Source organism: Carcharhinus amblyrhynchos, chromosome 13 (genome assembly GCF_965287045.1).
Source record: "Carcharhinus amblyrhynchos chromosome 13, sCarAmb.v2.hapA, whole genome shotgun sequence".
NCBI lineage: Eukaryota > Metazoa > Chordata > Chondrichthyes > Carcharhiniformes > Carcharhinidae > Carcharhinus > Carcharhinus amblyrhynchos.
Genome location: NC_137336.1, coordinates 48,266,738 through 48,389,303, shown reverse-complemented (window position 1 = coordinate 48,389,303; position 122,566 = coordinate 48,266,738). Strand labels below are relative to the sequence as shown.

The 122,566-nt window shown below is 41.7% G+C and overlaps 1 protein-coding gene across 3 annotated transcripts; it reads left to right on the top strand.

Annotated features, from left to right (window-relative positions):
• Positions 1 to 32,242: 32,242 nt before the first annotated feature.
• Positions 32,243 to 112,302, top strand: LOC145351896 (sideroflexin-1). 3 transcript variants are annotated; one of them, XM_080201664.1, is made up of 12 exons: positions 32,244 to 32,395; positions 35,703 to 35,816; positions 84,677 to 84,852; positions 87,811 to 87,981; positions 98,168 to 98,266; positions 98,529 to 98,604; positions 99,617 to 99,702; positions 100,672 to 100,799; positions 103,982 to 104,031; positions 107,749 to 107,798; positions 108,779 to 108,826; positions 111,341 to 112,302. In XM_080201664.1, exons 3-12 carry the CDS (start codon positions 84,689 to 84,691, stop codon positions 111,435 to 111,437), a joined length of 969 nt encoding a protein of 322 aa, XP_080057790.1. In that variant the 5' UTR covers positions 32,244 to 32,395; positions 35,703 to 35,816; positions 84,677 to 84,688; the 3' UTR covers positions 111,438 to 112,302. The 3 variants fall into 3 exon arrangements, with proteins under 3 accessions (XP_080057793.1, XP_080057790.1, XP_080057791.1); XM_080201665.1 differs by lacking the exon at positions 32,244 to 32,395 and adding an exon at positions 32,999 to 33,191; XM_080201667.1 differs by lacking the exon at positions 35,703 to 35,816 and having other exon boundaries at positions 32,243 to 32,395.
• The last annotated feature ends 10,264 nt before the right edge of the window (positions 112,303 to 122,566 follow it).

The window sequence follows — 122,566 nt, the reverse complement described above, 5'->3', positions numbered from 1 at the left end:
AAAGAGGCTTTATTGTTCATCCAGGGCACACAATCCCAGATTACTTCATGCATACAACACGAAGTGAAAGCTCAATTATAGGAGCATTTTTTCTGTGCAACACAAGAAAAATATCTGGGGTGAATTTGAATCACAATAACCTCATCGGTTCTTTACTAACATTAAAAATGAAAACAGCATTTGGATGCCAGTGAACAAGCTTTCAAGCATTGCCCTGAGAGACAGTGAAGTAGAGCCAGCAGTGTTATAAGAACATAAGAACATAAGAAATAGGAGCAGGAGTAGGCCATCTGGCCCTTCGAGCCTGCCCCGCCATTCAATAAGATCATGGCTGATCTGTCGTGGCTCAGTTCCACTTTCCCGCCCTCTCCCCATAACCCTTAATCCCCTCTCTTATCAAAAACCCATCAACCCGCTTCTTAAAAATATTTAGCGAGGCAGCCTCCACCACTTCAACGGGCAGAGAATTCCAGATATTCACCACCCTTTGAGTGAAGAAGTTCCTCCTCAACTCCGTTCTAAACCGCCCCCCCTTTATCTTGAGGCTGTGCCCCCTAGTCCTACTGTCTTTTTTGAGCGGGAAGAGTCTCTCCACCTCTATCCTATCCATCCCATTCATCATCTTATACGTCTCAATGACATCTCCCCTCATTCTTCTAAACTCTGACGAGTACAAGCCTAGTTTATTCAGCCTCTCCTCATAGCTCAACCCCCTCAACTCCGGTATCAGCCTAGTAAACCTCCTCTGCACTCCCTCCAAGGCCAAAATATCCTTGCGCAGGTGCGGCGCCCAAAACTGCACACAGTACTCCAGCTGCGGCCTCACCAATGCCCTATACAGCTGCAGCAAGACCTCCCTACTTTTATATTCAATCCCCCTCGCTATGAAGGCCAGCATCCCATTCGCCTTCCTGACCACCTGCTGCACCTGCAGGCTGGGTTTTTGCGACTCATGCACAAGGACCCCGAGGTCCCTCTGCACCGTCGCCTGCTGCAGTTTTTCGCCACGTAAGTAATAGTCCTTCCTACCATTCTTCCTACCAAAGTGGACCACCTCACACTTGCCAACATTAAATTCTATTTGCCATTTCCTGGCCCATTCGCCCAGCCTATCCAGATCCTTCTGCATCCAGCATGCCTGTTCCACATTGTCCTAACTATGTGCAATTCAGTGCTTGTAGGATATCTATTATTATGCATTGTCAAAATTGTCCTGTGAAGCTTTGATGACATCTTCTGTTTCTGATTTTCATTCAATTACTCTTAAATATAGCACCGAGCAATAATGTTGTGATGAATATTTGTCTATATTAGTTTTGATTTCTTGATTGACAATATTTTTGGTGGATGACAATTGAGTCAAAGTAATTTTTTTCCCATCATTGTGTCTTTAAAATTAGGGGCTTAGCATGTGGAACCTTAATATTTGACAATTGTGCCAACACGTTGACAATGTTTAAAAACAGCGTGCTGAGATTGGAATAAAAATTAATATTTTTAAAACAAATTCCAATAATAACTGCTTCCAACATACAATGTCCATAAATAAATTGAGATTTTGCTAGTCATTTAAGAGGTAATAAACAATGTGTCTTCTAACTTTGCAATCAAAAGTAACCTATCCAGGAGCACAGACTACATTCATCACAACAGCTGCTGCCAATTATTGGTACTGTTGATGATGAACAGAACACAGAAAGTAGAGAAATTAGCCCCCTCTGTGCATATACTTTAAGATAAAGAAAGAAGGAACTTGCATTATGTAACACCTTCCTCAACACTGGGATGTCTCTCAGCACTTTACAGCCAATGAAGTGTTTTTAAAAATGTGGTCACATTTCTAATGTGGGGAAATTTGGCAGCCGAGTAGTAAGATTACACAAATTTACTTGCAGATTTACTCATGTTAGTTAATGGATGAATATTGACCAGGATACTGAGAAACCTTCCCTGTTCTTCTTTGAATATTGCTATAGATGACTTTACACCCACCTTAATGAATGTGATTCAGCCTGGAGGCACATGGAAGGTGAAATTTATTGCTCCACCGGAAGCAGGCTGGGAGGTTATTGGGGGGTAGGGGTGCGGGGAATTGCATATGATTGGGCGGGAAGGTATGGGGTGGAGAACTCCTGACTCTCCCCGATTAAGTCCATGATAGCAATGCTTGACAATGATCTGCCTGCACAGATGTCACCCCTGCCCTTAAGTGGCCTTAAAAAACAAGGGAAGGAGTGAGAATGAAAATGCAGGCAATGCATCAGACACGTCAACCATGTATTCTGATTTAGGAAAAAGAAAGCTATTAGAAGTACCTGTATTGAAAATGTCAAGGTAGTCAAGGTAGCTTATGGTCATTATTGGTTGACAGCAATACTTTTGATGTTAGCCAAGATGCAATTAGGTTCTCCACAAAATATATTATGAACAAGATAAAGGCCTTTGAGTTCTTGATTTTTGTTCCATTGTAACTTTCAGCCAATGGCGGGAAAAAGATTTCCTTTTTCCTACACAATCACATACAATTTTTATGTAACCACAAAAAAAAGCCAAAATTTTGATGAAAATGACATCATTACACATGTAACAAAATAAACATTTTTTTTGACTACAGAAACTCATCTTTTTGACCATTGTTGTTGTATAACCATCTAATGATATAGGATATATCATATAGGATAAAAGGAAATCTCTGAGCAATTTACTGTTGTCAGTGTCTTTTGTATTTTTCATGGTAAGCAGTTGCTTAAATGTACTCTTCCCTCCACTTTCTACAGTTATTTTTGCTTTCTGTTTTCAACAATACCTCCTTCATCTTGTTCAGAAGCAAATAAAGAAAGAGCAATCAGCCAATAGATCCAGAACAAGGAGGTGACAATTAGTTGCAAAATTTAAGTAATAAGACAAGTATCAGTTAATGGCTACTAAACATAGTAAAGTTTACTTGATAATAATTGAACATAGAGTAATTTGCATCAGCTTTTACTATACAATAAACTAGAACAAAACACACGAAAAAACTTGAGGGGAATTTTGATAAAAGCTTCACAAAACTTTATCTGACTTGCTACCTAATTATTCCAATACCAATTTCTCCATTATATAGAGTTCTTTCTTGTGCACCATGGGCCCGATTCTACTATTGCGTCATGCCCGAAAACTTGGTAAAGTCGGGCATGAGGCCATTAACGCAATCTGTGCCCCCATCTGCACAAATGCCCACTTTACCAAGGCCCGAAAATGGCCGTGATCTGAATCGTGCCCAACTGCGATTTAAATGCAAATACATTTGCATGCATTTAAATTGAATTAAATGGGCTGCCTGTCCAAACTTCACCAGCATTTCCTCTTTTACCATCGCATTTACCCGTCCAGATTCAGCGCAAAACTGATAAGCTCAGCAAAGATCTGTTTTGGGTGGTCCAGCTTCTGAAGAGGTAAGTTCCAATGACTCTAACTCAGATCGGTGGTGGAGGGGGGAGAGAAGCAGATGAGAAGGGAAAGGGAGGAGGAGGTGGGTCAGATATATCCCTGGCAGGGGGTGGGGGGGAGGAGGGAGGCCCGATTTTTCTCTGATGGGAGGGGAGGAGGGAGGCCCTGATCATTCTCTGGGGGGAGTGGGAGGGCCAGATGGATTTCCAGTGGGATGGGGAGGCAGGTGGGGGAAGGGGGGCAATCTGGATGGATAAGGGGGACAGTTATGTTGTGGGAGTGGGGTGATGTCTATGGGGGCCATCGTTCCTGCTTTTTGTTCCCGGGCCGCTTTATCTGCTTCAGGGGCGCATATTTCAATTTCTTTTCCTCACTCTACATGCACAGTTCAAAACTTCGATCCTTGCAGCAGCATTTCAGATGAGATAAGCCCCATCCACACCACAATTCAGACTCGCGATTTTTTTTCAGGCTAAATGCGTATGGTGTTGCCTGAGAACAGATTTCCAAGTCGTATCTGAATTGCACCCAGATTCAGCGCTTTGAATGAAAATGGTAAAATCAGGCCCTATATGTTTAGATAAATGTCCAGTAATTTTAAAAGTGTACATCTTGACCCAAATATTGTTATGCAAAAACTTCAGTATATACTTTGAGTGCTGCATTGTTGTAATGATGTAAAAGTGTTCATAGAGGACTGTGTAAACACATCATAGGTTCATTTATTGAGATTAGGCACATGAGAGTATTATATAGATGTAGAAAGCTTGAAGACATCAGCAGCAGAGCTGTGTGTGTGTGTGTACGCTCTCTGCTCAAAAGCAAAAGATTTCCCTTTTAGTGATGTCATACTGCTGTCCTTTAAAGGCATATTATAACATCCCTTTTCTTTTTAAAGATATTCCCTCCCCCTCTTCCACAGAAGTATAGCTAGTGACAACACATATTCATGATTAGTTACCATTACAGAAGTGTATAGAAATGATGAATCTATGAATCTCCAAATTGTAAAGGTAATCTGCTAGTATGCCCAGATCTTTTCATGGTAACATTGTCTGGAGGTTTATTTTATTGCTTACAGTGATCTGTGGGTTAGTCATTCTTGGATGCTGTTCTTGGCTGTAATTGGGATCCAGTGCTCAATATGATAGGACTGTACTGTGATTGAGGAGTTAGAATGGATCTGATTTGTCTACTGTTACACCTTACCATTGCACATTTGTGTATAATGACTTCACAGTACGTTGGTAATGAACAAATCCTTGTCACCTTGACTGACGCCTCATACTTCTTAATAACTTCAGTGTCATTGGTCATATCCAGTCAATTGACTGTGGATGGAATTCAGCCAAAAAATTTTGAAGTATAATGGCGCGAATAATAGTGATCTGCGCCGGTCTCTCCAGCGCGCTCTGCACCACAATTCACCTACACATAGTGCACTGAAAGAGCCATCACATGAATAACATCATTATGGAGTCTGCCAGCACATGACTTACCCAAAGTAGCTATAGTTGTGCACCATTAATCAGGGGGAGCTGCTTCTAAATGCATCCTTTGTATTCACAGCCAGTCACACCAAGAAGATGGCAGAACACAGACCAGCCCCTTGGCATATTGAGGAAGAGCTCAGATGCCATGAAGGAGAGACAGGTCACTCTATCCCCTGGAGTAAGATGACCCAAGAGCAGGGACTCCAATGCGGCCTGGGAAGCAGTGGCCATGGCAGTCGGTGCCCACAGCCTGACAGCAAGTCCAACAGCCAATGCCGGAAGATGAAAGAACTGATTTGATCTATGAAGATGAGTGTCCATCAGTCCCATCCTGGCATCAGTCACAACTGTCACACCTGTAGTGTTCACTTTGACCCACTCCTGGAAACCTCACTACCATCTAGCACTCAAATCCCTCTGGCACCCCCAATCACAAACTCTGTCTGGCGAGGCACGGTGCCAATCTACACCACCCATTCTCAAAGGGTTTGGAACACAGCAGACTGCCCCACCTCTGATATGCGGGCTGGGGTCTTAGACATAGCGGCAGGTTATGGAAGGTTAAGAGATTTTAGGGTCACCAAGAGGGCAAGGGAAAAGATGGACATAGTAGTTAGGGAGAGGGTAGTATGTACTGTAAATAACAACTATTAAAGATTATGGTACTCCACAGCCGAAACTCCTCTGTCTGTGACCCCTATCCAACAGGGAGCCTTGTCATCCTGTCCACACCTATAGAGTGTTGTGCAGCCAACTGAGCCTGCACCAACTATGACTACCACTGATATCATGCAAATCCCATCTCCCAAAGGCTCTTGTTCTCAGAGTGATGAGGCCGGCATAAGGTAACCACTCCCCCCCAGGTAGTGCATTCCAGACCCCCAGCACCCAATGGTTCCCACAGATCTCCCTGAGAACCTTGTCCTTGCCCTGAATCTGTGCCCTCTCATCATAAGCCCCCAATCATGAGTTTAGCTGCTCCCTGCACACCTTGGCCATATCCCTCATGAATTCATACACCCTGAGCATGCCCCCCTCAAGCCTCCTCTAAGCTATGGAAAGCAGTTCAAACCACCAACCCCCCACACCTCCTCCCTCATCAAGCCCTGGAGCATTGCACTGCACAGTGGTGGCCCCATTCATCACTCGGTGATGGGTCTGGGCATGTGTACAGTCAGACGGCTGACAGGAGTCATAATTCAGCAGTACCAGGGCAGTTTCACAGTTTGCCTCACAGTCTACATCATCCTTCTGCCTGGACAAGTCACATGTTGGCACACCCTGGGGGGTGCAAATGCAATCCTCGAGGGGGGTAGGGGCAGGGAATGGGGGAAAGGGAGGAGCATCTGCCCTGTTATGGAGTTTGGGTGAGGTTTTGGAAGGGGGATTGAAGATCTCCTGGGGGTGAGGGGGTTTGGAGCACTCGATACCATTCCTCCTAGTGGCTAAATCTGGTGGTGATGAGGGCCTCATTGGTCCTCCTGCCCTGCCAGATCATTGCTGTCATTGATGGTCCAGCAACCTCCGAGTCCTCCTTGGCCTCAGCTTTATCCTCCACACCCTCCTGGGCTGCCTGATCCTCCTCAGTGCAATTACTCAAAAGAAAAGTCATTGTAACGCTAACATCAGGAACAAAAGACAGTAGATCCAATGAGATAGCTGAAACTGAGTCTATCCATGTCTTCTATTTTGAACAGCAATTGAAATCTGTCCTGATCAAGATTTTCTTAATAAAAGTGCCACCAGTTAGAAAAATCAATATGGTCTGTTCTAAATCTGAATGGGCAGTCCCCACAATCAGAACATTTGTATTACCTCTAAACTGTAGTCAGTTTACAGTGATTGTGACGGCATTTCTGCCTATTTCAGTTTTGAGAAAATGTAATTCCTGCTTAAGTTACTAGAGCAGTGGGCCGGGAGACATCAGCAGAGGCTGTTTCATGGGATCCGCGCTGGACGGCATGGCCTCCCAAGTGTTTTATTATCAGCTTCACGTGAGAAATCAGCTAGCGTCTCCCCCCGCCACCAGGAGTGGTTTCCTCCAGCAGTGTTTACAACTGCTGTCCACTAATGAGGATAAGGCACCCAACCCCATTAGCAATGCCCACCGGGCACCAGGCAGTGTCAAGGGGGCACACGCTGCCACTCTGCAAAAGGATCAATGAGGGAGTGAGGGCTATGGGGGCTGGCCATGGCCAGAGTGGGGTGGGGGGGGGGGGGGGGGGGGGGAGCGGGGGCAGGAATGTTGAGGTGAGGGACAGACATCGGGGGTTGGCCAACTATCAGGAGGTGGTTGTGGGGTGGGGGGGGGGTGGGGGGGGTGGTGCGGGGTGGGGGTTGGGGAGGTTGGAAAGAGGTTGTTGGGGGTGTGGGAAGGCCAGTGCTTGGGGGTTGCAGGGCTGGCCTGCGATCGGGAAAAGCAGTGATCGGGAGGCCAACAATAGGGGCCATTGTGTATACACCGATCTCCACGCTGACAGACAGATCGGTGCGTGCACAGAGGCACGTTCAGTGCTATACTGCCGGCCTCTCAGATGGGAATAGACCCCACTTTCTACTTACTAGAGTAAATAGCATTGAGGGACTCTGCAGCACTCAGTGTTGGAGATTCGGTCTGGTAAGTATGCTTAAAATCCAGCAGGAATTACTCCGGTTTTCCTACACATTGTGAATTTTTTGGGAGAATTCTGGCCGTTATTGCAGATTTTAGATTTTTTTTGTGCGAATTCGAAAGTGAAAGGAATATTATCAATAAGTGCTGCTCTGTTGGCGGTACTGTCCATCAGATGAGAAATTAAACCAAGGCTCCCCTCTGTCAGGATCCCCCTAGATCTTCCATCCATCAGCCTCCACATTTAATGGATCATTTTCCAACATTTGCATCACCTCAGAATGATGCCACAAACAAACATGTCACCCCATTTCCACCCCTTTCAGTATTTCAAAGAGACCATATTCTCTACTGAGCCACACTTCAATCACTCCCAAACTCCATTCTTTGCACGTGGAAACTTCCTATGCAAATGCAGGGAATGCAACTCCTCCCTTTTATCTCCACCCTTTCTACTGCCCAGGGCCCCAACCACTTCTGCCTGATATTTGACTCGTACCTCTTCGATTTAGCAATACTGTATCTACTGCTCGTGATGTGGTCTCTGTAATTCAGGAGGCCAGGTGCAGCTCTGCCGAACGCCACAGTTCCATCCACAAGCATGACCTTGAGCTCTTGGTTGTCCATCATACTACCTCTTAGCCAAATTTCCACCCTGACCTCACTATCCTTGGCTTCTTATATTGTTCTACCAAAGCTCAGTGGACACTTAAGAGAACAGCACTTCATTTTTCAGGCTTCTGGATTCAGTGACCTCAACAATTTCAGATTGTAACCAGTCACATTTTTTTTTGGATAACAGCTAATTAGTAATGATTTTATCGACGCCTTTTCTGGATCCATATTTTGTTTCATTATCATTCCTTTTTGCCTTGCACCATCATCCCTTTTGTCATTTAATCTCTCCCGTTTTCCACAGTATCACAAGCCTTCCCATTTATTTTTACCTGCCCAACGTCCACTCTCTGCACTAGCTTCAAACCTATTACTTTTCCTGCTTTTTCCACTTTTAATGAAAAGATCATCAACTTGAAATGTTAACTTTGTCTCTCTCTCCACAGATGGCCTGGCCTATTGAGTGAAGTTGCACATGCCACACGCAAATTTTTCCGACTTTTTAAATTTATTCTTGGATATGTGTGAAACAGGCAATTACTGGCTAGACTGCAATTATTATCAAGTTTCCCCTCGCCTAATGCTTCAACTGCTGCCGTCCTTCTGGTCGTCGTGTTCCTACAATGGTGTAAGGTCAGAAATTGTATGAATTTATGCATGCAACAATCAAGAAATGGCAATCTATGTCCAAGGGAAATTTAGAGGATCTGATGTGACAAGACAATGCTGTTACTTTTCTGCTTGGTGTTAGAGGTGACAAGACCAGAAGGTGCTATTGATAATACATACTGCAGTGACAGTGATAGCACCAATTATGGAGGAGGTGGATGTTGAGTCCAGTGACAGGGGTGCCAGTCAGGCAATCCTTTCTAACATAGGTAACAATTACACTATCATACCTTTCACAATAGAGGCTGATATGCCTCAACTGGGATGAAGCTAATTACAAAACAGCAAATAGGTTCATTTAATACAAAATGTATTTTTATAATACTTATAATGTAATTGCACTTCACTGGAGCATTGAAACAAAACAACACAAGCCATATGATGATCGAAGTGATAGGTTTTAAAAAGATAAAAACTTGCATTTATATAGTGCCTTTATTGGCTAGCAGATATCTCAAACATTTTATAGTCAATGAAATATGGTCCCTGTTGTAATATAGGAATTGCAGCAGTCAGTTTGTGCACAGCAAGCTCCCACAGACAGCAATATGATAATGACTTGAAAATCTACTTACGTAATGTTGAGGGATAATTATTGGCCAAGACAGTGAGGACATTTCTCCTAACTATCTTTAAAACAGTGCTGTGAAATAATTTTGGTCCACCCAAGAAGTTAGGCAGAGCCTCAATTTGACATCAAATCTGAAAGATGACACCTCCAACAATGCAGCACTCCCTCATCAAGCACAAGGGTGGTAAGTGAATGGGACTTGGAGTAAGTTACAACACAATCAGTACAGCACATCACCTCAAGCCTATGGGACTTTGTACATAGGATAAAAGCCACAAATGCATTGGATTGGTCATATCTATTGGTAACAAGCGCATGGATCAACTTTTCTGCAGCCAATGAGTTGAAATAGAGCCAGAGTTGAACAATGTTGAGGAGGGTGAAAATAGCTGGTCTTAGTTATAGTATGGATATCTGATCAGCAACTCATCTCTTCTCAGATACAACACCAATGTTGAAAAGATTTACCTTTGTCAAGCAGGATGTCATCTGTGACTTTGATAGGAGCCATTTCAGTACGGTGGCAGGGACAGAAATTTGACTGCATCCAACAGAATCAGCAGCTTAAAAAAAATTTTAATGCATTTTATAGTGAGTTATTGTGATCTGGAATATTTTCTAGAAGTGCAATGATATGCAATAAGACATCTGTAAGCAGATTTAAAAATAAACTATTACATTATATTTCAGTATCTCTTGCAGATTCAGTGAGTGGAGACATGTTTACCTTCTGGCACTTCAGGAAAGGGCAAGACGTAGGTGCTTGCTGACAAGAAAGCTGAAGTACCCAGCCCTGAATGTACAGGGAGAGGGTGTCATACGCTCTGATGTCACAGGAATTTTGGTCAGGTGATACACCTCAGTAAGGAGGCAATTGACTACCCCTGCGATACCTTGTGGCATGACCTAAAGACAAGCTCCAAATGCTGCACCACCTCATCAGTGGCAAAGAAAGTAACTCTGTACTGAATTTTTATGCATGTGCGTTATTTCAGCCAGCTACTGGTGACATGGCAAGAGCCCACATTCACCAGGTAATTGAAGCAATAGGACTTCTGATTTAATGAGGTTTGAAGTGTTCCTGTGAAAAAGATATTCCATGGAATGCTGATTGCCTAAAAATGCTTGTGGTTGTCGATGGAATATGAATTTCACTGAAAGCCCCAAACAATGACTCAAAGGGCTTCTGTTCTTTGAATGTCATGATTGTTTGCCAGTTGAGATTCTCATGGTAACTGCAGAAAACCAGGGAGGTTTTCATCCTGGTGAACACACAAGGCCACACCAGATCATGAGTTACCTTAAAGTTCAAAGGGTCAAACTCACTGAAAAGATGGCCAATGGCACATCCTGCAGGACCAGCAATGCAATCCAGGAAAGATACGACCATGCACATGTCTCAGATTTCAGACGGAGGAAGAGGATAACCAGGGTCCTGAAGTCACTTTTCCGTTGCCTGGACAGTAATCTCCTGTAAAAATGTGTCCAAGATTATAGTCCATGTTGTACATTATACAACCTTGCCCTCCAGTTAGGAGTGGATCTTCACCCCTCAGGATGAGATAACACTGGAAGCAGATGAGATGCAGGAGCACAGCAGGGATCAGACAATCATAGAACATAGAACATTAAAGCGCAGTACAGGCCCTTTGGCCCTCAATGTTGCGCCGACCAGTGGAACCAATCTAATGACCCTCTAACCTAAACTATTCCAATGTTATCCATATGCCTATCCACTGACCATTTGAATGCCCTTAAAGTTGGCGAGTCCACAACTGCTGCAGGCAGGACATTCCAAGACCTTACTACCCTCTGAGTAAAGAACCTACCTCTGACATCCGTCCTATAATTACCACCCCTTAATTTAAAGCTATGTCCCCTTGTGTTAGCCATCACCATCCGAGGTAAAAGGCTCTCACTGTCCACCCTACCCAATCCTTTGATCATCTTGTATGCCTCAATCAGGTCACCTCGTAACCTTCTTCTCTCCAAAGAAAATAACCTCAAGTCCCTCAGCCTTTCCTGATAAGACCTTCCCACCATACCAGGCAACATCCTGGTAAACCTCTGCACCCTTTCCAATGCCTCCACCTCTTTCTTATAATGTGGTGACCAGAACTGTACGCAATACTCCAAGTGCGGCCACACCAGAGTTTTGTACAGTTGTAACATGACAACTTAATCCTCCTTGAGTATGTGAGAAGCCCCCAGTTGCAACCACCAGGGTAGCTAGAGATCAACTGGTTGCTACTGACAATCGCAAAATCTTTTTTCCTCCCCACCTGAAGTAAGGCAATCGTATTGCTGTTTGAATGTTAAATAAGTGACTTCATTTCAGTACTCAATACCTGAAAGTTTTTGAGGTAGCTACAGACTAAACGTGAGCTGTTCAAGTAAAAAGGTAAGACAAATAAAACTGTTGCTTCTCTGTATTTTCACCATTATTTAACATTTTGTAAAGCTTTTGATTAGTGTCATGCAAATAAAGTTTTTCAGAACATTTTACAAAGACTAATGTGCAGCAAGAACATCAAAAACAGTGAATGTTTAAATTGATCATAAGTAGAACTACTAATAGATCGCATCATTCAAATCTAATTCACAACTAAATGGAGCAGTGTATCTTTAAATAAAGGCATAAATGTATCAAAAAAAAAATATCAAGTGAAATGGGACAGTGTGTGCAGTCAAATATAGCGATGAATATAAAAAGGAGTATAACACAAATCACCAACAAAACAGAAAATTCACCCTCTTTATAATGAGGGGGTGGGGGAGCATGAGGAAGAGCAGGGAATGATGGAGGATATCTCCCCCATGACATGATCTCTCCTGTACCAGTAGGTGTCTCTGCATTGGGCTGTTGCTGGATAGAAGCTGGAGCCATTGGCGACTGAGTCAGGATCTGTCAGATTTCAGTAAGGATGTCATGGGTCTTTGCTGGCAAAGAGCCAATCTGAAAATTACATACACGTTTCTGAAATCAAAGTCAGCGTTGGCTGACTGTGCTATCACTTTGAGAATATGCAAATTGTGTACAAATGTTCGAGTTTAGAACTCGTTAGAGTTTAGAAGAATGAGGGGAGATCTCATTGAGACATATAAGATGATGAATGGGATGGATAGGATAGAGGTGGAGAGACTCTTCCCGCTCAGAAAGGATAGTAGGACTAGGGGGCACAGCCTCAAGATAAAGGGGGGGTGGTTTAGAACGGAGTTGAGGAGGAACTTCTTCACTCAAAGGGTGGTGAATCTCTGGAATTCTCTGCCCGTTGAAGTGGTGGAGGCTACCTCGCTAAATATTTTTAAGACGCGGGTTGATGGGTTTTTGATAAGAGAGGGGATTAAGGGTTATGGGGAGAGGGCGGGAATGTGGAACTGAGCCACGACAGATCAGCCATGATCTTATTGAATGGCGGGGCAGGCTCGAAGGGCTGGATGGCCTACTCCTGCTCCTATTTCTTATGTTCTTATGTTCTTATGTCATCAGTGAAGCAGTGATTTAAAATAGCATGACTAGCAGGTTGTGATGTGCGCGTTCGCTGAATCCCTGGGTTGGACATGTTTGTTTATATTAGTATTAGACTTCAAACAAAAGAACCTATACCATTACTTGCCAATCCTTTGAGTGTGATTAGTGAGATTGTACAAAGAAAGCAGACAACATAACAACTGTTTACATGCTAGAGGTCAACTGGTTGCTAGTGCTTTTCAAATTTGACAATCACAAATTCCCTCTCCCTCCTACCTGAAGTAAGACAATAGTCCAGCATAGCCCCCTACTCTACCATTATCACCAAGTTGGAGAATCAACCTTGGTTCAAAGAAGAGTGCAGGACGGCATGCCAGGAGCAGCACTAAGCATACCTAAAAATGAAGTGTCAACTTAGTGAAGGCACAAAATAGGACTACTTGTGTGCCAAACAGCATAAGCAGCAACTGATAGACATAGCTACACAACCAATGGATCAGATCTAAACTCAGCAGTCCTGCCACATCCAGCCATGAATGGAGATAGACAATTACACAATTCACTGGAGGAGGAGGAGGCTCCACAAATACCCCATTCTTCAGTGATGGAGGAGCCCAGAACATCTGTGCTAAAGGTAAGGCTAAAGCATTTGCAATAATCTTTGGCCAGAAGTGCTGAGTAGATGATTCACCTCACCCTCCTCTAGAGGTCCCCAGCATCAGAGTCAATTTGATTCACTCAATGTGACGTCAAGAAAAGGCACCGGATACTGCAAAGGGATGTGACAAAATTCCAACAATAGTACTCTAATCATTGCCTGCAAAGTACACCGTGTAGATGTGCAGTAATCTGCAGTGACCAGGTGGCACGGTAGCACAGTGGTTAGCACTGCTGCTTTACAGCTCCAGAAACCTGGGTTCGATTCCCAGCTCGGATTACTGTCTGTGTGGAGTTTGCACATTCTCCTCATGTCTGCGTGGGTTTCCATGGAGTGCTCTGGTTTCCTCCCACAGTCCAAAGATGTGTGGGATAAGTTGATTGGTGATGCTAAAATTGCCCCATAGTGTCCTGAGATGCGTAGGTTAGAAGGATTAGCGGGTAAAATATATAGGATAGGAGCTGGGTGAGATTGTGGTTGGTGCAAACTCGATGGGCCGAATGGCATCTTTCTGTATTGTAGGGTGTCTATGATTCAGTGTCTAACCTCATTTCACTGCACCACTCATAGAACAGTACAGGCCCTTCGGCCCGCAGTGTTGTGCCGAGCTATGTCCAAACCCAAGATCAAGCAATCCCACTCCCTATCATTCTGGTGTTCTCCATGTGCCTACCCAATAACTGCTTGAAAGTTCCTAAAGTGTCCAACTTCACTATCACAGGAGGCAGTGCATTCCACACCCAAACAACCCTGAGTAAAGAACCTACCTCCACCATGAACCTTACAGTTATGCCCCCTAGTAACAGCTACATCCATTTGAGGAAATAGTGTCTGCACGTCCACTCTATCCCCCTCATCATCTTATAAACCTCTATTAAGTAACCTCTCATCCTCCTCTGCTCTAAAGAGAAAAGCCCCAGCTCCCTCAACCTTTCCTCATAAGACCTACCCTCCAAACCAGGCAGCTTCCTGGTAAATCTCCTCTGCATTCTCTCCAATGCTTCCACATCCTTCTTATAATGAGGTGACATGAACTGCACACAATATTCCAAATGTGGTCTCACCAAGGTCCTGTATAGCTGCAGCATAAGCCCATGGCTCTTAAACTCAAACCCCCTGTTAATAAACGCTAACACACTATAAGCCTTCTTCACTGTTCTATCCACTTCAGTGGCAACGTTCAGAGATCTGTGAATATGAACCCCAAGATCTCTCTGTTCCTCCACATTCCTCAGAACCCTGCCGTTGACCCTGTATTCCGCATTCAGGTTTGTCCTACGAAAATGAATCACCTCGCACTTATATATTCATTAACAGAAAAAGCTCTCCCGCTGTCTTCAGCTAGAAACTCACCAAAACTGGAACTTCCGAGAAGGAACCCTACCCCTCTCATTAGCTTTATCTTCTGGAATCTGGAACTCACATGAACTGATGTCCATTTCTGTTCTTCTTTTACTGGTAAGTTATTCATAATTGGAAAATACTTATTTTTCATGCCCTCTTACTGTATGAGTGTAAAGCTTTGACTATCCTTCCTTCCATTAGATTTGAATGTGTGACTAAACTAACCTTCTGATTTAATTAAGAAAGCCCACTAATGCCTCTACTTTCTCAGAAGACTAAGGAAATTTGGCATGACTCTCACCAACTTTTACAGATGCACCTTAGAAAGCATTCTTTCTGGTTGTATCATAGCTTGGTATGAATTCTGCTCTGCCCAAGACCGCAAGAAACTACAAAAGGTCTTGAATGTAGCCCAATCCATCACACAAACCAGCCTCCCATCCATTGACTCTGTCCACACTTCCTGCTTCCTCAGCAAAGCAGCCAGCATAATTAAGAACTCCATGCACCCTGTACATTCTCTCTTCCACCTTCTTCTATCGAGAAAAAGATACAAAAGTCTGAGGTCAGGTACTGACCAATACAAGAACAGCTTCTTCCCTGCTGCCAGACATTTGAATGGATCTACTTTGCATTAAGTTGATCTTTCTCTACACCCTAGCTACAACTGTAACACTACATTCTGCATTCTCATTTCCTTCTTTATGAACAGTATGTTTGTCCGTATAACATGTAAGAAACATGAGACAATAATAAATCAAATCCATAAAGAGATTTTTTGTGCATCATTTAAAAATATTTGGAGTTCACAAACTTGAGGCTTTGGGGAAATTCCCATTTTTAAAACCATTAAAAACACTTCCGCTTATGGATAGACAGCAAGAGAATAAAGGAGTTCAGTTTGCCTCTCTCTCTCTTGTCCATAACAAACTACTTGGCAGAACTTACCAAATCATCAAGATTTTTTTCTGGTACTGAGCCATTGTATGCGACTATTTGTATGCATTACCCATGCTATTTCTTTCCAAGCCAGGATGATCATTTTCCTGGACAGTATCACTTTTGCACTTCTCAAGAGGCATTGATGTCTCACTTCCATGTCACTTAGCAGAATATTCAGCTCTTTATCTATGAAATTGTGACACTTTTCCTTCTGTAATATGAACCTCTGGGCTGTTATCTTCTGCATGAAAATACAGAAGTACATTTCAGAAGGCCAACTTTGCAATCATTAATTAGTGTAAAAGATTTTTCTCAAATTGAAACAAATTGTTACAGATAAAAGAAAGCTGAAGAACTTTAACATCACTCACTTCACTGCTGGAACTCCAAATTTGGCTGTTGACCAACTTTCATGAGCATTCCCAGTTCTGCCTGCATTATAGGGGAGCAGTGTGATCTCTACTACACTACAGAGAGATTCCCTTCCAGCTGCACTACAAACCCTTTGCAGGGGCCCAAGTGAAAGGGTGGCCTGAAAACATATGAAGGCAAGTGGTCACTTTTTCTGTCTTGTCAGAGTCAGGGACAGTGATCCCAGAGCTTAACTGGAAGATCTGGGCCAATAATTTCCAAAAGGAAATTGGATGAATTGGGAACAAAAGTTTTCAGTGCTATGGGATGAGGGTGGTGGAATGGAACTAATAAAATAGCTCTCCCAAGGAACCAGCACAGGTACAATGGGCCAAATGGCTGAATAATTTTGTCATACTACAACCAAACTTGTTCAGTCTCAGACAGCTGCCAGGGAGAGGGATAGAATTGGTGCCTGCAGAATGAAGTTTCTGATGAGGACCCAAATAGCCCTGATTTTCCCAATATGTAGCTGGATGAAATTTTTGCCTGTTGTTTGTCTGACATCCAGTACTAAAGCTAGCAAGTCAGAATCAAGAGCAGTGATGGTGAGGTAGTGTTGCATGTTGTCAGCATAACTGAATGTTACTAAAAACCAAACCATTTTTCATAAAATGTAAATTGTTACAAAGATAAAATACTATACATTTAACTCTCAACGTTGGTCTAACTACAATTTACTTCAGGTTTTACCGTTTTGAACTGGCATTTAACTTTAGAGAATTCTCAACCGACCACTCCACTCCCCAAATTCATACTTCTGCATTTTAAATTCCATCTGTACCTAAAATTGATGCATGAAACGACTTGCCTACTTGCCGACAGTTTACGTCCATCTCTGTTATTAAGTGGACTCAATTCAGATGGCCAGGTCTCCCACTGGAAACGCACACACACACACACATACACACACACAGACACACACCAACCCCCTGCCCCCCACAATGGAAACCACACAAATGCTCCTATTTTAATCCACTTCACCTAATTATCATCATTTAATACCCCTAACCGCCACATATTTTCTGTTTGCCATCTAATAGTATATTGCCAGTCACTTTTTTTCATTCAGAGACTTAATGCAGCTTCGCTATTTTTAGCCCGCCTGAAACTATTTTTGGCTTCACATGCAACCAGTTAGGTTTAACTGAATGCCTGCCTTCAGGAAGTGTAGCAACCACTCCTGTTATCCCCAACCCTTTTGCAAATCCTTCTGCTGGGTGTTAGTTCTAAATAGTTAATGAGTTTGCCCCAGAGAGCAGCGATAAAATGCAACGTATATAAATTGGGCAGTGAAAAGGATCAGAAGTATTCTACCACCTTCAGGTACAACCGAAAAATTATAATACTCTTGTGATTTTTTTACATTGATGATAACTGATTAGTTGATATATGGAGAATAATATTGAAAAATGCACTACCAAAGTGATTTCCTGTTGTTTTTGCCCTCTCTCTAGTTAAAGCATTATGCTAAGCAAAGGCATTAAACCTTGAAGTAGCCAATTAACACCTTTTACAAATGTAATCAATTTTATAATGACAGTTGGAGAAAATAATGGATGCATCGATTCTGGTGAACAATCTGAAAATGCATTTGAATATACAATTGAAATCTTTATTCAGCATTAATTATGTCATTAAGGCAATTAAAACTCTCTTTTTGCCAGAAATATTGCTATTAGACAACTAGTTGCAGTTTATAGCACCATCTGTTGATATGTTTATTAGATGAAAAAAAACTTAATTCTGTATGATTAAAGGAAGACAACCAGGCCTGACACCCAGGCTCTAGCCGGTAAGATTCAAATAATCTGCCATAAGCTTTAAAAAAAACCTAGATAAGCAAAAATAATGAGTTCAACGTACAACTTCTATAATGTTCTATTTTGCCTTTGAAGAGCTACACTTTAGCCACACGTAGGTCACATGTCAATCAGCAGAAATTACTTGGTCACCCCAGTCTAAAAAAACTCAACATATGCGCAAGATCAATTGGACATGGTAAAAGAAACAGCTGGTACCCATGACGCAGTAACCCAGCACTCATCAGCATATTAAATTTCTCTATCTCAAACAAATGGTATGATCATTTGCATTCATAATCAAAAACCTGGATAAAGTATCAGAGAGCAACTCTTGCTGTGAAATTGAACTTCAGCTAGTAGATAGAAGGAAGAACAACTTACATTTCATTGGTGTTCTTTAGCAAAAGAAAGATGTCTGTATTTACAAGATTAAGAAAAAGATAGAGGTTACCAAGCAGAATGAAGAAAAAGGGGAAGGACGATAAAATCATGGACAAAAGAGTTCTTAGGAAGCAGAGGTTTTTTGAGGACAGGAGTATTGTATCTAAAAGAACAGTTACCTACAATAAAACAAAGAGTGTGGGAAATAAGTGTTATGCAATCCGAGCGATTCTCGACAATTTCCAGACCCTCGGTGCACTATGGCTGAAGGCCTTACTGACATTTCCCCACTGCACCTCTGCAGTGGCAGTCCCAAGTTTTAATGTTATGTGGTTGCTTTATTGGTTGGTATGACAGTCTATACAAAAAATGTAGAATGTGATTATATAATGTAAATTTTAAAAATTCATTCTACAATGTGTGGGTGTCACTGGTTAGGCCAACATTTATTGCCCATTCCTGTTGCCTTCTTGAACTGCAGTCCCAGAGGTGTAGGGTATACCCACAGCGCTGCGCCCGATACTCTGGGGAGCCTCGATAGCGCCTTCTTCGCTCCAGTGGGGTTGGGCCACCAGCTCCCTGCAGGTGGGGAGCTATAGTAATCCCCGATGGAAGGAACAACTCCAGGCCAGGCTGGGATGTGGGGTACTAACGGGCCTGGAGATTTCACTAATCAAATGTAAAATAGATTTCAATGAGAATTAGCACAATTTATACAGCACCACACCAATTTCTGGTGCAGAGCTGGCGGCGCCAGAAATCCAGCTACCAGAAAGTTATGGAGGTGGTGGTGCCCACGAATTGGCCTCTGCTTGAGTCTCCTGGACCGCTGTGCTACAAAAGCAGTGGAGCGGGCTGGGAGAATCACCTCCCAGTTTTCTTAATTAAGCATTTGTTTGTTATGCAGGCTAAATTATTATAAATGCATAGTTCAATCCAATTCAATGTAACTTATTTTCAAACAATAAATTACTCAGTCTCAAACATGTTGTTAACCATGCAATTCCAAGAAAAATCTGACATGTTTCTTTAAAACGATGTTATCTTTATTATGTTAAAATTGGATTAAATGTCAGTTTATTTCCAAATACTCAATATCCATGGACGGAAAAATTTGAACCCAACCTAACGAACAATTGTTTCATGGCTTGTTAAAATGTCCTCTTTCTCATTGGGCTATATCCACTTTATTAATTAACCTAGCTTCTTTAAAACACTTGTATTATCCTGTTTAGCCTTCTTGGGCAAAGGAGAATGACTAAGCTCTTCTAAATCTCTCTGAGCCCACAAGTGATGCTTGAACAAGTTCCATGAACTTATAATCCTTACACAAGTTCCATGAACTTCCTTAACACTATTGACATAGACCTCAAATATTCCAAGTATTAATTCATATTAGCCAATCTTGCTATCTTGTTAATGATGGAACAGTCATCAAGATGAAGCACTGTTAACTCATTGCTACCAGTTGGCCTTGGAGCCAATAATACTGCTTTGAAGGGAGGGAAAATTCAAGCTGCTGTATTTAAAATAGTGCAGAAATTTACATAGAAATTTACAAGGACACGCACTTTTGGATAGCAGGATACAGTGGTTGAATTGTCTGAAAGTGTCAGAAATTAAGTCCCAAGAATCACAGATGCACATCTAGAAATCCTTTTTGGTAGAAGTGAGGGCCAGAATAGCAAACCTTCTGGGCTTGAAGACATTCATTCAAACACTGTCAAGGAAATGAACAAGGCAGGTAGTGTGATCTCCACCACTCTAAAGGCAATATCCATCACTCACTCCAACAACTACCCCACAGTGCAGCAAAGGTTTTAGTGCCCTTGCAAGTGTAGTTAGGGCAAGTCTATGCACTTGTGCCAATACATATCTTCTGTCACTCAAATTACCTTCATTTTCCTTAATATACAGCCCTAACATAAGCTTCATCACATAACAAACATAAAATTCACAAATCTGGCAAAAGGAGGAAGTCTCAATAGTGATGATCATGAAATTACTGGATTGTCATAAGAACCTATCTGGTTCACTAATGCCCTTCAAAGAAGGAAATTTGCCGTCCTTATCTAGTCTGCATGTGACTCCACATCCAAAGCAATATGACTGACTATTAACTTCCCTCTGAAGAGGCCTAGTAAACCACTCAGCTGTATCAATATGCTACAGAAAAGTCAACAAAGAATAAAACTGGGTGGACCACTGGCATCAACTTGTGCACAGGAAACAACAAAAGCACAACCTGTCCAGTCAACCCTGTAGAGAACATCACACCCATATGGAGGCTTGTGCCAAAATTGAGAGAGCTCCCCACAAGACTCAAACAACAACGTGACATAGTTATATTAATTTAATCATAACTTGTAGCCAATGCCCAGAATCCTCCATCACCATCCCACAGGTGGCGACTCCATGGTATACAGTTGGAAGAGAGTGGTCCTGATAATCCTCAACATCGACTTCAGACTTCATGAAGTCAAACAAGAACAAAAATCTCATGCTATTTACCATCCAATTCAGGCTTCATGAAGTCAAACAAGAACAAAAATCTCATGCTATTTACCATCCAATGACCTCCCTGAGCTCATGAATTACTACTCCTCCAGATCAAACACCACATGAAAGAAGCACTGTGAGTAGCAAGAGCGCAGGTTGTACTTTGGGTGGAGGACATCAATATCCATCACCAAGAGTGGCTCAATAGCACTACCAAGGACTGATCTGAAAGAAACCTAATGATTAACCTGAACAAGTCCTGATGACCATATCCTGATGTCCTGAAGGATGTATCTGCCAAACTGAGCCCTGAAAGGTGGAGAGAGGCGCACAAAGTAGAAAGTACTGGGGCTTGCCATTAAGGCACAGGACATGGCAATGCTGAACCAGCACACATTGCCGTGATCAGCCTCTGTTAAGGATTTGTAAGTACAACTTGTGGTGCTGAATTGAATTTTGAAGTTATTCTGTTTAGATTAAATATGACATAATGACATAATGGGGGCAGTTCTCCGGCCCTCTGTACTGCTTTTGTAGTGGGCTGGGAGACTTTAGCGAGGCTGTTTCGCGGGCTCCCTGCTGGGCACCATGGCCTCCGCACAGTCAAATTTCGATTTTAAATGCCACAAACTGAAATCTCCAAGCATGCTAATGCCCCTGTCCACCAGCAAGGTTTAATATAGCTCCCCATTTGCAGGGAGCTGGCGGCCCAACCATGCTGGATTGAAGGGGGGGGTAATCAAGGCCTCCCAGTGGAGGGGAAGGGTGCCCTTGGGCATTGTCACCTTGGCAATGCCAGCCTGGGCCCCTGGCACTGCCCAAGGGGTAAAGTGTCAATGCCCAGGGGGCACTGTCCAGAATACATGGCCTTCCTCCTAACAATGCAGGGTCATAAAACATCCGGGAGTAAAAACAAACATACCCCCATTTAAGTCACTTAAGGAGCAATAATAGGGCTTCCCCAGGCAGCTAGTCAATGATGACATACGCTGAGGCTGTGAGGGATGCAGAGAACATGATTCTTTTTTAAATCCCTTAAAGGTACACTAACATCACACAGATGTTTTGCCTACATACACAGTAATGCACAATTCCTCTTGCTTGCTCCCCTTCACTCACAACTAAAAGTTGGTATTATACATCTTGTGTTTGGGTAAGGGTAACATTACTTTTCATCCGCAATTTCTAAGCAACACCACAAATGAATCAAAGATCAGGTAATTCTTGATTATATTGTGTGCTATGCATTACAATGAGAGTTAAAATTAAAAGCAACAACATTTAGCAAAGTGCATCATTACTATTATACACATGTGGACATTAATTTATGATGTCTGACATGTTGGTCAGAATTTTATTTTGCTTTGCTAAACAAGTGAGTGAGTGCATTCGTGCAAATTTTGCACCTCAATTTACTCACGCTACTGGATATAAAACCCCAGTATTTACTGGAATAAAAGCTAACCTCACATTTTCAGGAAGCTCAGCTAGAATAAGGCATTCAGGGCCCAGAAACACGAGAAATACCAGGGGCCGTGATTTCACTCCTAGGCCCTGACCGAGCCTGTGGCTGGTGCTGAGGGAACCAAAAAGAGGGGAAATATTACTTGACTTCATCCGTTTTTCTCTCACAGTATGTATCATGGTAAAGATGCATTGCAGGAACCTACCAAGGGACAATTAGGGGTGGGCAACAAATGATTGTACTGACAGACTCTCACATCCCACGAATGAATGAAAAAGATACTACCTAATCAACTTTAATCTAACTCACTGGCTGTAAAACACAGAATCAGTGAAATGCCAGTTTATGCTCTTCCCAATATTACCAACTTAAATAGAAAGTAAAATCAAACAGGCTAGAAAACCAAAGTTGCGCCAAACATCACCAGTTTCCTGATTGGCAGATTATGTTAAAATTGACCCCTTGCCTCAAACAGCATAGCAACCTTGATCCTATTAATCTTTTTACAGCTTCACATGGAAGGTATGATATCTTTATGACAGCTTGGTGTCATTCCAAAGTTGATGAAGCAGCAATGTTGATATTCTCTGCACAGCAATAAACGTATCAGAGGCACATAAGCATTAGTCTAGCTATCATGTTAAAGGACAAGGTCATGTCTTAACTATCAGTTCAAGAGGCTTTATTTCAAATTAATGCCTGAAGCACAACACATAATTATGGGGAAAGGAATCTGTGTGGAGGAACTGTAATGTGCAAAAGCAACTTTACAGGATTATATCCGAGGCAGTACTGTAGTTAGCTGATAAGAGAATTGATACTCTTCCAATTAAATGCAAGACAACTGTGAGAAGGCAAGCAGAAAAGTCATAATGAACTAACGCACATTGCCATTTGTTAGACGGCCTTCATTAGTTCTTTAATGTCACCTCAATGTTTATTCTAATTATTGTACTTCAAGATTCATGCAAACTGCATTTCTGATCACTAAACAGCAATTGCAGCTGAACTGAAAGTCCTCCCACCCAAACCTTCTGCGCACCCCTTCTTTTTTCTCACTCTCTCTCTCTCTCCCCTCCCCACCACCCCCCTACACACACACACACACACACACACACACACAAAATGAAGTAAGTTGACAGCTATATTCAAGGTAGGACATATTCAATTGCTGACACAGATTGAAGTGACGAATCTAATTATATAGTCTATAAATACAGTACTAGAAAGTATTATGAGGGATTCTTTTGTAAAATCTCTTACATAATGAATATTTTATATTCATTTCATGCTTCAGTTACATAACTGTGGAAGCTAAATTGTAAACTATCACCAGGTCTATTGACACCATTGTGTCAGCCAATGGATTGGAGATGGGGAAAGACTTATAGCAGAGTTGATTCATTCAGAAAAGAAGTCTATTTAAATAAAGTTTCTGAGAACTAAAGCAAACAAAACACATTGCTAAAAATCTCCTGATACAAGCAGGTTTATTTCTCCAGAAAAATTTAGCAAATTGACGGTAGTTACTAAATACAAATTCGGCATGTAAACCCACTTCCAATCAGTTTACACCGATGCCTCCAGGCAAGATCTCCACAAGCATCTCCACATTCAGGCAAGATTAACAGGGAGATTGCACAATCACCTTTATTCTTGCTGGGACTTGTCACTACAAGTCACTAAAAACAAAGCTTGACTCAGAGAATTAAGGCCTCAATGAAGATGTCAAATTAAATTTTAAATAATTGTAAAACTTATCACTTACGCTTTCTTTTGGACTCATCTGATGTTGCAAATCTCCACTACCCCGACCTTAACTTCCAAGCTCCAGGACAGTGTAACTAGGGGGTACCCCAAAGATGCATTGGGGAATACCACCCCCTGCTACTCCCAAATGTTTCCAGGTAAGCTTTGCATGGCAATCAGTGAGCAATTGCCCTCCACTGGAAAAACTTCAAATAACGCAACTTAAATTGCAAATTTCAGATGGTTCCAACTGTCTTGCACCAATAACTATCCAGAAAATGGTACTAGAATTAAAATCACTTTTAGCTTCTAGGTAACTATTGTGCAGAACCATACCAATACCCTCAGAACTGCTCCCCCATTCCCATGGGACTCCTTCACCCAGCCCAATTATCTAACCCAGGGGATTCCCCAGTCACCAAACAACTTAGGGGATTTTCCTGTCTTTCAGTTCTCACCTCCAAACCCTGGCCATCCCTTTCCCTGTATTATTCCACCTGCCAAAGTTGTGTCAATTCATTTATCCCATCTATATCACTTTGCAGACTATTTCTAACCTCTTCACGACTTTCATTCCTACCTATATTTATATCATCAGCAAACTTGACTACAATGCAGTCTATTCCTTCATCCAAGCCATAGGATCAGAGAATCCTACAGTGTAGAAGGAGGCCATTCAGCCCATTGAGTCAGCACTGACCACAATCCCATCAGGCCCTATTCCCATAACCCCATGCATTTACCCTGTTCATCCCCCAACACTAAGGGGCAATTTTAGCATGGCTAATCCACCTAACCTGCACATCTTCTGGACTGTGGGAGGAAACCGGACCACCCTGAGGAAAGCCAGTGCAGACACAGAGAGAATGTGCAAACTCCACATGGAAAGTGACCAAGCCGGGAATCAAACTCAGGTGCCTGGTACTGTGAGGCAGTAGTACTAACCACTGTGCCACCATGCTGACCTCATTATATAAATCATAATAGTTTAGATTCTAGCACTGATATCTGTGGCACTCCATTTGTTAGTTTGATAAACTGAAACTGACCACTTTATCCAGACTCTGTTATCGGAAACCTTTTGGAAATCCAAATACACTACACCTATTGGTTCCCCATTGACAATCCTGCTTGTTACAACCTTAAAGAGCTCTTAATAAATTTGTCCAACACAATTTCCCTTCCACAAAATCATGTGATTTTGCCTGATTGTAATATGATTTTTAAATGTCCTGCTTCACCCTCCTTAATAGCGGATTCTCACATTTTCCTAATGACAGATATTAGACTAACTAGCCAATAGCGACTTGCTTTCTGCCTTCACCGTTCATGAAGAATATTGTTATATTTGCAGTTTTTCAATCTGTTGGGACCTTTCTAGAAATTAGGGAATTTGGAAGATTACAAACAAAGCAATTCTGTAGCTATATCATTTAACACCATGGGGTGTAGGCCATCAGACCCAGGAGATGTGTCAGCCTTCAGACCCATTAGTTTTCATAATGCCTTTTATCTGGTGATTAAGTACCTCACTTTTGTCCCTGCATTATTTTGTGTTCTTGGGAGGCTTGTGTCTTCTACTGTGATAGAAAATACTTATTCAAAGTCTCAACCATTTCCTTGCTTCCCATTATTAATTCCCCAATTTCATCCACTAAGGGACTACCACTCAGTTTCAATACTCCTTTTCATCATGAACTTGTAGAAGCTTGTACTGTCTATTTTTATATTTCTTGCTAATTTTCTGTCATACTCCAGCTACTCACTTGTTTTTAAAGTTATCTTTTGTTGGTTTCTAAAACATTTCCAATCTTCTGACCTACCATTGATCTTTGCACCTTTTCTTTCAGTTTGATACAACCTTATCCATTCTTTTCTCAATTGAACATATTCATTGAAATATATTCTTCCACCGCCACATTTCCTTCCTCAGCGATTGTCTTCATCTCTGATCTTAGCTTCTGGCTAGACACTTTACATCCTTCCAGTCTCAACATCGAATTCAACAACTTCAGATGATTAGAACATAATAAGAACATAAGAAATAGGAGCAGGAGTAGGCCATCCAGCCCTTCGAGCCTGCCCCGCCATTCAATAAGATCATGGCTGATCTGTCGTGGCTCAGTTCCACATTCCCGCCCTCTCCCCATAACCCTTAATCCCCTCTCTTATCAAAAACCCATCAACCCGCGTCTTAAAAATATTTAGCGAGGTAGCCTCCACCACTTCAACGGGCAGAGAATTCAAGAGACTCACCACCCTTTGAGTGAAGAAGTTCCTCCTCAACTCCATTCTAAACCGCACCCCCTTTATCTTGAGGCTGTGCCCCCTAGTCCTACTGTCCTTTCTGAGCGGGAAGAGTCTCTCCACCTCTATCCTATCCATCCCATTCATCATCTTATACGTCTCAATGAGATCTCCCCTCATTCTTCTAAACTCTAACGAGTACAAGCCTAGTTTATTCAGCCTCTCCTCATAGCTCAACCCCCTCAACTCCGGCATCAGCCTAGTAAACCTCCTCTGCACTCCCTCCAAGGCCAAAATATCCTTGCGTAAGTACGGCGCCCAAAACTGCACACAGTACTCCAGCTGCGGCCTCACCAATGCCCTATACAGCCGCAGCAAGACCTCCCTACTTTTATATTCAATCCCCCTCGCTATGAAGGCCAGCATCCCATTAGCCTTCCTGACCACCTGCTGCACCTGCAAGCTGGGTTTTTGCGACTCATGCTCTACCCCATCTCAACCCCTTTGTTTTCATTTTATTTAATTTTGTACTCTTCTCTATCTTTTATTTCTTTATTTTCTTTCTTCGTTTTTCTCCCCAGCCCCCACTCTTTCCCCCTACTTTATCTCCCCTTTCCTTACCTTTTTCCCCCTTTGCTTCCCCCTCCCCCTTTTTCTAAATTTTACCTCTCTTCCACCCATTCAACTCCCTCTCCCCCCACATCGTCATCTGTCACAGCTTATCCTCTAATTTAGCTTCTCTGCCGTTTGACCATTCACACCTTTTACCCACTCTATGGACTGCCATTAGCAGCCTTTTCCCCTGATTTCTGTGGCTATGACTCATTGTTCATTCCCTCACCCTGCAGTATAAATATCTCCCACTTTCTACGTCTTTTAGTTTTGACAAAGGGTCATCTGGACTCGAAACGTCAGCTTTTTTTTCTCCTTACAGATGCTCCAGACCTGCTGAGATTTTCCAGCATTTTCTCATTAGATATCTATTGAGAATTTTGAAATTTTCCTTAAATTTCTATGGCTGCTTCCCTTTCTTCTTACTTTTTAACCCATTTTCCAATTCCACGTTAACCAACTCTTCCTTCATGCCACTGTAATTGTTTTTATTTAAGATTATGACACTCATTTCAAACTTAATGCTGAATGTTATGAGCACTCTTATTTTGAGGTCATTAATTGATCCTGCCTCATAACACATTACTATATTCAATATAACTTGTTCCATGTTTGATTCCAGAATGTGATAGTTCTAAGAAACTTAAACACTTTATGAACTTATCCATCCAGGTTACATTTGACATCAATTTAATATGAACATTAAAATCCCCCAAGATTATTGCAGTGCCTTAAGAACATAAGAACATAAGAAATAGGAGCAGGAGTAGGCCATCTAGCCCTTTGAGCCTGCCCCACCATTCAATAAGATCATGGCTGATCTGAAGTGGATCAGTTCCACTTTCCCGCTTTCTCCCCATAACTCTTAATTCCTTTGTCTATCAAAAACCTATCTACCCGTGATTTAAATATATTTAGCGAGGTAGCCTCCATCACTTCAACGGGCAGAGAATTCCAGAGATTCACCACCCTTTGAGTGAAGAAGTTCCTCCTCAACTCCGATCTAAACTGCACCCCCCCTTATCTTGAGACTGTGCCCTCTAGTCCTGTTCACCTTGCCTTTTCACAAGCAACCATTATTTCTTCATTTATCTAGCTATCTGTCAGTGACTTCCACCAGTGACTTTCTTCCTTTGCTATTTAGTTCTACTCGAACCTTCAAACCAAGATTATTATTTACTACTACCATCCTTTAAACAGATCTATCCCATCTTTCTCTTTTTTCCTTTACTTTCAAAATTTCAAATTTGAATAGTCAAGGCACAGCTGTCGTAATTTTGCAACTATATCTCTGTAATTGCTATCATATGATACTTACTTATTTTTATATGTGCTATCAATTAATCCATCTTGCTACAAATGTTATGAGCATTCAAATAAAGATTCAGATGTACATACCTTTAATTAGGGTTGTAGAGAAGACTTCAAACTAAATAATGAGAGGAAGGTTCACGCGATGGGAAATTAGGAACATTAAACAGAAAAGACAAGGCAATAGTGCAGGAAAGGTAATGATAACAAGAGTGTGACAGGAAGGGATAGAGTGTACAAGCATGAGAGTGTACAAGCAAGTAAGGTCAGAGTAGGGGTACATGATAAAAAGACAGATGACCTTACTTGCTTATACAGTCTCATGCTTGTACACTCTGTCCCTTCCTGTCACACTCTTGTTATCATTACCCTTCCTGCACTATTGCCTTGTCTTTTCTGTTTAATGTTCCTAATTTCCCATCACGTGAACCCTCCCCTCATTATTTAGTTTAAAGTCTTCTCCGTAACCCTAATTGTACAATTCACTATGACATTGGTCCCATCATGGTTTGGGGGAAGGGCATCACAACAGTGCAGCTCCCTCTTTCCCAACCACATGTCGGTCTTTCGGGTCGAACCAAGTAAGCAAACTTAAATTACATTCAGACAAAGAAAAAGGGGGCAGCTCCCCAAAAGGAGGGGGAACGGCCCGAACAGAAACAAAAAGTACAAAGGAAACTTAAGACACGTCAAATCAAAATGTGATTGTCGGGGTCTATAACGCACCTCAGCCCCTGCGGTGCCCAACGGGCACGGAAGGCCTCGACTGTGCCCGTGGACACCGCGTGCTCCCTTTCCAGGGACACCCGGCCGCGAACGTAGCCATGGTAGAGGGGCAGACAGTTGGGATGGACAGCCCCGTCCATTGCCCGCTGCCTGGACCTGTTGATGGCACGTCTCGCCAGGTCCAGGAGCAGGTTCACGAGGAGATCGGCATCCCGACCCTCCCCTCTCCGCACCGGGTGTCCGTAGATCAGGAGCGTGGGACTGAAATGCAAACAGAACATCAATAAAAGGTTCTTCAGAAAATCAAAAAGGGAGTGCAATCTATAACACAGAACGTAGACGTGGTCCACGGATTCCACAAGGCCACAGAAAGAGCAGTCTCGGGAGCCCACGAACCAGTGAATCCTACGGTTGTGCAGCACTGCTGCGTGCAGCACCCTCCACCCCAGGTCCCCAAGGTAATTGGGGGAGATCCCTCCATAAAGGGACCTCCTTTGGCCCAACCACATGTCTCATGCCTTCATCGCGAGGGGGATTGAATATAAAAGTAGGAAGGTCTTGCTGCGGCTGTATAGGGCATTGGTGAGGCCACAGCTGGAGTACTGTGTGCAGTTTTGGGCGCCGTACTTACGCAAGGATATTTTAGCCTCGGGGGGAGTGCAGAGGAGGTTTACTAGGCTGATGCCGGAGTTGAGGGGGTTGAGCTATGAGGAGAGGCTGAATAGATTAGGCTTGTACTCGTTAGAGTTTAGAAGAATGAGGGGAAATCTCATTGAGACGTATAAGATGATGAATGGGATGGATAGGATAGAGGTGGAGAGACTCTTCCCGCTCAGAAAGGATAGTAGGACTAGGGGGCAAAGCCTCAAGATAAAGGGGGTGCGGTTTAGAACGGAGTTGAGGAGGAACTTCTTCACTCAAAGGGTGGTGAATCTCTGGAACTCTCTGCCCGTTGAAGTGGTGGAGGCTGCCTCGCTAAATATTTTTAAGACGCGGGTTGATGGGTTTTTGATGAGAGAGGGGATTAAGGGTTATGGGGAGAGGGCGGGAAAGTGGAACTGAGCCACGACAGATCAGCCATGATCTTATTGAATGGCGGGGCAGGCTCGAAGGGCTAGTTGGCCTACTCCTACTCCTATTTCTTATGTTCTTATGTTCTTATGAATAAAAACCATTTCTCCCACACCAATCTTTGAGCCACACACTTAACATTCTGATTTTATTTACCATATGCCTATTTGTTTGTGGCTTAGATAATAATCCAGAGATTATTAGTTTGAGGCTCCATTTTTTAAATTTAGTCTCTAGCTGCTCATACTCCTTCAGCAGATCTTCATTCTTATAACTACATACTTGTTGCTACCCCATGGACCATAACTGTTTTTTTCCCTTCCTATTCCAGCCCCAACGAGATATCATTAACCCTGGCACCACGCAGGCAACACAGCCTTTGGAACTTATGCTATTGGCTGCAAAGAATAATATCTATTCCCTTACTACACTTTCCCCTACTATAACTACATTATTTTTTGCTCCCCACTTGAATGGCTCCCTGTATCAAGGTGCTATGATTTCTTTGTTCACCTTCCTTGTGGTCCCTGCTATATATCATCCATGCATGCTCCAAGAACATCTAACCTATTGCTCAATTCTAAGGGCTGAGGCTCCTCTATTGCTACCTCCTGGATCCCCATACTTGTTGATTCTCTTACGGTACCCCCTATGCCTGACCACAGACCATTGTGAAAAACGCAGCAGAAAGACTGCCTCCCTGATGCATCCTGATCTTTGAAGCTCAGCCTGCAGCACATCAACTCTGAACTGAAGCTCCTCAAGCTGCAGACTTTTACTCCATGTGTGTTTGCTGTGAGTTACACAGGTATCCACTAGCATCCACATACTGCAGCTGCAATATATCACCTACCATTTTTATTGTGTTTATGGTTAATTAATTAGGTTTCAGTTTAGAATATCAATGATTTCTCATACATATGCTATACTATGGTGTTAGACTAGTTATGCTACAGGTTTAACATAAATCATGTATCTTCCCGGTCCCAGTTTAGAGGGTGAAAAGAAACTTAAATCTCACCAGTCACCACCTGCACACTTAAGAGGGTGGCATAGTGGTTAGCATTGCTGACTCACAGCATCAGGGACCCGGGTTCGATTTCTGGCTTGGGCCACTGTCTATGCAGAGTCTGCACGTTCTCCCCGTGTCTGCGTAGGTTTCCTTTGGGTGCTCCGGTTACGTCCCACACTGCCGGACTGTGGCAACTAGAGGATTTTCACAGTAACTTCATTGCAATGTTAATGTAAGCCTACCTGTGACTAATAAAATAAGCTTAATTAACATCTCTGGTCTTCAGCTCTTGGGTCTCAATGAGCGGGGTTTTATGGCCTTGCTCGGGCAAGATTGTAAAGTCCTGCTCGAAACCAAGAGATTTCCATTCTGGGAACCCTGCCAGCCCTGATTTCGGGATGGTGAAGTGGTAGGTTTTCGGCCATTGTCTCTGGCTCCCTCTTGGACACTCCTTTTTCGTAAAAGACCAGACAGCACCTCAGCCCACTTGAACCATCTCAGGCCCTTGCTGTCTCTGGCCCCCATAGTTGGACCACTCTTCTGCTTGTAAAAGGCCAGGCAGCAACTGCCTCATCTCCACTGCACCAAATTCCCCCTCTTCTCAAGTATGTCAGCCAGTACAACAAAAACAGAAAATGCTGGAAAATCTCAGCAGGTTTGACAGCATCTACAGCGAGAGAGTAGAGCCAACATCCCGAGTCTGGATGACCCTTCCTCAGAGCTGTTTTCTCTGCGCAGATGCTGCCTGACATGCTAAGATTTCCCAACATCTTCTGTTTTTGTTTCAGATTCAAGCATCTGCAGTATTTTGCCTTTATGTCAGGCAGCTCATTATTTGTAACGAAGGCTAGCAATTATCCCTATTCTTTGCTAACCTTGACCCATTCGTTTCCATGAATCTTCTCTCAGGTGCATTATGTGTATATATAGACCCATTAATTTCCATGAATCCTATCAGGCGCATTGTTTGTATATATATGTATATGCCCATAGGTGCTTTTCATAGACAGAGGCATTTCTGGGGAAGCAGATGCCAGCACTGATGGGGGCCACGTGTGTGAGAGGCGCGTGGCCGCGCCGCTCTGCCTCCCACCCCTCCAGAGACGGGAGCCCGCAGAGCGCGCGGCTCGCCCCCACCCCCGCTTCCCCAATACCCGAGACCCGCTCCCGGCGGCACGTGTTCGGGCTCGCGCGCTGTCAGACACACAGCACTTCCGGGTGAAGTGGGTTGCTCGAGCTTGGGTTTCGGAGTGAGAGGAGGAGAAGGAGGTGGTGGTGGTGGCTGGACGGAGAGACAGAGTGAGTGAGTGGTAGAGTGACCGTTAATGCGCGCGGGCGGACAAACAAACAAATAAACATTTTACCCCCCCCCCCCGCAGGAATAGAGGGGGTGACTTCAAGCGGGTTGGATTGAGGGAGCAATGTCTCCCGAGGAAGTGGTGCCCATGGCGAGGTGGGGGGGAATAAAAATGATAGCTGGATATTTCCCCCACTCCCTTGTCCTTTCGGGGCCGTCTCTGAACGCTGTGGTCCATAAATCAAAGGAGCCGGCAAAGGGAATCCCGCTGCTTTGATCTCTGAGATGAATCTCTTCCAATGCAGCTTTCTCCCCTCTGTGTGCAGCACAGATTAACCGCGATGCCAACCCCCATCCATGGTTTTCATGGTCCATTTGTTGGGGCTTTCTTTTGGTGACTGAGCCCCTTCGATGACATTTCTCATCTGGAAAAGAAATGCTGTCAGAAAAAAAAGCTTGCAAATCCGGATCTCCCCCGGCAACTAAAAAAATGTCACCGTCACACCGACCCAGCGGGCTATTTAACTTTTAACTCGGCTCTCTCGCCGGAATTCTCGCCTGCGGATTTTGCATACGTGTCGCAGAAGACTTGCTGACTATAGATTTTAAACACTACCCCGTCAAATATCCATTGGAGTTCCGACAATCTGAATAAGATGTGCACGAGGTTTTTATTTTTTGAAATATTTCTGGTGCCAGGATTTCTTGGCTTTGCAGCATAGGTGGTTGCATCAGTGAGGCACATTAATCTCTGAAGTTTACAATTCTGTCGGGAAGGGTTCGATTTGTCGCATGAAGGTAACATTCACACAGGCTTCATGTTTAAGATCTTTGGTGTCTCTATTTCCAACCTATATTCCTGGGGGGGCAGTATTGCAAATTGCATCCGAAATGAAATGAAACACTCGCGCATTTCTGCTCATGATTTAACGTGAAGGACTGTATTTATTGCTCATGAAACCGTATCTCTCTGAACGCCCTGTGAACACAGATACTTGCCGAGTAGGTTGCTGACTTGTTCAAATTTGGCTCCTATGTGAAATTAAACATTAGCTCGTGTTATCATGAATTATGGTCTGCGGTGCTCACACAAATGGCTTGTTGTTTGTGTATGCATTTCACAGCGCGTTCCCGTTAAATGCCGGTTCTTTTGATCCAAAATTGTTCTTGAGTTGAAAAAAAAAATCAATGACAAGGAGATTAGCAGCGCAAAATGGTGACTTAACACAATGTAATTTAAGTATTTGTTCATTCACGAGTTGTGAATTTATTACCCATCACCTTTAAGAAGGTGAGCAGCCTTCTTGGTCTGCTTCAGTCCACGTGGTGTAAATACACTCTGCCGTTAGAAAGATTGTTCCAGGGTTTTGATCAAACCACGGAAGGAACAACAATATATTTACAAGTCAAGATGGTGAGTGACTTGGAGGGGAACTTGAGAATGGCAGTTTTCCCATGCATCTTCTGTCCATGCCCTCCTTGGTAGTAGAGGTCATGGGTTTGGAAGGTGCTGTTGAAGAGCCTTGGTGAATTGCTGCAATGCATCTTACACATTGCACACTCTGCTGTGCTTCAGTGATGGAGGGAGTGAATGTTGAAGGTGATAGATGGGGTGCCAATCAAGGAGGTTCCTTTGTCCTCGCTGGTGTGTAGCTTCTTCAGTGATTCCAGAGCTGCACTCATCCAGGCAAGTGGAAAGTATTCACTCCTGACTTGTGCCTTGTAGATGGTGGATAGGCTTTGGAGAATCCTGAGTTACTTGCCATATAATTCCCAGCCTCAGGTCTGCTCTTGTAACAATGGTATTTATATGGCTTGTCCAGTTCTGTGTTTGGTCAATGGTAACCACACTTCCCCCACCCCCTCACGTGTTAATGGGGATTCAGCAATGGTGATGCAATTGAATGTAATGGAGTGATGATTAGGTGTCCCATTGTTGGAGATGACATTGATGTGGCGTGAATGTAACTTGCTGCTTAACTGCCCAAACCTGATTATTGTCTTGGTCTTGCTGCATACAGACAGACTGCTTTGGTGTATGAGAAGTCATAAACAGTACTGAAGATTGTGCAAACATCTGTAAATATCCTCATGTGTAAGTTATGATGGCAGGAAGGTCATTGAATTTCAAAACATCACCATTACTGACCCTGCCCCCCCACCCCACTCAATCAACAGCTTGGGGGTTGCCATTGACCAGAAACTGAACTGAACCAACCACTTAAGAATTAAGAAGAATGGTCTGTAAAGCTACGATTTAAGAATACAAACTGTGGGAGAAAAAGTAGCTTAGCCCATTATGCATGTTCTCTGCATTTGTTGCTCATTTGGTATTGATCATCTCAGGTAGAGGGAAAGGTGATTAAGGGCTTGGTAAAGGCGAAGCCAAGTGGCACCGCAGGGTGCTCCGTGACAATATTCAAGGCATTACCAAGCCTGCCATCAGGCGTTTGGCTCGCTGCAGAGGCATCAAGCATATTTCCAGCTTGATCTACGAGGAGGTCCGCGGGATGTCAAAGGTGTATTTGGAGAATGTGATCAGAGACTCAGTGACCTACGCTGAACATGCCAAGCGCAAAATGGTGACCGCCGTGGATGTGGTGTACGTGAGGAGAGGCTGAATAAATTAGGCTTGTACTCGTTAGAGTTTAGAAGAATGAGGGGAAATCTCATTGAGACGTATAAGATGATGAATGGGATGGATAGGATAGAGGTGGAGAGACTCTTCCCGCTCAGAAAGGATAGTAGGACTAGGGGGCACAGCCTCAAGATAAAGGGGGGGCGGTTTAGAACGGAGTTGAGGAGGAACTTCTTCACTCAAAGGGTGGTGAATCTCTGGAATTCTCTGCCCGTTGAAGTGGTGGAGGCTACCTCGCTAAATATTTTTAAGACGCGGGTTGATGGGTTTTTGATAAGAGAGGGGATTAAGGGTTATGGGGAGAGGGCGGGAATGTGGAACTGAGCCACGACAGATCAGCCATGATCTTATTGAATGGCGGGGCAGGTTCGAAGGGCTAGTTGGCCTACTCCTGCTCCTATTTCTTATGTTCTTAAAGCACCAAGCGCGGACCCTGTATGATTTTGGTGGTTGAGGACAGTATGGGATATGTACAGTTTCCTTTTTTTTAATTTCCAATTTTGAAGTGTATCTCCTGTGTTTCATTTTGACAAGCTGAATATCGATACTGAAGGAATTTGCAAAAAGGTGGTTAAAATATATTTAATCACAAACTTTTTCAACTGCAAAGAATAAATTATTGATTCTTTTCTGTGACCTGTAAATTTTATAAGATTCAATTATTTTCACAGGACATTCATAATTTACTTGGCCAAATTTCAGTCAAACTGAGACATTTCTTTTGTGACACCAAGAATCACATGAAGCTTGAAAACTGAAAACTGTCGTTATTTGCTCAACGTCTGGTCAGTAGATGTTTTTCCCCTACTTGGAGTTAATCTGAATAATTATCTTTATATATCAGCTTACTTTCTGTTTGCAGACCTACTTCGAATCTGTACAAGCACCAAAGTTGGCGTTTTATCACAGTCTGTGATAAAGGTTGTCAGCCTGAGGCGCTGATCTATGCTTAGAAGTTCAAGCTATCTTAATGCATGTTTATTACAACTTTCACATCAGTGTGAAGGAGTTTCCAATCTGTACACGTACTGAATTTGCAGTGTAAGCCTGGAGCCATATAGTGATTCTGCAACAAAGCAAGTGAGCTTCTTGTAAAGTGTACTTTCGCAACGATTACATATTATATAAGATAGCAGATAACATTCATGCTCTTGACTCAACTACTTACACTTTGCATAAATATTCTCTCACTTTAATGACACCTTTGCCCACCTTCGTCCCATATATTCGCTCAATTTTGCATCAGCTTGCCACTGAAACACTATTTCGAGCATTTGGTGGCAGCAGCTCTTATATCCTAACAACTTTCTGATCTTACAAACTATCATCCACAACCTATCTTGACCCCTTCATTTTCTCTTATTGACAGCCTGATTGTCCAACATCCAGTTTTGGATAAACGAAAGCTACTTCCAAATTAATCATTGAGGAGCTTTTTTTTTGGCCTGATTCTCCACATACTTGATTCCCTAGCCACCAACTCCTGGTCAGTGTTGCAGGCTAAATCAGGGCATTCGGCTTGACCTGGAGCTGAGCTTCTAACTCCAAACCCACTCAATCCCAAAGACCTCAACCTCTAAAATCTCCTGTGTCCTGCCCTGTCTTAATAATCTGTTTGTTGCTAAAATCCTCATTCATACCTGTAATGCCGTCAGGCTCAACTGTACCAGGGCAGGTGATGGATCTTTCGGTAGGAGAGCATCTTGGATATGGTGACCATAATTCTATCTCCTTCACAATTGCGTTGGAACGAGATAGGATCAGGCAGGCTAGGAAGGTGTTTGTCTGGGGTAAGGGGAGATACGAAGAAGTCAGGAAGTTACTTGGACAAATAAACTGGAAGGAGGCGTTCTTAGGGAAAAGTACCGAAGGAAGGTGGCAGATATTCAAGGAATGTGTGTCTGGAGCTCTGAATGACAACGTTCCGATGAGACGAGGGGGTTTTGGTGGGTCGAGGGAACCGTGGTGCACAAAGGATGTGTTGAACCTAGTCAGGAAGAAAAGGAAGGTGTACAAGAGGTTCAGGGAATTAGGAGATGTTAAAGATCTTGAGGAGTATAAGGACTGTAGGAGGGAACTTAAAAGGGAAATTAGGAGAGCCAGAAAGGGTCATGAGAAGACCTTGGCGGGTAAGATTAAGGAGAATCCCAAGGCCTTCTATAAATATGTGAAAGGTAAAAGGATAAGAAGAGAAGGGATAGGACCTATAAAAGGTGAGGGGGGAAAGGTTTGTGTGGAACCAGAAGAAATGGCGGAGGTGCTTAACGAGTACTTCGCCTCAGTATTCACGGTGGAAGCCGATCTGGGAGATTTTGTTATGGATTTGCAGCAGATGGAAAGGATTGAGTACGTGAATATTAAGGAGGAGGATGTGTTGGAACTTTTGAATTCTATCAAGGTAGATAAGTCGCCGGGACCAGATGGGATGTACCCCAGGATACTGTGGGAGGCGAGGGAAGAGATTGCAGAGCCCCTGGCGATGATCTTTGCGTCGTCAATGGAGACGGGAGAGGTTCCAGAGGATTGGAGGATTGCGGATGTAGTTCCTATTTTTAAGAAAGGGAACAGAGATAGCCCGGGAAATTACCGACCGGTGAGTCTGACCTCAGTGGTTGGTAAGCTGATGGAGAGGCTTCTGAGGGACAAGATTTACGAACATTTGGAGAGGTTTGACATGATCAGGAATAGTCAGCATGGATTTGTCAAGGGCAGGTCGTGCCTTACAAGCCTAGTTGAGTTCTTCGATAATGTGACTGAACACATTGACGAAGGAAGTGCCGTGGACGTAGTGTACATGGACTTCAGCAAGGCGTTTGATAAGGTCCCCCATGCAAGACTTCTTGAGAAGGTGAGAGGGCATGGGATCCAAGGGCCTTTGGCCTTGTGGATCCAGAACTGGCTTGCCTGCAGAAGGCAGAGAGTGGTTGTGGATGGGGCTTTTTCTGAATGGAGGTCAGTCACCAGCGGAGTGCCTCAAGGATCTGTTCTGGGACCCTTGTTGTTTGTCATTTTCATAAATGACCTGGATGAGGAAGTGGAGGGATGGGTAAGTAAGTTCACTGATGACACGAAGGTCGGTGGTGTTGTGGATGATCTGGAAGGATGGCAAAAGTTGCAGCAGGACATAGATAGGATGCAGGACTGGGCGGAGAAGTGGCAGATGGACTTCAACGCGGATAAATGTGTAGTCGTTCATTTTGGCAGAACCAACGGGATGAACGAGTACACTATCAAGGGCAGAAGTCTGAGTAGTGTTGAGGAGCAGAAGGATCTTGGGGTCCGGGTCCACAGGACTCTTAAATCGGCCTCGCAGGTGGAGGAGGTGGTCAAGAAGGCGTATGGTGTACTGGCCTTCATTAATCGAGGGATTGAGTTTAGGAGTCGGGAGGTAATGCTGGAACTTTATAAGACCCTTGTCAGGCCTCATTTGGAGTATTGTGCGCAGTTCTGGTCGCCTCACTATAGGAAGGATGTAGAAGCTATTGAAAGGGTGCAGAGGAGATTTACAAGGATGTTGCCTGGACTGGGAGGCATGCCTTATGAAGTTAGGTTGAGGGAGCTGGGACTCTTTTCCCTGGAGAGACGAAGGTTGAGAGGCGACCTGATAGAAGTTTACAAAACGTTGAGAGGAATAGATAGGGTGGACTCTGAGGCTATTTCCCCGGTTTGAAATGGTCGCTACGAGAGGACACAGATTTAAGGTGCGGGGAGGGAGGTTCAGAAGTGATGTTAGGGGTAAGTTTTTCACTCAGAGGGTGGTGAGTGAATGGAATCGGCTGCCGTCAGTGGTGGTGGAGGCGAACTCGCTGGGGTCTTTTAAAAGACTTCTGGATGAGTATATGGGGTTTAATGAGATTGAGGGTTATAGATAGGTCTGTAGGTTGGTAGGTGATGATGTGATCGGCGCAACTTGTGGGCCGAAGGGCCTGTTTGTGCTGTAGTGTTCTATGTTCTATGTTCCTGTCATTCCCTGGATGCCATTCCATCTTTCACCCTCCCTAAAATTCAGTTCATGCTAAACTTTCTGCTTGTATTCTCATACCAAGTTCTGTTCACTCATTTACTTCCAAGCCAGTACTTTCCAAACAATTTTCCAGTGTAAGCCCATTTTAACACTTGAAAATTAACATGACCCCAGGCGTCCGCAAAAACAAAGCACAGTAGCAAAGTAGAAAAAATAGTGTGTAGATTTTAAAGTTTGGGATTATAGCTCAAATTTGGTAATAGATCATAATAAATATTTCCTGGTGACAAACTATTCTGTCAAGCTCCTTCAACCCCATACATGCACATTGTAGTCAACACTTCTCCCCCCATCACAAATGTACAAACATACCCTTTTTCCTAGTACCTGTTTCCCACACACACCGTCCTTCTTTCCTGATGCCATTACATGACTTACTTATTCAGTAGCTCGTCTTCCCAAACCCCCTCTCTCTACTATCTGAGCAATCCCTTTCGAAACCCCTTTTACTCACTCTGCTAAAGGAAACCTGACTTGTGGAATTAAAACAATAAGTTCAAAATACAATTGAATTTCCACTTAAATTTGTTATTGGATTTCATTTTGAGCACATTGTTTTTTGTTTTTATTTTGTCATTTCCGTTTCCTTGCCATAACAAAGCTAAAAGTAACTCATTAGCTTTAAGTGAAAAATACAATGCATTTTTGGTTAATTTTGAATTGGTCTGGTAATTATTGAATTTGATTCCTTAATTTTTGGAAATTTTCTTAACTTCCTCTGGCAGTGTTCCAAATTTACAATTGGGAAATAATTTTGACTCCTTTCTGAGCCAGTAATCTAATTTATGATCACTTCGCATTTCAGTTGTGCAGGTAGTAATCATTAATAATGTGATAAAAGGCAGTTGGACATTTTACCTGGACCTTGTAATCCCAACAGTGACAAATACTGAGATTTGCTGCAATGGCATTGCAACTGCAGTGTGCCTGAAGGGAATCCAGAGCAGTCTATGCTGTTTGTCTTGCTGGCACCTGTCAGCATGTAAACTTGGGCCAATTGCCTTATCCATAAACTGATTTATTTCTGCATTAGCCGAACATCACAGACTAATATCCATATTCTGCCAGTAGTAATATGGGTAGCGCTAGTTAAACTAGACATGACCAGTTGAATAGTAGTTTTGATAATTTTGAAATGGGCATACTTTATCACAGATGCAGTTTTTCTTGCTGCTCATAGTTAGTATGTTTAGCATGGAAAAAGCATGTTGTTTCCTTTTTGAATTATGTATTCCAATTAAGTAATTCAGCAGCAAGCTTTCATGAGTTTAAAAATCAAAAAAGTTGATTAATTCTCTCACTTTCCAAATGCATCGTCATGCCCTTAGTCTCACAAATACGAAGGTTAATTACAGATAATGATGATGCACTTTTGCAGATTGCAATCAATTCAGTCTCTGATCTAGAATTTCCCATCTACCAAATGGCAGGCCTGTGGCTTCTTGACTAGATTTGTTGATTTAAAATTGAAGTAAAGGTCTTGTAAAATGAAACTGCAGGTTGTGTCATTTTTTTGTAGCTGAATATCTAGGGGGTTGGTTCTCAGATGAATTTTGAAATTGGAACAGGTTAAGAACTTTGGCTGCTTGATGACATACAGCTGGTTTCGGACTCTGGTTCTTAAGCACGCTAATGACTGATGGTTTTGAAAAGGCAAATATGACACAGCCTTTCTCTGCAGCTATTATCTTGTCGGTGTTTTACTGCATCTCTGAGCCTTTAAGTAAAACTCATTGGGCATTTTGAGACTGTGTGGTGATGACAGCCCCAGCAGTGCCTTTTCGCTAGCCAGATTGCGGGATCCGATACCAGATTTTGCACTTGAAACCTCATAATCGTATGCAGGCAAGTTCCCCTACAAGAGGTAAAATGTAAATTTCTTTCCCAACTTCAGCATTCATAACTAGCAAACTCGAAAATGCTAGGAAATTTCTTGGGGTGTTGTCATTCCCATTCACAATTTGTTATTTAAAGCTCATTTTGGGCATTGATTCCAGTTTGGTGTAGCTAAAATGAGTAGCACTGAATATTGGGAAACATACCCTTTCATTCTTTTTTTTATGTAAGAGTAGCAACTGGTTAGATTTATTTTATATTGCCTCCTATAAGTGCAAGGTAATTTCCAGCAGTGAGATGCTGGTAAAATAAGTGAGTGAAAATACTCAATTAGATTTTAAAAATAAGCCAAAATGTAACTGGTCTTAGCATGGGTGTTTGACAGAAATGTCCAATCCTACAGCATATTCGGATTGGGGTGGAAACTGGTTAGACTGCCTGGGGCTTCCTCTGTCATTATTATCTAATAACCATTGCTGGAAATGTGGATATGTGGCCATCGAATGAAGATTTGGCTGTGGTCTTTTGAGTGAATGAATGGCCTGGTGCCGTTAGCTGTGTAGCCCCCACTCTCCTGAGAAAAATGATGAGTGAGAACCTCAAGACTACCCAGTGCCAATGGAATTCTACCCTCAAGAAGTTCATAAAGCAGAAGGGATCCTTTGTTGATTATCAAATGGTGGAGGAACTAAACTTTAGTCAAACTGAACAGTTTCAGTAAATAAAACCAATATTTTCAGATTGCACTAAAAAAATCAGTATTCTTCCAACTTCTACCACCCCTTTCCAAATTTATGCACGCACACAGATTTTTTTTTAAACTTTATTCCAATCCAATCAAGTCAAATTAAACCCAATTCAGAGTCCCAACAAGTTGGGACATTCCCGATCCAAGCTGACAAGACAGGGCTCTCACCTCCTGTCTTGGGCTTGATCTACATGATCCAAGCTGACTGGAGTAGGTGTAGCTCCTCCTCCAGGGCTTGATCTTATTTGCATCTTAGCCAAATGGCCGAGATGCCGCTTTAAAAAATTGCTTCAAATGAAGCTGAAATGTAACCCAATGACTTCAACCAAGTGCAGCATGTCGATACTACACTTGATCTTAGCGAAAAGGCCGAGAAGCGTGTGCACGCACACAGATTTTTTTTTCCAAAAATATACTTTATTCATAAAAATCTCAAGTAATCCATTGCAAATGTACAGGGCTTCGAATAGCAAAGCAATGTGGAATCAAAACATTTTTACAGATCTGTCCAAATTACAGTGTCTACATTTCAATACTTAAAAAACTATATCCATGTCTCAAATATTTACATATTTGTACTAATTACAAGAATTACATTTCAGTTCTTAAAAATATATACATGCCTCAATAGATTTCTGTGTGCTGTTAGTGGTCAGATTGGCACACAGTTACGCAGGTCGAGGGTATTCTGCAGTTCCTGGGCCCTCGGTCTGCCTCCGTTAAAAGGCCTTACAGTGTGGCCTTTCCCCATTGTGCCTTTGCGGCGGCTGCCCCAAGCTTCAGCCCGTCCCTTAGCACGTACTCCTGGACCTTGGAATGTGCCAGTCTGCAACACTCGGTCGAGGACAGTTCTTTCAGCTGGAAGATCAGCAAGTTTCGGGCGGACCAAAGTGCGTCCTTCACCGAGTTGATGACCTTCCAGCAGCAGTTGATATTTGTCTCGGTGTGCGTTCCCGGAAACAGCCCGTAGAGCACAGAATCCTGCGTCACCGAGCTGCTCGGGACGAACCTCGACAAATACCACTGCATCTCGCTCCAGACCTTCTTTGCAAAGGCACATTCCAGAAGGAGGTGTGCGACCGTCTCGTCAGCCCCGCAGCCGCTTCGAGGGCAGCGTGCGGTGATGTTGAGACCTCGAGCGTGCATAAAGGATCTGACGGGGAGTGCCCTTCTCACCACCAGCCAAGCCAGATCTTGGTGCTTGTTTGTCAGTTCTGGTGATGAGGCGTTCTGCCAGATGACGCTGACAGTCTGCTCAGGGAACCATCCGACAGGATCTGCCGTCTCCTTTTCTCTCAGGGCCCCAAGGACGTTACGTGCTGACCACTGCTTAATCGCCATGTGGTCAAAGGTGTGTTTGTGGAAAAGTTTCTCTACGAAGGACAGGTGCTGCGGTACGGTCCAACTACTCGGAGCGTTCCGCGGCAGTGTGGCCAGATCCATCCTTCGCAACACTCGGGACAGGTAGAACCTCAAAAAGTAGTGGCACTTGCTGTTGGTGTACCGAGGATCTACGCACAGCTTGATGCAGCCGCACACAAAGGTGGCCATCAGGATGAGGGCGGCGTTGGGAACGTCTTTCCCTCCGTTCTCTGGAGATTTGTGCATCGCCTCCCTCCGGACGCGATCCATCTTTGATCTCCAGATAAACTTGAAGATGGCCTGCGTCACTGCTGCAGCGCAGGGTTTGGGGATAGGCCACACCTGCGCCATGTACAACAACACAGACAGCACCTCGCATCGGATCACCAGGTTTTTCCCTGTTATGGAGAGCGAGTGTTGCTCCCACAAGCCCAGTTTCTGCCTGGCTTTCGCGATGCGCTCCTCCCAGTTTTTGATGCATGCCCCTGCCGCTCCGAACCATATCCCCAGCACCTTCAGGTACTCTGCCCTGACGGTGAAGGGGACAAAGGATTTGTCGGCCCAGTTCCCAAAGAACATGGCCTCGCTCTTTCCCTGGTTGACTTTGGCTCCCGAGGCCAGCTGGAACTGCTCGCAGACCTGGAGGAGCCTGCGAACAGACGATGGGTCCGAGCAGAAGACAGCCACGTCATCCATGTACAGGGAGGCTTTGACCTGCGTGCCTCCGCTGCCTGGGATTGTCACCCCTTTGATGCCTGGTTCGCTTCTGAGGGCCTCGGCAAAGGGTTCAATGCAACACACAAAAAGGACGGAGGAGAGAGGGCAGCCCTGTCTGACTCCAGACCTGATTTGGAAGCTATCTGTTTCCCACCCGTTGACTGAGACTGCGCTACTGATGTCTGTGTAGAGCAGCCGGATCCAATTGCGTATTCCCTCCCCAAAGCCCATTTTGGAGAGCACATCCATCATGTAGCTGTGCGATATTCTGTCAAACGCCTTCTCCTGGTCGAGGCTGATGAGGCACGTATCCACCTGCCTGTCCTGCACGTAGGCGATCGTATCCCTGAGTAGCGCCAGGCTGTCAGAGATCTTCCTGCCAGGTACAGCACAGGTTTGATCAGGATGGATCACTGACCCCAGAGCAGACTTGACCCGGTTGGCGATGACCTTGGCCAGAATTTTGTAATCCACGTTCAATAGTGAAATGGGTCGCCAATTCCGAATTTCTTCCCTCTCCCCCTTCTGCTTGTAGATGAGGGTAATGATGCCTTTCCTCATGGATTCTGACATCCTGCCCTCCAGAAGCATACTCTCGTATACTTCCAGGAGGTCCGGGCCCGTCAAGTCCCACAACGCCGAGTAAAATTCAGCCGGTAAGCCGTCGCTTCCGGGAGTTTTACCCTTCTGTAAGGACTCGACGGCCTTGGTCAGCTCGTCCAGAGACACCGGTCTGTCCAGGCTGTCCCGCTCGCCGTCGTCTAAGACCTGCGTGATAGACGACAGGAAAGACTGGGAGGCCGTGCTGTCTGTTGGCTTCAGGTCATACAGTCCGGCATAGAAGGATTTGCAGATCCTCAGAATGTCAGACTGCGATGACCCTACTGAGCCGTCCACTTCCTTCAGGCTGCTGATCACAGAGGTTTCTCTGTGTACCTTCTGGAAGAAGAAACGCGAGCACTTTTCGTCCTGCTCCACGGAGCAGACCCTGGACCGGAAGATGACCTTGGCGGCCTCCGAGGCAAAGAGCGAGGCTTGCTGGCTCTTCACCTCCTAGAGCTCCTTCCTGACATCGACCCCCATCGACTGCAGTTGGAGCAGTTCCTGCATGCTTTTCTGGAGTCGGGACATGTCCCCCCGTCTCTCCCTGGCCTTCTGAATCCCTTTGCGAATGAAGAACCTTTTGATGTTGCCTTTGATGGTTTCCCACCAGAGCGATGGAGACTCAAAGAAGGGTTTGACGGTCCTCCAACCGTGGTAAACCCTCCTGAGTTCTTCGAGGTTCTCTGGGGTCAACAGTTCTACATTCAGCTTCCAGGACTCCCTGCCCACTTTCTAGTTTGTCTCCAGCTGACAGTCGGCCAGCAGGAGGCAGTGGTCAGAAAAGAACACCGGCCTGACGTCGGTGGGCCTGACCGTGAGCGCGCGGGACACAAACATAAAGTCGATCCTGGAGCGAACCGACCCGTCGGGCCACGACCACGTGTACCTGCGCTGCCCTCCGTCTGCTGGGTTGCTGAAGACGTCGAGCAGCTTGGCATCTTTGACCGTCTCCAGCAGGGCTCTGGACATAGCGTCCAGTTTGTTTTCAGCCCTGCTGGATCGGTCGGCCTTGTCTAGGATACAATTGAAGTCCCCACCCAGAATGACCGGCCTGGAGGTGGTGAGCAGCTGTGGCAGCTGCTCAAAAACCGCCAGCCGCTCAGTTCTGGCGGCAGGGGCATACACATTTATCAGCCTGAGAGGGCAGTTTTTGTACATGACGTCTGCTACGAGAAGGCGTCCCCCCACCACCTCCCTAACTTCGGAGATGGTGAAGCCACCTCCCCGCAGCAGGATGCCGAGGCCCGAGGAACGGCAGTCGTTCCCACCTGACCAGATGGACGCGCACAGATGCTCAGCATGAACCAGGTACAAAACTCTGGTGTCCTGACCAGTTCTGTGGTAGGTCTCATCCGTCATCAACATCAATGCTTCTTCACTATTGCCTAACTCTGCCCTTAATACCATTGCCACTGAAACATTTGTCCTTTCTTTTATTAGCTTCAGATTTTACTTCTCAAATGCCCTCCTTCCAAGTCTCCTGAGCATCACCATACACAAATATAATGCATCCAAAAATGCACTGATTGGTCCAATGGCATTTGCCTAATATCACCATCAGTTGCATCATCCTAAAAGCTTTGAATCCACATTCAACTTCTCCCATGAACTCTTTCCTCGGCTTTATTCAAAATGTGTGTTTAAACGTGTCAGTAAAATTTCAGTTGCTGTACTGACAACCACCACTAGCTTCCCTGTTCACCTTTCGGTTCCAGTTGTTGGTTCCACGCCTGCATTTTTTAAATTTTTAGTGGTCATCCAAGGAGCCCAGGGGTTTTCAAGGCTGAACATTGTTTCCTTCTTACTCTCAATAGTGGAAGGCAACTCGAGGTCAGAACAGAAGAAATACTGCAACTTCAAAATCCAGAACCACCCTCTTTATTGCATAAAACCGTGTGCAGGCTCCAATGTGATATCTATGTAGGGTGAGCAGCTTGGAACCCATGAGTTGAATCCATGTCACAGTAAGCAGTGTTATTTTTGTTTAGGAAGGCTTTTGTTTTGAAAAATTCAAGGCTGACACTTAGTGCTGCACTAAGGGAGTACCACACTGTCAGAGTTGCTACCTTTTGGCTGATGCATTAAACTGAGGCCCCATCTCTCTAGCTAAATGTATAAAATGCATGGCATTATTTTGAAGACCAGGGGAGTTATCCCTAGTCATGTGTCCTGGTCCATGTTTATTCCTCCATCAGCATCACAAAAGCAGATAACACATCTTGGGAAGAACAAGAATTCCACCCTTCTGTAGAAGGATTGTTTCAACTCGACATTAATTGTATTTCTCCACAGTTGCTGTGAGACCTGCTTTATCCAAAGTTTTCTGTTTGAATAATTTCTCCCTATTCTGATCAATATTTAAAATGTTTTATAGTTTAGTTATTAGTCACAAGTAGTCTTACATTAACACTGCAATGAAGTTACTGTGGAAAATCCTCTAGTCACCACACTCCGGCTCCTGTTTGGGTACACTGAGGGAGAATTTAGCGTGGTCAGTGCACCTAACCACATCTTTTGCACAGTGGGAGGAAACCTGAGCACTGGAGGAAACCAACGCAGACAGAGGGAGAACATGCAGGCCTTTCACAGATGATGTCCCAAGCCAGGAATCAAACCCAGGTTTCTGGTGCTGTGAGGCAGCTGTGCTTGTCACTGTGCTACCCAACAGCAACAATACTAAAGTGGATTATTAAGTCATTATCACATTGTTTGTGGAAGTTTGCTGTGTGCAAATTGGCTGCTGCGTTTCATGCATGACAACAAATTGCACTTGTGGCTGGCACCGTGGTCAGCACTGGTGCCTTACCATCAGGGACCTGGGTAAGATGCTGTTTTGAAGAGTCAGTGCAGACTCATGGACCTTATACGTTCAGCCAAATGGCTTCCTTCTACATTGTAGGGGTCCTGTAGATTCTATGAAAAGTGTTTAAATCTACATATACACTGGAAAAATCAGATGAGCAAAGGAAGCCTAGATGAGGAATATATAGAATGTTTCTGGGAGGGGGTGGGGTCCGTAACATATTGACGTGGATTGAAGATTGGCTAGCTAACAGAAAACAGTTGGCATAAATGGGTCACTTTCTGGCTGGCAAGGTATAATGAACGGTGTACTGAGCTATACGTGCTGGGGCACGGCTATTTACAATTTATATACGTGACTTTGAAGGGGCTGAATGCATGGTTGCTAAATTTATTGATGGTACAAAGGTAGGAAAATAGGTTGTACATAAGGAGGCTACATCTGCATGTCCAACATTAGGTGCCATGTTAAATTCTCCCTCAGTGCACCTGAACAGGTGCTGGAGTGTGGCGACTAGGGGATTTTCACAGTAACTTCATTGTCGTGTTAATGTAAGTCAACTTATGACTAATAAATAAACTTGTAAATTCACCAGTCTTATTTACCACATGCCACCGTGCTGCCCATGTGGGTAAGTGGTTAGCACTGCTGCCTCTCAGCACTGGCGACTGGATTTAATACAGGCCTCAGATGGCTGTCTGTGTGGCCTTTGCATGTTCTCGCCATGCCTGTGTGGGTTTCTTCCAGGTGTTCTGTTTTCCTCCCACACACCAAAGATGTGCGGGTTAGGTGGATTAGCCATGCAAAACTGACCCTTAATGTCAAGGGAGTTGGCAGGGTAAACACCTGGAGTGATAAGGATAGGGCCTGGGTGGGATTGTTGTCAATGCAGCTTGATGGGCCAAATGGCCTCCTCCTACACTGTAGGGATTCTATGATTCTATACTGTGCATTCACATATATGCACTGTAACCCTAATTTATACTTTATAGCCTTCCCTCTTATGCTGAGCCAGCCTAATGTTTTATGCTTACTTACTCTAGTACTGTCTCTCCCAATATTCTTTCCACCATGCTATCCCTCTCTAGTGTTATCTCCTTTTTCGCAATTCATTGCCAAGTTGTTAAATTTTTCCCAATAGCAAATCACCCATGAGGAAATTGGTCCTGGATCTCTTTAGGTGCAACCCGTCCAGCTTATACATTTCTCATATCCATCAGAATAATATCCTAAGAATCTAAAGCCCTCACTCTGAACTATCTGTCAGCCACGTATTCATCTGCTCTGTTCTCCTATTTCTACACTCACTTGAGTGCAGTACTGTGAATAATCTGGAGATTACTACTTTTGAAGGCCTGCATGCTAATTTCCCACCTAGCTGCTTAAATTCTGATTTTGGGACCATGTGCCTTTTTCAACCTATGTTGTTGGTCCTGAATGGCCCATGACTGCTGACTGTTTACCCTCCCTGTCCAGATGCTTGGCAATCATTCATTGGAATCCTTGACCCTGGCATTAGAGTGGCACTGTACCATCCTCAGTTCACATCTGCACCTGCAGAAATGTCTACCTGCTCCTCTAACAGTTAAATCTCCACTCTCAATAGCTCTTCTAGTCTTTTTCAGGCCCTTTTGTGCAGCTGAGCAAGCTATGATGCCATGCTCTTGCTGCACTCCCCAGATGAACCATGCCTTTCATCAATATTCAGAATCCAAATACTGATTGGAGAGTGAGATGCACTCAAAGACTCCTGCACCACTTGCCCAACTACCTGTTGGTCACCAATTTCCCCCTCTCCCTTTATACTCTCAAGCTGTGGGGTGAACACATCTATAAATGTAGTATCCATTAAATTCTCAACTGTACCATACCAATGCCAGCTGCTGATGCAAGCCCTGAAACCTCGAGCTTGGGCTGCTGCAGCTAATGACACTACGGAGATGTTCTGGAGTTCCCACATGGAACAGGATGTATACTCCAATGGTCAGAGCAGCAATTCCTATATCTGTTAGATAATAAAAGTTACTATTTTTGAAAAAACTTGCCAGCTACTCATTTCTTCTGTTGCTATGTAAATATAGCAAGGTTAATTGAAATGCTTTAACCCTTGTTATAATAAAAACAAATTTCTAATTTCCCAATTCCTTAGCCTATCCCTGAAGAAAGGTAAACTTAACTGCAGTACTCAGCAACCAAAGAACTAATGATGTCATAGTTTGATTTTTATTATTTCTCTCTTTGATCCTGGTCTGCTGCATACTCCTCTCTGTCTGCTTATATTGACCTCCTGCACACTGCTCCTAGTCAGAATTGGAAGACCTAGAAATGTAATAGCATTTAAGGAGGTAAAATGAGGGGGCATGGCATTAAAAAAAAAAGTCAGTGAAAACTCAGAAGAAATTACATGGTAACAGAAGTGGTGCAGCCAATCCAAAGAAAGTAGTAATGGGGCAAGTAAAAAAAGCCTAGAAGGGGTGTAGATGGCAGAAAATGAACAGCTGTCATCAAAAGCAAACCTAAGAAAGAGGTTAAGATTCATGCACACAAAGAAAAGCGGACAGAATTCGGGGGGGGAGTGGGCGTAAAGCATATTTGAGAGGCGGGGGCAGAGATTACAATCTAAAGTTGTTGAACTCCATGTTGAGTCCTCAAGGCTGTAAAGTGTCTAATGGAAAAATGAGATTCTGTTCCTCAAGCTTGCATTGACCTTCACTGGAACACTTCAATAGGTTGAGGATAGACATGTCAGCATGACAAGTGGCAAATTGAAAAGGCAAGTCACTGGAAGCTCATGTTCATATTTGCAAATTGAACAGAGGTGTTATAGATAGTCACAGAGATCGACAGCATGGAAAGAGGCCCTTAGGCGGCATGGACAAGTTGGGCCATTTTTTAAAAACCCTTAAGCTAATCCCAATTGCCTGCATTTGGCCCATATCCCTCTACGCCAGTGGACTCCAAACTCCAATATGAATGCGAGCCAGATGTGGCCTGTGGGCCATAGTTTGGAGACCCCTGCTCTATAGCCATCGTACCCATGTAACTATCCAAATGCTTTTTAAAAGATAAAATTGTACCCACCTCTAGTACTACCTCTGGCAGCTTGTTTCAGACACTCACCAGCCCCTGTGAAAAAATTTCTCCTCTGGACACTTTTGTGTCTCTCCTCTCTCAGCTTAAACTTATGCCGTCTAGTTTTAGACTCCCCTACCTTTGGGAAAAGATATTGACTACCTATGCCCCTCATTATTTTATAGACCTCTATAAGGTCACCCTCAGCCTATGCTCCAGAGAAAAAAGCCCCAATCTATTCAGCCTCTCCTTTTAACTCAAACCATTAAGTCCTGGTAGCATCCTAGTAAATCTTTTCTGCACTATTTCTAGTTTAATAATATACTTTCTATAATAGGGTGACCAGAATTGCGCACAGTATTCCAAGTCTTACCAATATCTTGTACAACTTTAACAAGACGTCCCAACTCCTGTATTCAGTGTTCTGACCAATGAAGCCAAGCATGCTGAATGCCTTCTTCACCACTCTGTCAACCTGTGACTCCACTTTCAAGGAGCTATAAATATGTACCCCTAGATCTTTGTTCTGTAACTCTCTGCAACACCCTACCATTAACTGAGTAAGTCATGCCCTGGTTCAATCTACCAAAATGCATCACCTCGCATTTGTCAAAACTTAAACTCCATCTGCCATTTGTCAGCCCACTGGCCCAATTGATCAAGATCCCATTGCAACTGGAGATAACTTTCTTCACTGTCCACTACACCACCAATCTTGATGTCACCTGCAAACTTACTAACCATGCCTCCTATATTCTCATCCAAATCATTAATATAAATGACAAATAACAGTGGGTCTAGCACTGATTCCTGAGGCACACTGCTGGTCACAGGCCTCCAGTTTGGAAAACAACTCTCCACAACTACCCTCTGGCTTCTGTGAAGAAGCCAATTTTGAATCCATTGAGATACCTCACCCGTGAGAGTTAACTTTGTGCAACAACTTACCATGCGGTACCTTGTCAAAGGCCTTGCTAAAGTCCATGTAGACAACATCAACTGCACTGCCCTCATCTACCTTCTTGGTTACCCCTTCAAAAAACTCAAATTCGTGAAACATGATTTTACACTCAAAGCCATGCTGAGTGTCCCTAATCAGTTCTTGCGTCTCTAAATGTCTGTAGGTCCTGTCTCTCAAAATACCTTCCAACAATTTACCACCACAGATGTGAGGCTCACTAGCCTGTAGTTCCCAGGCTTTTTCCTGCAGCCCTTTTTAAACAAAGGCACAACATTTGCCACTCTCCAATCTTCAGGCACCTCATCTGTGACTATTGATGATGTGAATATCTTGGCTAGGGGACCTGCAATTTCCTCCCTACACTCCCACAATGCCCTGGGATAGACCTCATCAGATCCCACAGATTTATCTACCTTGATATGCTTTAAGACTTCCAGCACCACCACCTCTGTAATATATAACTCTTTAATTCCCCTAACATCCATGCTTTTCTCAACAGTAAATACTGATGAGAAACATTCATTTAGGATCTCATCCATCTCTTGTGGATGCACACATGGATGACCTGTTGATCCTTAAGAGGCCCTGCTCTCTCCCTTGTAACTCATTTGCCCTTTATGTATTTGTAGAAGCTCTTTGGATTCTCCTTTGTCTTTTCGTGTCCCCTTTTTGCCCTCCTGATTTCTCTCTTAACTCTATTCCTAGACCCCCTATACTCTTCAAGAGATTCACTTGATCCCAGCTGCCTTTGCATGTCATGTGCCTCTTTCTTCTTGACCAGGGCCTCTATATCCCGAGTCATCCAGGGTTCCTGACTTCTGCCAGCCATGCCCCTCACTCTTAAGAGGAATGTGTTTACCATGAACCCTGGTTAACACACTTGTGAAAGCATGCCACTTACCAGACGTCCTTTTGCCTTCCCACAGACTCCCCCAGTCAACTTTTGAAAGTTCCTGCCTCATACCATCAAAATTGGTCTTGCCCCAAATTAGAATTTTAACTTTTGGGACAGACCTATCATTCTCCATAACTATCTTAAAACTAATAGAATTATGGTCACTGGTCCCAAAGTGACCCCTCACTAACACTTCTGTCACCTGCCCTTCCTTATTTCCCAACAGGAGGTCAAGTTTTGCCCCTGTCTATGGTTGGGCCATCCATATACTGAATAAGAAATTCCTCTGAATACACTCAACAAATTTCTCTCCATCCAACCCTCTATGGCTGTCCCAGTCAATGTTGGGAAAGTTAAAGTCTACTGTTACCACCCTAGTTTTCTTGGAGCTATCTGTAATCTCCTTACATATTTGCTCCTCGATTTCCCACTGAATATTTGGGGGTGTATAGTACAACCTTATCAAAGTGATTTCCCCCTTATTTCTCAGTTCCACCCATGTAGACTCTGGCCGAACCCTCGGATATATCCCCTCTCAATATGACTGTGATGCTTTCCCTAATCAAAAGTGCATGTCCCCCTCCTCTCTTACCTTCTGTTCTATCTTTCCTATAGCATCTGCACCCTGGAACATTAAGCTGTCAGTCTTGTCCCTCCCTTAGCCCACAACCAATCCATAGAGACCGGGTGTCCGTGCTGAAAAGGAGATAGTTAAGGCCACAAACTTGGTAACCGTAGATGTGACAGGGCATCAGCAGAATCATGGATGTAAGTGGGGAGAAAATGGACAAAAGAAATCAAGATGAGAAGAAATTGGTTCATTAGGGCAGGTGGACACTGAACAATGCATCTCACAGTGCACTCCTGTTTGTGCATCTTGGAAAGGACTTAGGAGGCAGCTCTTTCAAGTTAGGGACCTGAGGATGGAGGCTGTGGACATGATAGCTGCAGAGATGGGGCCAGAGTCCTGGAAACACTGGCTTGGTTTTATCTTTAATGATCTGCATCTGTTGTGACCAAGTTTTCAAGATTTTGCTGCTCCCAATAGCAAGGCCACCATTAAAAATAGATACTGTTGGCAGAGTTAGTGGCATTGACAGCCTGACATTGGAGAAGCTTGCAGCCCAAAAAGATAACATGGTGATGGAAAACAGTAGATGGGGAATGTAAGTAAAGCAATGAAAATAATAGTACTGCTGAACATTTAGAGATTTGTGGTTTTCTATGTAATGAGCACTCTCAAACATCCTTTTCTGTCAGATAAATTTGGCTTTTATATCCATGGTAATGAAGGCTTATGTCTTGAATGACCTTTGATCCAGATGGTGATATATGTGATGACTGAAAACTGGAATTTAGGTTTTATTCATGGCACTCTGTTACACACTTGAGAGATAATGTGTGATATTATAGCTTTGTCTTCTGTTGTCAAATGGTTCATGAAGCTATAACCAATTTGTAAGTAAGAGTGTAAGCAGAGGAAGGCTGAGTGCCAGTCAAATAACATGCTGCATTTAGCTAAATATTGCCATGTTGCTGCATGAAGTTGCATTCTTAACTAAAATATTTTTTCCAAGTTAATTGAGGGGTCCATCTGTGCAGCTACTGAACTTTAACATACCAAATTAATGTCATTCCAAGCCTCTGCTCAGAATTTTTCTTACTGCCTTTTACATTTTTAAATGTTTAATATCACTGCTTTTGAAAATTGAATGTTTGGATTTTGCACCTCCAAGTTGAAGACTAAATGAAATAACTTCTACTTATATAGTACCTTAAGGGGCAGGAGATTCAGATGGGATTTGAGAAAAAGAAATTCACCTGAGGGTGGTGGGAATCTGGAATGCATTGGAACGGTAGTGAAGTCAGAAATCTTAAACCTTTAAAAGGTATTTGGATGAGCACTTGAAATATCAAGACATTAAGAATGTGGGATAAGTGCAGGAAAAGCAGTAAAAACCAGGAGGGAAATTGTTATTTGGCTTGCATCTCAAAGTTATGTTTATGGATGGGGAGAGAGATGTGGGATAGTTTTCATACCTTCACTTTTCGCTGACTGCAGTAAGATGTATTTTTGAGGAGTGTTTTAACCTTGAGCGTTGTGACTTTAAAGATGAAGAAATTGGCTTCCTATTGTAAAGTTAAATCAAAAGAAAGGATAAATATTTATTTTCACAATGCCCAAGATATAAGCACAACAAACACCCACTCCTTATTCACACCAAATATATATACACACAAGAAAAGGTTATTAATAAAGGTGTCATGAGAAAGGTAATTACTAATCAGTCCAATGTGGTAGTTATGAGACTGCGGGCCTGAAGGATTCTCTATTGGTGCATTGAAGAAAAGTGAAGATTTTAGATTTCTGGTGATGGATTCTCGCTGGTTCATCTCACAGTATTTTAAAGTTCAGGTTTCTGTGTCCTGGCCCTCATTCTTCCATTAAGCAAAACCAGATCAGTTCATTTTGTTTGGTGTTTGTTGAACCTTGTTACGTACAAGTTTTCTGACGTATTTGCCTACATAATAAGGCACTGCACTTCAAAAGCAAGTAATTGTTCTGAAGCACTTGAGATGTCATGATCCTCTCCTTCCTTCCTCTTTCCCTTCACTTGTTTTTTAAAACGAAAATAACTAATGTTTCTCACTGTAGATGAGTTATTCAGAATAAGGATGAAATGGTTAATATCAATTTCAGAATAATGCCATTTAGGATGTGATTCAGATTTAATAGCTGCTGTTAAATTTTCAGTGTTTCCTGTCTGTTCATGACAGTTGTCCTCAACAGGCAAGACTGTTTGCGACTCTGGTGTTGTGTTTGATTCTGAGATGAGGTTCAGACAACATCCTTACCATAATCAAGACTACTACTTTAAACTTCACAACATGACAACTTGGACCTGCAGTAGCTGATCTCTTGCTGAAACCCTCATTGTCCATGCCTTTGTTGCCTTGAGGCTTGACGATTACATTGCACTCTCAGCCAACCTCTGATCTTCCACCCTACATAAACATGTGTTCGTCCAAGCTCTGCTGCCTGTATGTTAATTTGTTCAAAATCGCATTCACCAATTACCCATGTTTGCTGACCTTCACCAGTTTCCCATCCAAGAAAAAATGTTATTTCAGTTGCCCTTTGAGTTGCACAACATGATTCCTTTAAGATTGTTGCAGTACCATGCATGCTCGTATCTTCCATTGTGGTAAAAGGAAAACACTGTTTGTGCTTGATTTTCTTACCTCCTTGTGTGATGTGTTCTGGATAGCTGTGTAATCATGCAACTAATGCCTAATTTAAAAATCATCCTCATTTTTAATTCCTTCTTGGCTTCATTCCTCCTTATTCATGTATCCTATCCAGCTCTATAAATCTTCAAAATTTTAGCCTCTTGTAGTTTCTGATTTTAATTACTGCATCACTGGCAACAATGTTTTCAGCTGCCTTGGCTCTGGAATTTTCTCCCTATGCCCATTGACCTCAGATCCTTTAAAGCCCACCCATTTGATCAAACTGTTGATTGTTTCCTGATATCTCCTTTCATGGCTTTATACTAAAGATGGTTTTACTGATATCTCTCATTGAATACCTTGAGATGTTTTACTGCATCAAGTGCAATATATAAATGTAAATTATTGTGTTGTAAGAAAAGCAGAAAAGAACAAAGATCCAACTTCAAACGCACTGAACAAACTTCCTTGCTCTCTCTTCTCTCTCTCCCCCCCCACCCCCCATTAACTCTTGGCTTGTGTTCCATTTCACACTGTTTCTCAAATGCAAAGTTTTTTTTGGGACAGCACTTTGCCTGCCACTGTTTGGTGTCATGTACTCAGTTCTTTGGCTTGGTTCAGATCTTCACTAGTGAAAATCTATCGGTTAAGAATGAACTCCAATTTGAGGTAACACCATAGCACTGGAATACTTGATATGTGATACAAATAAGGCAGATTATATTTCAGGAAATTAGACTGATTACTTTTTTTTAAGTAACAAAACTGCACTCAGCAGAAATTCTCACAAGTTATAAAATCCTTTTCTTTAGTTATCTCATGGCTCCTATGCAAATGTTGCTCTGATCCTTTCCATAGGCCTCACTTAATCCTGTTAGAGCAGGCACCAAAAAGTACATATTAAAAAGCTCAGAATCCTTCATTAATTTTTGCTGAGAATTTTCAGATGTTTGTTATTTTAAAACAAGCAGTTGAATCCTTTAGTATCATTTCACAACACAGTTGGATTTTATTAGTATAACTAATTGAATGCTCAAAAGCATTTGCTTGAGGCACTTGATTTTCTTGTTCGTTAGCAGCAGTTAGATACTGTAATCTTGTGTTTAGTCATCTGTGCAAAGTACAACTAGTTTGAGATAAACATTGGGGGATAACAGTTGTTGCTTTTGGAACAAAAGGAAAAACAAGCCTGTTTGTAACAAAGTTTAGATCCTTAAGAGTGTAACTGTTAACACTTGGATTTCTGGTACAAATCTAAATATTCACTTTCCCTTTTTCTTATTCCTAATATTGCACAAACATATTTTGTGTTCCTAATTCTATGTATTTTTCCTTCCATTCTTTGTTTCAATCAAATTGAGAATGACAATTGAATGCATTTCCTTTTTAGGTTTTTTATTTGATGTTGACTACCTGTGTCAATGTGTGCTGTAATCCCAAAATTTGTCCAGTGGTTGTGACAAAATTCCAATTTGAGCCAACAATTTACAGGTGGATCTTGATGTATTTGCATTTAGAATATCATAGAATCCCTACAGTGCAGGAGGAGTAGTCAGTCCATCAAGTCTGCACCAACTCTGACAGAGCATCTTACCCAGGTCCTATCTCCATAACCCCATGTATTTACTCCACTGAAAATCAAGCACCTGAAGCAAATGCTTTCAACATTCAATTAGTTATACTAATAAAATCCAACTGTTGTGAATTGATACTAAAGAATTCATTTCTGAAAATTCTCAGCAAAAATCATTAATGACGAATTGTCAACTTTTTAATATATATTTTTTGATGCCTGCTTTCTAATAAGATTACATGAGGCCTTTTGAAAGGATCAGAACGATATTTGCACAGGAACCGTGCAGTAGCTAAAGAAATAGATTTTATGACATATGTGAATTTCTGCTGAGTGCGCATTTGTTGCTCAAAACAAAAGATCAGCCTAGTTTCCTGACGTATAATCCACCTAACCTACATATCTTAGGTCTATGGGAGGAAATAGGAGCACTTGTAGGAAACCCAGAGAGACACAGAAGAATGTGCAAACTCCACACAGTGATCCAAGACTGAATTGAACCCGGCTCCCTGGCACTGTGGAGCAGCAATGCTCATTACTGTGCAACCCTGTCAAACATGTCAAATGCCTAGCCATTTTTTTTTTGCACCATTGACAGTAAAACAGAAGATATAAAGCTACCAAAATTCAATGTAAAAATGGCATGAAGAAATATTTATAGATATTCAGTGGACTCTGATCCTTTTAGGGAACAGGAGTATTAGTACTTGTCAATTTTTCTTAATTTTTGTCTTAATTTTTCTTGTCAATAAGGGGGTGCTCTTTTTATATTCCCTGGGTCAATTCCACCATTAGCCCCATCACCCCGAGGAATGCCCTAGCCCTGAATCTACATTTTCCTCCGGTTTTTCCACTATCCTCAACCAATCTCTTTGAGCTCACCTTGTCCAGGAAACTGACTTCCTGCCTTCATGATCCCATTCCCTGTAATCTGGCTGATACAGAAGCATAAAATCCCTACTGTGCACAGAGGCTGTTTGGTCCATCAAATCGGCACAAACAACATTACCACACAGGCCTTATCCATGTAACCCCACGTATTTATCCTGCTAATCATCCTGCCACTAAAGGACAATTTAGCATGACCAATTCACCATGGAAGGGAGACAAAAAAAGGGACAGTTGGCTTAATATCATTAATTGTGAAAATGCTAAGAGTCCATTTTAAAGAATAATAGCAGAGCATTTAGAAATACATAATATAACTAAGCAGAGTCAGCAGGAGAAATCATGCCTGACAATGGTATTAAAATTCTTTGAGCTGGTAACAAGCATATATGAAGAGGAATCAGTAGATGAAATAGATGAAATATTCTTGGATTTCCAAACAGCATTTGATAAGGTACCGCGCAAAAAGCTACTTATAAGGCAAGGGCCCATGGTTTAGGGGTAGTATATTAGCAGTGTTTCCGAGACTTATGTATTTTGTTGGCATCATGCAGGAGATTTCTCCTTACTAATATAGCTCAGCAAATACAAAGAATTCATGGAGACAGTATTTCTGTTATGCAGATGTACTTTATTGTCCAGGCCCAGTTTCCATCAAGGAAGGAAAGCGTTCTAATTTCCATCAAGGAGGAAATTACTCTAATTAAATTATCAAGACATTCTGTAATTATATTTCTTCAGAAATCATCTGCCCACCTATTCTGTCCATCTTAATAGGATGGACCAACCATGTTAATAAGGAAATTTCCTTGGCCAGTTACATCCTACTCTCCGGCAGAATGAGAATCCATTGGTCTGTAGAATCTGGAAGCTCCCACCCACTTGTCTCTTAGCAACTTCAATTACATAGGTAATAGAGTTCAAAGGTACTGTTGTGGGGAAATTTGAAAATGGCCTATTGTGTCTTAACTTAGACAATTCAAAACTCGCAAGACAAATATTTCTGTGCAAAGACGTAACAAATTTATTTTACAAACAAGCATACAGCCAACTGGAGATTCCCAAAGGGTTAAGTAGCTCTGGAAGTAGAGCAACAAAGCCATTCCGAAAGATCTGATGTACATAGTCAAGTACAGATCAGTAATTCTGCCTTTCGTTAGCTTAATTTAGTTTAGTAGTCATACATCAATACAAGTCTGTCAGGTATCTCAGCCAATCATATATTTTATAGCATGATATTTTATAAGTCCAGGTGTTGCCTCCCTTCTTGGCTCTAACTCTTTCCCTGTCGCCTGGTAATGGCAAATGCTATCAAAAGATCAAGGTGGACTTTTTCACTGGCTCACTGCCAAGCTGAATAGATATGTGATCCTGTGTCCAGAGGCATATTTATCCTTGTGTCTGGACAGTGAATGTACCTATTCATTAATGTTGCAAAATATGTTCCCTCATAGGAATCTTCCCAATATGACCACTGCTGACTAGCCAGTTATGATGTGGGTATGCCGGCGTTGGACTGGCGTAAACACAGTGAAAAGTCTGACAACACCAGGTTTTAGTCCAACCTATTTATTTGATAATATACTCAAGCTTTCGGGTTAGTCCCCTCGTCAGGTGAATGGAGAGTTCTGGCCTCAGACAGAGCATATAAAGCACAGACAGTTTAGAGATTACTGATTAGAATGCGAATCCTTACACCTAACCTGCTGTTCAAGACCTGAAGTGGCTGATAATGTGAGTGGAAGGAGCACTGATCACAGTTTAAAGAGATGTGTATTGTCTCCAGACAGTACAGTACCTCACTTACTGTACTGTCTGGAGACAATACACATCTCTTTAAACTGTGATCAGTGCTCCTTCCACTCACATTATCAGCCACTTCAGGTCTTGAACAGCAGGTTAGGTGTAAGGATTCGCATTCTAATCAGTAATCTCTAAACTGTCTGTGCTTTATATGCTCTGTCTGAGGCCAGAACACTCCATTCACCTGACGAAGGGACTAACCCGAAAGCTTGTGAGTATATTATCAAATAAATAGGTTGGACTAAAACCTGGTGTTGTCAGACTTTTCACTGTGACTAGCCAGTTCCCAGACCTCTGGGTTTGAACTATTGTCATTTACCACCATGCCTTTCAATACCTTTCGATAACTTTGCTTGGCTAATGTGAACAATACATTTAATATCAGTGCGTTTATGTTTTGAAATCATAACTACTTGTTTTGATTCTCTTACTGCATTCATATATGTGTAAACTTCATTTTAAGTTGTCTGAGAATCATTTAACTTTTTATTGATCCCCTGTCCTCCGAAAGACTTCATTCTGTCTATAAATATTATTAGTTGGTTAAGAATCTCCTTCTTCATCCCCCACTCCTGGCCATTGGCTAGCACAATACTAGGCCAGTAAATAAGAATAGCTTAAATCCTAAAAAGTGATTAGTTAATTTCTCCCCACTCATCCTTGAGTCTCATCACTACTTCTATACTGATTGTATGTATTTGCATCTGAGTCTTAATCCTCATTTATGCTAAAGATCGTAAGAAAAAGTAATGCCATCTCACGGATGTCTGACTACATATTCTCATACACTGGACGAGCGCTTGGCAATGTAGATTTCTCTTCACCTGGATCGATGTTATTGCAGTCATCGTTGACTTTGTGGCTAAGGAACAGCAACATTTGAACATCAGCACAATCACAATGGTCATTAGAATGAAAATGAAGAAAAGCACTATCCGTTGCACTATACTTTTCCCTAGTGACCCCATCCAGTCAGTTGCCCAATTCCATAAGTAAAAGACATTGGATGTTTGTTTCTCAACCTTCTTAATGTGTGTAACCATATTAGTTATGTTCTCCAAAGTGTTTGGTATGTATGTGCAACATTTTGGTCCAATTAAAGCATGTGTTCCAGCCCTAGCTGCCAAGATGATTCTGTAGCACAACAGTGCGCATTGCAACCATCTCACCACTGATCTCTGTGAAGGCTATAGCAGTATCATCGGCAACCCGTTCCAAAATTCAGATAATAGCTTCAGTTTCAATTGATAGTTTTACATACGAATACAGGGGCATCATTATACCAAAGAAATTGTCTAATCCCACAAGGGCACATCACTTTCTCCCAGATGGAAGCTGGTAAGTATGATAAATATATGGGATTACATATCCAAAGTAACATGACGCCCTTCAACCGAAAGGCAATCTGCGGATATGCCTTATTTCCACAAACCCAGTAAGTACTATTGAGTTGAATGTGTGTGTACTCCTTTGAAGCAATATGGAATATTGCAAGATCGATCGTTACTGCGTGGATTCAGACAAACTTGGCAGGTTACATCTATTAAGTGTTGACACTCGCTGATGCCCAAATTCCCTCCAGGGCCTCTCATTCTCCACACAATATTCCTTATAGCTCTGATTCTGATCCATTTAAAATAAGGCTGGGGGCCAGACTAGATGTGTAGAAGATGGGATCCTATACAAGATCTGTTTCTATAAAAGTCTACTGTCACATTCTGTAAGAAAACCTGTTGCTCTTGCTCTATGATCTTTAAAAGACTGAGTTAGCTGATGCCATACAATTAAATCTGCCCACGATAAAGGTACTGGGTACAAAGGTATCCCTCCCTCAGCATTTATAGGAATGTGTGAATGTACCCAACGTTTAGATATGTCAGCAGTTTTAGCAGTTGTTTGCCATTTACAGATAAGTATTAGTAGGCTATTCTGGATGGACTGTCTGTATTAACCGTAGTAAACTCAACAATAAAAATATGAAAGTTTACATTCATTTTGATCTTCAATTAATTCCAGTATTTCCCTCGTCTCCTGACCGCTTGTTAACATTTTAAAAAAAACATTCATTTACAGAATTGCGCTATAATTCCATTGCCTTTAACTTCGAGTATTCTAGCTTGTCAATCCATCTTTGGACTTGGTTGGTTGTAGTCAGTATTCCTCCTTCCGTCAGATTAGGAAGGTACCTTAGGAATTTCAAGTACATTAATGTCCTGTAAGTAAAAACAGAGTGGCCCTAAGGCCCTTAAATTAGTAACATCATAAAATGATTCACTTTTTCTTTGTTCTAACCTTAATCTGATTACAACACCACGATTTAGCCAAATCTAATTTTGTCCAAAAATCCAATTAACCCTTTCATCAGTAATGTGGCTACTGAAGCCATATTGCTTCTTTGTTCTACAAAGTTGTCTATTCTCTGGGACAATTTCATTACTGCCAACGTGTCCACTCTGATTTGGTTTTAGCTGTATCCAATGTTGCCATCTTGCACCATTCTCGGGGGTGCACCATGGAGGGGCTGGGTTATGAGGAAAGGTTGGAGAAACTGGGACTGTTCTCCTTGGAAAGACGGAGATTGAGGGGGGACATGATAGAGGTATATAAGATACTGAAGGGAATAGACAGAGTCAATAGTGAGAGACTGCTCCCTAGATTGGTTACAAATACAAGAGGACATGATTTAAGGGTGAGGGGGGAGAGGTATTATTTGGATATGAGAGGAAGGTTCTTTACGCAGAGAGTTGTGGGGGTATGGAACGCACTACCGAGTAGGGTGGTGGAGGCGGGAACGTTGGACTCGTTTAAGGTTCAGTTAGATAGGCACATGAGTGAAACGAGGATGGAGGGTTATGGTAGGGGTTATTAAATAAGGGTTAGAACCTCGGGAGACACCGGAAAGGCAGGCTTGTGATTAACGTTTTTGTCTTTTGTTCCGCAGGTGGAGGTCCACCTCGTTGTCAAACGAGGGGCATGCACACGGTGGGTCGTGCGTGGGCTACTCTTGGAGGTTCCGGGAGTGGCCTAGTACTTCGTGTCGGTGTGTGTGCTTGATCCTGGACCGGTAGACGGGCGCCGCAACAGCTCGGTGACTAGCACTGCTAGCTGTGCAGATACATGGATTTGGGCCTGTGTCTGTGGGAGTTTGTGCATTCTCCCTGTGGATGCGTGGGTTTCCTCCGGGCGCTCCGGTTTCCTCCCACACCCCAAAGATGTGCTCTTAGGCTGATTGGTTTTACCAAATTGACACTATTCTCCCCTGAATCTGGCTAAGTCAGGGGTTCTATTCGTAGACACGCAGGGTAGAATAGGTGTAGGGTGATGCGGCGGCGCGGGCTTGTTGGGCCGAAAGGCCTGTTTCCCGTGCTGGGTTGTTCTTTGTTCTTTGTTGCACCATATTTCTCATCAACTAAGACACGTATATGTCCCGTCACAACTGCACTGAAAGCCCTTCCCATCGCGTTCCTAACCCTTTCTTGCCTGTAATGAGTTGTACCAGTACCTTATCTCAATGTGTAAATAACTTAGGAGTGTTTTCCTCTGCCAATTTCATCTAATCTCTATGCTGCTGTTGAGTGATCACCTGTCTTTTAAGAGAATGTAAATGATCCACTAGATTTCACATACACTGGAACACTGCTTCTCTATCAATTAAGTTTTCTGCCTCCTACTCTCATGTCCTCTGGGAGGCAGTTACCCTACCAGTCATCAGTTCAAAAGGGATTGACCCTGTTCCTCAGGATGGAGTGACTCTCTTGTATTAATATTGTAGGCAAGGCCTGTACCCAATTGCTTCCTTCATATAAAATGGCTTTGGTTAAGCTATTTTTTTCAGTGTTCTGTTCATTTGTTCTACCGTTCCTGACCTCTGTTGGTGGAATGATATGTGAAATCTTTGTTTAATCCTGAACAGTCTGCTGACTTCTTAAAACTCTCCCTGTGAAATGAGTTCCCTGGTCTGAGTCTAATTGAAGAGGTATTCCCCAACTAGATGTTATCTCATTTGTTAATATCAAAGCTGCAATTTTGGTTGTGGCATCTCTACAAGTAGTAAAGGCAGTGTCAGTAATCAGGCAAAAGCAAGACACAGAAAGGGAAGTCCAGATGCAAGAGGCCTGATGGGCAAGGCAGATGAACTCAGGGCATGGGTGATTATGTGGGACTGGGATATTATAGCAATTACTGAAATGTGGCTAAGGGAGGGACAAGACTGACAGGTCAATGTTCCAGGGTACAGATGCTATAGGAAAGACAGAATAGGAGGTAAGAGGAGGGGGAGATGTACTTTTAATTAGGGAAAACAGCACGGCAGTACTGAGAGGATATTTCCGAGGGTTAACCCACTGAGTCTATACAAATAGAACTGAGAAATAAGAAGGGTTCTTTCACTTTGATAGGGTTGTACAATAGAGGAGCAAATATGCAAGGAGATTGCAGGTAGCCCCAGGGAAAATAGGGTGCTAATAGTAGGAGATTTTGACTTTCCCAACATTGACTGGGACAGCCATAGAATTAGAAGGTTGGATGGAGAGAAATTTGTTGAGTATATTCAGGAGGAATTTCTCATTCAGTATGTGAATGGCCCAACTAGAGAGGGGACAAAACTTGACTTGCTCTTCAGAAGTAAAGAGGGCAGGTGACAGAAATGCTAGTGAGGATCACTTTGGGACCAGTGAACATAATTCTATTAGTTTTAAGATAGCTGTGGAAAATGGTATGTTTGGCCCAAAGGTTACCATCTAAATTGGCCATGCCCCAATTTAGAATTTTATCAGGCAGGAACTTTCAAAAGTTAATTGGGGGACTCTGTAGGAAGACAAAGGATGTCTGGTAAGTGGGAGGCTTCCAAGGGTGTTAACCAGGGTTCAGGGTAAGCACACTCTTGGAGTGAAGGGCAAGGCTGGGAGAAAATAGGGAACCCTGGATGACTTGGGATATTGAGGCCCTGGTCAAAAAGAAGGTGGCGGCACATGACATGCATAGGCAGCTGGGAACCCTTTGATGAGCACAGAGGGTGTAGGAGTAGAGTTAAGAGAGATATCAGGAGGGCCAAAAGGGGGCGTCATTTTGTCCACCAACATCCTGTATTGTTGCTGTAACAGATGACTGTTTCTAATGGCTGGATCCAAAGAGCTCCTACAAATACATAAAGGGCAAAAGAGTAATAAGGGAGAGAGTAGGGTCTCTTAAGGATCAACAGGTCATCTATGTGTGGATCCACAGGAGATGTGTGAGACTCTAAATGAATATTTCTCATCAGTGTTTACTGTTGAGAAAAGCATGGATGTTGGGGAACTTGGGGAAATAATTAGTGATGTCTTGAGCGGTGTACATTTTACAGAAATGGTTGTGCTGGAAGTCTTAAAGCGCATCAAGGTAGATAAACCCCGGGGATCTGTATCCCAGGACATTGTGGAAGGCTAGGGAGGAAATTGTGGGTCCCCTAGCAGAGACATTTGAATCATTGATAGTCATGGGTGAGGTGCCTGAAGATTGGAGGGTAGCAAATGTTGTGCCTTTGTTTTAAGAAGGGCTGCAAGGAAAAGCCTGGGAACTACAGGCCAGTGAGCCTCACATCTGTGGTGGGTAAATTGTTGGAAGGTATTTTGAAAGACAGGATCTACAGGCATTTAGAGGTGCAAGGACTGATTAGGGACAGTCAGCATGGCTTTGAGTGGAAAATCATGTCTCACAAATTTGAGTTTTTTGAAGGAGTAACCAAGAAGGTAGATGAGGGCAATGCAGTTGATGTTACCTGCATGGACTTTAGCAAAGCCTTTGACGGTGCCACATGGTAGGTTGTTGCATAAGGTTCACTCTCTTGGGATCCAGGGTGAGGTATCTAAATAGATACAAAATTGGCTTCTTGACAGAAGCCACAGGCTGTAGATGGTTGTTTTTCAAACTGGAGGCCTGTGACCAGCGGTGTGCTCAGGGATCAGTGCTGGGTCCACTGTTGTTTGACATTTATATTGATGATTTGGGTGAAAATGTAGAAGGCATGGTTAATAAGTTTGCAGATGACACCAAGATTGGTGGCATGGTGGACAGTGAAGAAAGTTATCTCCGATTGCAACGGGATCTTGATCAGTTGGACCAGTGGGCTGATGAATGGCAGATGGAGTTTAATTTAGACAAATGCGAGGTGATGCATTTTGGTAGATTGAACGAGGGCAGGGCTTGCTGAGTTAATGGTAGGGCATTGGATTGCATTGCAGAACAGAGATCTAGGGGTACATGTTCAAAGCTCCTTGAAAGTGGAGTCATAGGTGGACAGAGTGGTGAAGAAGGCATTCAGCATGCTTAGTTTCATTGGTCAGAACTTTGAATACAGGAATTGGGACGTCATGTTGAAGTTGCACAAGACATTGCTATGGCCACACTTGGAATACTGTGTACAGTTCTGGTCACCCTATTATAGAAAGGATATTATTAAACTATAAAGAGTGCAGAAAAGATTTACTAGGATGCTACTGGGACTTGATGGTTTGAGTTAAAAGGAGAGGCTGAATAGACTGGGACTTTTTTCTCTGAATGTAGGAGGGTGAGGGGTGATCTTAGAGGTCTATAAAATAATGAGGGGCACAGATCAACTAGATAGTCAATATCTTTCCCCCACAGCAGGGGAGTCTAAAGCTAGAGGGCATTGGTTTAAGGTGAGGGGATGAGATACAAAGGTGTTCTGAGGGACAATCTTTTCACACAGGGTGGTGAGTGTCTGGTACAAACTGTCAGAGGTAGTAATAGTGGCGGGTATAATTTTTGTCTTTTAAAAAGCAGTTACACAGTTAAATGGGTAAGTTGGGTATAGAGGGATATGGGCCAAATGTGGGCAATTGGGATTAGTTTAGGATTTTTTTTAAAAAAGGGTGGCATGAACAAGTTAGGCTGACGGGGCTGTTTCCATGTTGTGAATCTCTATGACTGTATGACATGGAAATGCTTCAAACCATCTGGTAAACTGATCAATGATAACTAAACAGTAACTCTTCCCTTTCACTCTAGGTACTGATCCTGTGAAATCCATTTACCAATTTTCTCATGGTCCTTTGGGCCTTAGGTGGTTCCCCATCTTTACAATGGTGACTTGGTTCCACTTAGGCACACTGTGTACCCCTTGACAGAATTTGGCTATCATTTCTCCCATTCCCTTCCAAGACCAACAATTTCTAATTAAATTGATTATTTTGTCCATGCTTGTGTATGCTACCCATGATACAACTTTAACAAGGTCTGTTGTACTGCTTCTGATGCTATTATCTTCCCTTCTCCTCTTCATACGCCATCTTGTCCTTTTTGCCCTCCTTGTTTTTTCCATCTCTACTTCTCCTCTGAGGCCTGCTCTTGTGCTTGTCTCATCAATATCTGGATTATCTTTATCTGCTACACTTGCTGTTTGTGTTCCTTCCAAATTTTGTCCTAACAAATTTTTAGCTGCCTTGTCTGCTGTACTATTTCCTTTTTGGACCTGACTTTTAATTTTCTTGTGTGCCTGTACTTTGTTTACTGCTGCTCCTAAAGAAATGCGGGCTGCTTGGATTAAATCTTTAATCAGGCTTTCATGCTCTGTGTCCTCCACTTGAAGTAATAAAAACCTTGCCTTTTCCAGGCTGTTATGTAGTCATGAATTTCTCCAAAAGTTATTGACTGTGTAAATGTTAACACTTTCCTGTACCCCTTTCTAAAGCTTTAGTTAAAGCTATTAACTTTGCTACCTGTGCTGATTTACTCCCTGGAATTACTGTTCCATAAGAACATAAGAAATAGGAGCAGGAGTAGGCCATCTAGCCCTTCGAGCCTGCCCCGCCATTCAATAAGATCATGGCTGATCTGTCGTGGCTCAGTTCCACATTCCCGCCCTCTCCCCATAACCCTTAATCCCCTCTCTTATCAAAAACCCATCAACCCGTGTCTTAAAAATATTTAGCGAGGCAGCCTCCACCACTTCAACGGGCAGAGAATGCCAGAGATTCACCACCCTTTGAGTGAAGAAGTTCCTCCTCAACTCCGTTCTAAACCGCCCCCCCTTTATCTTGAGGCTGTGCCCCCTAGTCCTACTGTCTTTTTTGAGCGGGAAGAGTCTCTCCACCTCTATCCTATCCATCCCATTCATCATCTTATACGTCTCAATGAGATCTCCCCTCATTCTTCTAAACTCCAACGAGTACAAGCCTAGTTTATTCAGCCTCTCCTCATAGCTCAACCCCCTCAACTCCGGTATCAGCCTAGTAAACCTCCTCTGCACTCCCTCCAAGGCCAAAATATCTTTGCGCAGGTGCGGCGCCCAAAACTGCACACAGTACTCCAGCTGCGGCCTCACCAATGCCCTATACAGCCGCAGCAAGACCTCCCTACTTTTATATTCAATCCCCCTCGCTATGAAGGCCAGCATCCCATTCGCCTTCCTGACCACCTGCTGCACCTGCAAGCTGGGTTTTTGTGACTCATGCACAAGGACCCCGAGGTCCCTCTGCACCGTCGCCTGCTGCAGTTTTTCGCCACGTAAGTAATAGTCCTTCCTACCATTCTTCCTACCAAAGTGGACCACCTCACACTTGCCAACATTAAATTCCATTTGCCATTTCCTGGCCCATTCGCCCAGCCTATCTAGATCCTTCTGCAGACTCTCCACACCCTCCGCACAATTTGCCGTTCCCCCAATCTTGGTGTCATCAGCAAATTTCGACACCCTACACTCGGTTCCCTCCTCCAGATCATCTGTATAAATGGTAAAAAGCTGAGGCCCCATCCCTTATCATTTACCACTGTTCATGCGGTGTATGGTTTGCCATTGATGTATTTTCTAGCCCTACCCATATGTAGGTTGATCACCACCTCACCTGTGAGTGATTCTTCCGTTAAACCTCTGCTCATCATCTTGTTGACATCTGCAACACGTTAATGTTCAGTTCCTAATGCTGTCAGTCCTTCTGCAGGATTTTCCCTTATGTCGTCACTGATTTCTACATGCATGTCTCCTGGTAAGAGATTTGCATCCCACTCTGAATCTCCACCATCCAAAACCCCTTTCAGTCTCACTGCTTCTAAAAAGCTGCATAATTGTGTGAGCCATGAAGAATTTTTTTTTCATTAAAGTGAATGGTTCTGAAACACTTTTTGCCCAGGAAGCACATGCCAGTACCCTCACACAGCCATGCGTACCTCTAGCAACTGAGTGTATTTGGGCAGAAATCATTTTCAGCATGGCAGCCTGTAACTAATGGAGTGCCACAGTGTTCAGTGCTGGGCCTCAGTTATTTACAATGTATATTAAAGACTTGGATGTAAATATAGAAGTGAATGTACTATTGCCAAGTTTGCGGAAGATACACAAGTAGCTGGGAAGGCAGTTTACCGAGGGCTATAGACAGTTTAGGTGAGTGGACAAAAAATTGACAAATGGAACATAATGTAGAAAATGTGAAATTATGCACTTTGGTAGGAGGAATAAAGGAGATGAAAACTGAACAAAGAGATTTGGGGGTCTTGTACATAAATCACAAAAGGCTTGCATGTAGATTCAGCAGGTACCAGGGACGGCAAATAGAATGTTGATCTTTATTTCAAAGGGAATGGAGTATGAAAATACGGAAGTCTTGCTAAAAATATTCAAGGCTCTTGTTAAACCACACCTGGAATACTGTAGTTTTGCTCCTATTATCTTAGGAAGGGATCCACTGGCATTCCAAAGGATCGATTCCTACCCCTCCTCTTCACTCACATATTCTTGGTGACATAAGAACATAAGAAATAGGAGCAGGAGTAGGCCATCTAGCCCTTCAAGCCTGCCCCGCCATTCAATAAGATCATGGCTGATCTGTCGTGGCTCAGTTCCACATTCCCGCCCTCTCCCCATAACCCTTAATCCCCTCTCTTACCAAAAACCCATCAACCCGCGTCTTAAAAATATTTAGCGAGGTAGCCTCCACCACTTCAACGGGCAGAGAATTCAAGAGACTCACCACCCTTTGAGTGAAGAAGTTCCTCCTCAACTCCGTTCTAAACCGCCCCCCCTTTATCTTGAGGCTGTGCCCCCTAGTATCCTTTCTGAACGGGAAGAGTCTCTCCACCTCTATCCTATCCATCCCATTCATCATCTTATACGTCTCAATGAGATCTCCCCTCATTCTTCTAAACTCTAACGAGTACAAGCCTAATTTATTCAGCCTCTCCTCATAGCTCAACCCCCTCAACTCCGGCATCAGCCTAGTAAACCTCCTCTGCACTCCCTCCAAGGCCAAATGATCCAGAGAAATTGAAGATACCCAGATTTTTGTGTCAAGAGTTTTGCACAGCAGCCAAAGTAATTTTGTGTTTCACTCAAATTTGTGCAACTTGTAATGTATTTGTCAATTTGAAGATAAAATACATAAATGTATTTTAGTTAGTGCTGTAGTTAAAAAATTATGAAAATGCAATATGTAAATTTACATTGCTGCTGCACAACTTTAGTGACTATTGCTCCTGACAAATGATTTATGGTATTGTTGGTTATTAACTTAAGAAAAGTTAATTAAGTCGGAACTGCAGTTAGATACTAGACTTTTGATTTACCACATGATATCTGTTGTAGGATAAATACTTGTCAGCTGTTCATCCTGATTTTTTTTCTTAAATGATTGAAGTGTGTCGACCTTTCCAAATCAATTCTATTATTTTAACTGTTGCTTTACATTTCTGATTCCTCAGATTTGCCGCCTTTCACGTTGACTTCTGCAAGTAGTGACCCATTATTTATATAATGATATGGTTATAATGTCAGCCATTCTTTGCAGTTTTAGAAGCACATTGCATATTCAACAGGAGGCAGTTGTTTACTTAACTGATGTGTGTACACTTCTTTGAGTACAAGAGCTATGCAGATAGTTGTGGAGCCTTTAAATATATTCTTTAGAAATTCCTGCAAGAAAGTTGCACAACTTCAGAAATGTTGATTAAGTTATTGGTGCAACCTGACCAATTTAACCAGGCCAGGTTACTCCTCAGTATGCTTGCTTTAATTGTCATGTAGACATTATCTAATGAAAGCTGCTGATATTATACAATGCCAGCTCCAAGTGAAGAGGATCTCCAAGAAGATCGTGCATATCGACACACATCAAGTTTCTACACATTATTTTGTAAATTCAGCTTGTCTTTATATGCCCTGTTTCTGAACAGAACTCCCATTCACCCAATGAAGGGGCAGTGCGCCGAAAGCTAGTGGCTTGTGCTACCAAATAAACCTGTTGGACTTTAACCTGGTGTTGAGACTTCTAGCGCAATGGTATTTTGTCAATTACAATTTGGTTGGCAGAATGCCCATATGTTTATAAATCACTTGTCGTTTGGAATTCTGCTACAAGATAGGTTGAGCTATTTCAAATTTTTAATGTGGAATTTATTATTGAACCCTTGGTGCAACTGTACCTTTTACATTTTGCTGTTTCTAAGTTTGTCATCCGAAACATGGCTATGGAGATAAATTTAAGGAAGCAAGATTTTTAAGTCTCTACAGGAGAACTGAAATGGGCAGGAGCTCAAAATGATGCTGGCATGTTGGTTTCCCATCACTGTTCCTGTTGCCGGCAAACTTGAAGGAGAAAGGTGGATGCAAGCCCACCAAATTTTGCAACGAGGTTAAATTAACAAGCTTGTTGAGGGCCAGCTTAGGAATTTGTGGGAGCACATGGATTTTGAGCGGACCAGGTCCATGGAGGTGACAACATACCAGGGACTCAGTCATGGCTACTTGTATCAATTTAAAAGGGAATACAGGTGCTGTTGGGTGTGCACAGATGACAAGAAGATGCAGGGGATCTTCACCCTTCTGGCAGCACTGTGACGTAAGGGAAAGGGCAAGTCCTCCAAACATGTCTGTTTAGGAACTGCAATATGCCTGTTCCAATTTCTTTCTGTTGGCTGCTAATGCACTTTTTACTTTAAAAATTAAAAAGTAAATTCAAATATAGGACAAGATTTTCTGGACATTTTGAATTGGCTGTGTCATCAGTTTCCCCTCCCAAACTCTCAGTGTCATATTGTATGGGTAATATATGACGTATTCACTTTCAGACTCCTTGTTTCAAGTCAAACCTGAAGTACCGAAGCAGAAAACATGACAAGGGTTGATCATGTGCATGTATCTTCCTTTGTAAGATTAAATGGCAAGTCAAATGTAATAATTAAATAGTCAGTTTCAGAGCCACATATATGAATTCAGTTATTGAGGGAATATTATTACATTGTGCCAAATGTGAATTTGTTTATGGCACTTTAAAATAAAGTTCAGACCGTTGAGCACTGATTCATAGCGAGGGGGATTGAATATAAAAGTAGGGAGGTCTTGCTGCGGCTGTATAGAGCATTGGTGAGGCCGCAGCTGGAGTACTGTGTGCAGTTTTGGGCGCCGTACTTGCACAAGGATATTTTGGCCTTGGAGGGAGTGCAGAGGAGGTTTACTAGGCTGATGCCGGAGTTGAGGGGATTGAGCTATGAGGAGAGGCTGAATAAATTAGGCTTGTACTCGTTAGCGTTTAGAAGAATGAGGGGAAATCTCATTGAGACGTATAAGATGATGAATGGGATGGATAGGATAGAGGTGGAGAGACTCTTCCCGCTCAGAAAGGATAGTAGGACTAGGGGGCACAGCCTCAAGATAAAGGGGGGGGGGGGGGGCGCAGTTTAGAACGGAGTTGAGGAGGAACTTCTTCACTCAAAGGGTGGTGAATCTCTGGAATTCTCTGCCCGTTGAAGTGGTGGAGGCTACCTCGCTAAATATTTTTAAGACGCGGGTTGATGGGTTTTTGATAAGAGAGGGGATTAAGGGTTATGGGGAGAGGGCGGGAATGTGGAACTGAGCCACGACAGATCAGCCATGATCTTATTGAATGGCATGGCACGCTCGAAGGGCTAGATGGCCTACTCCTGCTCCTATTTCTTATGTTCTTATTTAAGTTGCTACTGATTGCATTTGTGGAAATGGACACTCTCTCCCCCATTTCCTAAATGAATAGCAATGAAAATGTGCCTGTAAATTGATTTTTGAAGCCAAGATTATTAAACATTTTGATTAGCAAAATGTTGTTGCAAGGTATTTGTACTTCTGTGGTCAGATAACATTAAGTCCTACCTATAAAGAACAGTGCAGCACAGGAACAGGCCGCTCAGCCTACCAAGTCTGTGCCAACACAGATGCCTCTCTAATGTAATATAGAGGCAAAAAAAATGTAGTCCATATTCCTATATTCTCTGCCTGTTCATGTAGCTATCCAGATGCCTCTTGAACATTGTTGTAGAATCTGTTTCCACCACCACCAGCAGCACATTCCATGCATTCATCATGCTATCTGTGGAGAAACATGCCCCTTACATCTCTCTCAAACTTTCCCCTCTCACTCCCAACCTATGCCTTTGAATAATTGACCCTTCGAACCTGGGAAAAAGACTCTTGACTATCCACTCTATCCAAGCCTGTCATAATCTTGTAAACCTCTATCAGATCCCCCTCATTTTCTGAAGCTCCAACAGAAACAATCCCAAGTTTGTTCAACCTGTCTTCATAGTCCATATCCTCGAAACGAGGCAACATCCTGGTAAGTCTCTTCTGCACTCTTTCCAATGCAACAACATCCTTCCAGTAGTGTGACGATCAGAATTGTACACAATTCTCCAAATCAACCTAACTAAAGTCTTATACTGCTGCAACATGATTTTCCAATTCCTTTACTCTATGCCCCAACATGCCACACATTATCCACCTGAGTTGGTACCTTCAGGGAACTGTGATTTGCATGCCTAGATCCGTCCATATGCTAATATTTCAAAGGGCTCTAGTATTTACTGCATACTTTCCTTTGCAATAGACCTTCCAAATCTTATCTCAAATCCGGACAAATGTAATTCCATCTGCCATCTTTTGGCCCAGTTAATTTATATCTTGCTGTATCCTCTGACAATCCTCCTTGCTATCTGCTACTTCCCCAATTTTTGTCTCATCTGCAAATTTACTAATCAGACCACCTATTTTCCCATATCTAAACTATTGAAATGTAATCCTGTATGCTAATCTGATAGAAGTTGTTAATTGTTCTTCTAGATAAAGTGAAATTTCCCAGGATTGAGTTTTAACGTTTCAACATTTTGGTTGTAACAGTTCTTCATAATGAGAGCCTGATGTTACAAAGTCACAATTTAGTTCCAGTTGGTGAATGAGAAGCCAGAAAGCTTTTCAATAGACCAGTGGTTTTCAAACCTTTTCCTGAAGTGATCCTATTTTAATGCTGTGAAGTCATACCCACCAACAGAAAAAAAATGAACATTTGAAAGGGCCTTGTAGGTGTCATAACTCTGAATTGAACCGGAGTCCTTGGCGCAGGGGGAATATCTGCATTCTGCCATGGCTTTAAATGTTAGATGGAATTAGCCTCTGTGGTTCTGATCGTAGACGGAACTGGGCTGTCTGACTGTTGGATGGAGAACTACACTTCTTCCCCAATGAGGGTGCTAGCAGTTATATTGTTCAGTCCCTTTTGATATCCCACCCTGTGGATTTGCCTATCTACATCTCTCAGATTCCTTGCCTTTAGAAGTTATCATTTGTATAGCCCCACTGATCCTCAGTAAACAATGTTTGTGATATGGTAATTCGCACCTCAATTTCTCTAGATGCCTGCTAATCTTACTAGGCAAATTGCATCACATTCCAATAGATGGCTGCTAATCTTGTTACTTGTTTCTGCCCCAAATTCAACTGTTAACTTTGTTAATTTCCTAAATGCCTAACAATTGGAAATATGTTTTTAGCGTTAATCTGTAAAACCTTTTGGATCATGTTTGTTCCTTAAAAAGAATGTGTGTGTATGTAGTTTACATCTAGTTCCCAGGATTAAATATGCAAGTAGGGTAATTATTAATGAGTTATGCAACTGCAGTAACTCTGCAGTGACATATTTCTGAAAAGGTGAACCTTTTGGATTACAGGACAAAGTTTACTTAAACTACCACTGTGAAACTACTAGAAGATAAGAGCTGTGTAAAATAGCTTAAGATGTGGGTATGCCGGCGTTGGACTGGCGTAAACACAGTAAAAAGTCTGACAACACCAGGTTTTAGTCCAACCTATTTATTTGATAATATACTCGCAAGCTTTCAGGTTAGCCCCTTCGTCAGGTGAATGGAGAGTTCTCCATTCTCTCTATTCACCTGACGAAGGGGCTAACCCGAAAGCTTGCGAGTATATTATCAAATAAATAGGTTGGACTAAAACCTGGTGTTGTCAGACTTTTTACTAAAATAGCTTAATACAGTAAGAAGTCTCACAACACCAGGTTAAAATCCAACAAGTTTATTTGATAGTAAACCCACAAGCTTTTGGAACGCTGTTCCTTATTCAGGTGAGTGGAAGGTTCTGATCAGAAAATAGCTTAAGTCAGTGATGCAACTCTGCTATTTGTCTGTAATTTTCCATTTTAACTTCATATTCAAATAATTCTTTAGACTTTGCCCATTCTCATCTTTTTACAGTTAAAACACAAACCGATTGACTGAAACTTGTTTGGCTGCAACCCAGGGAAATTCCTAAAACGCATGTCAGTGGGGCACTGTCGGACAGGGTTATCATTATTGATTGGTTTGTCTCCTAATCAACTCCAGAGTGATTATTTTTCCTCTCTGCCCTTCTATGATCTCACACGAGAGATATTTAGTAATTACCTTGAAACCCAACCCTCTCCGTCAATCTGCTTTACATGTTACTTGTTTAAGTCCAACGATTTATGTTAACTATTTAGGATTCCATAGGATATACTGCACGAAGATCAAGCATCAGATCAAGCTGAATGTGAAGTGGATATTGTCACAACAATTGTGGGACTCTAAGCTGATCCAATGACACGCACACAAGATGGGGTGAAATGCCTTATCTTGAAGCAAACAAGGAATGATTTGGGTCTCCCTGCTTCACTGTTGAGCATTGTCTTTGTAGCTCCAAGGATGGAGTTAAAAAATTATTTAAAAAGCAAACCACAATGTCCAACAGTCCATTGCAGGGTTTGTACTCCATTCAATCCACCTGTCTTTCCTTATTTAACTCAGTCAACATGCTCCTGTCTTCCACTCTGCCTCATGCTTGATTAATTTCCCCTTAAATCATGACATTCACTAGAAATGTAGTAAGGGCCAATTGTGATAGTGAAAAATTTTGATCAGGCCACATTAGAGCAGGGGGTGGCGGGGAGCAGTAGTTGAGAGAGTGCTGGTGGGGAGACAGGGCAATTGAGAGTGAGAAGCAATTTGTTTTCATTTTTAGGCTCTGAAGGAGGCAATGCTGGAGTGTTAGGGCACACCCTCCAAACTACAGCATGAAAAAAACGTGCTGAGCTTGTGTGTGTCAGGGATTCTGAGCTGATCTGATGATTGTTGTGCCAGTGCATCCACTTCACATTCAACACTGTTGCCTGAGGAGGAGGAACAGGCAGTTTTATCAGCCTAATATGGTACAAAATACAGCCCAGGGCATTGTAGTAAGAAGGTCCAAAGATGTGCAGGTCAAGGTGGATTGACTCTGCCAAATTGCTCTTTAGTGATCCAAGGTGCGTTGGTTAGATGGATTAGCCATGGGGTTATGGGATAAGGTGGGGTGAGGGCTTGGTAAGACACTGTCAAAGTGTCAGTGCAGATGCAATGGGCTGAATGGCTTCTTCTACACTCTAGGAATTCTATGAAATGCACAAGTGGATACTTCAATAATGGATATATTTTATGATAGTCAGATTTTGATCTATTACTGGTAGGGATTCAGAATTTTTTTGAATGAAATTTCCGTCCTAATGTGATCAGCCCCTTATCCCAAGATACCCCACTGCGCCCCTCCCATCCCCCCCACCCCTGCACCCCCACCATACCACCACTTGTTCTAGCTTCCTTTGCCAGGAGATACAAAACTCTTTACCCTGTAAAGCTCCTTTAAAATTTTGTATGTATCAATAAAACTGGAGTTTAACTGTGGAGAATATAGGCTCATACTCAGCCTCTCATCATAGTACAACCTTCTTATCCCATGGGCCAATCTAGTGAACCTTCTCTCTATCGCCTCCAATGTAAGCATATCTTTCCTGAAATATTGAGACCATAATTGTGCACAATACTGAGTTTTCTTGTAGTTCAACTTCTTTATTCTTGTACTGTAATTCCTTGCATTCGATACCATTCTGCTATTTGCCTTGTTAATTGCATGCTGTCCCTGCCTGCTAACTTTGTTTCTTGTACAAGTGCACTTAAGTCCCTCTAAACATCAACATTTCCAGGTTTCATGTCTTTTTTTTAAAAAAATTCTGTTTTTCTACTACTACCAAAGTGAATAGCTTCAAGTTCCTGTCTATTATGTTGCATCTGCTAACTTGTTGCTCATTCAGTTAGCCTGTCCGTATCTCTTTGCTCCTCATTGTGACCTTCTCACCGCTTGTATCATCAGCAAACTTAGATAGAGAGGCTAACATGTCTTAAGTCAATAATTTGAATATTGCTGAAAATAGACATATAATTTGTTCTGTTGAGTGTAACATTTCCAAGAATACCAAATGTAAAGGAAACAGCAATTTGTACTGCATGAGAAGAATGCTAATTGGTTGGCAAGTGAACTCTACTTGGTACAGATATTGCCATGGAAAATGCACCATTTATCTGATGATTGACAATTAACTGCCAAGCTTTGTTTAAATTCAAATCGGGCAAGTTGACTCTGGTTGAGGCATTGCTTTGAGATCATTGGTGCTGTACGTTTGCCATGACTCCTGTTAATGGATTGTTATCCACTGATTCCCATTGGCTTCAATTTTACAAGGATCCTTGGCGCCACCTTCTGAAATATTGCCTAATGTCTAGGCCAGTCACTCTCACCCCACCTCTAGCTCCTTTGTCTATGTAATGAAACCTGTAGTTGAATGATCCTGATGGAACCCAAACTGTGCATTGGTGAGCAGACTATTTTGAATAAAGAACCCCCCACCTCTACTAATTGAGAAGAGATTAATGGTATGCCTCGTGCTACTCCTGACATACTTGTCTACACTCCTTATTGAGCTAGGTTTGATTCCCTGGCTTGTTGGTAGGCCATGAAGTTACAGACTGTGGTGGGATACAACTTTTCTGCTGCTCATAGTAGCTCAACGAGGCATTCATGAGCGGCTATCTTTTGTCTGAATCCATTCCTCTCCCTATTAAAGGGAGGTGGTGGCATAGTGATATTGTCACTGGACCAATAATCCAGAAACCCAGGATAGTGCTCAGGGCATTTCACCATGGCAGATGGTAAAATTTTAATACAAGAAAAGGTTGCAATTAAAAATAGTGATGATTAAACCATTGTCAATTGTTGTTGAGAAAAAAACTCATCCAGCTCACTAGTGCCTTTTAGGGAAGGAAGGAAAGCTGTCGTCCTTACCTGGTCTGATCTAAATGCAACTCTTATTGATTTTTTAAAAATGGCTTAACAGGCCTGCTCAGTTCAGGGAGAATTAAGTAATTAGCAATAAATGCTTGCCCAACCAGCGATATCCATTAAATTATTTTTTTTTAAATTATCACAATGGTGGTGTCTTCAGTATACAGGTGGGACCATAAGATTTGTGCACCCCCTACCAGTACTGTTAGAGACAGATGCATCTGCAATAGGTCAATTCATGCGGATGAGTGCAAGTAGCTTTATCCTTTGTGATAGTAATTTCACCACCTGATGCAAGCCCATTCAGAAGGCTACATTCTTCAGGATTTGGCTAGCTTACTACTGATTTACTCTTGGTAATGCACATTGCAATTCCCAAACTCGTGTACGTTTTGTATTCATGCTACCTTCCGTGCTTTGAAGTGCTTTTCAGTGTAGAGGAGGACTACTGACTTGTTAGCTGAGAGACAACAATAAGTGGCAATCAGCAGGAGGTTGTTTTTGCTTATGATACAAGACTTCATAGGTTCTGGTGTCAATGTTGAGAACTTTCACCGTCTCTCCCTCTATGGCTCTACCTTTGGGTCTGTCCTACCCAGGATGGATGAGTCTGGAAAATCAGCTGGAAAGTATGATTCTGAAAATATGATTCTGACAAGCTGTTGCCTGATTAGTCTCCAATTTTTGCCACGTCTCCAGATTTGAATCCTTGTTCAGCAGCAATGTCTGAAGGGAATCACTTTAAAATCTGAGCAGGCGAATGTGTCACTTACACGACAAGTTTTTTTACAAGAGGAAAATCTCACTTCACTAGTGAGAGCGATGGCAGATTGAACTACATACAAAAAGCTGCATCCAGCTCAATGCCGAGAGGTCCATCGAGGTTGTGTATAATCATTTGATACAGTTGAGTAACTCAGTGGACCTTTCGGAGGACAGTTAAGTCAACCACGTGGCTGTGGATCTGGATTAACCCGTAGGCAGACTAAGTAAGAACACTAGATTCCATTCCCAAAGGACATTGAGGAGATGTTTAACAGTCATCATCACTGATACTAATCTTTTATACCAGTTCTGTTTTGACTGAACTTAAATTCCTCAGCTGCTGTTACGAGGTTTGAATTTGGGTCTCCAGATTATTAGTCCAAGCCTGATGATTACTAGTTCAGTAAGGTAACCACTGTCATGATGCAAAATGGAAATCCTGTTTGGGGTATAATGTACGAAAATGACATTGTGTTCATAATAGCAAAGCAGAATTTTTTTTAAAGGCATAATACGTGTAAGTTTTGATGTTCACAGGGACTAGGGTGTACTCGCACAAGGAACACAAAATTAGCATGCGGGTACAAAAGCAATTAGGAAAGCACATGGCATGTTGGCCTTTGTTGCAAAGGGATCGGAGTACAATATTAAAAAATTTTGCTATGTTTTTCTGCTATTTCATTTGGTTGGTGCAGACTCGATGGGCAGAATGGCGGCCTCCTGCACTGTAGGGAATCTATGATTTGTACACTGACTTAGAAAGAACAAAGAACAACCCAGCACGGGAAACAGGCCCTTCGGCCCAACGAGCCTGCGCCGCCGCATCTTCCTACACCTACCATGCCCTGTGTGTATGTGAATGGAACCCCTAATGTAGCCAGATTCAGGGAAGAATAGTGTCAATTTGGTACACCAATCAGCCTAAGAGCACATCTTTGGGGTGTGGGAGGAAACCCACGCAACCACAGGGAGAATGCGCAAACTCCCACAGACACAGGCCCAAATCCATGTATCTGCACAGCTAGCAGTGATAGTCACTGAGCTGTTGCAGTGCCCATCTGCTGGTCCAGGATTAAGCATACACAACGACACGAAGTACTAGGCCACTCCTGGAACCTCCAAGAGCAGCCCACGCACGACCCACCGTGTGCATGCCCCTTGTTTGATAACAAGGTGAACCGACACCTGTGGAATAAAAAGACAAAACATTAACATGTAATACTACATTTCCGGTGTCATCCCGAGGCTCTGACCCTATTTAATACCGTCTACTATAACCCTCCATCCCTGTTTCGCTCATGTGTCTATCTAAGTAAACCTCAAACAAGTCCAACGTGCCTGCCTCCACCACCTTACTTGGTAGCGCGTTCCATACCCCCACGACCCTCTGCGTGAAAAACCTTCCTCTCGTATCCAAATTATACTTCTACCCCCTCACCCTTAGATCGTGACCTCTCGTAATTGTCCCCAATCTAGGGAAAAGCCTACCACTGTTGACTCTATCTATTCCCTTCATTATTTCATACACCTCTATCAGATCCCCCCCCTTAATCTCCATCTTTCTAAGGAGAAGAGCCCCAGTTTCTCCAACCTTTCCTCGTAACTCAGTCCTTCCATGCCAGGCAACATCCTGGTAAACCTCCTCTGCACCCTCTCCAGGGTCTCCACATCCTTCCGGTAGTAAGGTGACCAGAACTGGACGCAGTACTCCAAATGCGGCCTAACCAACGTTCTGTACAACTGAAGCATTAGACGGCAGCTCTTATACTCTATACCCCTTCCTATAAAGGCTAGCATTCCATAAGCTTTCTTCACTACCTTCTCTACCTGTGTTGACACCTTCAGAGACATGTACACCTGCACTCCCAGGTCCCTCTGTATTTCTGTACTCTTAATCGGTCTACCTTTTATCACGTAACTCATCCCTGCATTATTCCTTCCAAAATGCATCACCTCGCATTTGTCAGGATTAAATTCCATCTGCCATCTATCTGCCCAATATACCAACCTATCTATATCCTGCTGTGTCACCTGACAGTCCTCCTCAGTATCTGCCAATCCTGCTGTCTTGGTGTCATCCGCAAACTTGCTGATCACACCACGTACGCCCTCTTCCAAGTCGTTTATGTATACTACAGAGGAGAGGTCCCAGTACTGAGCCCTGCGGCACACCACTGGTGACTTGACCTCCAGCCAGAAAAGGACCCTTCCACTACTACTCTCTGCCTCCTATTGCCCAGCCAGTTTTCAATCCACCTAGCTACCTGTCCTTGTATCCCATGTGCCTTAACCTTTTCTACCAGCCTACCATGAGGGACTTTGTCAAATGCCTTACTGAAATCCATATAGATGACATCAACAGCTCGTCCGTCGTCAACCGTTTTCGTCACCTCCTCGAAGAATTCTACCAGATTCGTAAGGCAAGACCTCCCCTGAACAAAGCCATGTTGCGTATCCCTAACCAGATCGCAACGCTCCAAATGCTCATACATCCTATCCCTAAGAATTTTTTCCAATAATTTTCCTACCACCAATGTCAAACTCACTGGTCTATAATTACCAGGGTTATCCCTACTACCCTTTTTAAACAGCGGTACCACATTAGCTACCCTCCAGTCCCCTGGGACCTCACCTGTGTCCAAGGAAGAGACAAAGATTTGCGTCAGAGGCCCAGCAATTTCATCTTTCACCTCCCTAAGCAGCCTGGGATAAATACCATCAGGCTTCGGAGCTTTATCTGTTTTTATGCTACCTAAAAACCTTAGCACTTCCTCCCTCATAATGGATATTTCCTCCCACTGATCTACAGCTCCCTCCAAGACATTACACGACTCCAAACCCCTCTCCTTCATGAATACCGACGCAAAGTATTCATTCAGGATCTCCCCCATTCCCTCAGACTCGATACATAGCTCCCTTCCTTTGTCCCTAAGAGGACCAATTTTCCCTCTAACCACTCTCTTGTTTCTAATATAAGAGTAAAATGCCTTTGGATTTTCCTTAATCCTATCAGCCAAAGCCATTTCATGCCCTCTTTTCACCCTTCTAACTCCCCTTTTTAGCTCCCTCTTATTCTCTCTATATTCCTCCAGCGTGCACTCCGTTCCCAGTTGTTTTGACCTAACATATGCCTCCCTCTTCTTCCTGACCAAGTCTTTGATACCCCCCTGTAATCCACGGCTCTCTAATCCTGCCTTTCCCATCCTTCCTCTTTGCCAGCACATGCCTTTCCTGCAACATTATCAGTTTGCCCTTGAAAGCCTCCCACTTACCAACCGTGGACTTGCCAGCTAACAACCCCTCCCAATCAGTGTCCTTCAGCTCCCTCCTAATCCGGCTATAGCTTGCCTTCCCCCAGTTCAGCACCCTCCCCTTCGGACGGCACTCATCCCTTTCCATTTTTATCCTAAAGTAGACGGACTTGTGGTCACATGTTCGCCTACCTCAACCTCAACCACCTGCCCCAGCTCGTTACCCAACACTAAATCCAGTATAGCCCCCTCCCTAGTCAGGCTAGTTACGTACTGCTCCAGGGACCCTTCCAACACACATTTTACAAATTCCTCCCCCTCCGTACCCCCAGCTCTAGGCACCTTCCAATCCACTCCAGGAAGATTAAAGTCACCCACTACAACCACCTTATTCTTTCTGCACCTATCTAAAACGCCTCTGCAAATACCTTCCTCCACTGACCTCAGGCTGTTGGGTGGCCTATAGTATACCCCTAGCATCATAATCTCTCCCTTTTTATTCCTCAACTCCACCCACAGCGACTCAATCCCTAACTCCTCCATATTGTCCTCCCTCTGCACTGCTGTGATGTGCTCCTTTACTAACAGCGCCACTCCACCACCTCTCTTCAACCGTCCTCTGTCACACCTAAAACACTTATACCCAGGAACATTCAGCTGCCAGTCCTGCCCTTCCCGTAACCACGTCTCTGTTACTGCCACCACATCTAACCTCCTCACAAACATCAAGGCCCTAAGCTCATCCGTTTTACCCGTCACACTCCTCGCATTGAAACAGACGCAGTCCAGCCCACCAGGGCCACTCAGAACCTCCTTCTCCCTGATAATTTTCCTTTCACCCAAACCTACCCTATCACCCAACTCACTCCCGACCCCAGTGTCTAATGTGCTATCAGTCACATCCCCACCCCCCCTCCCTATTTAGTTTAAACCCTGCCTAAACACTCCAGCTAACCTCCCTGCTAAGACATTTGTCCCTCTCCCATTCAAATTTTCCCCATCCCTCCTGTACAGTTGCCCTTCTCTCACAAATACTTCCCAGTGGTCTGCAAAGGTAAAGCCCTCTACCTTGCACCAATCCCTCAACCATGCATTCAGCTGCATGATCTCGTTATTCCTAGCCCTGCTGGTACTAGGCAGCAGCCCAGAGAATGCCACCCTGGAGGTCCTGCTCTTCAGTTTGGACCCCAACTCCCTAAATTTCCTGCATACATCTGCCCTATTCTGCCTTCCTACGTCCCTCTCCCCTGCATGTATTATTACCTCTGCCTGGGTCCCCTCCCCTTTCAAAATTCCCTCTATCCTTTCCGATATGTCCTGTACCCCTGCTCCAGGGAGGCAGCCCACCATCCTGGAGTCATGCTTCTGCCCACAGAACCTCCTGTCAATTCCTTTGACCCTCCCATCCCCTACCACTATCACATTGCCAGCCCTCTTCCGTCCCTCTGAGTCATTCTGGCCCTCCTGTCTAACCTTTTGTACCCCTGTCGATGAATTTTGGGGGGCCACTGGGGTGGTCTGTGGACCAGGACTATTCTTCTTCTTCCTCTTAACAGTTGTCCACCCATCCTGCTCCTCAGCCCCTGGGACCTCCACTTGCTCAAGGTTCCTAGCCATTAACTCCTCATTCTCCCTGACCAAAAACGCATCCTCTAAACGCACCTCTAGCTGCCTGACCCGGGCCCTCAAGCGCTGCAGCTCTAAACACTTGACGCAGATGTGGGCCTTCGGGAGACGTGATGCCTCCGAGAACTCCCACATGTGGCACCTAACACAGCTAACGCTCCTCCCCATAGCCCCTGCCATGTCCCAACCTCACCTGGGTTTGTATGTGCTGAAATGCAACACGGGAAAGATAGAAACTGCAACTCACCTCGTCTAAGCCTGCTCTCGTCTAAGCCCAGCGAGCCAAAGTCCTTATAATTCTCACTCAGCTCCCACTCACTCCGCTGCCCGCTGTCTATCGCTACCTTCTTTTTATAACCCCCGCTCTCCCTTCCCGACTATCCCCTCGCCGAACTTCCGGTACGGAAGTAAAATGCACAGACAGAAACCCCGCGAACAAGAAGTGCAGTCAGAAAGCGTTTTAAAGTAAATCCAACACTCGCCAGGCCGTCAAGTACATTGCTCCGGAGAACAATGAGACTTGGTGAGATCACATCCAGTGTGCAATTTTAGATTCCATATTTAAGGAGGGATATACTTGCATTGGAGGTGATTCAACAAAAGATGATTAGATTGGTTCTTGCAATGAGAGGGTTGTCTAGTTAAAAGGTTAACTAAATTGGATCTTGAGCTTAAAAGAATAAGAGGTGATCCATTAAAACATTTAAGATTGGAAGAGCTTGAAAGGCTAGATAATGAGAAGTTGTTTCCCCTGGCTGGTGAATCCAGAACAACAGTTTGAGTAAGGGACTAATGATTTAGGATTGAGATGAAGAGAAATTTCTTCATTCAAATGGTTTGAATCTTTGGGAATCATTTCCCCAGAAGATTGTAAATCTGTCACTTTTGGACACGTTTTTGGTCCTTCAGGGAATTAAGAGGAATGAGGAGTAGGCATAAGAGTGTATCTGAAGCCAAAGATCAGTTGTGAACATATAGAATGATTTGAATAGGCTCAACTATAATTTGGTTGTCTTCTATTCCTTATTGTCCTTATATTCATGTTTTCTGTTTGCTTGCCTTCTAGGGAGTATAAAAAATGACTGGAGAAGTGTCATTGAACATCAATACCAAAGAGCCTCGATGGGACCAGGGTACTTTTATTGGGAGAGCAAAACACTTCTTTACAGTTACAGACCCTAGGAACATACTTCTATCAAATGCTCAGTTGGAGAATGCTAGAAAGATAATACATGATTACAGGTATAGTATAGCAGAGTTTTTAATCATTTTGTAGACTGTTTTCTTTATTTATTTCTAATGTCCTGCAATTTTAACACCGATTCGATTTTTAAAACTTTAAGTTTTGAGGGGGGGGGCGTTGGTGAGTGAGTGGGTTGCGAATAAATAGGATACTAGCAACAAAAGACCATCAGAAACTAGTTCTGTAGTTATGTTTAAATAACTTTTGGTATAAGACTCAAATAGGATTTGAGACTGGAAGGATTACTGCCAACTCTACACAGGACCAACAGCTTGATGTTTCGCAACAGCTGGAAAAAAAATTTCACAAGGAAAGTTAATGTTCAAAACATGAAATTGGAATACAAAGCAAAGATCGATGATGTTTTTAATACTAATTGCATAGCAGCAAATTTAGATTGAAGATGGATATTTCCAGTTGATTATGAGCAAACTTTTGTCTGTATTAAATTGAAGGCAGTTATCTAATTAGTCACTTTCTGAAAGTTATAGTTGAGTTTGAGCAAAAAAATTGAACAGTTCCAGTGAGACCAGTTGACTGTGACAAGCATCTGGGGGGATTTGATGAGAAATTCAGAAGTAGTTTTGGGTGACATCTGCCACTTAGTTTCACAGTGTGATATAACTGACCACAATTGGCCTATTGGTTTACATGGACTATGTACGTACTGAGAACATTAGAATATCAAGTATCTTTCGTAACTTGTGTTACCGTGTACATACAATATAGGTGTGTGAAAGAGTCAGGGATCACAGCTAATCTTTTGTTGATTTTATTATTTCATTTAAAGTTAATTGACAGTCCTGTGACCCTCTTCATCTACAGTTCTAATTTTAAAAAATGAAAGTTATGATCTGTTGGGCCAGGGTTCCTTTTGGGGACTTGACTGACTAGTACTAACATCATCTGGGATTATAACAGGATTGGAGTAAAAGAATTGTGATAGTCATTAGCATAGACAGAAGAAGTGGACGCTTTAGTTTTGCAACCACGAATGGGATTTCCGAAGGTGGTTAGCTTGCTTTGAAAGTTGTCTAGTGCCAGAAATTGGGATATATCCTGTGACTGAAGAAGAACTTGGATCACATCATTCTCTTTCAGTCAAGGTAGGAACTAATAACATTGGTGAAACAAAGAATGAGATTCTGGGGAGGGAACTTAGAGAACAGAATTCTAAATTAATAAGCAGAACTTCAAAGGTGGTAATTTCTGGATTACTACTTAAACCATGGGCAAATTGGCATAGGGTCAAACACATTTGAGAACAAATGTGGCTCAAAAATTTAATGTAAGAAAGAATTTTGCTTCCTGGAATACTGGCACCAGTGTGGAGAAAGAGGGAGCAGTCCTGTTGGGATGGACTTGACTTAAACTGTGTTAGGATCAGCATCCAGGGGAATCATATGATTAAGATTGTGAACAGGGCTTCAAACTAACAGGACAAAAGAGTAGAAGTTAGAGGCAAGTTAAGGCAATAATCATGTCATGATTTAAATAAAGGCAAGTAGAACAGGAAAGGAAAGAACTGTTGAATGGTTAAAAAATTAAAGTTAAAGGATCTCTTGAGTACATAGCATTCATAGCAAGATAGATGAATGAGCAGCACAAATAGAGATAACCACCATACAGGAACATGGTTGTAAGGTGACAAAAATTAGGAAATAAATTTTCTTGGATCCTTAACATTTTGAAATAGCAGGCAAGATGGAAAAAGGGAAAGACTAGCCATGATAAAGAATGGTCACTAATGTCCTTTAGGGAAGGAAGTTTACTTTCCTTACTGAATTTGATCATGGTATGATTTTAAGTGTATTGTTAAGACTTAATAATAGGTTTGATCATTTTCCAATGACTGATGACAGGCTTACTTGTCCATAGGTCCCTCTTTTCTCTCTGTCCTTTCTTGAACAGCTTCCAATCTGTTGGAACCATTCCAGAAACTACATTAATTTGGAAAATCATAATCCATGCACCCACGATCTTTATAGCAATTTTTACAAGATCTTTGTATGTTGGCCATCAGGTCCTTGAGGTTTGTCAGCTTTTGTTTAGATCCTTAGGTTCCTTCAGTGCTTTGGTTCGTTATTTATTTTATATTCCTCATTCTTAGCCACTTGGATGCCCTCTATTTGAGACCAAATATTTTTATATTGTTTCAATAATTATCATATGCAATATATTAAATTATTATGTAATATATAATATATCATAAAATTAATCAACATTCCTGCCACATATTTCGGATAATTTCTCCTGACACTGCCTTTGGCCATTGTTTCCCTCAGTGTACCCAAACAGACACCACGGTGTGGCGGTTAGGGAATTTTTACAGTAACTTAATTGAAATGTTAATGTAAGCCTACTTGTGACAGTAATAAATAAACTTTAAGGGATGAACATTTATTCTCCTTTTTATATACTTGTAATACCTCTTTTTCTGTGTAGAGTTTAGGTCATACCTGCTGGACGAATACAGCAAATCATGGCTCTGAATGGTGCAACAGCAACGAGGTGACATTTCTGTGAAGCTCGCAGTGGATCTATGTAACAAGGGTATCAATCTTTGGATATCCCCTTTCAACTGCACATCTGCCTCACACCTGCAGTTGTTGTATAATTTATGCCTAAATGATTGAGCACCACTAGCCTCACTGTTATCTTAACAACAAATTCTGAGCCATTAAATCAATAAGATTCTAAACTTGTCAAAAATAGCTTCTCATAAAGTGAAGAAACAACTTGGATTTATGGAGCACTCTCAGGAAATCCCAAAGTACAACTGATAACTTTTAAAATATAATCACTTGGGTCAAAAAAATTAGACACTTGGATGCAGAAAAGAAACCTCGTCCATTGTTGAGTTGCATTCTTTTTAATCTGTCTTTTTCAATTAGCTTTTTGAGATGATGCTAATCTCACAGCTAGATTATTATGTTGTAATATGTATTATATCTTAGGCAAGGTATCATAGCTCCTGAACTTACGGAAGATGAACTTTGGAGGGCGAAGTATATCTATGATTCTGCGTTTCACCCAGATACAGGAGAAAAAATGATTCTTATTGGTCGAATGTCCGCTCAGGTGCCAATGAATATGACAATTACTGGATGTATGATGACCTTCTATAAGTGAGTAAAGACATTTTAACTGGAAGCTTCTTTCATGACTTGCCGTAACTGTAGCAACCATATTGTGACAGGAAGGTTAATGTGCATTTGATGCTACCAAGTTTGCATATGGTGGGAACTGCAAGTTTATGTTCACTTTCAACTTAACCACATTTCTGGACAAGCATTGAACTCTCTAGTTGCTTCAGGCAGGTTGATCCAGAAACGGTGGAAGAAAATAGGATGAGCTGAATTAAGGAATTCATTTTCTATTAACATTCTCCAAAAAAAACATCCTCGTTAACAGCATCAAACCAGGTTTTTTTAAATTAAAAAAATGGTACTTAATTGTGAAACTAAAACTAGTACTACTACCCACAACCCCAAAAGCTGGTGCCATTTGCAAATCTTTATTGCAGTATTTGGGGAGTAACTAGGGGCTGCGATGCTCTAAAGTATGCCAAAAGTATATATTTCCTTATATCGTGAACCATGACAAAAACAAAACTCCATGGTACGATGTGTAGATTTATACTATCAGTTTGATGCTTGTGGATTTATTCAATATGTTTCAGGCATGATTTTGGATTAGAATTTCATCAAAATGCCAGAGATTAAATGGGCTTCATATGGCCCTGACAATTTAAATCAAGTCGGAGGAAGCATATTTCTTGGTAAATATTGGATGCTGGTGTCCCTGGGCAGGATAATGTGTGTGTTTTTAATACCAGTGGACTTCCAATGGCCGATGGTGATTTGAATTCAATAGAAAAAAGTCTGTAATTAAGTCTAATGACCATGAACCGATTGGTAATTGTTGTAAAAAGCCATCTGGGTCACTAATGTCGTATCATCCTTACCTCATCTGGCCTATATGTGACTCCAGATCCATAGCACTGTGGTTGATTCTCAAATGCCCCTCTGAAATGGCCGAGCAAGCCGCTCCGTTCAAGGTTGCTTAGGGATAAGCAATAAATGCTGGCCCATCCAGCAATACCCATTAATGAATTTTTTTAAAAAGCAATTTTCTTGTGGTCCTCTTTTCATCTTTATATTGCTTTCTGGGTTTCTGTTAGCTTTTCTTCAATTCTACTGTGTTCTTCATTTTCCCTCCTTTGTGTTCTTTAAGGTGGTAAGGAGACACATGATCACAGAGTGGGGTGAAAACAGCAAGCATCATTAAGGTGTTGGTGTCCTAACTGCCGTCACTAGTGTGTAATTTCCCCAGCTAGTTTTATACCTTTTGTCTGTCACACCATCAGTTGTTCTTGTATCTACACAATGACTGTTCTCATTTTCCATTTATCCATTGCTTCTGTGTACTACCTTCAAAAATTATCTCTTCTCTTCAACTCGTCCTGTCTATTGTCCACTTGTACTACTACTGCCCCTTTGCCGATTTACGTTTTTCCCACTGACATTCCATTCTTCTCTCTATTTTCTCCCTTTTTTTGTCTCTTTATCCTACCATATCCCTACCGTCCCTTTAACGATTCCCCTTTAACTTCCTTGCTATTCCCTACTTGCCTCTTCTCCTGTCTCCTGTTGCTTGCTTACCCAGCTCACTTCCTTTGCCGCTGCCTATTCTCCTTTACAGCTCCATCATTTTCCCTCCATTATCTACTTAATGGCATCTCTTCTGCCTCCAGCTTTCCCCATTAATGTTACATCCCTTATCCAGCTGCACCAATCTCACTCTGAATCTTTGTTTTTCCAGGCAAGGTTTGACCAGGCTAACAGGAGAGAGAAAGTCCTAAGGTGGCAGGGAAGATCATGCAGCTAATCTGACTGTCATAGAGAACCCCGTAATAGGACATAGTAGGACTGAAGATAGAGCAGTGAAGTAACTCTGCAGCAGCAGAGACGATGTGGAGATGCCAATGTTGGATTGGGGTAAACACAGTAAGAAGCCTCATAACACCAGATTAAAGTCTAACCAGTTTATTTGATAGTAAATTTTATAAACTTGTGGGTTTACTATCAAAAACTGGTTGGACTTTAACCTGATGTTGTGAGACTTCTTACTGCAGCAGAGATGGCAGGGAAGGTTCTGAATGATGAGACAATGACAGCAGAATCTCACCTCAGAGCAGATAATTAAGGATGAGTTAACAGGCCTGAAAGTGTCAAATAAATACTGAGTAAAACATCAATAAATTTGAGGTAAAGCTTCCCTGCAAGTAATAAGGTGCATGCAGAGGGAAAAGGCAATTATAGAGCATTGCTTACTGCTTGTACCACTATCTAGTGGAAGAGAGCTTGGAGGAACACGAGCATTACCTAGTGTTGTCAATGTAGGTGAGATGGATAGTTGAATGAAATGGAAATTAAGACAGATATGTGATTAGTGCCATTTGAAGATAAGTCAGCATGGATTAGTTGCTGAATAAACAGCCTTTTACCATGTTATGTTTCTATAAAATTCTCTATGTAGTGTTCAGAGGAATGAAAGTAACTATAATTAAATACAAATACCACACATCTTATAGTTTAAAATTAATTTACAGGTGTGAGAGATAGTATGACATCAAGGTGCCATGGAAGTAGCATGACAAATAGCATGATAGAGATGTGACCTGGACAGAATACATGGCCATACAGAAATACGTGTTGCACAACAGGAAGTCACACAGGTACAAGACTTTTAAAATATAAAATTGATTCCTCTAAAAGGTAGCATGGGTGCTAATGGCAGTGTAAGAAAGCATAAGTTTTGTTGATGGCGCGGGCATTCTTATTCTTGACCCAGAATGCTCTAAAAATAATGAAATGTCTCAATATATGGTGCAAAGCAAAGTTTAAGTGCCTAAGCAGAGATTGATGTAGAAAAAAAAAGGTAGATAGCATTAGATTCAGTAGGCTGTGGTAACACAGGCCTTAGGGTGGGAATTCCAAAACAGGCCAAGGTAACTGAATTTCTCTCTCCAATGAAAATGCACCAAAGATCAGAGAAGCAAATGAGTGAGCTGGGACATGAGCTTGCAGAGATAGAATAGCACAAGCAGTGCTCGAACCTGCTACTCCATTTTACTAGATCATGGCTGATCATCTACCTCTACACCATCTTCCTGAACTTACCCCTGTATCCTTTGATGTCATTGGTATCTAAAAATCTATTAGTTTCTGCTATGAATATTTTCAGTGACTGAGCCTCCACAGCCCTCTGCCTACAGGAATTCCAAAAGTTCACCACCCTCTGAAGAAATTTTTGTTCATCTCTGTCCCAAATGGTCGACTTATTCTGAGACTATTCCCCCTGCCAAAGAACCATATTTCCTGTGTCCACCCTGTTGAACAATAAGACACGAGCAGAACTAGGCCATTTGATCTATCGAGTCTGTTCCGCTGTTCAATAAGATCATGGTTAACCTAATATAATCCTCAACTCCACTTTCCCACTTCATCCTGATAATCCTTGATGCCCTTACTAATTAAAAATCTGTCTATCTCAGCCTTGAATATACTTAACGACCCCACTTCTATAACTCTGTAAAGAAATCCACAGATTCAGATCAGAGTTTTCCAATCTTCTGGGACTTTGAGAATTTAAGGATTTTTGGAAAATTATTACCAGTGCATCTGCTATCTTTGCAGCTACTTCCTTTAATACCCTGGGATATAACTCATTAGGAATTCATCGGCCTTTAGCCACATTAGTTTTCCTGATGCTTTTTTCGTCGTGATACCATTTATTTTCTCAACCCTTGATTACTTAGAATTTTTGGAATGTTTATTATCTTTCACCGTGAAGACTGATGCCAAATATTTAACTCTGCTGCCATTGAGAGCCATAGAATCCCTACAGAGCAGAAGGAGGCTCTTTGGTCCATCGATCTTGCACCGACTATCTGAAAGAATATTTTACCAAGGCCCAACCCACTGCCCTGTGTAATCATGTGCATTTATCATAGCTAATTCACCTAACCTATACATCTTTGGACACCAAGGGGCAATTTAGCATAGCCAATCCACCTAACCCACGCATCTTTGGACTGTGGAAGGAAACTAGAACACCTTGAGGCACAGAGGACATGCACACTTCACAAAATTTCTGGTTCTCCACTATTATTTCTCCAGTCTCAGCCCCTTTTTTATATATTTAAAGAAGCTCTTGCTGTCAGTTTTTACATTACTTGCTTGTTTATCTTCTCCCACTTTATATTTTTTGTCATCTTTTATTGTTTTTTAAACCTTTCCCAATCCTCTGGCTTACCACTAATCTTTGCCACATTATTTGTCTTTTGTTTTAGTTTAATACGATTCTTAATTTTCATGGTTGATTTATCCCCTTGCGCGAATCCTCCGTCCTCACTTTATTGTGAGTCATGTAATATTTTCAGAAACGTCTGCCACTCTGATCAACCTTTACTGCTAAATTCCTTTCCCAATCCATTCCAAACTCTGAACCATCCAAGAATTTTGTATACTTCAATGTGATCACCACTCAGCCTTCTAAACCTTACATGCCCAGTATCCTCAATCTTTCATCATAGAACACTCCTGCCTTCCCAGGGATTAGCCTGGTGAACCTGTGTTACACTCCCTCAATAGCCAGTATGTCCTTCCTTAGGTAGGGAGACTAAAACTGCGTACGATAGTCCAGGTGTGTTCTCAGCAAGGTTCTACGCAAATGTAGTAAGACTTCCTTAGTCCTCTATTCAAATCCCTTTGTAATAAAGGCCAATCTAACATTTACCTTCCAAATTTCTTGTTGCATCTTCCCATTAGCTTTCAATAATTTATGAACAAGAACACCCATGTCCTTTGAACATCACATCCAATCTCTTCCCACTTAAGAAATACTTTGCATTTTTTTTTCTATCAAAATAAATACCTTCAATTTTTGTATTATATCACACTCAGTCTGACTAAGTCACACAATCTTCACAGCACAGAATGATCCAATCCTTGAACCCTCTGGAACATCATTTCTCTCCAGTCCTATAATGTATGTATCATTAATGCTACCATTCTTCCTTTTCTGTCTCTCCTAAATACTTGTAGCCAGGAATATTTAACATTTGGTCCTGTCTTCCTTTGAGACATGGTAACATATTTGGTCCCCATGTCCAAATCATTGATATACACTCTGAATAGCTGAGGTCAATGCACTGATCCTTGTGATACCCTGCTTGTCACCACCTGCCATCCTGAGATTGATTGGTTTACTCCTATTGTTTTTTTCCATTAACCAGTTCTCAGTCAATGCTAGAATATTACCACCAATCCCATGAGGTCTAATTTTTGCTTGCTGACCACCTGTATGGGACCTAATCGGAAGCTTTATGAAAATCCTAATACACCACATCCACTGGCTCTCCCTTTTCTATCCTGCAAGTGACATTCTCAAGAAACTCCAGCAGGTTTGTCAAACATGATTTCTCTTTCGTAACTCTGTTGATTTTGCCCAATCTTACCATTATTATTGAGGATTTTGAAATTGGCGGAATTTGGTGAACAGAGCAGTACAAAATTAATAACTTGAGACCAAGGAGAAGAACAATAAATAGAACTGGGAGATAAGGCCACAAATCAAGTTATGTTAATAGGCTTTTTGTTTTTTGTATTTTTCCTCTGCATTTGCTTTTGGCTTCTGTTTCAGATATCACTTATTGAAATACTCTAGCTATCAACATTTTCAAGTGTTTTCATTTGCCTTAATATAAAATACATTGCAATCTGCACACAATAATCAGAAATCCTTTTAGATTACTTCAGAAAATGGGTTTTTTATTTGATTTATTATTGTCACATGTATTAGTATACAGTGAGAAGTATTGTTTCTTGTGCGCTGTACAGACAAAACATACCGCTCGTAGAGAAGGGAACAAGAGAGTGCAGAATGTAGTGTTACTACATTCTACATAGCTAGGATGTAGCGAAAGATCAACTTAATGCAAGATAAGTCTATTCAAAAGACTGCAGCAGAGAAAAAGCTGCTTTTGAGTCAGTTGGTATGTGACCTCAGACTTCTGCATCTTTTTCCTGAAGGAAGAAGGCGGAAGAGAGAATGTCCAGGGTGCGTGGGGACCTTAATTATGCTGGCTGCTTTGCCAAGGCAGCAGGAAGTGTAGACACAGGCAACGGATGGGAGGCTAGTTTGCATGATGGATTAGGCGACATTCACGACCTTTTGTGGTTCCTTGCAGTCTTGGGCAGAGCAGGAGCCATACCAAGCTGTGATACAACCAGAAAGAATTTAAAGGTATCAGGAAAATACTGTAGTAAACCTTGTTTGGGGCTTTATCTGATAAGGAAACAATAGCAATAACAATCTGTTTTAATAACAGTATTGGAAATACTTAGATCAAGCAATTTTTGTGCAGAGAGAAAAACACAGTTAGCATTTCAGGTCGATGTCCATCATCACAACATTTTTAATAGTTCCTGAATTTGGCTAAGTTGATGTATGTTCTAAAAAAAATTTCCTGAATTTATGATAGGCTATGTTGCAATGAAGTTTTATATGAAATATATTTTTCTGACCTATTATGGAACTTGTCTGCTTGTCTAATTTAGAAACAGAATACAGAAAGATCAGCAATTCAGAAACATCTGTGGAGAGAGGAAGATAGGGTTAACGTTTCAGGTCTGTGACCCACCATCAGAACCGATGGGAAGAAAAGCCATTGAAGAAGTTATACTGCCAACATTGGGACAGGCAGGATTGGAATCGGGTCAACATAAATCAACACCGAGGAGAGCCAATTGAGGATTATGAAAAGAACAGACATGTTGCAAACTACATAGAGGACATGAGCAAGATTGGCATACAATGTTACTGATGACTTTGACCAGCAGGGTATCAGTATTATTCACAAGATAGAAACTAGACTTCAACGTATCAAGCAAGGAAACTTTTTGTAGACTTTGGTAACTAGGCTTTCAAGACTTGAAAGAAATTGTTAGAAGCGAGCTAGTAGTTGAACCAGTAGGTGGGTGTTTAAAAGTTCCCTAGGCTGTTGAGTTCAACCCTTCCTCTGGTAACTCTGAGGCTGAATTAGAATGTCAGCTTCATTTAAAATTCAATCTCGTGATGAGCTTCTGACTTCATATCTGCATTATCACTCGCATATTTACATTATTCCATAAGATTGCCTGTCTGCCTTATTGTGTCACCTCATATGCTGGTGAAACCTTTATCCATTCTGTTATTGCATTTAGACTTCACTGTTCCAAATGGCTGATTACCCTCTGTAAACTTGTGCTCATCTAAAACTCTGCTGCCCACATCCTGATTCATACCAAGTCTGTTCAGCCAACACCTCTGTGCTCATTATTTTGGCTTCCAAGTAAAGCAATACCTTGATTTTAAAATTCTCATTCTTGTTTTTGTGTCCCTTCATGAATCTCATCTCTGCAAATCTACAGTCCTTTGTTCCTCCAGTTCTAGCCTCTTAAGCATCCCCTGATTTTAATATCTCCAACGTTGGTGACTGTGTCTTCAGTCGCCATGTCCCCAAGTGTTGGGATAAGAAATGGGCTTGTAACATGTGACTCCTCAAGCCTGTTCCGCTAATCTGATCTTTGGCCTCAACTCCATTTTCCTGCCTGTTCTCCATAGTCCTTGACTGGCCTGTGGCTCAATAATCTCTCCATCACTACCTTGAATACATTTGATGACTTCACCTCCACTATTTTTTGGGGATAGAGAATTCTAAAGATTCATGACCCTCAGAAAATAAATTCCTCCCCTTTGTCTTAAATGGAAGACTCCTTGTTCTGAAACTGTGCCCCCTTGTTCTAGATTCTATATGAGGGGAAATATCCACTTGGCACCAATCAGTCAACCACCTCCTGCCATGCTTCTATAATTCAATAAGTAGGTATCTCATCCTCCTCAGTTCTAATAAGCATAGGCCAACTTGCCCAACCTTTCCTCAAAAGACAATCTCTTCATTTGAAGAATCATTCTAATTAACTTTCTCCAAATTGCCTCTAATACAAATATATCCCTCCTTAAAACTTTGTGCACTGTACTCTAGGTACAGTCTTAGGCTTCCCTACCTTTATATTCCAAAAAGTCATCTTTTCCCTTTCTGAACCCACATGCTATAGCTGTGTTTCGTGTATGAAGATATCCAGATTCCCTGCTGTACAGAATTCTGTAATCTCTTCATTTAACTAATTTTCTGCTTTTATATTATTCCTACTAAAGTGGATTGCCTCACATTTTTTTACTTTATACTCCCTTTGTCAAATCTCTGCCCACTCACTTAACTGATCCATAGTTCTTTGCAGACTCTATCCTCCTTACATCTTATACCTATCCTTCTATCATCATTTAATTTGACTATAATACATTTAGTCCACTCATCCAAATCATTAATATGAATTGTAAGTAGTTGAGCCACCAGCACTGATACCTGAGGCAACCTACTGGTTTTGATTTGACAATCTGAAAATGATCCATTCACCCTGATTCTCTAACTATGTAATTCATTACCCCAATACCATGCAGTAACCTTACATGTAACACCTTATTGAATGGCTTTTGGAATTCCAATATGTTACATTTATTTCCATTTTTATGCACCCTGCTCATTGCATCATTCAGGAACTTTTAAGTTTTCAAACACCATGAATTCTTTTCCTAAACCTCTTCACCCCTCTACCTTTCTCCGCTCCTTTAAAGTGTTTCTTAAAACCTGTCCTGTTGACCACCTTTTCTTCATCTACCCCCATACTTCCATACATGGTTGAGTGTCAAATTTTGTTTGATATTGCTCCTGAGAAGACCATAGGTCATTTCTGCATTACATACTGTATGAATACAAGTAGTTGTTTTTGAGCAGTTTTAATCCATCTCAGAATTACAATACTACCGATAATACTGTAACATTACATTACTATGCTGATAGGTGACATGGCTATATGAGGAAGAACTTGATAAAAGTTTCTTGAAAGGTATCAAATAATATTTTCCTATGGCATTTGTTCTTTAGTAATGTGATAAATTTTTCCATGATTTGTTTAGATTATTAACTTCCTGAAATATTGAATTTTCAAAGTAAGCTGCTTCCACCACATTACAAGGCACAGGTTACTAATTCATTGTGCTACATTGGCTAGTGCTTTTCTTTCTTTTCCTCTCTGCTGCACTTGTTTCCTACTTCCTGTATCTTTACAATATTGAAGTCATAACCCATCTCTTAATCTGTCTCATTTTTTCAAAGTGATCTTAACATTTTCAAACTTATTTTGTCCTTTAGCCCCCTACTGCCTACCACCTCCAATCTTTCCTCTTGCAACTTCAGGCAAATCATTAATTCCAGATATACCTCATCTTTAACACTGGTGAAATTTCATGGAGCTAAAAGTCATCAATCACTTTTCTTTTTGACAGTGTTTCTGTTTATTGCAATGCAGATAAAGAAATGACCAAAATACAGGTTTAGAGACAACTGTGATCCGATATGGAAATTGACCAATTGCCTTATTAATTTTCCGAAACGGGCTGAACTTTACACCCCTCCCCCGGTGGATTTTTAGGCATGTAATTGAAGGGATGAAATTCCCTCCAGATTCCCGCCTGTTCCAACTACTGAGTGATTTTACACTAGGTGAGTAAGGTCCCTGATGGGAGGTCTGCCATTGTCCCAATTGAGATCCATAATATCCAATATTTGGGCTGGCAGGAGAATTGAACTTAACTGGGAGATGCCTGAACATCAGAGGGGCGGGATGGGGGAACACCTCCATCAGAAACCCCCTTCTGAAGACAAGTGCCTCTGCCCTGGTGGCCCCGAACCCCTCTTCCTGCTTTTCTCCTATTTCCCCCATCCCCACACAACCCACTATTTGCCAAGACCCCAGTTACCACCTTCATGGCTCCCTAGGCCATCCCTACACACCCTGGAACCTGCTTTTGCTTAACTGGGCCTCTGATGTCCAGACCTGTGCTCCTACATTCATCTGTGTTTTCCTTCTTTCCACTACAGCATTGTTGCTGCAGGGATTGGAAGGCTGCTGACCAATCCGATTGCTCTAAGGCAGGGCTTTCTCTGGAGTGAAGGGCAGCAGTCCTGCCTGTAATCACTTAATGCTTCTTTGAGCATGAAATTCCTTTGGCACAGAGTCGGCGGGCTTGTGTTCTCCATTAATTCTTTAGATGGCAGGAAATGACCCTGCTGTCTGAAAAACTCAGGCCAGTTCTATTTTTATAACTAAATATTAACTGTAATGTTTCCTATTGATTTGATTATAGAACAACTCCAGCAGTGGTTTTCTGGCAATGGATTAATCAGTCCTTCAATGCTATTGTAAACTATACTAACAGAAGTGGAGATGCTCCGATAACTGTAGGGTAAGTTGTGTTTCCATTAAGATTGATGTAAAGCATTGTCACAAGTTTCTGTTTTGGACTGTACTTCATATGCTACCAACCAAATGATGGTTTTGTTGATCAAAATAAAATTAATGTAAACAAAACTGAGCTTTCATATATTAGTATTACAACAGTGTAGTGTTTTCATCATAGTTAAATTGATATTTAGATTTTGTTCTAGAAGTCTTAAGGGCATTGTTACAATTATGATTTCTTATTTTATCTCCTGTTTAAAATACAGCCAGCTTGGTACAGCCTATGTCTCTGCTACAACAGGTGCAGTAGCAACAGCTCTTGGCCTTAATTCACTAACTAAGGTATCATTAATTTCTGATACTTGCATATTTTATCTGTTTTTGGATTTTGGTGCTATGGAAAAGGTGTTGCCAATTTCATGAGGGTGATGCCAGGAGAGAGTCAATGTAATCATGGAAAAGCTAATGTTGTATTCAAGGAGCAGAAAAAGTGAAGGAGAGATCTAACAAATGTTCAAAAATATAGAAGGATTTGAAGGGAAAGATTGAAAATATTTTGTGCTTAAAGATTCAGAAAACATCAGCAAGCAATTTGGAGCTAATTTGATCCTATTTTTGCCTATTGTGTACTTGATTGGAAGATATTGTATAATAATCAAGAACAGAATCCTAGATGACCTTACTCCTTCCTCGTGCAGGAATCCTGAACCTAATTGTTAATGTTGTGCCTAGCTGCGGCTAACTTGGGTTGGGTTGAACATAAAACTTCTGCCCTATTATTTCACATGCCAACATATTTACCCACTAAGCACGTATGTGAACTTCAATGCAAAAATAGTTTTGCTCTTTGTATGAGTGTTCTTCAATTCCTTCAGATGTTCCAATTTTTTTTTAACTCTGCTTTCTTTAATTTGAGTGTGTTTTCTAATATGCAATTAATGATGCTTGACAAACACCTAGTGTGGATTTGCAACTTAAGGAAACCTATATAAATTGTGAAATACAAGAATGATTCACATGCCACATAAAATTTAATTGCAAGGAATATCAAGATTAAATTTAAAAAATAGCTTCATTTGCATCAGTACGCTTTGTGAGAATATAATACAACATGGAGTCCAATTCCAGTTGCATTTCTCAGGAATTTTTTTTATGCATTCTTTAGTACTCTAATTCTTTAGTCATTCTCCATTTGATAAGAGCAACATAATGAGCACTATTATGGATAAGGGAAACATTCAGGTGACAAAACTTGTAATATTTAGACATTTGTATAAACACAATAATGAAGATTTGGACTGAATCCCTTAGTTCTTATAGAACAAGTAATTAATGATCCATTTCTTCTATACAGCGTGTGACACCTCTAATAGGACGCTTTGTTCCATTTGCTGCAGTGGCTGCTGCCAACTGTATAAATATCCCTTTAATGAGACAAAGGTAAGTTTTCCATGTACTGTCTCAATAGCAGTAAAACAAATTTCAAAATGAAATAATTCTAGGGATGGCATATTGCACCATACAGTGGGCGATCCAATTCCAGATTTTCACTGAGTGATTTCAAGCAGAGTTCAGGCATTTCTCCAAAATCAAGTGGCAGTCATGATGAGCAATTCCTGAGAGACGCCTTTTTTTTAATAATAGTAGCCCTATTACCTCTCTCTTTCTATAAGTGACGTTCCTGGAAAGATTTGAGGACATTCACAAAACTGTCAATTGCCTTAAAGTGATCAGAATGCTGCAAAACCCCAGTAAGAACAACCTAAGTGCTTTGTGAAAAATGACATGCCTGTCATCATTTGCTGCATTCTGAGAGGAGGATACTCCTGAACTTTGTAAAAGGCCGCTTAATTGAGAATATTTTTAAGATGACATTTTCCCTTTTTAACTCTCCCATTGTTGGCCGTACAATGGGAACGCTGAATTTTAACTTCTCTTTAATACTTCCTTTTTTAAAAAACTGATTTCTGCTCACCATTTATACTGTAATGGCATTCCATTCATTTAACAGACTGAGTAATATGTTTATCAGTATTGCATGATTTTAAGCTTCTGAAAATCTTTGCATCCGCTTATTTAATGTGGCTTCACAGACCAAAAGGTGCCAGGATCATACTGAATCTACATTTCAGAAAAGTGGATGAATGTTCAGAAAATTGCTATTTTTAAATTGCTGTAAGTAAGCTGCCTTTTTCCAATGAATGAGCAGATAGGTACAAATTTGAGGAAGCACAGAAAATGTAATCATCTAAACTTTTCCATTGTTATGAACGTCAGATACAAAAATATAAAATTGTGATCTGGTGTTTATTTTTGCTCCACCTAAACAAAAAAGCCTTTCACCATGGTGCTTTTAAATTTGTGAAACCAAACATTCCAAAAACACTTCAGTCTACTTTCATTCCACAGAGAATTGAAACATGGAATACCAGTAACGGATGAGAATGGCAACCGACTAGGAGAATCAACAAAAGCTGCTCAACAGGCCATTGTACAAGTGGTCATTTCTAGGATCCTCATGGCTGCTCCTGGCATGGGTCAGTAGTACTGAAAGTACTGTGTTAGAGATCACTGGGAATCAGAGTTCCTGAGGCAAAATGCACCTTTACATGCATTTGGCATTCTAGAGCTATGGATTGTGATGGTAGAAGTTGCAACTTTTTCCAAAGAACAGCACAGTACAGGAAACAGGCCCTTTGGCCTCACAAGCCCGCGCCGCCCATTTTAATACTCAGAGTGCCTTATTCCAATCCTCCTTTTCCCTATGACTTTTGTCTACATCTAGTGGACTCCACAATAAAGGGGTGGCAAATTTAGGGAATTATCTGTGCACCAGATTAAGGGAGATCCAATTTAGGGACAATTTATTAACACCAATCAGCCTAAAAGCACGTTTTTGGAGTGTGGGAGGAAACCGGACCACGTGGAGAAAACCCACGCAAGCACGGGGAGAATGTGCAAACTCCCACAGACTTTGACCCATGCCGGAGATCCGACCCGGGTCCCTGTAACTGCACAGCAAACAGTGATAGTCACCGAGCTGTCGTGTTGCCCATCAATTGGTCCAGTTTAAGTGTACACTAACGACATGAAGCACTAGGCAATTCTCGAAGCAACATCCAAGAGCAGCCCTCGCACAACCCACCGTGTGTATGCCCCTTGTTGGCCAACAAGGCGGACCGAATCGCCTGTGGATGTTTAAAAAAAGAGACATCAATAAACACACAACAGCCTATAAGACATTAATGGAAGATCCCCAATAGCTCCAATGTAAGAGACAGGTGAGCCTTAAAATTTGTTGGACAACCGATAGGAATCTATTAATTCCCAGGAACGTCCTGAGGCTCTTGATCTCCAACTAGAACATTTTGGAGTATCCCTCCATCTCTAGTCTGCTCATGTGCCTATCTAGGTAAGTCTTAAACAACCCTAGCGTGTCTGCCTCCACCACCCTACTTGGCAGTGCATTCCAGGCCCCCACAACCCTTGTGTGGAAAAACATCCCTGTAACATCTGAATTATACCTCGCCCCTCTCACCTTGAGCCTGTGACCCCTTGTGATTTTCACATCCAACCTGGGAAAAGGCTCCCCACTGTTCACTCTATACCCTTCATAATCTTATACACTTCTATTCAGTCTCCCCTCGTTCTGTCTTTCCAGGGAGAACAACCCCAATTTGCCCAATCTCGCCTCATAGTTAACAATCAAGTGACTGACCAGGAATCTCCTTTTGCCTTCAGCTATTGGCATGTGTTGGAACGTTTGCAGGTTGAGAATCAATTTGTTTGAGTGAAGTCATTTTGGCTATTAAGTGGGACTTGAACCCACAACTTCTGACTTGGAGGCAGGGCGCTACCTGTTGCGTCATAGTATTAAAAGTAAACAGTTTTAATAAACTGACTTCAAGTCACTCCAGTTAAACAAATTTCTGTCTTTTATTTCTGTATTTATACAAGGTGTTGTATAAATACCTTGTATAAATACAGGCAAACAACAAATATTGTTTTGTTGTTCAGAGGTTCCTGCTGTGCAGCTTTCATAAATGTTGCTCTTTGATGTTGGAAACACTTGCTTATTCCACATTTACTGCAGGCAATCATTATGATAAATTATCATTTTAAAATATTTGCATGCCAATTATATTTTACGAAATAAATTCCATTTTGAAGTAAATTTTTAACCAGTTATTTTTCTGACTTTTTAATTTCAAAATTCAGATACAATGTTGGGTTGCTATCAGATTTAGCATTCGTTGGTGAAGTTAGCATTTGCTATTAGTGGAATTCAGAAGGTCCACCTTCGCCTGTCATTCAAACTCAGTTAGCTTCTGTGGGTGGATCTTGGCCTGAATTTGAATGGCAAGCTAGTGACTCTCTTGAATGAGATAGCAAAACTCTAACATTGGTGTCTGTCTTTGACTATAAAAACACACTGGGCAGGATTTTCTGGCCTTGCTCCAATACCAGAAAATTCCACGCACAGTCAGTGGATCTTTGTGTGGTCCACCCCCTGCTTTCTATGATTCCATGGCGGGCAGGACGGGAAAAGAACCCCAGCTGACTCGCAAGTCATATGGACCACCGTTGGCAAGGATCTTTGAGACATTCACAACTCAGCCCTCTACAGCAAGACCATACAGGAATTAGGGACCCAGAGAAGCAGAGGAACTTAATGAATTGTATATACAGAAATGTAGATCTGTGCTTTTGAGAGCTGTCAAATAAAAGTGCAGATAAGAATGCTGTTCCCAATACCTGCCATATGTTTAGTTTGAACCCTATCTATTTTCCTATTTGCCACTGGCTCTGCACAAAGACCAAGGAGACCAGTTAGCTTGATAAATAACAAAATAGATAAAAATTGGATTCAGTTAAGAATGTCAGGACAACAACTGATTCACTTTAAACGGAATCTTTTATTTGTTCAGGAGCTGTTGGAGAAAGTTGACGCAAAGTGAGGAAGCAAATGGTTCTGTGCACACTTGCTAATTTAGTTTCTTACTGCAAAGTGTTAGTATATTTCTATGACAATCTTAATAGTATTAATAAAATTCCCATTTTACCAAAGTCTTCTGTGATCACATGATTCTTTGCCTTGAGTTTCAAGTATTGGACAGCATGGTGGCACAGTGGGGGTTAGCGCTGCTGCCTCACAGCGCCAGGAACCTGGGTTCAATTCCCTGCTTGGGTCACTGTGCGAAGTCTGAATGTTTTACTTGTCTGTGTGGATTTTCTCTGGGTGCACCAGTTTCCTCCCACAGTCCGAAGTACATGCTGGTTAGGTGCATTGGCCATGCTAAATTTTCCCTCAGTGTACCTGAGTAGGTGCCAGAGTGTGGCAACAAGGGGTTTTCACAATAACTTCATTGCAGTGTTAATGTAAGCCTACTAGTGACATGAATAAATAAACTAAATTTTAAAACTTTAATGCAGGCAAAGCTTCCAGGTGGCAAGTGGAAAATGGAAATGTTAATTTGAGCATTTCTTATAGGTTCCACCAACTTTTTACCAAAGGCTTAGAATGCTAGAAAATTTGCATGCCCTTATTGATGGAATACAACATCTGTTGTATATGTCAATCCTAAAACTTTTATAGTCGTTACATTGGACTAGAATCCAAAACATTAGAGGTGTGCTTATCTCTTATTGTCACCAAAGATATCTGCTTTTTTTTGTTATTTTAGTTGTGATTATATTTTATTAAATGACCTTTTTTCAGCTATCCCTCCGTTTATAATGAATACCTTGGAAAGGAAAGCCTTCTTAAAGGTAAGTTTTTTTTTATACTCAGTTTGTGGAACCATTCTAATAGTTTTACTATCCAGCAATATTCCATTTGCTTCCTATGTTTAAAATAAAATGAAGCTATTCATCCATTATACTACTGACTGTTTAATCTTAAAATGCATGAAAAGTTGTAACGAACTAAGATAAAAACAAGTACTGTACATGAATACCTTTTCATCACAGCTTTAGTTTGTAATTTAGGTTCAAAAAACAATGCACAAGTGAAGTAAAAGCAATTATGGGAGCAGTCAAATAATTGAAATACTGTAGTAATTCAGCCAAACACCAGTTTCCCATTACCACCCTTTATTGTGCACAAAAGGAAAGGGCCATACCTGCAGTTTACAATCAGGTTGTCTTCACCTCAGGACCTACAACCGCAGTTTGGGTAAAGTAACAGGTTTAAAACCCCGCTGACTGTTTCTCATTGAGCGAATCGCTACTTGCTCAGTAAGGCAGTTCATACACCACAAAACTCACAGGACATCTATTGATGATCCCTTATGGCCGTCATAATATTCCTCATCCCTTAGGTCCACATCTCTCCCAGCACTCCCACCGCAAGGAGAAGCTTTCTGACGCTTGGCGTTCAGTCACAGTTCCAGCGAAGACAGGTCTGGGTCATGTGATATAAACCAAACAGGGGACCATCTCTTCTGGAGGGAGCATTGCAGGATTACTGATGCGGGTGTCTCTTCAGCTTCTGCTTGAGCTTGGAGGCCTACTTCTTCAGCCTCCATTGAAGTCCATGCCGTCGCTATCTGCAGGGTTTAACGCAGAGTCAGCATCAAGCTGAGAACATGTGGCTTATCCCCATGGCCATTAGTGTGGCCTGCTGAGGCAGCGACTCCCTGGCCCAAGTGCTTTTTTAAGGTGTCATCCTGAACTTTGAACCCACACTGTTGCTCTGTACTGGCTTCCCGTACTAGGTGAGGCTGTTCATGAAGGCCCGCCTTACCCCTCTGCTGAGGTGAGGTGATCCTTAGGTTAAATCACCACCAGTCAAATGTCCCCATCAAAGGGGAGAGCAGCCTGTGGTCATAAGGGACTATGGTGACTTTACCTTGCTTTACTCTGAAGTTTGACCTTGTAAGATCAGGGTCCTGTTTTCTCTATAATGATCCAGAGACACATTGCAAAAGTTTTTTCTATTCTTGCCCTTCTTTGATTTTCCAGTTGGGACTCCACCCTACCTGCCAAGTTTGGGAATAGCAGGCTTAATGTGGTACAAAGCATCATCCCATTAACACTGGGGCAATGCCTGTTGTTGTGTGCAGTGTGGTCCTGTAATCGAACAAAAATTGTGCCACTTTAGTCTCTGGGTGCCAGTGGTGGTTCATACCATTTTTTTGAAAGTTGAACTGCCAGTTGTGCCAGTCCATTTGGCAACGGATAAAGGGTGCAATCCGGATGTATCGGATACCACTGGAAAGCACGAAGTTCTGAAAAAAAATTGCTAGTAGAGGCCATGCTTTTATCGGAAACTAGGACTTCTGGTATTCCATGTATCTTGAAGCTTTGTCAAAATTTCTCAATTGTAGCTTGGTACACTTCCAACCACTTCTCCACCATAAATAAAAACATGGAACCCGTAGAGGGGCCCACAGAGTCCACATGGCCATCAGACGTAACTCCTAGCCAGCATCCTTTTGGCACCCCCATTGTGTGGTTCTATTAATATTGGACGTTGTCCTGGGGCTGGAACAATTACTCAAGACCCCCAAAGAATGAACCAGTCCTCAATACTAAGTTCTTTAATGAGATAGGGTTTCATTTCTTCAGAGGACTCCACAACTTCTGAGAAATTGTGACAGTAAACATAGGATACAGGGTGTACTGGTTTCCTATAACAGAATCCACCATATAGGATCAATGCTGTTAATTGAATCCACTGCATGGGATAACGTGCCTTATTTTGGATACGACTGGATCTTATTGGATCTGGGCTTCAACCTGCCTTGCTGACTTTGGCAAGACCTCAAAAGTTCAGAGTCGTCACAACCTCTCCCAATGCTAGTAAAGGATCCAGGCTTGCGGGCAATGAGAGGTGACTCAGTGCATCGATATTAGTTACCTAGGTTCCAGGGCAATGTTCCAGAAGATATTTATAAGCCACCATTATCAAGGCCCAGCATTGTATCCAAGCAGAGGTGTTGGGAGAATTGCTTTGTCCTCTGAAGAGGCCCAATAAGGGTTTATGGCCAGTAACAGTAAAAATCATAGATGCATTGATGGAACTACTTCACACCAAATACAACCACCAACCCTTCTCAATTTGAGAATACCTTCACTTCGCGTCCGAAAGGATCCTGGAGGCATTGATAGAGGAAAAAATAAATTCTCCTCATTGCCAATTTGGTCAAACATAATTTTTCCCTCTCCAACATCCTTTATTATGCACCAGAGGAAAGGGATGCGCCTATGGCTTAGAGTCAGGTAGAAACACAGTCCAGAAAGAGTAAAAGATTTTAAAATCCCTGTTTTCCTTTGGGTGAGCCTCCAAATGCTCAATAAGGCAGCTTTATTGCACAAAGACCATAGGGAGATTTATTAATGATCCTTCGTGGCTATCACAACGGATACAGAGGACAAAACCCATTGGCATATACTAAGTTAAAATCAGAACCAAAGTATTTTAAGACTCTTGGGTCTACTACACTATCTAAGGCAAAGAGAGGATTAAAAAAAAATTGTTGTGGGAACAGCTTGACGGTGATGAATGTTTGAGCATGGTTATTCATTGTTGGGGACTGAATGGATATAGTTTTGATTCTTGCTCTTCAAAGTTCCTGAAATGTTTGCCGTTAACAGCACCCCTTGTAATGGAAATTGTCTGAAGGTGAACCATACTGTTCACAATCTTGGTGTCAAATTTGATCCTGATCCACACCATCACAAAGATCGCCTATTTCTACTTCCCCTAACAATGCCCAACTCCTCCTCCCTCTACCTCAGTTTGCCTGCACCTGAAACATTTATCCATGCCTTTGTTACCTCTAGGTATTCGGCTTCATTATTTCAGTGCTGTTCTGGCTGGTCTCCCTTATTCTACTTAACACAGAACTTTGGATGACCTCAAGTTTATTTCCCATGTCCCAACTTGCTCAAAGCCCTGTTCACTCATCATCCACCTACATTGGTTGGCTCTCAGTTAAGCAGCGTCTTGAATTTAAAATTCTCATCCTTATTTTCAAATCCCTCCATGAGGTTAAATTCTACCACAGCTATCTCTGTAACCTCTCCAGCCCCACAATCCTCCAAGATATGTTATATCTGATTTTATTCTGTAAAATCGCATCAGAGATGTCTCATTTAATACATAAATGATATATTGAATGGCACTCTGTATTGGGGTTCATGTTTGACACCTTCAGTGCAGGTATTGGAGGATGTGAGCACCAATCAAATCCATTTCAAGAAGAAAGTGTGTTGAAAAGGGAACAACATTAGCAAAAAGAGGATTAATTAAGCTTTCAGAATCAAGCTGCTCACGTTGACTGCAGTGGCTATGTTTGCAATTACATTTATCCAGTCCTTACAAAAGTCATTAATAAGTTGATGCTTCCTTCACATGGATCTGTGTCTCCAATACAAAATAATGGCTAGCTTGTTGGTGCCTTGGAGTTCATGAAATACTGTAACAGCACTGATATTTCTGTCTAAATTTACAAAATTGAATTGATATTTGCACTCTTGTAGAGGTTTCCTTGGATGAGTGCACCAATTCAAGTGGGTTTGGTGGGAGTCTGGTGAGTAGAAGTTTTTTTTGTCTAGTAGTGGAAAAGATAATTGAAGAAATGATTTGGAAAAAGACTCTTTATTTTAAAATGGGCATTTAGTAATGTTATTACATTCACCAAGAGTGAGTCCTCTTATTGTCAAACTGCACAGACTTGACGGAGTCTTCAAGATGCCATTTTGTACCCGAAAATAATACCCTCAGCAAGAATGTCATAAGTATGTCATAGTTATTGTTTGATGAAATGGATGCAGTGAAGAACATTTTGTCAATTTGCATCTCACTACACGCTATAAAGCAAACCTTTGCTTTGGAAAAAAAAAGTTTTGTTTTAGGATTAGATTTTTTTTAAGATAACCTTATTCAGTTAATTGTTTGTATGCTGTATCTACTTTGTAAAAACATGTCCTGTTTTGCTTTGTAATTTAAGTCCTCAAATGTTAAATTTACACAATATTAGGATGTCACTGAAATTCTTTGTCACTTTTAACGTAACAACTTCTCCTCAGAGAGAGAAGTATCCATCGTTAGGTACATAGATATAAGGCATGTAATTTGTGAATGAAGCAATTCAAAGTGATTGGCTCTTTGTTTCTGCCTGACTGCACCCAGCCACATACAACTGTCAAATTGAGAAGAAATCCGTTTGTGACATTTCCATAAAATTGGAAAATTTACTCATATGATCAGCTAAAATAGTGTGTCTGTTTACCTGGGTCTGAAGTGAATTGAGCTGAATCTGCTAGCTACTTGATTTCAGGTTTTGCTTATCATGTTGTTTACATTTTTGAATAAATTACGCATTTACTTTTTTTAAAAAAGTAGCTATAATATTCAGAACAAGTATTGTGAAAAATACTAACGGAACTTTTATCATGCCCTGATGACTTTCTAAGTATGGGATATTTCAAATCCATTGGCAGGGAAATAAACGTGGAAAAATGGTTGTACTCTGTCCATTTTAATTGTTGGTAATCTTCCTCATTTCAGCTTGGTATTTGCCACACCACTTTGTTGTGCATTGTTTCCACAGAAAAGGTAAGAAAACAGTTCAAACATATGTCCGTTGGTTTTCCATATTAAGTTTTAAAAAGCAGAAAATAATCCATTTCATCTAGAAGTTCAGTCCAGTTCCAAGTCTATGTATAATTTTGGTGCCAGGCTTGCATCCCTTTAAGTTCTGAGCATTCACTATTCACTGTAATAGATGATTATCCATATTTTAAATAACAGCTTTTCTTTCCTGTGACATTGAGACATCAGTTTCATTTTCCAGCATACCTGGTGAACTGTTGAACTGAAAATGTGACTGTCAGAAACTTCAAAAGGTCAGGTCATTAATGATTTTTTGTCTCATCACAAGCTACACTAGAATCCCTTTCGAATGCCACCCTGTTTTATCTTTTTCAACAGTCTGGTGGGTGTCATCAAAAATGCCTGTGACGATCTATTTGGCTTTGCAGAATAATTATCCATCCCAATAAGATGACTAAATCACAGCTGACAAGTATGGAACAAATTGATCAGTGGACAGATAAATGGTGTGCAATCTTAAATGCTATGATGAACAAGTCAGTAAATTTATAGGGAAAGATTGACCACATCAATCTTTATTTTCGTAGGTGTAGCAAGCTTCTGGTATTTCAAATATTTGACTGAGTTATGGTAGTGTAGTGGTTATCATACAGATTGGCAATCCAGGATACACCATGGAAATTTAAGATGTGGAGTTGCCGGCGTTGGACTGGGGTATGCACAGTAAGTAGTCTCAACACCCGGTTAAAATCCAACCGGATAAACCTGTTGGAATTTATCCTGGTGTTGAGACTAAATTTAAGAAATTGAATTCAGTGAATTTGGTTATTTGTAGGCTAATACCATAAAAACACACTTTTGGAATTTTTACTAATGGGAATTTGCCAAACGTAATAGGGCCAATCCACTTTTGACTTCTGACTTGGCATAGCTTATTTGCAATGCCATTTTGTTGGCAATGATACTGCTATCTTTTTCATCTTAATAGGTAGTTTTTCCTCATCAATTGCTTTCCAAATGCACGTATCCTTTAGAGGCACTTGTTTTTTTTTCATCAGCAGCCTTATAGGCGCAATGCGTTCTAAACACAGTTCCTTGTATGAAAAAAAATTTCAGCATTCACTTTTGTTCAAACTTTGGAGAGGCTGGGGATATAGGTTCAAATCCTGCCACCACAGCTGGTGGAATTTAAATTCAATTAATAAATCTAGAATATGAAGCTAGTCTCAGTAGTGATGACAGTGACATCTATTGCCAATTGTGAAAACTCATCTGGCTCAGTAATGTCCTTTAGGGAAGGAGGTCTGCCATCCATCCTTGTTCTTGTCTACACATGACTCCAGACAATCAGAAGTGTGGTTGACTTGCAACTGCCCTTTAAATGGCCCTTTGAGTATTTAGGATTGGGCAACAAATGCTGGTTTTACCAGTGAAAGAAACTGGCTCCTATTCCTACATTCTAATAGTGATGCTTAATTGGCTGGAAAGATGTTTGGGACAGCCAGAGGTTGTGGAAAGATGTTATACAAATGCTAGATTTCTTTGTAATTTAAGATGTTGCTCCTTTGTTCCGGCTTACCTATAGGGGGGAGAAATCATTTCCTACTTTGTCCTGTAACTTCATTATTTTATGCATTTCTATTAGATTATTCTTAACCACTCATCTCCAGAGAGTTTGTTCCAAGTTATCTACTCCATCATTACAGTTCAGTTCCTTCATTCCAAAAATCACTTGGTTAATCCAAGGTCAGTTTTAGGTGGGCTGCCCAAAACTGAAAACAGTGAGGCCTGCTAAGTGTTTTAGTAGCACTTTTTTTTATATCCCTTCCACTGAAGCATCCTCAAGCTTTTTGATTGCCTTTTGCACTTTCAAGATACTCCCGAATGGAGGAGGAATAATTCCTTTATCCATCTACCTATTGATTACCTACTTAGATTATATCCCCTTTTCCTATTCTTTTATCCAAAGCAAACCACTTGAAATATTAAACTGCATTTGTCATTGTTCCACCCACTTGCTTTGCTGTGAAATTTTAACCCTACTCCAAGATGATTACTATCTGTAAAACTGGATATCTTAACCTCTGTTCCAATGCATGTGTACAATTGAACAGCTTGTGGCCTATCACCAATGCCTGAGACACCACTTGGCTGGCCCTCAAGTCTCTACCGTTTGTAATGGAATAGTCACCATTCTCCCAGATAGATGCAGCCATAATATTAAGCATTCTCTGTAGGACAGAGCCATTTGTTTGATTTTTGTGTCCCTGCCAGTAAATGAATATTCACCTCTGTCATTACAGCTGCATTGTAGCAGTAGCATGTCGGTCTACAGAATGCACCACAATGACTTAGCTTTTATTTAGGATGTAACATTAAACCAAATCATAGTGTAGAATCATTGTATAAGCTTGAATAAAAATTACGTAGTTCTATTTCCATCTACATTTGGCCACTTCATGTGAGATATTGTATGCCTGAACTGTCTTGAGATGCCTTTTGTTTAATTTCTTGTAGCTCAATGTCTGTGAGCCATCTTGAGCATGATATTCAGGCCAAAGTTCAAGAGATCAGTCCTGGAGTGGAATATGTTTACTTCAACAAAGGATTGTGAAAGCACAAACTGAAGATAAATACCAAGCAATCCAATTTGTAGTGAGTTCAGTGTGCCAAAATTTAAGAACTGTTTTTCTTTGTCTTAACCCATTTGTACCTTTTTCAAAAAGCTTATTTAATGACTTAAAAATACTAATCTAAATTAATTCTAATTGATATTAGTTTCATATGTTCCTGTAAAAAAGACAACAGTTTGTGCTGTCTGCATTTATGTAGTATGTTTCTAAAATAACTTGTATCATTACCAATGTGAACCTTGTCAGTTTACTGATGCAGCACAAAACGTCACTATGAATCAAATGTGTGTTTACTACATTCCACCTTATTAATATTTTTTCCTACTGTGTTTACAACTACTTGCCAATTAGAATAGAACAGAAAATAAATTTTGTGACTGTGTTAAGTATCATGTAAACATAATTGTATTAGAGTGTTTCAATTCAAATTATATACCAAGATAGTGAATGAAAGCATCAGAAGATAATTCTCCATTAGATAAGTTGTATGTCTTGTGGACTTGGCAATTGAATAATGTTTAACCTCCAGGTTGTGAATGAAGGACAGCATATCTAGGTATTTAAATACTTGAAATAATGATAGTGATAATTTTAAAATTTATAATCTCAATGACAATTGTGCAATAAAACTACAGTGTTGCTCAATAAGCACATTCTTAAAAATAATTTGCATTCCTAGATATCTAATGCCTTTAGGACTTTTAAAATTAGATCATGAATATAGGGACACTACAGTTTTAATAGGAAAGTATTGGTATCTTGTCTTGCAAGTGTTTCAATCAATGAAAGTGTTATTATTTTGATGAAACTGGAAAATAAAACCTAAATAAAGTCAAACTTCAAGAAGAGGTAGTTTTTGTATTTTGGATATTCTAATAATTGCCTAACTATAACTTGGCTCAAAGAACAATAGGTCTTTTTACAAAGAAGGATATGTCGTCGTCGAAGACAACTTTAACACAGCGTACACTATTTATTTTCCATGAAATTAAATTACTACAATTGTCTATGTCAAAACTTGTTTGTGCTTGGAAGTGAATTCAGTGCTATTAAGTAACCAATTTGCTCTGCTACGTTGTCCTTCTATGTTGAATCTACAGCAGCTATCCATTTGCTTGAGTACTAGAATGCAGAATGTTTTATGTGGAGCAAACATGATAGTCACTGGATTTAGTATTTTTCTGAAAACCAGTGTTACTCTGAAAATGTTAAAGAGTAAGTGTCCAACAAATTATACCTTTCTGGGTTGTCAAGAAGGCAAATCCAATGGGGTTGAAATTAATATCAAGTGATAGCCAATAAGCTGCCTGTTTTGCACACTGCCTGGTTTTGTTTTTTATTAAGACAATATTGAAGAAAATGTTGACCATATGCCTTTTTGAGGTTATGATTCTTTCAAATTAGAAAAAGAGCTGCTTAATTTGATGATTTCAACTTAAATTTTCTGAGGCAAAGGAATGTCAAAGATGTCAGAACCTTTTAAGAAAGCTCAATCTCATTTACTGTCAGCAGTTTTAATATTATACAACATTGGTGCTTGAGTAGTGTAACAAATAGCACAGAAATTCCATCTTTTCATCCTGGATTCAGTGGAGTGTAAAGATATCATTGCAGAAATGCTCTAAACATTGCTTGAAATTGCCTCCGCTCATTTGTCACTGAAACCCCCTTCCATGACTGTGTCATCTCCAAATTCATTGATTCCATTGCTGTCTGAGGAGACTTTGATTCCTCTTATCACCCGTTCCCCAAAACTTTTAGTTCATAAAAAAAAACTTTGTGGCACCTGTCCTATCCCACAGTATCACTATACCGGTCTATGCTGATCCACATTGGCTTCCAGCTCCCAGAGCCTCAAATTAGTAATTGCCATAATTGTGTTTATATCCTCCCATGGCCTTGGGTCACTTCATCTCTCTAACCTCCTGACGATCCACATCTCAACATTTCCTTGATTCTAATGTCATGTATATCCCTTTCTTCATTTCCTCCACTGTGCCTCCCCCTCTACCCTTGCCATTCTACATCCATTGGAGTGTATTTGTTTCCTTGTATATTCATTTACCATAGTTTGCAATATTGACTGATACTTAAACAATTCAAATATTATTTAACCAACTTGAATTGCATATCTTTTAAGTCACCATCCAATCTCCATTAGCTATCCCAGAATGTTCAAAAACAGATTTAAAACCAAAGGATGGGGAAAGATTGGTACAAAAGTTTGTCTATCAGGTGTGGAACTTAGATTCAAAACCAACCTTATGTTGACAGAATTAAAGTCTCCTCAGTTGGCTACAAGGAATCCTGTGATAAATGAGTCTGCACAAATTTCTAATGATCGTGGACCTGCAAACCATTTAAATCAAATTGGATAGTTGATATTGGAACTTCTAAAAATGTTCTTCTTAATCCAGAGTAAAAAGCAGCTTTACTATGCAACATCTAACCTGATACTAACAGTGCTTAAGTAACCAAAACCAATGTTCCTCTTGGTGAACAGAAAATTCATTAAAAGGAATGAATGAACTTTTGCTATTTATTTTAGAGTGGATGTGATGTTTACTTAATTTTGTTTAGCATCTGCTAGGTTTGGTTCTCTTTCTAATCACAATCATTTTGACTGAAATAATCTATCTATGTGGGAGGATGTGTACTATGGTGCTGTGGTGATGTAATGTAAAATTTCAAAGTGTCCTTTATTATTATGTGACTAACTGATTAAAAGCAACTGCATTCAATATATGGCTGACAAGCACAGAAGATGAAGAAAACACATTTGAATTACCTGCAAGGATTTTTTTGGTTTGGAGCATTTCTGTATGGATTTTAAAATGCTGCTAATTGTTAAGATTATCTCCAAAGGTGGTGATTTCTCTAATTTTCTTTAACCATACTTCTAAGTCAAGTCTTGTTTATATTTTTCAATGCGGTAGCGTCATTTTCTTGCATCCACGAATTGAAAAGGAACAATGTAATTGTATGTAAATTTTATTTCTGAAAGGATTCATTCCTTGTTGCATGAATTTAATGATATTTGCAAAATGGCTTATTGAACTTCTGACATTCAGCTGAAATCAAAGGTCACAGCACTGTTTCCTTCTCAACTCATTCTTCGTTCAAAACTAATTTTCCATTTTTTATTGCAATTTTTTTCCCCGCATTCAATTGATTCTTTGCGGGGATACAATACCTGGCAAATGTAGCCATACAAGCCTTGCCTGTAAGTATCTATGGATATTTAACTGGTGACATCATAAATGAGGGCAATGCTATCTGCTACTGACACCCAGGTTTGTGCTGATCCCAAATCAATATCAGTCCTCACTTTTAATTTATTTTGGGGATGTGAAATCATATCAAGGGGATAAGAATCATCATGCACATAAAGATAACCTACTTCTAACCCAGATGGCCATTATACATTTGCCAGGTACTGTATCCCAGCTCGGAATCAAAATATTTTAGTGTGGAGGGAAGAAAATTGCACCTTTTTAAAATATTGATTGGAAAATAAGTTTTTAATAAAGAACAGATTCAGAGAAGGAAACACTGCAATGACTTTTGATTTCAACTGAATATCAGATTTATTTAGCAAATATCACTGAATTCATTCAATGAGGAATGAATCTTCTCAAAAATAAATATGGTAAAGAGTTGTCCTGATGTTGAGACATGCTAATTTGTACCAAATCCATTCAGAATTTTCCTAACAGCAGCGCACACTAATACAAAACAATTATGTCAATACATTCCAGAAATGTTCTAATAGCTGAGTCCTTCAAAAACTGCTACATAGCTAGAAATTAGTACTGAACCAGTTGCTGAGTGAAAAGATTTATTTTTCTCGTATTACATTTGCTTCTTTTGAAAATCACTCTAAATCTGTTCCCTCTTGTTCTAGATCCTTTTTACAAGTCAGAATAGTCTGTCTGTATCTACTCTGTCCAGCCCCCTCATGATTTTGAACACCTGTCAAATTTCCTCTTACCTTCTCTCCAAGGAGAACAGTCACAACCTCTCCAACCTATTCTCAACTGAAATTTCTCATCCCTGGAATTATTCCAGTAAATCTCTTCTGCACATTCTGATGCATTCATATCCTTCCTGTAGTGTGGCACTATATATAATACTCCAGCTGAGGACAAACTAGCATCGTATATAAGTTCAGTATAACCTCCTTGCTCTTGTGACACGGTAGCACAGTGGTTAGCGTTGCTGCCTCACAGCACCAGGGACCCTGGTTCGATTTTGGCCTTGGATCACTGGTGTGGAGTTTACACGTTCTGCCCATGTCTGCATGGGTTTCCTTCGGGTACTCCAGTTTCCTCCCACAATCTAAAGATGTGCAAATTAGGTTGATTGGCCATGCTAAATTGACCTTTGGGGTCAGAGGATTAGCAGGGTAAATGTGTGGGGATATGGGAATAGTCCTGGGTGGGAATGTGGTCAGTGCAGACTCGGAGCTGAATTACCTCCTGCACTGTAGGGATTCTACGATTTTAAAAAGCTCAGGATACTGTATGTTCTATTAACTGCTCTCTCTCCTGTCCTGCCCCCTTCAATGATCTAAGCATATAAGCACCCAGCCCCCTTTGATCCTCATTTTATATTGTCTGTCCATGTTCACATTTCTCAGTAAGAAGTTTCACAACACCAGGTTGAAGTTCAACAGGTTTATTTGGAATCACGAGTTTTCGGAGCTTCATCAGGTGAGTGAAGAGGTAGGTTTCACAAATAAGGCATGTACAGACAACCTCACAGTTGCAAGATAATAGTTAGCATGCGAGTCTTTTCAGGTAATCAAGTCTTTACAGGTACAGTCAGTGCAAATGGAAAGAGAGATAATCATAGGTTAAAGAGGTATAAATTGTCTCAAGCCAGGATAGTTAGGATTTTGCAAGCCCAGACCAAAGAGTGGGGCTTATGTCTAGTGTGGCGGAACTTGGCTATCAGCTTCTGCTTTGTAATTCTGTGTTGTCGTGTGATTTGGAGGCTGCCTTGGAGAACGTTTACCTGAAGGTGGGAGGCTGAATGCTTTGACTGCTGAAATATTCCCTGACCGGAAGCCCGGCGATTGTTGCACGATGTCCGTTCATTTGTTTTCATAGTGTCTGTGTGGTCTCGCCAATGTACCATGCCTCGGAACATCTTTTCCTGCACTGTATGAGATAGACGATATTGACCGAGTCTCATGAGCATGTACTCTGTATCTGGTGAGTGGTGGTCCCACATACGATGGTGGTATCATGTCGATGTTCCGGCACATCTTGCAGAGGCCTGGGTTTGCACAATCCTTGTGAATGTTAGTGAAACCTACCTCTCTACTCACTTGATGAAGGAGCAGTGTTCCAAAAACTTGTGATTCCACATAAACCTGTTGGACGTTAACCTGCTGTTCTTACTGTACGCACCCCAGTCTAACGCCAGCATCTCCACATCATTGCTCACATTTCTCTACATTGAACTTCATCTGTCACCTATCTGTCCACTCCACAGATGTCAGACCTGCTGAGATTTCTCAGCATTTTTTTGTTTTGGATCAATTCTCTCCATTCTCTATTACTCAGTGAATTTTATCCATGTTGTTATTGCACCTTTTATTTTATGAGCTGTAACTTTTCTCTCAAGTCTTTTGTAGCACTGTATCAAATGCTGTTTGAAAGACAACGTACACCACATCAACAGCAATGCTCTCATTGATCCTTTCTGTTAATGCTTTTTTTAAAAAAATCCAAGTTAATTAAACACCATTTTCCCTTTGGGAAGATCCAGCATGGATTTCCAATCAACCTAATCATTTTTCCATGTGACCACTAATTATATCCAAGTAATTGTTTCCAGAAACTTCCCATCAATGAAGTTAAACTGACTGGTCTATAATTGCTGGGCTTATCCTTATAACTTTTTCTGAACAAGGGAGTAATGTCTGCAATTGTTCAATCCTCTTGAGTCTAGAGAAGACTGAAAGATTGTGGCAGTGTCTCTGCAATTTCCACTCTCGTTTCCTTCAACATCATTGATTGCATCTCATTTGGTCCCAGTATCAACTTTTAAGTGCTGACAGTCTGTCTTGCTCCTGATCAGTTTCTAGTGCCAGAGTTTCCTCATCTGTAACCATGTCCTGGGTAGCATCTTCCTCCTTGGTAAAGACTGATGTAAAGTTCATTTAATATCTCAGCCATGCCTCCTGTCTCCATGTGTAAATGCCCTTTTAGGTCCCTAATTGGCCCTACTCCTTTTACTATTTATATGCTGACACAAGACTTTGCAATTCCTCTTATGTTGGTGCCAGTTTTTTTCTCATAATCCACCTTTATTTATTAAATGTGCCTTTTCACCTCTCCTCTGAAACTTCTGTGTTCATCTTGGTTCTCAGTTGTATTTTGTACATGACACTTATAATAAGGACACTTTTTCTTCTTTGAATGGGATTTTCTGCACAACGCACCATTGGCCAGTAATGGGATCCTCTGGGGTCCACCTTAATCTATACATCTTTTGACACTAAGGGGCAATTTACCATTGCCTGCACATATTTGGACCTCATGATACAATGATCACTGTTTCCTAAATTTTCTACTTGGCTCACCCCATTTCCAAGAACCAGATCTAACAGTGCAACCTTTCTTGGTGGACTGGACATGTACTGTAGAAAAATTTCCTGAACACCATCTAGAAATGTTTACCTGACAACGCTCTTTACACTGCCATTGGCCCATTCTACATTTAGGTAACTAAAGTCCTCAATGCAACATAACTTAAAAAAAAAGTTTTCTGATTTTCATGAGTTCTGTATAAGAATTATGTTACATAGTCTAATTATACAAGCCTCGGGGGCATCCAGAATTATGATACATAATCTAATTACACAAGCTAGTAGCTTGGAAATATCCAATGTCACATATACATATGGCTACAAAATATTGAAATGTTGATAAATGTGTTGTATTACCTGGTTAATTTGTTCATAATTATAGTTAATTACATTGTTTTTGCAAGTAAAACAATAGTTTAAAAAAAACCATCCCTGAATCATATTCAAAAGAACTGTACCTGTACCAAACAGTGAAATGGTCTTTATTTTTTTGACATGGTATATTGGAATCTTTATCAAATCAGTTAATTACTTAATCCCATAAATTAGATAATCAAGCTAATTTACTAAAATAGTTATAACTAAGTAAACTGAATAACAAGGTAAATTGCAAAACACAGTTCTTGTATAAGGGGATGGATGTTAAATTTAAGACTTCCTGATCCAATAATTAAAATGCTTGACCTTAGCTCACTACATTACCTGCCCTTATGACTTTGCTTTCCGATATAGATGTTTTAAGAACATTTTTCTACGTGAATTGAATCCTTATCATGTTGCTAAAGCAAAAATCATATTTTTATTTTCAAGCTAGTCTCAGAAGCACTGTTTCCACCCAGTTGCTCCTTGTGTACCAAAATTAGCATTGCAAAGTATCGAGCACAATCATTGCATGGTATGATTATGCAGTACTGCACAACAAATCAGGTAAATTTGAGGAAGGAAATTCAATTACGTTTGGTAAAGCTTATATGAAATCGAAATAGCACCATAAACAGCTCTTTATTCAGTTGGCCAGACTGAGGAAGAATAAATGCTCAAGGTCTTCATGAAAAGTGGAAAGCGGCTAATGTTACGCCGTTGTTTAAGAAGGGTGCCAGGCAAAAGTCAGGGAATTATAGGCCGGTTAGTTTAACGTCTGTTGTAGGTAAAATGTTAGAATCCGTCATCAAGGAGGAAATAGCGAGGCATCTTGAGGGGAATTGTTGATAGAGCAGACGCAGCACGGTTTTGTTAAGGGGAAGTCGTGTCTGACAAATTTACTGGAGTTCTATGAGGATGTGTCTAGGGCGGTGGATAGAGGAGAGCCGATGGATGTGGTCTGTCTTGATTTTCAGAAGGCGTTTGACAAGGTACCTCAAGAGGTTATTGCAGAAGGTTAAGGGGGCATGGAGTTGGGGATAGGGTGTTAGCGTGGATAGAGGATTGGTTGTCAATAGGAGGCAGAGAGTGGGGGTTAATGGGTGCTATTCGGATTGGCGGTTGGTGACTAGTGGAGTGCCCCAGGGGTCGGTGCTGGGGCCTCAGCTATTTACCATTTATATAGATGATCTGGAGGAGGGAACCGAGTGTATGGTGTCAAAATTTGCTGATGACACCAAGATTGGTGGAACGGCAAATTGCGCGGAAGGTGCGGAGAGTCTGCAGAAGGATCTAGATAGGCTGGGCGAATGGGCCAGGAAATGGCAAATGGAATTTAATGTTGGCAAGTGCGAGGTGGTCCACTTTGGTAGGAATAATGGTAGGAAGGACTATTACTTACGTGGCGAAAAACTGCAGCAGGCGACAGTGCAGAGGGACCTCGGGGTCCTTGTGCATGAGTCGCAAAAACCCAGCCTGCAGGTGGTCAGGAAGGCAAATGGGATGCTGGCCTTCATAGCGAGGGGGATTGAATATAAAAGTAGGGAGGTCTTGCTGCGGCTGTATAGGGCATTGGTGAGGCCGCAGCTGGAGTACTGTGTGCAGTTTTGGTCGCCGTACTTACGCAAGGATATTTTGGCCTTGGAGGGAGTGCAGAGGAGGTTTACTAGGCTGATACCGGAGTTGAGGGGGTTGAACTATGAGGAGAGGCTGAATAAACTAGGCTTGTACTCGTTAGAGTTTACAAGACTGAGGGGAGATCTCATTGAGACATATGATGAATGGGATGGATAGGATAGAGGTGGAGAGACTCTTCCCACTCAGAAAGGACAGTAGGACTAGGGGGCACAGCCTCGAGATAAGGGGGGGGGCGGGGTTTAGAACGGAGTTGAGGAGGAACTTCTTCACTCAAAGGGTGGTGAATCTCTGGAATTCTCTGCCCGTTGAGGTGGTGGAGGCTGCCTCGCTAAATATTTTTAAGACGTGGGTTGATGGGTTTTTGATAAGCAAGGGGGTTATGGGGAGAGGGTGGGAATGTGGAACAGAGCCATGACAGATCAGCCATGATCTTATTGAATGGCGGGGCAGGCTCGAAGGGCTAGATGGCCTACTCCTGCTCCTGTTTCTTATGTTCTTATATAGTCTGATTATATGATAAACAAGTAATCCTCAAATAGGCCAAGCCCTCCACTATCGTTAGCTTAGAATGAGGCTCACAGAAAGCAAACCACAACAAGCATATTCTTTGGTTTAGTTTTATGTATCTTTTATTGCCACATTGCATTGTTATGAAGCTTGGAAAAGCAGAACCCCATGGAGAAGTCAAATGCAGGCGAGAAATGCCACTCAAAACCAATTTGATTTTTAACAGTTGAAAACATTGCAAAGTGATGCATTAAAATTGGTAGTACAGTTGGCCAACAATAGTTATATCAAGAGCTTGACATTTTAGGGTAGCATTTGCACCACCTGAATTAATGCCACAGCCAATAACTGATTTTGCCAATATAAGAAAGTCTCCCAGGTAATACTAAACAACTGGTCAAATATTTAGCAAGTGCATCATCCAAAGCAAGATTAAAATGTGGGACTATCAGCCGCCTTTGGACCATACAATAGGTGTACTTTTATTTTTGGTGTTAGACATTGGCTATTTTCACCTAACATCTGCTCTCATTACAGATGAATTTCACAGTCAGCACTTAAGAAACAAAATAGCTATTTTCTAAGCTAATGCAGTCAAATCTGGATGCTTGAATCAAATGAAACTGTATTTTCATTTTCCAAAGTGATCACTAGATGGAGCACTTTGCAGATATTATGCAACGGAGAGGGAAGAGTTCATTTTGTTGGCTGAAAGTACAAAGGCACTGACGTTGCATAAGTCAAAACTTGTCTCAAGGCAGATAAATGTTGATTTCAACATGATTTATTTGTTTCTTTTGTCTGGCTAGACTATTCTTAATTTTTTATTTTCCCAATCTAGTATTGAAAAATGCATTTATTAATTGTTCTCTGACCTCATCATTAACTAAGGTCCTCAATGAACATGGTCCTCCCTATACCATTAACAACTAATTTCCAGCAAGTTATGACGCAAGATGTTTCGGTGGACATCTTATGTTCATATACATGTCCAGAGATGGGTATAACTAACCCACACTGCAAGATGCAACATGTCCACCAAAATCTGGCCCAAAGTTTCCACTTTTGGGTGTGCGATTTAACAGAGAACACAGATCTCAGTCCATGATTCAGTTACAAATGGTAATTTGTGGCTTAAGTGTAGAAGCATGCAGTACATTCATTCAGCGTATTATGGTTATGTTGACTCTGAAAGAATTAAGAGTCCTGCTCCCCTCTCTCCTATAACCCAACATTTCTTTCTTCTCCAATTATATTTTCAGTTCACTTTTTAAAGTTACTATTGAATCTGATTCCATTGTCATGTCATGCAGTGCATTCCAGATTGTAATTGGCAAAAATATTCTCCGCATATCTTTCTCGAGTTCTTTTGGCAAACTCTTACCTTAAATCTGTTGCCCACTGATCCCCAAGTGGAAATATCAGGCCGAATATGGATGGAGCGGAGACCCTTTGTTCTGCATCCTTCTATTCAATTTTTGCTTAATTTATTCTTTCAAGGGATGTGGATGTCACTGGCTAGCCCAACGCTTATTGTCGGGTTCCCATTGCCCTTGAGAAGGTGGTGGGGAGCTACCTTCTTGAACCGCTGTGGAACCATGTGGTGTAGATACACCCAGTGTTTTTGGGAAGGCAGTTCAGGATTTTTACCCAGCGACAGTGAAGGAATGACAATATATTTTCAAGTCAGAATGGTGTGTAGTTTGGAGTGGAAGTTTGCAGGTGGTGGAACATCAGCTGTCATTGTCCTTTGAGAAGGTGGAGATTGCAGGTTTCGAAGATACTGTCAGAGAAGTCTTGGTGAGTAGCTGTAGTACACCTTGTAGATTGTACAAACCTCTGCCACTGTAATCAGTGGTTGAGGGAGTGAATGGTTAAGGTGATAGATTGGGTGCAACAAGCAAGGTTTGGCCTGGAAGATGTCAAGCTTTGCGTGTTGTTGGAACTGCACTTATCTAGGCAAGTGGAGGGTATTCCATTGCACTCCTGAATTGTGCCTTGTAGATT

Bases quoted from the DNA above. Each gene is read 5' to 3' on its own strand.
- LOC145351896 (XM_080201667.1), top strand. From the start codon at position 84,689: ATGACTGGAGAAGTGTCATTGAACATCAATACCAAAGAGCCTCGATGG. The intron at 87,982-98,167 runs GTGAGTAAAGAC...ATTTGATTATAG, and splicing joins TGTATGATGACCTTCTATAA to AACAACTCCAGCAGTGGTTT. The intron at 99,703-100,671 runs GTAAGTTTTCCA...TTCATTCCACAG, and splicing joins ATCCCTTTAATGAGACAAAG to AGAATTGAAACATGGAATAC.